Raw genomic sequence first — 140,295 nt, 5'->3', positions numbered from 1 at the left:
GTTTCCTGCTGCGCATGTGAAGTGATGCCCACTGCTTTGTATTGCTTTAAGTAAGTGGACAAGTTGTGAGTTTTAGTGTAGAATCATGTGACACTCATACCTGAGCATACGAGTATCGTAGAACATCACATATTGATCCTCTCAGTTTGTTGTCATGTTAGGGAGACAGTAATTTCCCTTTTAGTAAGGGAAGCAAGATAACTGTGTTGTGTAACCCACACTGGGATGCTCTGCTCATATAGTGCAGTGTGAGAGCTGTCTGTGTGTGTGTGTGCGCGCGTGTGCCTATGCTAATTAAAAGAGGAGTCTGACCTCTTTAAAGGATCACTGTTGCTCTTGTACAGACTGCTGTCACTAAAAGTTAAGTAAGTTTTGCAAGTACATTATACTAGTGTATTTACACATGCACAAATACCCAACTTTATTTAACTGAAATTTAGGTCACAATATGTAGTTGGATACATTTTTCACTAAACGTCATAGCTTGGTTATCAGGTACCTTTTCTTTATGTTTTCTTTGGATTAATGCTCAGCCTTAAAAAAAAGGCATGTGAAGTGATACCATCATGTCTTTTTAACTCTCTTTGTCCAAGTAATTTACAGACCCGTCGTGTCAGACAGGGCTGAAGGATAATTGGCTACAGCTTTAAAAGACAAGTATTTATTTTTCTCTGAATATGTTTTCATGCTTTCTCACAGACTTACAATATAATTTAGATCTGTTTGGTATTTAACACTGTAAACCATTACTCTAAATATATCATACTTTTTGCTGACATATGTACCCCACATGTCTTGCGTAACCACATGTGTCTGCAGCACAAAACCACAGAGCCACAGTAATATGTTATGAGTTGTTTCAGTGTGGGAGAGAGAAGGCCTTGTGTGTGTGTGTGTGTGTGTGTGTGTGGGTGAATGAGTGTGTGTGAGAGAGAGAGTTTTCTGCAGAGAGTCATTCTGTGTTGTTTACTCTCAGAATCAGGAAAAAAACACAACCAAGTAGGCGGAGTTTCAGCTGCCTACATTCAGAGCAATCTACAGCCTGTGATCACTGTTGAGACTTCTACATGGAGTAAATACTACAGGGAGTAAAGTCATTTCAAAACATAATTTGGAGGGAAGTACTGGCTCTGTGCTAGCTGTGTCTGATTCTTATTGCTTAATATCAGGTGAGTTAGCATTGCATTTTATGTTTGCCTATAACCAACTAGCAATATGTACCATATTACATTTGATAGAAATCACAATGAGCTTGATGAAACAGAGGCTTAAAAAGTGTTATATTTTAATGTGTCAGTGAAAGTGCCTGTATGAGGTGTAATTAGAGTTATGGTGTGACCTGCACAGGTGTCAGAGCAGATCTGTCTGGCTGCATTTCTCTGTCGTAAACTAAACCTTCAGCTCACTGATCTCTCCAAGCCTGCAGGAGGACACGCCTAATCCTACCTTACACATCAACAGCTCCTAAAGTCAGTTTTTTTGACGACACATGAACCCACTGTTGCTCAACCCGTGTTTGAGCGGTGCCTTTGGTAGTTTAGTGAACTGACTGTGCTTTACAGGATCCCGCACCTCCACAGCCGCCCAGTTTGGGCCCCATGTGTTACTCGATTCTTAGTGCTCACACCGCCTTTACAGGGTTAAAAGCTTACTGACCAACCAAAGCTGCTTAGTTTGGGCTTTAAAATAGCAGAATTTCCCCCCCTGACAGAGCACAGGCGAAATGAGGAAGAGATGGCGAACGATCTTCTGAGCTTTTATAAGGGAATACAGCATGTGACTGCAGGGGTGCCTTCATACTTGTGAGTTTTTCCACGTTCAGAAATAACGGAAGGGTTAAAAGGGTTATGTAATGATGTTCTGTGTTTAATACTGAAATTCACTCTGATGTGTGTTTGCCATTGAAATGGCTAAAGCCAGTTGTGGTCTGTGATGTATAATTAATGTTTAATCTTTGATCTCATGTGTCAGTCACAGCTTCAGCACACACTGAGTTGAAAGAGCAGGTTTGTTGCAGCAGTCTCACTACACTCATCTGAAGAATTGCATACTAATTTACCAGTGTTGTTACCAGTGTGGATATGGGGCTAAAAACAACTTGATAATCTTCTTGGTAGTGACATGGATGTATTGGTTCATTTGCAAAGTTTAACCCGGCATTAATGTTGTAGTTGGTTGTTTACAGACTAGTCAAAAGGATAGTAACAGCAGGAATAACATACTTTGAAGGACACAGACCCTGAAACCTACCCTGAACAAGTCATGTCTTAACATGTCAACACCACTCTGATGTTTGTTTGACAGAAGGTGGCCTGTTTTTAGCAGACGACACATTGGGATCCATTATTTGATATTGCTGATTTGACAGTGTCCATTTGTGGTTTTTCACATGTATGATTAATGAGAAATCCTTCAGCAGAGTAGTCAGGATGTCTCTGTAGTTATCTCTCCTGAGACACAAGTTCAGGATGAGGTCAGATTAGAAAGGGTTTGGTAGTTTTGAGCTTTGGTGGTTGAGCTGGACAGATTATTCAAAGTAAATTAAAATATGAAGTTGAAATTGGTGTAGGTTCATAATCGCGGTAAATTGAATTGGTATAGGTTCATGTCTTAGCTCTTCATCTCATCGACTGTTAGCTTAGTTTACATTTAAGTTTCAGGTTTTTGCACCGTATATTCCCTACTTAATTAGATGTTTACATAATGTAGCCTATTAAAGAAGTCAATCATGTGAGTATGGAATTGTTTGAACTGCAACAAGTTAAGTCCTGTCAGAGCAGGCAGTGAGAAATGGGAAGGGCATAGTTTGAGTGGCAGGCTATGACTGCAGTGCAGTTTTAATCATACACTTTGGACACCCCTCTACAGAACGCCTGTAAAGCAATGAGAGAGATTCAGATTCTAATCTGGGGTGCAGAGAAAGAGAGTTTAGCCTCAGTGGAAGGAAATTAGGGGCTTTGCCTCCACAGCAAGAGTGAAGAGTAGAAATGAGAGGAGAAGCTGTGCCATGTAGCAAGTATGAAAACTCAGTGTTAACAGTTTGAGTCCATTATCCAACTGTAACTCTGTTTTCAACGCTAAGTCATGACTTCTCACAGATCTCTAATAAACTGTGACAGTGCTTTGATTTGAAGCTTGACCATGAATTTTACCTGCAACTCGTGAAGAAGGTGTATGACTTCATAAACTGAACTATGTGTTGAGTTTTGAACCTCATTAAACTTTTTAAATCAGGTAATATCAGATATTTGTTCTAAAAGGGCTTGCTCTGCAGTTTTTAAATACATCATTCTAAACATCCAGATGTAATAAAATACACTCTCCTGAAACATATTTAAAGCTATAGAGATACACTCCTCTAAAGCAGTATTGGGTCAGTTCGTGAATGATTTTACTAATTCCAGTTAAAGTGAGGAATTGAAATTTGAATTGCAGACAAACCTGGGCGTAAGAAGTACTTATTCCTGAAAACTGGTCTGGGTAACTACATATACAGGCAGAACATACCTTAAAATTTTAATGTGAGAGACATAGAAGTCCGTTCATAAGAGCTGCTTATGTGTACGTGTGTATGTATATATACATTCATATTATTCTCATGCCTTAGCCTTAATTTGACATGGTAAAACTCCTAATTTAAAACAATACAGTACAAATAATGAAAATTAGTGTAATTTTTATCAGCACTCATTGCAGCGCCAAAACAGAGTGGAATAAAATGCCTGACATTTATATTTATGTGTGTGTGTGTGTGTGTTTTTCAGTTAAAGCTAAGAGTTCTCTTTTGGTAATCCAAATACTTAAAAATGATTAGAATTCAGTCACAAACTTACAGTTACATCCAAAATTGTTGGCACTCTTCATAAAGTTGACCAAAAGACTGCATAATTTAGATGAGTAGTCTGCCACAAGTACATATACATTTAGTCATTTTGCAGACGCATTTGTCCAAAGCAGCTTACAAAAGTGCATAGCAAATAGGCTTAAATTTGCATGTCTCAGTACACAAACCCAGTGGTCTGGAACCACCCCAAGATCTATGTCTATGGATTTGGGTGTGAAAAAAAAAATTAAAACATTGTGTAAACTTTCCGTTCAGCACCTGAGTTAAATATGAACACATGAGTAAGCTATCTCAAGCTAACTTTTCTGTGACATGAAAATGTAACTATGATAGTATATCTCTGAAGTTCTGACTTATTATAAACAGCATTCTCCATTACATAAGTATTTACAAGTTATTTGTTCACTGACAACTTTAGGTGCTGCTTTTTGGTAAATTTGGTAAAAAGCCGTAGAATATCATTTTGTGTTTGGGAGGCTTGAATCATCCGTGATTCCCAAAGTCACTTCCATGAAGTTTGCGTCATCACCTGATGGTTATGCCATACACTTGATTTTTTTAAAACAAACATTTCTTTAGTTGTATTCTTGGCCATCACTGACTTTGGAATGTGCATAGTGTGATGTCTCAGTAGATATGTTTATGAGGGAGAGGCATAATATAGACCTTGAAACTTTTCCATAGTGCGGTGCTCTGGGATTCTGCCTGGGCCAGTATGGTTGGGTCTTGTTCTGGATGGTCAAGTTGAGTCTGTGTTTGTCGGTCGGTCAGTATATGAATTTGTATTTGTGTTTTTCATCCTTAAAAACTATATTGTTGTGCCACTCTAATTAGCCTTTTACAAGGACGGTGTGGTCCAGCAAAATAAAGCAACTGAACACACACTGTAACACTGTTCACCAGAACACAGCTACTGGGAAAGGAGCACAACAAAACCAGCAGCAAACACAGAGAGTCAGTTCTTTAAACCTGCGTTGGTCCCATAACTTTATCCATACTGTAACTCATGCCCACAGCTTTATGTCCATGTATGTACTTATACAGTGGGCATATGTGGACATATAGCTATTCAGATATAACTGATCATCTCACAAATTTTGTAATGAGGCACAGTTAATGGAACAGTAGTTTTTTAACAGTGACTTAGCTGGCTTTGAATCCAGTCAGGTCTTAGCTTGGTGTTTAGTGAGCCGTGGTAAATGCAGCCATGAGCTGGCCGAGATGTAGTCTCGGTGTGTTTCATACACCCAACAGACAACTCTCAGGAATCTGACTTGGTTTGTGAAGAATATACAGTAGTTGCACGCTTCCCGAATAACATTATATCAGTCTAAAGCTTCCAGCAGAATGATTAAAATTTATGACCATCGCAATATATAAAATACTTGATGTGTTCCTACTCCAGGTGTAGTTGCTTGTTAAGCAACCGTAGCTATACCAGGTGAGTGCTTGTTAAGAACCTGTCTGGTCTTAAATCATGACACATTCACACTCATAATGGGTTGTTTGCCTGTTTGTCTCCATATTAAAAAAAGGAAATATGAAGGAATAGCTATCAGTCATAGAGTTTAATTAGATTCTTTTTAATAGTAAAGAGATAAAGTAAAGTTATGGACTCTTTGTATTAAGACATACTACATAATGTAGGTTTTAGTCATAAGCTTAGCTTACGTTAGAGATGGCCATAGACTTCTCTACCTCTCACAGTCTACACTGAAGAGAATTAGGACTTCTCTTCTCTTCCCCTCCTCCACCCTTTCACAGAGAGATAGGACAGGGTGAGACATTAGGGGGCCGCTGTAGAGGTTTTTATCTCACCACTTTACTAATCAAACACTATTCAAACTCAGTTCACACTTAAGTCAAACTTTAATTCATATTCTTTTCAAACTCAATTAAGACCTTACCACAATAAGACCTTTATTTGCAAAAAATATCAATAAAAATATCATGTGATATCAATTGTCATCCAAATACAGTTTAGGGTAGTAAATGTATACACAGTGTGGCTTGACACTGAAGGTTATTGCACATTTAAAAGCCATGGAGTGATATTATTTAAATTATTTAAAACAGTATGGAGCAATAGAAAAAGAAAATTAAGCAAGATATTACCACAAACTATTTGGAATAATGTGAAAAAGTAGATAAGACAGTGCTAATAACCTTAGAAAATCATTGCAGTGACAAAAAAAAGGTAACCAAAAATGCATCCAAGACCAAATCTGGCATGGTTGAGACATGTCTATATTTTACCCCTGTGTGAGTGCAGTTCCTTGTGTAATGGTGCCCACTCTGTGAAACAGCTGTCTGAGTCCAGCTGGGTTTCCGTAGTAACATTCATCAGGGCTTTGTTCACTAGGCCCCTCACTGATCCCACTGTACAGAGGAGCACAGTGACAGCACAGACAGAAATGAAGCGATTGTTCCCTAATTGCCAGAGAGAGTATTTGTTCGCTCCCAGGCTGCAGGCCAATCCGACGAGCTGTTTGAGACTCTAGCAGAGCCAGGGCCAGCCGTCACCATGGTTATGGATTGTTTGTGAGCAGCCATGCCAGCAGGTCTTTTGTGGCTAGGCTCTGGTCAGCAAGGCTCTTTGTTTTGGAGGACATTTGTTGGTACAACCCACCCACCACCCCCCTCACCTGCCCTCAAACCCAACTACCCTTAACCATAATAGGGGGGAGATAGTGAGGAAGCACTATTGACTTGTTGTTAGTGTAAAAGCCTTGAGCAGTCACTCTGGGTGGTCAGTAAACAGTATTTGGTGACTGAGTAACTTTCCCAGCATTGACTCATCTGGATACAGGAAGCAGCACTGCTGCTGCAAGTGGTGCTCACTGACATTCCAGAACAGTCTGTCTTTCTTTCACATACTGATAATCATCACCAGCACAAACACTCACACATACAGTGTGAGTTTGATACAGACCGGACACAACTGATGACAAACTCTCTAGGTTTCTTTGTGGCAATTTCCAGCCTACATGTTTAAAAAGAAAAAATTACTACGTGAATGGTGAATGAAGGACTGGTTTGCTGAAGTTTGTGTTCAGTTTCTCTGTGACGTATTTATTTGGTCCTCATGGATGAGAAACCCTGTTGTAACTTCCCACTGGGTCCCCAGACCAGAGATTACAACAGTGGCAGAACAGACAGATCAGTGACACCAGATACTGTATCTATACCTTGCTGTATGAAAGATATGTGCATCCAGGACTTGTGTAGCCTAAATTTAACTGCGAGCTGTTGTGTGATGCAGAGTTTCAGACGGACAGCTGGGTTTCTCATGCTCACGTAAACACTGCATACCACTGACTTCACATACTGAATGCCTGGTCTCATGGCCTGACCTTGGTGCGGCAAAATAAAGGTCATATGTCAGGGACAGGGTGAGTACTTCAGTTACAGGTTAAAAGAATCTTCCTAACCTCTACCAGAGAGCTGTCGTGGTCATGGGTCAGGTCTGGACATTGATTTGAGACCATTTGGGGTGCTCTGGCTTGTCTCATTCTCTCTATTTTACCTGTTGCTGTGGCTCTTGTAGAGTATGTGACTGAGCTGAGAGCAGATCCTCTGTTAGCTGGAACCATAAATGAGGAGAGTGGCCTGGTTCCACTGAGTGTGTTACTGTAGGAAGTGAATATACCAGACAGTTATGTTTCAGGTAGATGTATTGTAGCATTTAATACGTCTTCTCCGACTGTGATCTTCTGATAAGATGGTTGAAAAACACAGAGGCAGATAAAGCTTCTTCTTGATTGTTAAGCTTGTCTGTCTAAACATTTTATTTTTCACGTTTGCTCAAGAGATTAAGGGGGTGAATCCATGGAAATTGTAGAAGATTTTAAATGGAATATTTGCTATTGTGTTTTCACAGGAGATATAGTTGTCTCATTGAATTCCTGCTTTGGGGGGGGGGGGATGACAACGACAGTGGCTCGGAATCCAGTAGCTTCTGATTTTATTTCCAGCTGTCCACAGAATGATCTCTTTGAAAGCTCTGCTGTAGTTAAACTGGTTCAAATGGTCTTTGTAATGTCAAGAGGTGGTCTCTTCTTTTGTCATTTAAGAATGATAGACTGAGCTACTATCACCCCTCTATCAGAGATATTTCTCTTGTTCAGTTATGATTCAGATGTGTTGTTTTGTGTTATTTTAGCTTCTGCGTTCGTGGTGATTTGGACTGCCTTTCTGAAGTCCCTAGGTTATATTTGCTGTTTTGATTTTCTACCAAAACATGATACAGCCAACTACTTTCTCTCCTTTATTATAGAGGGGAACCAAAAGTGTCCAGTCACACCAAACAAATATTCTCACAGGCTTCATACACTCTAAATCCATGTAGTTGCAGTTTGTGTCAGTATATAGATAAATGCCCATGTTTATTAGGTGGAAACTTATTAGGTGGAAACTTTGGCTGTGTTAAGGCTTGATAGATTGTGGGCGAGTGCGTTGGATTATCAAGTATGTGGTGATTTTATGAAGACTGAGTGAATGATCTTATTGCGACAGTGTGTAGTCCACACCCACAGTCACAGATCCAATCAGAATGAGAGAAGAGACAATCAATCTACACCTCTTGTTAGAGTCTGAGTGTGCAACAGCAATAAACATCAGTAAAATCTTATGTGAGTTGAACACGACCTGCACAACGACCGTGACTCACACACAGTCCATATTAGAGAGGGCCTGCTAGGTTCACAGTTTTGTGCTCTAGCTAGTGCTGTGACAGGTGCAATATTTTGAGGGTGACTGAAGCCAGTGAAAATATACTTGCCTAAACATCCAAATATTTGTCTTAATAATCGAATGGCTTCCCCTTCACTGCTTCAAAATCCCTCCTCTCCTTCGTGTCATGTGTCAGGGGAGCTACGGCCCTGTGATCCCTCTGCCCGTCTGTTACTCCGTAGCACTGTCTCATCAATCAGGGTCTGTGTGCTACCTTCACTGGGCCCACGAGGCCCCCACAGAAAAAAAAAAAGCAGAGCCTCTTTATAGCCAGAGGGACTGACGTTGAAATCTGCCTCAGAAACGCTGAGAGGGGGTGAATCAAGAACAGATGGAGATACACACATACCCACGCACGCACACACACACTCACGTTCTCCTCACTCCATTTCAGCACAAAGATGTATTACCTGCCAGGGCCTGTGAGTTTTTCTCACATGCAGTGGAGCTGTGTATAGCATGGGAATGGCCCCATTTAAAGGGCTTTTACTGAGCATTTTCTGTCCAACAGAACACACGGTTTGGGTGACTTACCACGGACTGATTGAAAAGACGGTAAGAGGTTTGAAAAGTGTTGTTAAGATTATTATAGGTCAAACTTCCTAATACATGAAAGCTCGAATTCAGCAAATCTGTTAGCACTTGGAATTAAATCACAGCCGTTGCCAGTTTTATTAAATTCAGTTTGTGATGGAGGAAGGATCAACCTGTTCTGTGACATTTTCATTTAATCGGTTCAGCATAGCAGGCTAGAGAGATTTAGATGGAAGAAAGCCTCCAACAAAATTCCCTCAAACCTCAAGTGGATTTATTCAGTGTCTGTTTTGTGAAAAGCGCAGTATCGCCATGGATTACACAGAGCATTGTCTGTGTGTGTGTTCAACAATTGCATCTTTGGTGTGAAAAGCCGTTTCTATCTCTTTGGTGTGAAAAGCCTGTTTCTGTCTGCGTTACAAAGGGGTGTGTGAATAAACACTTCTCTCATACAGGTGAGATGATGATCACACATTGGACGGTTTGACACAGAACTACAGGTTACAGAAATGATTCATATCTCCTCTGAGAGAAGGGATCTGAGTTAGTACATTAACCTGAGTCATTATCTTAATGCATTGATATGTGTGGTCTCTGTTTAGAGAAGCTCTGCAGAGACTCTCTGTAGAGACTCTCTGTAGAGAGTTTGGACTGCCTGTGACTGTGTCAGAGTGGACTGAAAGGGCTGGGCTAACAGAAATGCTGCTTAAGTCAGCGGTTTGAAAGGGGAACTCATGCAGTGCACGGCACCAAAAGACCGTTTTCTCCGCCTGCATCAGCGATGGAGATGAATGTTTGTAGATCAAGTTCTGTCCTCAGCCCTCAGCCCCCCAGATTCCCCGCACAGTCCCAGTTCTCTCCACTGTATCCGTTGTTTTACTCCGTTATAGCCAATGTCAAAGTAATCTCGAATGTGTATGACTGTGCTGCAATTTTTTGGCAACATGGGAAAGAGTTACTCAGCTACAGTGCGCACCCAGTATTTTCCTAATCATATTTAGGCATATGCAAACCAATGGAATAACTCTGTCCCAGTAACACCATTTGATTTATCTGTGGTCAGTGTGATTGATGTTCGTCCCGCTCTTCTCACAGAATGCGCAGGAGAGTGCCACTAGCGCCCCCGTCTGTTGCACAGAAATGACATTACCCAGATGAGAGGCATGGAGCTCAAAGTGTGGGTGGATGGAGTCCAGCGCATCGTCTGCGGGGTCACGGAGGTCACCACATGCCAGGAGGTGGTAATCGCCCTAGCTCAGGCCATAGGTGAGGCGTGGGGTCACATTCTGAAGTCATATGTGGATTAGTATCACGAGGTCACTATTAATAATGCCATCAATACAAACATCTAAAAGCTTTGTGTGAAGTGAAAATGCAAATGTAGTGCTTTATCCCAAACAAAACTATATGTTTTCATCAAAAACAGATAATGAGGACTCTTTCTGACATAAACCACGCGCTGAATCCTTTGACTGAATCCTTATTCATACTGTCACTGGCTAAATGGCTCACAATGGGAGAGGCACTAGCATATTTCATACAGTCTGCAGCCATTTATATCATGTTAACATTTGAGTTAGCATCCTGTTCAAATGTGCTTACAAGAATTTTACTGGCCTAGTTCACCTTTGCTCTGTTTTAGAGTTCCATATTCACTCTAGTACACTGGCTCTGCCCCTCTTTAGTCTATTGTACACTAAACTTTGCTTGCAAAGCAAAGGGACAAATGTGTTCTTTTCGTGACTGTTCCAGTTGTGCTGAGGCAGATAGACCCAAGCCAGGGCTTTTTTTTTTTTACGCCACCCACAAACACACACACATACCGTGCAGCACTGGTAGTGGAAACTCAGGATGGATTTGCTCAGGAATTCTTTTGAAATGTACCGCCTGCTGCCCTGACCCAACCCCCAGCCTGCCTGAATTCTGAACAACACTCACACACACCCAAACAAACCAGAGTTTCACCGAAAGCCCAGAAAGGTAACTATGTATGTTCTTTCAGGGAAAAAAAAACTTTCCCAGATCGCTGAACCAATTTACTTTATGCCTGAATGACTTAGTAGCATACACACACACACGCACACACACATGTATTATGGCAAGAGGTACAACAAGAAGTATTTTATTGCCTCAAAGCCTGTTAGTCAAGTTTCTCATGAAATTCAGTTACTTGATTTTAAAAACAGTTTATCAGTGTCACTGTTAGAAAAGACAGATGTGAAAGATCTTCATGCAGTGTTTCAGAAGTTTAAATTGTAAATTGTAAAAGAAGACCTGTTTAATTTTAGGAAATGTCAAACACTGACTCTTTGTCTTTATCCTGGCATCCCACTGTGTGTGGCCACACCTACCCCTCTCTCTCTCTCTCTCTCTCTCTCTCTCTGTCTCTCTCTCCAACACATACACATACACACACACACACACACACTGTCCAGGATAAGATAACAGCTCTTTGTCAGGGGGTCATATTCTCGCCTGTCTGTAGATCACTCAGTGAAGTACAGTATTGTCTCTTTCGTTCTTGCCCTAAGTAGCCTGCCCTTTAGCTGACCAGTAGTGAAAAATGTCCTTATTCATTAAGTTGTCATTGAAGTAGATTTATGGTCTTGTGCACTCTTGTAACTTTGATCTCTGGTTTTTAAAATGGGAACAGTAGTTACATTACAGTATAGCCTTTGATAGATTCAAACAGCACAGTAAAACTGACTGCTTTATCCATCCCTAAGTGTGTCTGTATTCCTCTTTCTCTTTGTCCTCCAGGACGCACAGGGAGGTACACTCTGATTGAGAAATGGCGGGAAACTGAGCGCCACTTGGCCCCGCATGAGAACCCTGTTGTATCACTCAACAAATGGGGCCAGTATGCAAGTGATGTGCAGCTGGTTCTGGAGCGTACTGGACCCTCCCTGAGCGAGCGACCCACCTCAGATGGGTCGGCCCGCGTCCCGGAGAGAGGCCTGTATCGGCAGAGCCTGCCACCGCTGGCCAAGCTCCGCCCAAACGCCACCGACCGTTCCCTCCGGCGACGAGAACCCAAACGCAAGTCGCTCACCTTCACTGGCGGTGCCAAGGGTTTGCGCGACATCTTTGGCAAAAATCGGGACAGTGAAGCCAAGCAACGGTCCACCAACCAGAGCTGCAACTCCACAGGGCCTGTGCAGGAGCTGAGCTGTTTAGTGCAGTTACAGAAAGAAAAGCTGCGATCGCTAGAGACACGGTTGCAGAGCTGCGAGGTTGAGCTTCAGGGCATCCTGGCCATGGAGGACAGGGTGGGACAACTGGAAGAGGAGCAAGAAGAGGAACTTCTACGATTGGAGCAGCAGGCACGTAGGAATGAGGTAGAGCTTCAGGAGCAGGAGTTCTGGGAGAACGAGCTGCAGATCGAACAGGAAAATGAGAGGCAGCTGCGTGAGCAGCTGCAGGAGCTGCGCAGCCGCGTGCAGGACTGTGAAGCGCGGCTGGCCGAGTACCTCACGCGAATCCAGAGCATGGAGGCAGGGCTGGAGGCAGAGTTACATGAGACACGGCAGGCGGACGAGCAGCAGGTGCAAGCGCAGTTGCAGCAGGCGAGGGCTGAGCTTGAGTTGCAGACACAGCAGGCTGCACGGCTGGAGAACAGCTGCAGGGTCGTGGACCGCTCACTTGGACAGTCCAGCAAGAGGCTGCAGGTCAGGATGCTTACAGGACATACAAGTGTAGCGTTTTCTGAATCTGCTCCAGACTGTTTATCTCAGTTTAAATGAAAATGCTTGAGTATACAGATTGCTAATCTGTGGGAGACAACTGGGAAATTCTCATTTTAGACACGCCAGCTGGAGGAGTGCAAAGCCTGTTCAAATATCACATTTTTTGAAGAGCAGATCATTGTCATGGAAAACTCAAAGTGTCAAAACTAAAAAGAGGAGTCTATAGATCAAAAAGATCAGTCCATTGATAAAGCAATAAATATAGTAATAAGTAAACTGGAAGTAGGCATGCATTTTGAATGTATGTATACATGTATTTACATACTTATGCAGAAAAGAAAACCTCTTTAAAAATGAAAGAGAGGACAAATCAGTCAAGTTGTGGCTGTTTCTGAAATGGATAGTTGCAGTGCTACCTGCCTTGTCTCATAAAGTTAGAGCCTACAGCTGTTGTGGTCCAGTTCTTTAGCTTGCCTTCACTTGCCTGTCTCTCTCTTAGCAGTGGGCTGCATAAGAGGAGTGTCTACACTTGCTTGACAGCTAACTACAGTATAGTTATAAGCTTAATGTAAGACTTTTTTTGTCCAACTGACAATGGCCGGTTCATCCTCGGGCCCAGGCGAATAGCACTATCAGTTTCCGCTTATGTGGAAATCCTTTTTCAGACTCTCCTTTTTTTTTTATCTTTTGCTTATTTTTTTATTTATTTGCTGACATTGAGTCCATACATTGTGGCATCTTGCTGATACATTATTTTAGTGTCATAAATCTAATGCATGCGTATTTTCCACCTCCTGAGGGCAGAGAATGAGTGTAGTGCATCTGAGATAAAACCTGAGAGCAGATTTAAGTTTCCTTGCAAATCGTGCAGAACTATTTGAACATTCACAAGATCAGTTTGGTCTTTACACTCACAATAACATAGTGTTTACTCATATATCTCCTCTTTGGATAATTCTTCCTGGGAACACACCTCACACTTGCTTAACTCTGTGTGTGTTCAAATATTTTGCAATGTTATGCTAGTGTCAAATATCAAACACATAGTGCATGGCTAGAGCACAATTTGTAGTCTTATTTGAAAAATCACTGAACTAAATCAGTGTTTTTAGGTTACACAAATAGTTGAGCAAGCCGTGTGTTTCTGCAGAGCAATTGGAGAGATCCATGTAATATATTTGTACATTTAGGTGCTGCGCTCTCCTAGTTTGACTTTCTGTTTTAATAATCTCAGAGGTTTCGCACCTCTAGAGCGAGCTTGGAGAGAAGGGCCTTGCTCACCAACACCAAGGTTAAGATCTAAAAACCACAGTCATGTGTTACTAGGCCTTGGTCTCCACCATTACGCTTCTACTTCAAACATACATGAGCAGTTATTGTGAGTGTGAAAGGAACAAACTAGTCAGTTCAGCTGGTTGAAAGAGGCATGTAAGCAGTGGGTGTATGAGCACAAACTGTTGATTTGTCCATGCAGACCTAAATTTCAGCCATAGCATGTTACATTGTCTGTCAGGCCCCTACAGATGCCTGCTTAATGTTAAATGTATAAACAAGCATTTTGTGACAATTATAGTAGGGCCACAGTTATCTGCTTCACATAGTATCCTATGAGGAGCAAACAGTTTTGTCTAATTTAATGTTTAGTCAAATTATATGATAAAAGCACATATTCCTGTATCAGAAATGAGTGGACCTGGATGCTGTGTGCTAGTTTAGGCTGCACAGTGATTTTCCTGGCCAGTAATAGGCTTTGTTATGTAATACAGCTCTGCTAGCCAGGGCTGAATGTCTGAGTGTAGTAAGAGGATGAAGCTTGGCTAGACTGCAGCACACTGAGGACTATGCAGACAAAGCACAGCAAGAATTTGTCTACTTAAGTAACTGTAGGGGGTATCGTTTTGAATGGATCTTATCTAGGTAATTGAATAATAAAATGCCAAGAATTTGGCCTCAGTATTTTGAGAAATAAAAATGTTAGATTGCCACCAACTTTTGAGGGCCTACCTTCTTATCTGTCACAAAATCTCTTACATTGGTCTGTCTGGAGTTTGATAATGGGTGACCTGGATGACTGAATTGAATGACTGAATGGTTGATTTGTTGATTTATTGACAGGAGAAAGAGCAGGAACTGGAACAATTGACCAAGGAGCTGAGACAGGTGAATCTTCAGCAGTTCATCCAGCAGACTGGAACAAAAGTGACTGTCTTACCAGCAGAACCTTCTGGGGAAGAGACTGCTGCAGGTACACAGACACACACACACACACACACACACACACACACACGCACACGCACACGTACCTGCATGATATATCTGTAAGTATCCGTGTCTCTACTCAGAGGCTGCTACGGGTTATCTGAATGATTGTTCTTCACTGACACACCTGTGATGATAAGTTAATGTTAAAAGTGTGATGCCAGTGGGCCTCCATGATTGCTGTTTAAAATAGAACCATTCATAATGCTTTTACAGCTTATTTTTCTTTTATGTCTGAACAGAAGATTACAGAAAAAACTTTGGATTCCAAAGCTAGCATAACAGATTAGTTGGCTCTAACATGGCCAGATCTCTGCCAGTCTGGACTTTAATGGCAAACTAACTCCTGACCCCTTGTGGAGGAGTATATGAACATATTGACTCAACAGTTACAGGCTAAAAGTACAACCTGGTGCAGGACAGCAAATGCTGACTGTTAGGATCTTTATTAGCACTAAGAGCAGATACTGAGACCTCATACTCTACCCAGAAGTCCAAGACATTCTGAAAAACTCACTCATCAGCATCCTCCCTGAAGTGGTGTTATACTAATTAATGTCTTACACAGTTGCATTACATGCCATGCAAAAATTGTATTTCAGTTTAATGAGAGGACAGTTATTTGAGCCAAAAGCCCAAACACTGAGGTGTTGAAAAAAATATAATTAATTTGATGTGGCGTGCCCAGTCCCTGAATGATTTTTACATTTTAATCTTTTTTCTTTAATATCAAAATGAAAACACATCATTGGACATGGTTAACTTTTTGTTCAACATGCTGTTGGTATAATATAAACATTCATTGGTAAAATATAGTGTATTTATCAAAAACAATAATTTAATCACATAGGTTGACCAAAGTTAGTTATTCAATGTAGTCTTCTTTCAAACTGTTTTAGAGCTTTTTGTGCTACTATACTATTCGTTATGCAAGAGGTTGGATAATGGATGCAAGCATTGTAGATGCTTCAAAACCTTTTTATGTGAGGCATCTCCATTACTTTGTGTACCTCCTGTTATTAATGGAAAAACACGTACATATTTGTTATCTGTGTGCAGATACAGAGCTGCAGTCTGGTTCTCTGAAGCGTTTGGGATCTTCTCGTCCTCTTCCAAATGACCTTCGTACCCTCCAGAGTCCCATCAGCTCGAGCTTCAACCCTGATGGTATCTATGTCTGATTTAACCCACTGACAACCACCCAACATCTAAAGCCAGCCAGATAGCCCGAATGACTCTCAACTTATGGTGTTTTACTGGAGGACCCAGCTCTAGATCCACCCAAAAGGGATCCAAAGTTTCCAAAGAGCGTGTTCTTCATCTGGCTTAGGCCTGGTTACTCTTGGATCCATCAGTGGGATTTCATGCTGTTTCCTTGCTGGTCTGATCTACACTTGATCAATTTGCCTGGGATCTGCTATAACTGGAGTGGACCCACTTGAACTGACTTACACTGGACCCCTGTTTGTCTGAGCTCATCTGATCTTCTAGCAGAAGATCTATAGGGTGTGCTGAATTCTGGCCCAGTGTGCCATATTCTATTTGTATTGACCCTGAGACTACGCAGGAAATAGATGTAAGGCAAAGGATCTGTTCCAGTTTCTCTGCTGCGCTCTCTTACCCCTCTGTTTCTCCTAGAATATAATATGGTGGTTTGAAAGAATGTTCAGAATGATAAGTAATTGTAGGTCTGGTTGACAGATTTGTTATTAGATTGCTGGATGCTGGAAAGAGTTTTAATCTACCATACTCTAAACAGTAGAGCGAAGCCTTGTTGTAGTTTGCACTTTATTGGCCAAAATATTAGATTTGGAATTTAACTCACATGGGAAAGGTACAGTCAGACCCTTTAAACACTCCATTTAGCTTTCTGCTCTTATGTCAACAGAAAAACGCAAATACAGATTCTTGCTATTGTAATATTACTGTTGATGGCTCATCAGATAACATATTAACACACAGCGGTAACACAGATATATTGCATTCATCCATCCTGTAATTGATTACCATAACTTGGGGTAGTCTTTGTAAACCTTAACTGATACAACTGGATGCCCTCAAAATCTGTTTGTACAAAAGTCATCATAATCCACTCACATTGTTATTTAAATTTGCCTTATATTTTTGTAAGCCACTGATGGAGAGAGAGAGAGAGAGAGAGAGAGAGAGAGAGAGAGTTTACCTGTAGCAGTTCACTGTCACAGTGACCTTTCTAGCAGCTATCCCTCATTCTCAATCATTTAAGATGAAGGACTTGAGCTAAAATAGCTCAGCTAGTCAAGAGATGCTAGGTTCAGGAGCTGGTCACAGCTGTGTCAGTGCAGTTGACGGTCCCCTTTACTCTGTTATGCAGCAACATACAATAATACATATCCAGTCAATGGGGACCCTGTTACTTTGGGTGGGGGTGTGGTTATAGCATTATACTCTAAACTATGCTAAATAACAACACTTCTAACTCACTTTCTATTTGTGTTTGTTTCTCTTTGCAGTAATTCAGTGTTATTTTTGCAGTTCAACATTATTTTATGCATAGCCTATTCATAATTTTAACCTTTTTTACCTACTAACACACTGGCTCCACTACTGCTTTTAATATGGAGTCTCATGTATTGTGTCTTTATTTTATTAAAATCATGTCCATACATTTATTTTATTACATTTCAAGACAGATTGTTCATTGGTTTACTGGACAAAGAATTGATTTTATTTTCTAAACATATTTGTTAAAAGAAAACCAAAGTATATTGGACAAATATGACAGTTAGCAACAACTCTTTAAATGATGTTTAAAGAATGTAGCATTTTCAGACTGTCCATTGTCTGTGCTGGAAATGGCAATGATCACTATTATTGCAAGGGCCAAGGTATGCTGGTATGCTATCCTCTGGACTAAAAATATGCTTGAAGACACTATTTAAGTGTTGGGACATTTTGTTGAGAATGTATTGTGAACAGGAGAAATGTTTATATGCCCTAATGCAGTTTCCTCATCCTTTAAGTGGTTGTACTCTAGTTGTCCTTTGGACTGCAGCAACCAAACAAAGCATGCAAGTTACAACCAGCTGAAGGATATTGTTCAGTTCTAACATTTTTCATTATTTCACCTATGATTTGACTTCTTTATAGACACGTTTTACAGTAGTGAAATTCACTGGGGCCATTGTCCCATAATGTTTGCATGCTTTGGTTAAAGTCAATAATACATTGAGCTCATTTGCTTCAGCTGTTTTTCCTCACATTTGAACTGTTTCAGACTCCTGCAGAAGAGAGGGTTTTTTTTTTTTCATTTAAAGTAAATGTTTTAGTGCCTCATCAAATTGAACCCTGGCTTACATGGCTGTCCCTGGGTGTTGCATCGCATGGAGATACAGTCTTCATTACAGAGGAGATAATACGCATGCCTTACTGAGAACAATGTGTAAATAACCTATACATATCACTACTTAGTAATTTTTAATGATGTCAAAAGAATGCACAATGCTATCCATTCAAAAAATGTTAAAATGGCTAACATGAATTAACTTTTTTTTTGTTTTTTTGCGTTAGCTGAGCTGCATGCACTGATGGTGTTATCCCTGTGTAGACAAACTGACAGAGTATAAGTGCGTGTGTGTGTATGTGTGTGTGTGCGCGTGTATGTGTTCTACTGTGCTCCTCTTGGCACCTCAGAGCTGCACTTGAGACTATGCACCCTTGTGTTAACAACAAAGCGTTACCTGAAGGACAGTCGGAGTCCACACACCATAGATCTGATCCAGGAGAATTCCCCCGATGGGGTGATAGCGTTTAGTAATTTGAACTATCCCCTAAGGAATGTTCATTGGTTTAATGTCCAGTATTGAATGTCACAGTTGCAGACTGTATAATTATGTCAGTAAAGGTACATGGGAGGAGGAGGGGGGATTTGTTGCTTCCCTCTCTTGATGGCATGACTCTGCATGTGCGAGAACCTCAATTCAGCTGCAGATGCAGATGGGCGCCATGCAGTAGGCAGAGGTGTGTAATGCTCTTGATATATATGTATATATATTTAAATATTCATTTACAGTTTTCACTAAGGAGGTTCACTTACTGGTCTTAATTATCCCTTGATTTTAGGAACAAACTTGACCATTAACAATTAGTGGTTTTTACATGAGCCAAACATGTTTGTCAAATATCGCCAAGTGTGGACTACATCTCCTTACCAAAATAACAATAAACTGCAGAGGAGTGCCCCCCCCCCCCCCCCATATAATTTTGTACATTTAAAGTGCATTACCCTGTCCTGTGAGTGTCTAATACATGGAGGCAGTGAAGGTAGCAAAGATGCATTAGTATGTTCTATGTTCATGATGAACCTTAACCATATTTATGGCATCATTATAAAAGTTGCTGTAACATTGTAAAATACAAAATAAATTTAGAACAGTGATAATGACTCTGTGTAGTTTGTTTTTTCTCCAATACTGTGTGTATGTGTATGCTTGTGTGTGTGCGAGAGGGAGAGAGAGGGAGACAGAGAGAAAGAGAAAGAAAAATGGCAACCATCTATTTGCCGTCGAATTTATCAGTGAAAGACCGGGTAGATAGGTCAGCTCATCTACTTCAACAAAAAGCTGACTATTGATTACACAAGAGCAATTTTTGACTTCATGCCCATTTTTTACTTGGCTCCGTAACCTTAAAAGCTGTTAACTTGAAGGTGAGTGATTGCCCAGCCTCGGCCATGTTAATGTTTTACCCTCTTTCCTGCTTTCAGCTAGGATTCCAGGTCTCCTAGCAACCCCAAGAGACAGGTAATGAGATACTCTGTAAGGAGGAGAGCCAGACACTGGCAGAAGAAATACTTCAGTGATCAGTCTTCTCAGTCTCCTCTGCTATCTGTCTCATGTGTCTACTCTACCATAGTAAGGATTACCCGTTTCTAAAGGAGGAAAGTACTCCTTTTTGCTAAAATACTCATTTTTCTGCCAGCAGTCTTCAGTAGATGATCAGCATAGAGATGTAGGTGTAGTAGGATTCAAAGGGATGTGTTGGCTATCTTAGCCCCATGCAGCGTGAATCTGGAGGTTTAGGGTATTTGTACAGATGAAGAGGTGGTGAATGGGTTTAAGGTGAATGGGTTTAAGGTTGTCCAGCGTGAAGTCTCATGCCTTTTAAGGTCCTCTCCACACTCTTCCTCACCTTCCTTCTCCTCTTCCTGCTTCTGCTGGGGTGTGTCCTACACTCCTCAGTTTGGGTAAAGCCAGAACAACCCTGTTCTCCACCAGAGCAGCAGCACAGCTTCCTCACCCACTTTACTATCCTCACGGGAGTGACCTTTCACCTTCGCCTCCCTCTGAGAGGTACAGCTGCTACACAGTACCAGGTAAGTCTTGTTACTCTTCCCATAAACTTATCACTGTGTTCAGTGTTTAATGTGTAAACATTAGCAAAGGTCTGGCCAGTCATCATAACATGCATATACCAAAGAGGTCTCTTTAAATACAGATAGTATTGCACCTTTCTCCACAAAACCCTTAATTTTTTGTGCGATTTCACATTATTCAATGAAGACATATTTAATGATGATTTACTCTACAATAGCATATGAGAAAGTATACTACTGCTATGCAACAACATGGAATGTATCGGCAAATTATTTTAATTATTAGGTGCTCAGTACTGATGGTGAGGGAACTTTGCCCCCCTGGGTAGCGATCAGACATCAGACCGGCACACTTTCTGGACTGGCATTAAGAGAGGAGAGCGGACACTACACTCTCACAGTGACAATAAGAGGGACATGCCCTGTAGGTCAAATCAGTGTCCGTGTTCTCTCTGACGCATATAGAGAAAAGGATGGCAGTCAGTCTGAGGTTGAGTCAACCACATACAAGGGGTAAGGAAATTCTGCCTCATTCACAATGTTTATCTGAAATCCAGTGTTGCAATATTCAACCTTGTGTCCAAAATACAAGGGTGAGAACACTTAGAGGCTGAATTTGAGCTTAGTTTTACTTTATGAAGTTATACGTGTTTCAGAAATGAAAATTTGTTACATGGAATTCTTTGTCACAAAACACCGAAAAATACATGCAGTCTCCTAATGAAGAATAACATATAATAACCCTTTAGGTAATATAAAACTGTTATGAGGAGTTCTTGGATGTTAGGGATTTAGTAATTAGTATGTAGATTACACTTTAACATATTAACACAAAGTACAGAAAATATTATTTTTTGTTGCTCTTTACATTAAGTTCACAAACAGATTAAAGGTGGTCTATAAAATCATAATTCATAATTCATTTAAAAACATCCTCTCTTTTGGTTTCAACAGAACTGGCTCAACATGTCCTCCAGGAGGTGCCATGAGTCGGGCTGACCTGGTATTGCAGGGAGATCCTTTCAAAACAGGGGCTGAGAATCGTGTGCAGCTGGTCCAGACTCTGGCAGACTACCTACGCCGACCACCTGTCTCAGTCAGACTCCTTGCTTATAGGTGCCAGTCAGCCTTACAAAGAGAAAACATTACCATCTGGGCCCAAGGAGATTCAGACCATAGCACTGGAGCTGAGAAGGGACAAGTGGCGGTGGAGCTGTTTTGGCTTGTTGGCTGTGGAGATGAGAACCAAATCTTCCATCTGTCTCAGACTCTAAAGTACGGCACCACCTCTGGGCAGCTGGCGTCTCTATTGGGGATGCCTGTTCTGGGATGGAGAGTTCTCTGCAAAGGGGAGGCATTCCAGACAAGAAGGAGCCCCTGGGAACTCCACCATACTCCCGCACCAGCCCTCATCCCCCAGCCTCCAACACGGGTGACAGGACTCCACATGTCAACGGCCTCATCTCAAGTTGAAGTGATAAGAGTTCGGCCTTACATTTACTCACAGGAGTGGGAAACCACTTACATACACCTTCATGATGAGTCCACACATGTCCCAACACGAGATCCTCCAAACAAACTGCAATCTACAAAGTTACCAACCCCAAATTCCTTTATGACTCTGGCCCCAACAGTGATAAATACAATACTTACACACTGGAAAACAAGCTTGAAATGCATAGTGGAATTTAGATGCTTAGATACAAGTCTCTTCTCTACATCAGAGTACAGTTTACATTCCACAAAACCCTTATCTATGTTGCCATTCCCACTGTCGCCGGCCACCACCCCATCACCACTTTTGACTGCCATAAGGGCAGACCAGTTTAAAGTAAGATCTGTCTCTCTTTATGAAAATGAGACCAAAATGCCAGAGAACTCAAACTACACAAGTGGTCATTGGAGCCCTTTATCTACACCAGTTTCTGTCATTTTTTCTACCACAACTTCTCAAGAGCAGTTGACATTTTCAGGAATAGCTAGTAGGGGGGTTGATTTCTCAGGCGTGGGAACAAAAGGCATAAATGTCAATCCGAGTGGCTGGTCAGCCTTCGTCTCATCTTCAAGCATTCTTTGTTTATCAGGAGAGAGAGCAGCTTCCTTACACCAAGAAACAACATCTCTTCAAATAGACACAGGACCTATACAGTCTAATACAGTGATACCACGCTCTGAGTTTAGGGATCAGTTCTCTATTTTACAACCTTCATACCAACTTTTATATTTTCAGTGGGAATACAGCGGAGGGCAGTCAGAAACTGTGTCTTTAAGCACTCACACCAGTGCTCCATGGAGGTGGGATTTTTCAACACACAGTGAGGAAACCTCAGAGTATGCTGACATAACACTAGAAACAAAATATATACAGTCTGCATACATTGCACATCTTAACATGGGAACTATAATATCACCAACATCCCCTCTATTAAATTCCTCTACACAGCAATTTGAAGAAGGAGGTGCTGAACCTCCATCAGTATCACTACCTTCAACAGGCATCCCTGCAATAAATTTCAGTTTCCATGGAGTATCATTAAAGCCATCAGAACTCAACCTGCCATCATCAGCTGCGCAACAAGGCACCATAAGTGGTCACTTGTTTTTCGAAGCACAAACAGTAGAGACCACTAAGTTTCTAGCGATGTCCCCCTCCCCCACAGAGGGGCTTGGGGCACACATGCCTTATTCTGCGGTCTCTACTGAAATATCAGAGAACTCAGAGGTCAGTTTGGGCTTGGCCATCATGTTCCCAGAAACAAAAAAGCCACAGTCTGTTTCCTCTTCAGTGTCATCAGAGATACCAGAGCTCCATTGTCTATTTCCAACCTCTGGACTTCACTTTACATCACAGACTGCATATACAGAAATTCAAATGATTAATACTGATTTATTTGCAGAGACTTCAGGGGCCTCACTTGATTATCCTGCAGTTGTTTTAGAGACCAGCAAGGATCAAAGGACTCATTCAAGCACGTTCATGCAGTCTGACCATCACAGGGATGGTAGACTGACCGTGGTACAGCAGTCTGTAGATGTGGGATCATCTCTCCTCTGGCCAGGTATCACATTTCCTGTACTCAGAGAACAAACTCAGTTATCAAATGAATTAGCTGGTGAGTCATCTCCTAATTTAATAGCACTGTTTCAAGAGAATGTCTCAAAACACATTTAAATGTGTCATAAAATACATTGAAATGGATGAGTAATTTGGCTAAACTAAATTTACATGGAAAGTCGAAGGAAACCACAGCAGTTCCATAGCTATCTCAGTTAACCCTGGTCATATCTACTTGAAATGTCCACATTTAAAAATGGGTGCGTGTTCATATTTACTGGTGACAGTGAGAGAGTAAGGTTTACAGGTTTTGAAAGTAACATACTCAGATTGGATTTGAAATTGTTTTATCAAAAGTACTTTTTCCTTTCTTTCTTCGTCTGCCCATAAACTATTAAAATTCAAAACAGGTAAACTGCCTTAAATAATATGACTGCTTCTAAGTGTAAGTTTGTTTAGTAAGTCTTAGGATATACTTAACTTGACAAAGAATGTCATGTGTTTCACACAGGACATGCATGTTTGGACAAATGGGAAGAGACCTTTAGTCCTCTTAATGACCATCAATCCAGCAGAAACACCATAGAGGAGAGATCAGTGACCACTGCTCTACCATTTGACCTGGTGAAGACAACACTAACGGCATATTTCTGGAAGGAACCAGGCAGAACTCACCACTTTATTCTGGAGCACCTTTTGACAGCAATACCACAAACTGCACAGGCCATCTCAGTTGTAGATCTATCATTTGAGCAGGGATTGTCTACTGGTGATGATCTAACGTTATCTACAAGTTTAGACAATGTTATTACCTCAGGTTTGGGGTCAGAAATGCTCTCATCCTATACACCTGTTGTCCAACTGAACTCGTACTCTCCTCCAAACACAAATGTGTTCAGCTTGGAGTCACTTTCCCATCATGTCACAAAAACCATGTTCATTCCCAAAACCAAGACATCTTTATTCACCGAGAGCACAGCCAAACTCGGTTTACAAACAATTTTGAAAACAAAGACTGCCTTCAGCACAAATTCTGAATCATTTCAACATTCAGACCCAGAGACAGCAGTGGATCTGAGTGGCCAGATTGTCCCAGCCAAAACAAACATTTTCAGTACAGTTCTCCAGACTATTTTGAGAACAACTCTCTCTGTAACTTCTACGAGATTTGACCAAAATTCACTCACTGAAACATCAACTGATGTTCCAGAGCTCACAACATCATATTACCTAACAAACATTCTTGAGAGCGAACTTGATTATTCTGATACTTCTACAGACAGGGAGAATGAGTTTAAATCATCCAGTCAATGGAGACAGAGTTCCCAATTCTCCCACCCTACGTACATCACCTCTGCAGCTCAAGCAGAGATGAAAAGCAGATGTAGCCAAACATTGTGTCTTTCAAACTCTACATATGCTTCAGAGTATTCCATTCTAATGAAGCCCACAAGTGTTCTGGACTATCATGAATTTTTCTCTGAGTTCAGTGATTTCAAGTTAACAGAACAGATATCTTTTTTGACCAATGATCAGCCCAATGCAGCTCTCACCGGACAATCACTCTCATCCAGTTTTTTCTCTTTTATAGCACCAGCAATAATTGGAAGTTTCACCTTCACAACAATTATCTCTGTAAATGGGGAACTCTCAACCCCAGAGACTTCAACAACTATTTCAGTTGTCCAGTTATCAGAAAGTGTGGGAAGTTTTGGACCATTTGTTGTGTTGGAATCAATGGGAACCCCTTCTACATTGTACCCATACACAGCCTTTGCTAAGAGTAGTACATCTGCTTCCCATTCACAATTGCTGTGCAATATTATAAACCTCTCTAACAGTGTCCCAGGTACAGATGAAGCATTCTCTGCTCTACATCCCAATGATGTACTGACCTCTGCGCCAGTTCTACTGACCAGGTGGATTGAGGATGAAGACCTCATGTATTCATCAGCTGTTGTCAAGACTGTAAATTTAATATCAAGCTTGTCAGCATCTTTGACTCTTAGCACATCTGCAGCACATATCATGTCCTCTACTACTTCTGCAGGTCAGAGAACTAATAGTTGCCTGTACTGAAACATTCTTAATAATTTTATTATACTGTTGTTCACTTCGGTAATATTTGTTTGTGCTGTAGCACCTTTCTTCATGTATATTTTCTTCATGCTTCAGAACCTTCTAATAGTCCACCAACTATAATGGAAACCATTCCAGTTCTTCTGGCAACTGTTGGGTTCCCTTTCAACTACTCCATCCCATCTGGAACATTCCTGGACCCTGAAGACGGAGATGCAGATTCACTGTTTCTGAAGCTAATCTTCATTGATGGGCCCCCTCTCCCTGTGGAATCTTGGCTCATGCTAGATGGACTTCATCTACATGGAATCCCACTAGAAGTGGATCTTAACTTTTCTCCTCAGCTTCTGTTCCTGGTGGCGGAGGACAGTGAGGGCCTCTCCACCCAACTCCCTGTCTCTCTGGAGCTTCAGCATGGTTCCAAGCAGCCCTGCTATGCCTTTAGCATGGTGGCCAAACACAGCCTTTACTCCTTCCTATGTCATCGGCAAAGGCTAGAACTCCTGCTGGAGAAGTTAGCACATTACTTCAATGATTCCAGTGGGCACCACCTTTCTATTATCTCCCTGGAGCCTGGATCTACTGTACTGACCTGATACAACTTCACTTTGTGCCGAGAAAGGAACAAACCTGGAGGGACCTGTCCAATTGAACCGATTCAGAGCATGTGGCTGGCAATAAGCACATCTGATGGCCAGCCTACACGTGCTTTCAGCCAGGCAATGCTCCCAGAGTTCCCTATTAGTGAAGTGGGACAGATAAGCATTAGAGATGACTGCCATCCAGACACTACCACAAACCAGACACCAGAGCCCACTAGTGTTACGGCAGGCACCAGGCCACAGTCAGATAGCTCTCAATGGGTAGCCAGAATGTTAATTACACTGCTAGCAGTCTGCTGTGTCTTCCTCTTTATTGCCCTTTTGATGACCATGATACAGTTTTGTAAAGGTTGTGTCAGTCTGCGTAGATGTACACTATGGCCATCAGAGGGTTTTCATACAATTGACGCGAGAGCTTTGAGGGCAAGAAAACCTCCACTGTTCCAGAGGGAGCTACCCCCACAGCCTCTTCAGCTCTGGTTAAATCTCACCCCCTCCCAAGACCAGCAACAAACACTCACAGAACCCCAGAAAACCTTACCTCAGAGCAAAGTGATTTGATGAATGATGAAAAAGTGAACAAATGCAGCCATATTGCTGTCCTCAAAACTTCCAATCCCCTCTTCACAAGTCTCCAGTCAAACCATTAACTTACCTCAGCCACTGCTGGCTGGAACAATGTTTCATGGAAACTGACATAAGTAAACAGACCACTGAGACAAGAAAGAGGAATTATATTTGCTTTACATGCAAACATCTTAAACTATCAAACAATTCTGTACATTTTTTTTGAATGACTGTAATATCATGATCCCTGATGTACACAGTTCTGTGTAAATTAGGTATTTTCCCAATGCTTCATGCAGATATACACCTTCACATCTTTTGTTTGAACACAGAGGTCAGAATGTGGTTAAAGAGGTGTCTTAACTGTAATTACTTTTTATGGACCTGTCACTGGAGCGGAAAAACCCATGTGGCACAAAGCAAACACCGCTGTCCCACAGCTAATCATTTCATTTGAGCTGGAGGAAAGGGATTTGCATTTGTACTTACATCTCTTTTCATTCCATCATTCCAGAATATATTACTCAAAAGATGTGGATACCACATTGATTTATGCATCTCATTCAGTCCTAGTTAAGTCTACATATGAAATGATCTACTAAAATATATCCCTAATGCCACACTAAATCTACGTAATGAACAAACAATGTAAAACCCTGAAAAGTAATGGGCCAAACATTCATTTTCCTTACCTTGTTGGCACAGCGTCAAAACAAGGTCCTCCTCAACACAGAGACACAAACTCACACAAAGAGAACAGAGGCCAGAACAGAGAACCAATACCCCACTTCCTTTATTCTTTTTCAGAATATTTCAGTTTATTGGTGCAAACACACGAGTAAAAAGCAGACACCTTTTAGAAAATCCTCTCAGGGCTGTGGTGTCCTCTGTCTGTCTGTCTGTCTGTCTGCCTGGGCATCAGACTGCCCTGCATCAGACTGATACTGTCCTGGCACATTTCATTCAGGTGTCATATCAGATCCTGTAAGACGTTAAAAAAAAACCTCCCTTCTAGTGGTACTGCATCCTAGGCCAGATATTCCGCAAAAGGTTGCCAATCCAATCATCTGCTTGCCTTCCCATTCTCATGTACATCCATCCTATTTAAAACAAAAGCACACACATAACTACTTCATACTTTCATTACCAAGATCAAAGATGACATAATCCATCCCTAAGAACTGTTGATCATTTACTGTCATCCAGGGTAATTTTAGGACTTCCGCAATAGCCTGTCATAGTTATATTAAAACATAGACTGGCAGTGCTTTGAATATCTTGAATTCTTCATATGACATGTTCCTCATTACCCTGGGTTAAACACACACATAGACACACACGCCCACACACACATATACCCGTTCTCATCTTTAAGATGCTGGTAGAGCTCTGCCTTGCTGTTGACAGAGTTGATCCTCCCAGCAAACTCCTGGTGCTTTCTGGAGTTGGCTGCAGTGATTCTGTTGGTCCACATGGTAAGCAAAGAGACAGGTCCTAGAAAATGAATGGACACAAGGCTGAGGCATGGCCTTATCTAAATTCCTTTGGTCTTTCCTTTTGTGGGCGGATGGCAGGATTAGTACTAACAGCCTATCGGCCTGAGTACCGAGTGCTGATTTGCTAAGTGAGGTTCCCTTCGTCAGCTTAAATGATGGAAAAATAAGAGCTACTGGTATTGTGCATACTGCATACCAGTAAGAATTTCTTGTACCTTTTGATTTTTCAGGAGGCTGCAGTTCTTCTGTAGCCAGGCGTGGTTTCTTATTGAGTGGCTCTGGAGAATCAGGGGAGTCTTTAATCACCTCTGCCTCTGTCTGCTCTTCTCTGTCACGCTCCAGCCCACTCCTCAGTCTAGGAGAACAACAGCGTGCAAACAATCCGCAGACTTTGACCTACTTTATACAAAGCGAATGTTCTTTCTATGAAAACTGACAAAAATACAGTCGCTGATTAACAATAGGACATTTCTCTCCGCACATGACTACGGAGGATTCTGACCTCTCCGAGTCCTGAGCCCATCCCTTCTCCTCTGTGTCTTTGCCATTCCTCTCAGCCTTGTCCTCTTTGTCCTCTCTCTTCCTGCCTCGTTTCTTCCTGTCCTCCTCCTCGGGGGGTTTGCTGCGACAGGCGACGATGCAGTCGAGCACACGCTGGTGTCTATCGCTGCTTCCGATGTGATTCTTCACCAAGGTCTCCAACTCATTCCACATGATCCTGTACTGTTCATCTCTACACATACACATATAAATATCCACATAACACATATGTATGAAGTTCGCAAACACAATACAATTACATATACGCAAAATCAGATCCTGGCATTAATTACGGGACTACACACAGCTAGACACACACACACACACTCACCTCTTGGGGCCTTTCCCTCTGGAGCCCACAGTGGAGATGGGCAGTGGGTCATTCTTTCTCTCCATGTCCACCAGGTTATATACAGTTTTCTGACAGGTCAGAACATCATCCTCTGTCAGAGTCTCTTTCACTATGAGATTAGCCAGAGGAACCACCTGGGAAGCCAAAACACACATGTGCACAAACACGACATGTTATTTCAGAGAACAACAATGTATTCTAAACTTGACGTAGAGTCTAAATATTAAGGAAACTGATGAGGAGAGTACAGATCATTAGTGCCCTGACCGCCTGCATGTTGAAGATTGTGGTTTGGGAGATGATCATCGGCCAATATCTTGTGTGACGCTCAAGCTGAGCTTTTGCCCGCTCAAACGGTGCCCGGCCTGTGGAATCTGGAGCCGAGGATGCTGGGAAAGGGGTCAGGCGGTTCTCCCGCATAAACTCGCCAAAATCCTGTCACAGAACAAAAGGGAAAAAAAGAGAGAGAAGCAAACCTTAAACAACCAACTTCACAAAGACAACTCGTAATGCACAAAAAAAACCCAGCGCAACCAAAACTGTCTTGTCACCTCCGTAATTTCACTAAAATTAGGCCCTTTCTAAGTATGGCTAATGCAGAAACCATGGTTCACGCATGTGTTGTGTCTCGCCTTGATTACTGCAATGTTCTGTACTCTGGCCGGCCTGCCTGCCTCTATTACCAAAAGTCTTCAGCTGGTCCAGAATGCTGCTGCCAGAATCCTGACCAGAACAAGGAAGTTTGATCACATTACACCTGTCCTGGCTTCCCTTCATTGGCTCACAATTCATGCAAGGGCAGATTTTAAGGTCCTCTTAACATATAAAATTCTACATGGGCTTGCACCAGCCCACATATCTGACTTAATTACACCCTATAATCCCCATCGCACCCTGCGCTCTCAAGATTCTGGGCTATTAGTCATTCAAAGAGTTAGAAAGAAGTCCGCTGGCTACCGAGCCTTTTCCTACCACTCTCCTTTCCTCTGGAATAGTCTACCTACAGAAATTAGACTCCCTTCATACCTCTAAAAACAGACTAAAGACTTATTTATTTTCTTTAACTTATGGATAATACCACTTTGATTTTACTTTGTTATGGAAATGTAAAGCCCTTTGAGACTATAAATAGTGATATTGGGCTCTAAATAAACTTGTACTATTATTATTATTGATGATAATAATAATAATAATAATAATAATAATAATAAAAAACTGGCCGATTGGCATCTACCTCAAGCCGACTGCCTTCATCTATTCACTGTAGGGCGGCACCATGTATGGTATTTTTATCATTATCATGATAGAAATTTCCACTATAAACACATCGCAAAAGGCGGTGACTGATTGGAGAGACACAGAGCAGAGGTACAGCCCTACTCCAGCATTACCCACACACAAATCTACAGCGTGTAGACCACATACCCATTACCCATACACAAGTACACAGAGTGTAGATCACGTGGGCATTACCCACACACGAGTACACAGCATGTAGACCGTGTGCCCGCTGACACAGTTAAAGCGGAACAAGCAGAGAGGCAGAGCACTGCAAAGAGACACACAAACCACATAAAACAGTTGCATACCAACAACTGAGACTGAAAGTGGAGCAGCAGCAGATGTGGCACCAAAAAGAGGAAATGCATCCATTATGTGGAAATACCTCAGTTAGAAAAGACACAAGTGCATGCAAAAACACAAGTTTTAAGCAAAACGTGGCCAGGAGGGACACAACCAATTTGCATCATCACTTAAAAAAACAACCAAGCATAACAGGAGACATAATTCGTCTAATGGGAGACACAATCTGTCTAAGGGTCTACACGTGCAGCACGTACAATCAGACACGTACTGAAATTATACACTAATATTTGTTTTGCCACATCACGCATTGCTTTCACAGCATCAATAAAACAATATAGCATATTGCATATTTTCACGGTATCGTGCAGCTCTAATGTTCCCCTGAAGTTCAAATGGGAGTCAAAGATTAGAGTGTAACTGCAAGGTTTTCCACACAAGGCTTGTGATACTATGCAGTGCAGTCAGATTGAAGAGCTGGAGAGCTTGAACTCATGATAATTTAAGAGCATAATTTATTCAAACTGCTTTGAAACTGCTGTAGTTACTGTAAGATATTCAACAGGTAACCACAGCTCATCCAGTAATGCCATATCCCATGACACACCATGAAGAACACATCTGACTGATCAGCAGTTACCATACTAAGGTGTTCTGAATCTATCCCCGTCTGAAGTTTGAGGTATGGGTGGGACAGGTGTGAGTGTGGGAGGGGCTTCTTACGGTGATGCGGTAATCTGTGACACGCCCGCCACAGCCCTCACTGATAGAGGGCGGGTCTTCGAGTGTGGACCGGGTGCTATTGAGCACGTGCAGAAAGATTTCTCCGCCGTGGCTGCTAAGCATGTGACTGACGACCTTTGACCCTGATTTGCGGGGCTGCTCCAGCAGTACAGAGCGGCCTGCGTGCACAAGGATGACGTGGAAAAAGCCGTCAGTGAAGTTTATTCAGAAAAAAATATTCTGTTATTCCATTACGACATGGTCACAGAGCAGATTTAATAGGATGCAGCGTCTGATTGTAAGAGGAAAAATGAGGCTGGAACAGAGTAATTATGATATTACCAGAAATAGCCTACTGATAAGAGTGGTGATGTTCTCTCTAATTAGGAGTGAGTGTTAATCAAACTTCAATATGTCAGCTACATTTAGCATCGACCAGAGAATTACATTTTATGTAGTTTCATTATTTACTCACCATTTAGCAGGAAATTGGTCAGACAGGAAGAGGGACGACTGTTGACGTCTACGGGAGAAATGCGATACGCACCCGTGCAGTAATGCAGCTCTGAAATGAATGGAAATGCTAACAATGCACAGACCTCAGATGGGTAATGTGCTGAATACCACAACTTCCTGGCCACTTCTGGCACGTGGAAATGAAGAACATTATAATTATCTTTGTTTTCTGATACTCACCCACACTGTTAGTGCGAGGAGTGCACCATTTAAGAGTGACTGTTTCCTTCAGACCACTGTCTCTGCTGGTACTGCCTGCCATATGAAGGTCTCCTGCTCCAACACAACACAAACCATCACCCATGTCTAAGTCAACAAACACCATCAGTGAGAGTGTGTGCTCTGTTTTCTCTCTCTCTCTCTGTGAGAGAGAACCCACCGCTTTTGATGAACTCCATGTGAGCGTCTCGATGGTGAAGGAGCTCTACGTCGTAGTTGGCTGATGTGTTGGCGTGTTGCTCCTCCTGTCCAAAGACAGAGAGGAGACAAAGTCGTGAGAGAGGATTCTCCCCCTCCTCTAACACTCATGATGTTTTGCTACTTTCACTTTTATCAAGAGTCCAAATGCACTGACAGCTATGTCCCACCACTCTGTACGGCATACAAATCCTTCTCTCTGTCAACTCATATGCTGTGCAGGTCAGTGGGATTGGAGACTGCGACTCAGGTGCTGAGCCACAAAAACAACTTAACACATCTATTAGGGGAGCAGGGAGAGTGAAGACAGACTCAAGCTGTGGAAGAGGAATTGAAATGCACTGGATAAACCACCATTCATTTTAATCACTCTGTCGTCTTCTTATGTAAACACTGTGGGATTCAGACAGCTAATACTGTGGGCTTAAGAGTGCTCTAAGAGAGTATGTTTAGGTTAACTCCTCATAAATCAATATCCTGACAATAGCTTCTGAAACAACATCTTTATTTTTATAAGCAGTAAATATAGCTAGAATATGCAGACAAGGAGGAGGGACCTGGCACCATGTTGGCTTCACCATTCAGAGATCAGTAGCAGGGGCCAGATTAATAGAGCTGGAGTTTGTTTAGGATCAGTGAGTACAGTATGAGAGAGAGAGAGACACAGAGAGAGAGAGAGAGAGAGAGAGAGAGAGAGAGAGAAAGAAAGAAAGAGATAGTTACAGAGAGATAGATGACTGCACTCCACAGAACACACAGGATCAAAGCACAGCAACACACACACACATACACACACAGCTGGGTGGAGCCAGCTCTACAGAGTGAAACATCATCAGTGTGGAGGAGGAGCTTGGGATCTGGGAGGTGCTTCAATTTCATCCAGCACAGTGTTGATAATCTCAGATTAGCACATTCTTCTCCTGCAACTACTCGCAAAACTCAATTCAAGATTATATCTGCATATAAAACCCACGCAGAGATCTACAACAGGATTCCAATCTGCCAAGGACTCAAATTTGGTCAAATGCTCACTCTCCCTTGAGGCATGCACCCATCTACAGTAATAAGAAATGTCAAAAAAAAATACTGCAAATCAATGCTGCACTTTAGCAGCTGAACTTTTCATCAATTATGTTTTTCTTGCAGATTTTTTTTCACTCCTTTTCTTTATGTTACACAACACTGATCTGACAAAGGAAAAGAGAGAGGAAACACAACTTTGGATGTAGAGCTTCCACTTTCAGTAGTCTAGAGATTCTAGATCTCAGCTAAAGAGTGTCGGGAACATTTATTATAAGATATTCTCCAAAATAATGACACAAATTTAGAAAATGTTTATAATTTAGCAAAGATGATAGGCCTTATTGTCTATGTCCATTACAACTATGCCTGCAGGTGTTGTTGTTTAGGGTTGAGATTGTATTATGGTTTCATAATGATTACAGTAGTGGAGTACTGGCAGAGGCAGTAGTGCAGTAAAGGAGTGCCATCCAGAGATAAACAGCTTGTGTTGAATGAGAGGAGAGAAGCACACAGCCTGTAGGATGTGAGATTCTGCAGGGAGAGTGTGAGAGTACTGACCTGGTCACACACATTTAATGTGGGCTAGCAAAACAAAAAAACACCGCATGAAAACAGCAGCTCTGTCCAAATCAATACAGTGAGATCACATTAAGATAACACAGAAGTCAAATCAATTCAACTTAACAGCATGAGAGGAAGAACATGTGACGGTAAGAAAACAAACAGGCTGTGAAACTTCCTTTTTGACAATGAAGTGAAAAAGGACATATAAAGAAATAAAAACTATGTATTAACTAAGGATTGATAAACAAACAAAGACACAAATGTACAAACAAAAATGATTGTACTGATATAATATGGGGTTTGAATGAGCGGGACTAGAGGTGGACTGTGTCAATCCAAAGAAAACACTAGGGGCAGACGTTTAAGCTGTCTGTGGTGTTGTGTTTAAGGAGAGAGCAGAGGAGTGCATGAGTACCAATTAGTATACTCGGCAAAAGTCAGTACTGGTCAGATGGAGGAGGGGGCGTGTTCAAGAATAATAAAGGAACAATTCAGAAATGAAAAACACGACCTGTAAAAGCCAGGGTTCAACAGAGCAATGAGAGAGGGACAACAAGCAGATGTCAGTTATAACAGGGGGGACTTGGTGTTCAGCTAACAGGGAAGGCTGAGCTAAAGAGAGCGATGGGGGTGGATGGTGAGCAGGGAGAGCAGGTTGAGAGAGGCGGTGGAAGCATGGGGAGTGATGAGGCTCAGGTTGTACCTTCATGGGGATATTGGTGATGGTAGTGGAGGCCAGGTCGAAATGCTGCTGGACCAACACGTTGAGTTTGGAGGCCAGGTGTCTGCCAGCACGAACACTGTGTACTTCACTGCTCAGTACAGGGGAAATCTGACAATACAGAAACAAACACAAAACCTCACTGGCACAGATTCACAACATTATAACAGCTGCTTATAGATTTACTATGGATATTCATCAACACACCAGGAGGGCAAAATAACAATATAACACTGAAACTATCCATTTCAGAGGTGCATTTAAGACAATAATTATTTCAAAGTAGAATAACTTTTAATACTTACTACCCTTAGTGTAATACAACAACAATGTTCATTTGAAAATAGGGTGAATTATGGAATTAAAAAAACGAAAACAGAAATAATCTGATAACCAGTCTTTGATAACCAATAATGTGACGATCAAAATGTATGAGTAGAGTGTGTATCAGACCTCTTTCTTGGGTCGGTCTGAAACCAGTGTGTCATCCCCCTGTGGGTAAACATGGACCAGCACCAGCTCACACTGCTGAATGGGCATCAGCCTACAACACAGACGCCACAATGTCCTGTCAAATATCTGTAGAGTTCCTGTTTGAGTCAGCTATTCTTACTGGTTCAGCATCTAAAACCCCAGTGTAAAGTGGAGGGTTTGTGTTGCCCTTTTGTGCAATCTATGGGCATCTCTGGTGTGTAGTGTGACAATGTTAAAACGCTCATTTCTGCCAAAACTTAAAATGTGTTGAGTAGCAAAAGTAGAGGATCTTAGTAATTTTGATCTATACTGTCCCTCTGAATTCACGAACTTCATTAACTCAGAATAATCTTATGCTGTCCACTTGCCAAGAAAAACGTTATGATTCTTTCTCAATGTATAATCACAATTCCAGATAACATGCTAATATACAGGGAAACATACCTCCACTTCACACATGCCAAGACTCATAAATAATGACTCACAAGTTTCTTTCGTTGCTAAAGCATCCTCTACTGGATACCCTTGTAACTGTTAAGAGTCTGGGGCGTAGTAATGAAAAGAATTATGAGGTAAATGAAAGAAATAGTGTTTATTAATCTCTCCACACACCTCAAAGGATGGAGATATATAACAACTTCAAGCCTGCAAATCTCTATGACAACACTAATATTCGCTGAGACAGAAAAGCACACTGATATCATTTGACATATAATGTGACAACTGACCTGTCTGACCCAGCAGCCAGTTTGTTTTGTTCCTGAATTGTCTCCAGCACATATTCCTCCAGCATCCGCACATGAGTGTCACTGAGTGAGAGAGATGAGGGACGTAAGAGGGACTGAAATATCTTCATAGAACGCCATTGTTAAATATCATACATTCCCTGCAGTGTATAAACATTTTAAATTGAAAATTCTGTTCGAGTGGATGAGAAGTGAGGAATTACCTCTTGGCGTTGGTGAGGCAGATGATACGCCCTCTGTTGGCCACTCTGTCTGCCGTGTCCATTAGAGCAGTACGGGCCTCGTGTTGGTACTCTGTGATTTTACACAGAGCCTCCACTGCTGCAACCAGCCCATGCAGAATACTGCAGCATTCTGGGTCCTCACGTGGATTAGGTGGCCCTACAGCTGCCAGAGCAGACATGAGCTACAAAATACAGACAGACAAGCAAGCCGATAAGTAATCAACGAGTAAATGATCAATCTTTGTTCTGATCTCATGAGAATTTACTGCAGATATACACCAGAAAACGAAACAATCCAACTGTAGTATCATCAAAGTGACAAACTAAAATTCTATCCTAGAAGCATTTGGTACCTCTTGAGTGCTTTGGTCTTCCTGCCTCCAGGTGTTTAGGATATGGAATTCTGAGTCACTCACGATGTAGTTTATCTGAGAGATAGCACAGAGAGCACAGCTTAAGACACGCAGTGCCAGAACAGTGTGTGTTAAATCAAGGTTTACAGAAGTCTGAGTCATTCTAGTGTAAGAATGGCTCTCACCTTGTCTTCTCTTCATACTACCGTACTGCTCTCAAAGTACAACTTTGTCTGCATAATTGCAGATATTTTTTCTCACTACATGAACAAAATAAACACAACACACATGTAGCAAAAAAAAAAAAAAAGAGCATGCAATCCCCCCCTGAGTGTAACTTTAAGTCCTTGGTCTATTGTCAGAAACACAAAAGGAGACCTTTGTAGAGGGACTCACCAGTTTCCTGGTGGGGTAAACATCATACAGAATCCGACAGTATTCCATGGAGCACTCCACAGCACACGTCCACAGAGACTTGGACACCGGAGCCAGGGGAATCACACCCTGTGCACGGCTCTTTGTTAGCATGTCACACTCCACCTGCTGTCGGCTGGACTCAGCCATGTAGGGGCAGTGGTCAACCACAAACGCCGTCTTATGAGACACTGAGAACATCTTCATCCTGACCTCCACAATACAAGAAGCCTGAAGGGAGATGCTACTGTTAATAAGGCTTAAGGTCTAAAGAGCGTCAAAAACAATCAAGTAATGAAAGAGACAGTGTGGACCTATTAACACATATATTAGGCACAAATGCTGATATAATTTCAGGAAATCAAGACCACCCCCCCCCCCCCCCCAAAAAAACAAACAAACAAAAAAAAGAACACAGAACATATGAAAAGGCAGGTATATGTGACCACATATTTGGCACAATTCTGCTGCATCTGGTACTGCAAACTCTGTGCTAAATTCTGTCGGACCCACCATAGTTTATCACATCAACCAACTCTGAGAAATATGTTTCTGTATTTCAAGTCTGTAAATGAATTTGTCTGTCATTCAGCTACGCCTAACCAAAGCCCTGCATATGTTGGGGTCCCATCATATTGGAGTTTACTAAACAGCTTCAGTGAATAATTTCGTTACATGCTATAATACCGTAAAACATTAGTGCATAAATGTGATAAACATTAATCAGCTAGCTTAGCCACCAACGCGGCTAGCTTAACATAAACGCTGTTCAGTAACTTATGGAGCTCATCAACTAACAAAGTTAGCCATCTCACTGAACATGTCAACTTTCAGAAAATGTTCTTTGCTAGCTAATATTAAACGTGTTTGCACACTAAACAAAACTACAGAATGTTATGTAGCAAGTTGTATTACCTGTTTTCATTCAAATAAGATGAAGATGTTAGAGTATAAGACGGTCGGTTAGCAAGCTAGCAAGATAGCTAACTTGTAACCGAGCATACTATCGAGCTTACTTATTTTCGGATGTTTTACTACTATGAAAAGTACTGTTCTTGATTTCAGCCAGTCTAGTCTACAAAACTGTGCACAACGTTTGTTCAACTGTTAATCATATATCTGCATTAAAACAAAAGATGTGCGAGTTAGCAGGCTAGCCACATTCTTCACTTTTGAAGCTGAGCTTGGACCAGCTGGAGGACATCATTGTTTGTTACTCGTATCCATTCCTGAAACAATGTCGTGTGAGTACCCAAAACGCCATTAATATAGTTCCGTTACAACGTCGTATTTTTGCTGAAGTTGGGGGGGGGGGGGGGGGGGGGGGGGTGTTGGATTTAAAGTGAAAATGCTCATAAATGAAAGGGTAGCAATAAAAGAGAATGGGTAAATCTGTTATAATCTGTCAAGATACAATTTCAGCAATGTATAAAAAAATAATCTCTTACAGAATATGACGTCTGACACAATTATCATAGGATTCTGGACTCTTATATCTTAAACATTTTGCCTTTGATGCATGACTTAGGAACAAAATAAATGCAGACATTTTACTGCAGGCATTTTATAAGTACAAAATACAGAGGCTCAATAAGAAGCCTTAAACAAGTTAGAAACATCCATGGAGCTCTGGGAGGCAGCTGCTCCACCACACTGCATTGCACAAGCCATGAGTGCAATGGGCAGGACCTATAATCATATGTATGTATGTTTGTATGTAGGTACATACATGTGTGTGTGTGTGTGTGTCTGTATACTTATTTATTTGTTTTTTTATTTTGAAAATGAACAAATGGCTAAAACACACACACACACACATATATACATACATACATACGTACATATACATATACATATACATATATATACATACACACACACACACACACACACACACACACACACACACACACACACACACACATATATATATATATATATATATATATATATATATATATATATATAGCATATATAGCACATATATAAATTAATCAATTCAGCTGTAGAATTAGAAATGAGAAAGACATTTATTTTAAATTCATATTTTCGCATACCCTGAGTCCCAGTGAAATATTTAAGTGTGAAAGCAGACTGAAACGAGACCACACCTAAGATAAAGTGCACAAGCAACAAATCCTCATACTGTTCTCTCTGAAAGCCTGAAAAGGTCTCGTGTTAGAAATCTGTAAATTAATTTGGAGCGTTCATATATGCATGAAAAAAATCTGGTGCCAGACTCAAAACTGGCCGAAAAGGACAAAATGAGAAGTGCAGTCTTTCTCTTTACTACCTGAAAACAATGTGTAATTCTCGTATTATGTCTTATGCAATGAAGGCACATACCTTACTTCAGGAACCAGCAGAGCAGGATCCAGTGAGATAATGGCCTACAGTGAAATGTTCTTAGAATTCTATTTTGCATATTACTGGATCTATCACCCCTGCAGACCGGTGTCTAAGGGAAAGTAATTTTAAGTAAGCATATCCATTAACTCCCATGTCTAAATGTGGCAATATTAATTAGATATCTGAGGCGCCTGGACAGCATATGCCTCTTTAACACAAATCAACAACAAAGTCCGAAACTCGTGATCAGCTATTCTAAAAGAGAACGAGATACCGCACTAACTTTTACCACGCAATTGCCTGGGACAGGTAGAAACACATACGGAAACGAACCCTGCATCACACAGCCTTTTTTTTTTCTTTCGAGCGTTAAATGCGGTGTGTACTTTTAATACAGCGAACGGTTGGTGTAGTATATCTCACGGTCTTCTAAGCAACTTAGAAAAGACATGACTAGAACGCAATATCACTAATTTTCAAATGACTGCAAGGGAACTATTCAGAATTCTCGTGTGTACTGGAGGGAGTCAAGGGCTGAAGTTTGCCAGAAGTCGGTCCAAAAAACGTTCATCTAACCCCACCCACTCTATCTTGTAACAGTACAAGTTTTCGCTCGAACTGAGATAGAGAATTCATCTATTTTTTCCAAAAAGAATCTCAAACAACAAACAATGGGATTTTATGGGTCAACGACAGAGTTTTGCTGAACTACTTAGTGGTTGACTCATATTTCTAATAACTTGTCATCGCTGTTTCAATCATCTTCTCGTTGACAGGTCCAAAATATGAGTGACGCTGGGGACAACGACATTCTTGAGATGGACTCCGAGGATGAGTTGGAGGGAGATACAGAAATTCAGTTAGGGGAGTCTGATGATGTTGGTAAGTCCATTATTGTTTGCCGTCACTCAAGCCTTCGCCCTTTCTGATGAAATAAAAGTGGGGTATGTGGCGTTGTTTCCAAACAACATCCAGTCAGTCATACTTTCCATCGCTTAAACTTCGCCAGGGTTTTCGCCAGAATACATGGTTGTAGGTTCACTTTTGGCAGTCCCACGAAAAAGTACGCAATTGTTGTGGAAATTTAGAGGGTAGAAAGGCGAGCATAACTGTGAACACTTCTTCATAGTGTGTATGACTAACAGCAGCTCCATGTCTTGTTTAAAATAGCGATTTGCTTTGGCATGACTGGCGGTCTTTGGCGATTTATAATGCACTTTTCTTGTCTCTTGGGTAATCGCCATGTTTTAAATGATCCAAAGCGAATAGTTAAGCCCTTTGTGAGGTGCTGGTCGACCTTGCTGGTGTAACGTTTTGAGTAGTCGCCAATGTATCAGTTTTGTTTACTATTGAAACAAATCGATCTTGTTGACTTCTGTAGGAGTGTGTAGTATGAATTCAGGGGTCGAGCGATTGAGCAGCTAAACAAAAAGAACAACCATATGAGGTCATACGTTTACCATTTTTTTCATAGAGCTCTGAGACACCTTCGCAGTTTTCTGTGGTAATTAATGGATTATAAACAGCACAAGAATCTCAGCATTGTATTTGCCTAAGTAAATGTTGACCACATATAATAAAAGCAGCAACACCATTCTCAAGGCTCTCAATCCGTATTCTTTCACGTGCCAAAACATTCGACTCATAAAATGTGTTCGTTCGTACCACACCTTAAGCGAGAGGCCACCTCAAAAACCCACGCCCGCTGTTTTTCCTTATACGTGTGAAGTGATGTTATGTACATCTCAGTCACAAGTGACAAAAACATTCAGGATATGTGTCTTTCTATTGAATGTTGTCATGGGTTTAATTTGCCACTGCCTGTATTCCATGTAAAATATGGGTCATTTTGTCTCATAGCGAAGTACCAAAAAGCGTTTGTGACGTTGCTGTGTGTGTGTGTGTGTGTGTCTGTCTGTCTGTCTGTCTGTCCGTATTTACATGGAGTCCCTTATGAGCAATATGGTGACTGAACATTTATCACAAGCCGTTGCTGTGGGTGATTTTCCAAACAAAACAGCAACATCTGATTCAACTAAAAAAAATACACATCTAACTTTCCTTTGTGGTAATCCAACTTGATTCGTTTTCCATCTGTAAAGTTATGACTGGAATCATTAAATAAAAACAAACTGTACAGTAAGTCTTTCTGTCCTGTAAATGCATAACTAACAACTAAGTGGTTCAAAACAAAGTCTGTTAGAAGGAAAGACTCTCCAGAACTGTTGCCATGTAAGCATAAGAAATTCGTTCAGGTCATTGGTAATGAAGTAAAATAAGTTAAGCTGAATTGTACAGAATTGTATAAAGAATAGAGTAATTTTCTGAAAATCTGTGTGTTGAACATGCCCAATAATCTTCTGATCAATAATGTTTTAATGTTTACAGTTTATTCTGAGGAGTTGCTGCCCACCTACAAGTCTATTCCCGAGGGGGCATCTCTCAGAAAAGTAGCAAAGGTGAGTAAATAAACAAGAGCCAAACAAAAGCTGAACAAAACACAGGTTTGGGTGAATGCTATTCTCATGTGAAAACCCAACTGACAGAAAAGTCAACTTGGTATCTTAAGATCCTTTTCTGTTACAGAGCACTTTTGTGTTCCTGTAGCAGTTCTGTTCTTACGGCATGTTAAGCCATCAAATCAATACACCCAATCCTTGTGTCCGCTCTGGCCTCATATATTCAGCTTCTGGGAGAATACATGGTTTATCACCATGGTAGTATATCTTGGATGCTGTTAAAATCACTATATCACTTGTCAGTTATGAACAGACAGTTGGTAGGCTAGGGCTGATGTTAGTGAGGGTGGAGTCACCGTCTAAAAGATTCTTCTCCACGGCCAGTTGGTTGTTTTTTTTTTCACATTGCACTGTGAGGTCGCCTCAGGAACTTGTGAAACTGCACTAGATTCAAGCCAAAATTTTCCAGTACTTGTGCCACCTTAACTTAGAATAAAAATTTATATAATACCATGGATGTTCCCATTGTACAGGTTGACTTCAATGGCAGGCCCGATTCGCTGTTCTTCAATGATGGGAAACGCAGGATTGACTTTGTGTTGGTGTATGAAGATGAGAGCAAGGAGCATGAGAAAGGACGAACAATCCAAAGGAAAAAAGTAAGTTTTCTGTCACATCATCGAAAGAGTAGACCAGGCCTTCCTCAGGCAGAAGATGACAGATGCCACAAGGTCAACACATGATGTGTACAACTCCTCTCTTTGTCTCATTTGTGCTTTGCGTTTTGGTTTCAGCTGTTGGGCTCTAAAACCTATAAACAATCGATCTCCCAGTTTTTCAGTGGCAAAAAGGGAGATCGATTGTTTATAGGTTTTCAGAGAAAGTTGGTTAATTTAATCAATAATAGATTTTTTTCCATAGATATAAAGGCATTTTCTCCCTCAGTGTTTTCATTGGGAATATACTATACTTGTAGGAGGCTTTTGTCGTGTGATGGGTTTGTCCGAAAGAGTATGGAATTTCTCATTATTACACATGACTGACACAACAAAGATTGTTTTCTCAGCTGAAAAGATGTTTAAAAGAGCAATTACAGTAAGGAGGGAGTATAAAATTAATGCATATTACTAAAACGGTTCAGATGGTAGAAACTAGAGCCCAACCGATAAATCGGCATGCTGATATTATGGGCCGATATGATATAATTGCAGATAAATCAGAATCGGCGTTTATAAGGCCGATAAATGACAATTAAAAAAGAGACGGAAGATGGATCCTTCAACCATGTTATGACATTCATCTCAGCCATGAATGCCGCAGTAACTTGAAAGTCAGTAATCAGTCAAAATTACCTTTAATGTTACGGTAGTTGAGTGGTGTAGACTAAGTGGTTGACAAACTTGATTGTAGATTTATTTATGAAACAGCATGGTAGTTCTAGCGAGTAAACAAACAATCGTCCTGTCATTTCTCCCTCGTCTCTTCTAAAAATTCTCTGACAACATCGCTTAGAGCAGTTTATAACACTATCCATTGCTAAATTACGTTACCGACAAAGCAAGCTAATGCCATGTTTATCAGTGGCAGACCATTAACGTTAATGGGTGACTAAACTGTAGCATTTAACTTATTCTGCCTTAATGAAGCAATCCTAAATATATCTGCAACTTGCATGTCTGTAGGTACAGTTGGTGCGTTGGAAATTATTAAACCAGAGGAGACACGTAAATAAATGTGAGCTGAACATGTATCTAACATAGCTTGGCGGCCAAACAAAGTTATCTAGTTTCTCTTTCAGACGTGTAGTGTGAAATCCCAAAGTCGCAAGTCCTCGATATGACATGACTACAGTCATGTAGTATTAGATGCATTCAACAGCAGTGTTTACTCTAGCTCACTGTATCAGTTTACTGCATTGTTTCTAAAAACTTAAATGTATTTTGTTGTACCTTTGTTCAAAGTACTACTTATGGCAATAAAACAAGTTTATTTTTAAATTGCATTATGTTATGTTATCTTGGTGAGGACTCTTATGTAACTACACATAAACAAAGATTTTCCCTAACATTTGTTATGTTTTGTGTTTCTGGAAAAAAAAGAACATTGGCCGATATATCTAATTGGATTTTTAAATCATCAAATATCAAAATCGTTATCGGTCCGAAAAATCCTATATTGGTCAGGCTCTAGACGAAACACAAACCTCTCCTAATAAAAGGTTTCTCAAAGATTTGGATCTAAACAGAATTCTGCCATTTTTGCTCTCTCCCTGACATAAGAAACACAAACACTATAATTACATGTGTCCTCACCTTCAGTTTATCAACACATATAAATAGATCGATAGCAAAACCAACCGATGAAGATAATTTGTTGCTCAGTATTTAGCTTTAACAGAGGGTTGGGAGCTAGTGAGTAACATAGTCCCAGTATGACAATGAAAAACATGTGAATAAAAACATTTTGAAATAAATTTGAGATATCGTTACAGTTGGGGCATGATCAGTTTTATTTAACAAATTCATGATTATTGACCAAGATAATGAATATTTGAATTGGTGTACATTGGAGAATGTATTGTAGTTATATGTATATAGTATATGTTGTGATCTGCACTCTATAGTTTGCCTCTGGTGGTTAGGATCTGTACCTTTGTTGTGTGGTTTTCACAGCTGCACAGCAGCACTCATAACTACAGCACTTACTCAACAAGATTGTCTGTTGTCTCATGGTTAGCTATGCACATGGTGTATGTTTTCTCTGTCGCTTTGCATTAAGACATCTCCAAAATGAATAAATGTAAATATAAAGTTTAAATCACATTATATTTTATTATTTATAATATGTCGTTACATGTAATACAGTGTACATTGGCATATATGTTATAGCATAGTTTGTTTAAGGGCTCTTAAGCGTATCCTTGTTGTACTGCTTTGTTAGAAGGTCTTCACAGTTTAGGAGCTGTAACCACAGATAGCATCTGAGGTCTCGAGTCATTCTGGAAAGGAAGGGGCTGTCTAAAAAAAAATGCCCCTCAAGGTTAAAAAACAGTCTGTCTGCTGGCTAGAAATTTCACAATATCTTTCACAACAAGTGGTGGTGGTATTTCTTAAGTATGTGAGGATGTCTTTAATTTTTCTGTGGTAGCTCTTGACACAGTCCAGTCATTTACTGACTTGTACACACACGTACACTCGGTGACTCAGCCTGATTACAGTTCTTGCTAATGCAAGTACAATTGTAGGTGCAGAATGGTTTGATGCAGAATGTACTTTAATGATGCACAACTGATAAGAGTTAATCATTGCCAACAGAGACGGAGGCAGTACTTTGAGGCCAGTTTGATGAAGATGGGCGTGGAGCTGGAGGCAACACCATCTGTAAGTTAAATATCTAGGGCTTTATTTGAAGAAATGCAAAAACAAAGAGCATGACTGGCTGTGCTTTTGGAGCATGACTGGCCGTGCTTTTTGAGCGTCACTCATACATGTTGTCTCCCAGTCATCACACTGTAGCAACCAGAAAGAAAGACCATCATATCCATGATATTTTCAGAGAGCGTTGGAGTGAAATGACTGTGTGTGTAGAGTGTTATGCAGGTGTAGTCATCGTGTAATCCAGTGTACATATTACAGGTGACTGTACAGAGTGGTCCCTCTCTTGTTGCTGTCTGTCCATACAGGTAGTGGATGAGAAGCTGTTCTATATAAAGGTGCATATGCCATGGGATGTGCTGTGCACATACGCTGAAGTCCTCCATATTAAGCTGCCCATCCAGCCCAATGACCTGGCCTCTGATTCATCTCCATTCAACTGTGTCACTAAGTACTTCAGTCCCAGTGAAGACGTCATAGCTAAAGAGACAGAGTTTTTCACTGCACCCTTTGCAAGGGACAGGATCGACTGTTTCTATGTTAAAGACAAAGAACAGTTCTTTACCCCTGCCATGAGGAGCAGAATGGTATGTCCTCCTTTATCACTGAGTAGATAAAAAAATTATATACTGAGTATTGTCTGCTGATTACTTTTGTTAACTTGATAGCCACAGCAATGCAAAAGGATGTCTTAAAGTGAAAAATGCATTAGTGACGAATTAATGAAGTGCAGGTTGTCTTATGTGAGCCGTTTAGAGGTTAAAGTAGCTTTTATTATTGTCTGTAACAACTGTGAAATATTGTTAATTTAGTCCTGCCATAAGGGAGTATTTGACATTCTGTTTGTTTGTTTGCTTGTTTGTTTGTTTGTTTTTAATTCAGGCCTACTACATCCTTTGCCGAGCACCATATGAGGTGAAGGGACAGATAAAGAAGTTTGGTATTAACAAACTTCTAGATGGAGGAGTATATAAAGCAGCATATCCTCTTCATGATGTAAGTGTTGGGGAGGGAGGAGCAAGATAATCACTGCTGATGATGATTGGTCTGTGTAATTTCTCTGCTCAACCTACATAAGTGGTAGAGACACTGGCACTTCCTGTTTGTTATTTGTTTTACATCGGTGCTTAACACACAAAAAGCAGGGTACCCAGCCCCGGGTGACTGGGGAGAACTCTTCCTCCGGACTACCCGACCGGCGGTGCCCAGTGTGGGAAACAGCACAGCCTGAATCTTTAGGAGCAGACGGACACTCTTCAGATTCCCCTGTCGTCTGTCCTTATCTATCCCCAAGCTCGCTCCTTTAACTGAGACCTGACTGATCTCTTGTTGAGCCGTCAGCCGTGTCTCCTTTGGGTTTCCCACCATTATTCTACTGCCAGTAGTGCTTCCACTGTTTTTGGCCAGCCATGTGGTTTTGTTGTTGTTGTTGTTGTTGTTGTTACCTCGGGAAGAGCTGTTGCTGTCGCTGAGTGTGGTGCTGAGGCAGCCTTGCCCAGTGGAGTTTGGGCACAGCACCGATCCTCCGAGGTGCAGCCTTCACAACATCAAAATTTGAACAAGGACTCCTGCTCTCTGTGCCTGAAATGTGATCTCCCTCTTAGCGTGTGGTGAGAGATATGTACACAAAAACAAGAGCAGACCAGCAATGTGGATCAGCAGTAGATAGAGCCGTCCTTGAAATTGCAGGACAGTGTAAATCCAAAGGGAACTTATTTCTTCTAATTTTGGTTGATTTAAAAGAATGTTATAGATGAAAACATTGTAGCAACAAGCTTTGAGATTTTTTTTGACTGGCCAATATAAATTGTAATTTATTAATCTGTAATTTCCTAAACTGTGTAATTTGTTAATATATCTCTGTGTGGACTGGTAGCATCCAGGTAGCATCACAGGCTGCAGGGTTAGGCTAGGGGTCTGATCTAATGAGGTTTTGCTGCTGTTTCAGTATGTGTAAAAGTGTGTAAAAGGTATTAAAATAGGCTTAAAATAGGCTTTTCACATGTGGGCATTTTACCTTTCAGACTATAGATTAGATTACAATGGCCTCTGTTGGAAGGTGCTTGAAAATTAATTTAAAAAAAAAAAACAAAAAAAAAACGTTTTTGATAACTTTGAAGAAACACCTCATTTTTAGCATTATCTCTTTAGTCATGGACATTTACAGTGTACATATGTAACAGTATGTTATGAATGTGTTGCACAAATGCATATGATATTAACGTGTATAGGTATATTTGCTATACAGTGCAGGTTTAATGTGAAGTCTGAGGAAGCCAGCTGCCCCAATGAGAGGTTCCTGCTGTATAATGAGTGGGCTCACCCTAAATGCTTCTACAAGATGCAGCCACTGGACCTGATCAGGTGCTGTGTTGTATGGTATAGTGTGTGTGTGTGTGTGTGTGTGTGTGTATGTGTGTGTGTGTGTGCGTGAGAATGTGGTGTATTTTACACATGAATGTGCAGTGTGTACAGTGTTTTATGCTGTGTAACAAAGTTCCTCCTGGTGTTTGTGTAATAGCACTGACTCAGTTTGAATTATTCCCTTTGTGGTTGACTGCTATTACTGCTGTCTCTACTGCCAGTTCCTCAGAACATGATTAAAAACATTTCTTTCTTCCTGCAGAAAGTACTATGGGGAGAAGATTGGTGTTTACTTTGCCTGGTTGGGTTTCTACACCCTAATGCTTGCCGTGGCTGCTTTTGTTGGGCTTTGCTGTTTCATTTATGGCTATCAAACCCGAGAGAGCAGCACCTGGAGGTACTAAGTCAGGCGAGCAATCTTTTCTTGACTGTATGAATATGCCAAACGGTTCTAGATGTGTCTGTTAAACAGCTTATGATTCAGCAATGAATTAAAAATGTAATCGATTAATGAAATCTCTTAAAATGTTCAAATCAGTGGTTATGGTCATATGTTAACAGTGAGACTGAATGACTGACTGCTTTATGCATTGACTGTAAACCTTGGGTTTGTATCTGTTGCATGGTCTTCCTGCATGGATTTGCGGAGTACTTCTATCTAGCTTGCAGTTGTTTTTTTATTTTATGGCTTTCATTTTAATCAGTTAACACTTTTCAATGTGGTTCTGTTGGACAGCAAAGAGGTTTGTGATCCTATGATTGGTGGGCAAATCATCATGTGCCCACAGTGTGACCAGAAATGCCCCTACTGGAGGCTGAATAGCACCTGTGAAACCTCTAAAGTGGGTACCATGAAATAAATATTAAAAAATAACATGACATCCACCACTTTTTTTTAAACTATGATATCACTAAACGCAATCTCAGGCACAAGTCTTTTGGGTTTACAAGCACAACTCGAGGTTAAAGAGACTAATACAAATTTACAGTTGGAAGATGACTTACAGTTTTTTTTTGTGATACCATTGCCTCAAAATAGTGTTACCCTTGTCTTTGATTGTACAGTTTACATTTGACAGTGGAATAGAGATGTACTGGAGGTCTTGTTATTGTTTTGTTTACTGCAGGAACTCTGCATATTTGACAACTATGGGACACTAGTGTTTGCTGTGTTCATGGCAATTTGGGGTGAGTGACATAAATTCATATTTGAACAATGTATGACTTGGCTCTGTCTACTCGTACATTAGCATGGTTTCCTTAAAGAGATATCTGAGTGCTGTATGCCCAGGCGGGACTGTGTTTTTAATGGGACAATTTACCAATCAGGCAAAGAAAGTATGAAAGAATGTATAACAGTCGCAGTTTTGCACAGAGAAGAATGACAAGTCTAAAGTGTTAAAGAAAGTATGAAGCAATGCATAGCAGACTTATTCTTGTACAGAGAAGAGTGATAAGTTGAAAGTGTTACGTTTCACCGTATTTACGGTGTGGTTTCTCGCGCTGCCTCTCAGTGACCCTGTTCCTGGAGTTCTGGAAACGTTACCAGGCCGAGCTGGAGTATGAATGGGACACTGTGGAGTTTCTTGAACAAGAGGAGCAGCCACGACCTGAGTATGAGGCCAAGTGTGTCTATGAGAGAATCAACCCTGTCACACGGGTAAGAGAGTCAAGACTTTCACAAAGGGCTAATGGGACAGTTAGGTTACAGAGGTAATATTTGGAGTAGAGAGTCGAGAGAGGTGCTGATTTATTGAAAAGGAAAGAACAGACAGATACCGTAAAAAGTCAGTAAAAGGCATGTGAAAAATGTGATGTTTTTTCAGTTCCTTTATTGTTTCCTTGGCAGACAAAGGAGAAAGTCCCATTTACAACTTGTGGAAAATGTCTGCGAGTGTCCTGTGGGATTGGCACAGTGTTATTCTGGGTAATGTCACCACTTCCTGTCGCCTTCTGATGGATGCATTTATGAAATGAGAATGTACAAAATGAAATCAGAAAAGAGTAGAAAAACAATTTACGAAATATCTGATTGTTGGTTAACTTAGTCTCAAATATAATTACACTTAGACTGCCTCAACATTTCTTCAGCTGGCATCAGACTGATCTGTACATGACATGAAACTGTGCATCTGACTCTCAAAAACAACTTTAAGATGAAAGTGAGAACAAACAGAACTGCTCACATTCTATGGGGAACAGTCATTGGCTGGCTGAGATCATGTGGTCATTCTGGTGGTGATGCTTTGGTCTTTTGCTGTAGGTGCTGTTGATCATTGCATCTATGGTGGCAGTCATCGTGTACCGCCTGGCTGTGTTCTTAGCATTCTCGAAAAAAATGCCTAGTGGCCTGCAGGACCTTGAGCCTCTTAAAGAGTATGTCACCCCACAGATGGCAACTTCCGTCTCTGCATCTGTCATCAGCTTTGTCATCATCATGATCCTCAACTACTTTTACGAGAGGGTTGCCATCTGGATCACAGACTTTGGTGAGGTCCAGCACCAAAGACATATATACACAGTGACACCATAGCCACATTTCCATGTTTATTACAATATTTACACATTTATTTCAGTATTTACACATTTATTCCAGTATTTACTCACTTATTCCAGTATTTACATGTTTATTTTAAAGTCACATTTACTAGCCAATGCAGATTTATACAGTGTTTATACAATGACTCCAGATTCAAAATGACAGGTAAAACTAAGGCATGACTATAATAAGTTTATGACATATTAGATGTAATTGTTATCAGTTGAGATATTATACAAAACATAATTTGTTATGATTGGATTTTAGACAATGGAATAAAAGTTCATGTAAAATGTTGTTCAATGCTGATATTAATGAAGTAGCAATGACAAAGCCTTCCTGAATGTGTCCCAGAGTTACCACGTACGAAAACAGAGTATGAGAACAGCCTAACTCTGAAGATGTTCCTGTTCCAGTTTGTGAATTATTACTCCTCCTGTTTCTACATTGCCTTCTTTAAGGGCAAAGTGGTTGGTTACCCAGGCAAACCTGTTTATTTACTGGGAAGGTACAGGAATGAGGAGGTGAGTATGCTCCATTCAAATCAACAAATCATTATTTATGTAATAGAATAGCCAGTTAAGCAGTTTAGACACTGGGAAAAGTGATGAGTAATAAGTGAAGTCCAACCTCCTTAACACAGCACAAGATTACATTGTAGTGTGCAGTGAAGCATAGGCAGAGTAGTTTGATAAGAGCATTTTGCTTTTGTTCTGTCAGTGTGACCCAGGAGGCTGCCTGATTGAGCTGACCACTCAGCTGACTGTCATTATGGGTGGCAAGGCTATCTGGAACAACATACAGGAAGTGCTGCTCCCGTAAGCCTCACTCTCACTGGCACATGCTTTTATACATCATTCCTCTTCAACATAGCCTCAGGAGACTCGAGTCTCACGCCAGTGACTTGGCACTGACCAGTAGTGCACGATTTGATTTACTCCCTTTATTATGAGTGTAAAGCATTTATTATGGTGCCAATATCACAACTGTAACACAGCATTGTACATGTACAGCAATGCCTATAGTACTGTATTTTTGATAAATTGAAGGATGTGTATCTGATGAGGAAATATATCTTATCAGGTGGCTGAAGAATGTAATTTTCCGGCACTGCACTCAGGTACATTCAGAGAAAATAATCCCACGCTGGGAGCAGGATTACCAGCTCCAGCCACTGGGGAAGCTGGGCCTGTTTTATGAGTACCTGGAAATGGGTAAGCACTACTGACACCAAAAGTCTTTTTAGGGTCTGTTTTCTATCGATGGGTGTTTATCCTATCAACTTATAGAGAGGAGTTTCCTATCTATAATATTTTACATAGTAATTGATTGTAACTGGGTTATTTTTCCACAGGGGTGGAATGAATGCCAGGGCTGTGGTTGGAATGCTTGAATATCATGTTTCCATAGTGATGTAATTTGACATAGTATGTTTTACATTTCCACAGTGATCCAGTTTGGCTTTGTGACTCTATTTGTGGCCTCATTTCCCCTGGCTCCTCTCTTGGCTCTGGTTAATAATCTGTTTGAGATCCGGGTGGATGCCTGGAAGATCACAACACAGTTTCGACGCATAGTGCCTGAGAAAGCTCAGGACATTGGTGCATGGCAGCCCATCCTCCAGGGTGTTGCCATTTTAGCAGTGGCAACAAATGTGAGTGAATACAGAGGAGAAACTTCTTCTCACACTTTAAACTGGATGTTTAGCTAACATGAATCCAAAGCTAACATGAGTTCAAACTGTCAAAGTAACTTTTAACAATCACTGTGATTGATATAAAAAGATCATAATATCACTGTGGAATTTTCCACATATTGTCATCTTCAGGCAGCAATAATTGCCTTCACCTCAGACATGATCCCTCGGCTGGTGTATTACTGGTCCTTCTCTGTGGCACCGTATGCGGAGAACTCCACCCATACAATGGAGGGCTACATCAACAGCACACTCTCTGTGTTTAATATTACGGACTTCACCAATGCAACGAGGCCTGATGACAATTATCATTGGGTCAATTTAACCACCTGCAGGTACAAAATAGTTATTATATATATATTTTTACAAGATAACTGTACATCTGTTTGCACCAGCTGACACTGCTTTCAGACATGCTGTTGGTGTGAGTCTGTACTCTTCAACTTCCGCAATGTGATTAATACTCTGTTTCATTCAGGTACCGAGATTTCAGAAATCCACCTGGGCACCCCAAACAATATGAATACACCATTTACTACTGGCACGTCATTGCTGCCAAACTTGCTTTTATTATTGTTGTGGAGGTATGAAAATTTGAGCTACAGATGTAATTACTACTTGATACCATTTTATTTGTACAATTAATGATCAGGTTGTAAAAATTTTGAAACTGAGTTGTTTTTTTGTTTTTTTTCATAGAGTCATACCATTTGCATTACTAAGCAAGTGTAAGCATTGTTTGAGAATACAAAAATACATTAGAATCAAAAGGCAGATACAAGAGCTATCTCTATGTAAACTTACAAATGCATGTATCACTCTCCTTAATACTTACTCGGCTGATTCATTGATTCTTTCTACCGCTTTTATCAATGAGTGATTAAAGAGCTTCTCTCCCTTCTCTTCTTAGCACATAGTGTACCTCACCAAATTTGTGCTGTCCTACGTGATCCCAGATGTGCCATACGCTGTAAAGGAGCAGATTAAACGAGAGCGCTACCTGACACAGGTTATCCTCCACGAGGCAAATCTGAAACTGGTCACAAAGCACCTCAAACCTATGACTGACCAGATCCTTCAGCAGACTGAGAACGTGGATGTGGAAGACACCCTGTAAACTGTGACTGTAAACCCACCTGAAGAAATTCACTCTGAAATTCTGGGAGAGACAAGCTAAAAAAAAAAAAATGTGAAACTAAGAAATCAATGTTGAGGTTTAGTTCAGTCGGTGTCTTGTCTGTCTGGTGCTGTATACAGAGGATGTTCACAAGATCCAGTGAACAGTCTTGCTACAGAGGGGCTCTTGAAGGTAACCGGTAATTATTACCAGTAATATGGAAGATGTCCAGTAATTGTTGCTATTTTGTTGATCATAATCTCTCCGACATTCACAAACTTTTGATTTCGAGAACACAAAAAGTGACTGTTTTCCATGGTTAGTGTTCACTAATTGATGCCTGAGTGGTGTCACTGACCAGAAGTCTATGCACAGAACCCTGTAAATTTTACAGTATTGCCAAAGATCTGCAGCAGAATTTACTGAATGCATATGAATATTTCCATGTATAGTCAATGGCACATCTTCCTCTGTCTAAAATTAAGGACCTTGTGATAAATAAGTATAAAAAGCACAGTGAAAAAGAATCTCATTCTCAACAAGAAAAGGATCTAAAAAATTTTTAAAGCATATAGTATTGTGTGCTCAATAATTCAGTATACTTTAAATGCCACGTTGCTTAGGGACTTCATGAACTGAGCCATCAACCACCTGTACACAGCCCTGATGTGTGTGCATACACTTGCCAGCCACATCTAGGGATTTAAAATGATAAAAACCAATTACAGGATTGACCAGAGCAAAGCTCTTCTCCTCCTTTCTTGCCTAACCCAACTGAGCCCACTTCCCCTCCACTATATTAATGGCATGATTTTACACGCGCATATGACTTATGTGATTTGTGTTGCTTTTCTTCACGTATTGCATTTATTGCCAGTTGCACTTCTATAGTCATGTGAGATAATGTGTGTGTGATAGATCGTAATCCAGAAGTGTTAGGTATGCTGAGCTCTCTTATGCTCCTGAATGAGTGGAAGAAAATCAACCCTAATCCTGTTATATTTGTTACTCACCAAAGCAATTCATGGTGTTGAATTGTAAGAGTTTCTGACATAATACTAACCACTTTTTTATTTTTAATTGCACTAAAATATTCACAGTGCCTTATTCTGTATTAAAATATCATCTGTCTGTGTTTATTTAACAACAACTTTTTGGGACAACGTGCTTACTGTGGCAGATGACAATCACTATGTTTTATAATGGTTTTTTTTTAATATTTTGCCTGTTATGTGTTGTTATGCATTATGTTAAATAAATGTCATGTTCAGTGTTACAGATACATATGTCAAAGTGCAAAGTGTTTTTTTTTCCCAGTGTATTTAAAGGTATAATTAAGTTGTCATATCACCAGTCAAACTAACAAGAGATGCGGATGGAAAATCCAACGCTCTATAATACTGATGATTCCTACAGTGAATAAACTCACCTTGTTTTTAAGTTAAATGAGTTCTTGCACTAGTAGTCATTATTAATGAGCTATTAATAGATGTTGGTTTAGTCTATCTATTGTGGGGTGTTGAGTGCTCTGGGAGGAAGTAAGTTTTATTTATCTGTCCCAGTACATTAAAACAAAGTCACCGCAGGCTAAATGACAAGGTCATAGATATACTCAGGTATGCTTTTTCTCACACCACAGCAGAGGACAGGGCTTAAAGACCTGAGGTTTAGGCTGCTGCTCTAGTCCCTGACCTATTGCAGTGTTTGCACCTCTAAATCTTATTTGACAGCTGAAGTTTCACAGTCACGCATACTATTAGGTCAGCATGATCAAGACTTGACAAATCCGAGACATATGAATGAGAAAAGAAGTTCTGAACTGCCTGATCTCATTGTATTACATGATTATTTATGCAAAAACTACTAAAGCTGCTGTGTTCACCAAAAAAGTTGTATTTATGTGATTTAAGTAGCGATGTAATATTTACATATAGGGATTAATTTGAATTGTGCCACCTCTACTGCTGGCTAAACAAAAAAAGGTATTTTATTCATTGTAAATGCTGCTTACAAGGCACCAAGGGTCACTGAATGTATCATGTGATATGGAATTTCCCATTAACTTTTAAATTTAAATCTCAGTTCTTAATGGGGGGAGCCCCTGGCCTAAGGGGTAGAGAGGCAGGCTTGCGACCGACAGGTCACCAGCTCGGTTCCTTGGGCAAGGCACTTAACCCCCCAACTGCTCACAGTGTGTGTGGGCAATCACAGAGATTTAATCTTTTAATCCTCAATCTTTAATTTAATGTAATGATAGTAGTGATTATATAACACTAGACACTGAAGATTTAAAATACACTTTTGGGTGTATTTTATGGATTTTGGGCTGCTGATCATGAAAATCGCCTTAAAATGTTCCTATTGCATACGGTTTTGTAGATATTTTGTAGATTGCCTACAAAGCAACCTGTTTTGGTCAGTCCAAGCATTCCTGGGCGTGCACCCAGTGTAGCTGCTATGCAAATGTTGTCTTAGGCATGACTGGTCATGCTTAGTCAGCTTAGATGCTGGCAGACAGGCTATGAATGCCGTTCACATTTACAGATGCTGTTTGGACGCATGTTGATGCATGAGTTCTTCAGGCAATAGCATAGAGAGTATACTTAACAATAGGACTTATTGTCTTCAGGAATATTTAATACAGCAGAAATGTCTCGTCAATGTCACCACAGCTTGGATACATTCTGTTATATCTGTGGCAAGTATACGCACCATGACTGAACTTATTAAGAGAGCCTTTGAGCTCTACTTTGAATGTTAAAATGGTGATCAAGACAAACCCTGGGTTCCTCACATTTGTTGTGCAACATGTGCAGTCAACCCGAGAGCTTGGCTCAGAGGCACGTGGAAGTCAATGCCATTTGCAGTCCCAGGGCTTCACGGTGGCCCAGTGGTTGGCGCCGTTGGTTCACAGCAAGAAGGCCCTTGGTTTGAATCCCAGGAGTTTGCATGTTCTTCCTGTGCTCTGGCTTCTTCCCATCATCAAAGACATGTATGCTAGGATTAGTACTCTTTGACCAAGGCACTGGCCCCGGGTGTCTGCAGCTGCCCACTGCTCCTAGTGCATAGGATGGGTTAAATGCAGAGGCTGCTCACTGCTGTAGTATCACCAATGATATGGTGATATTTTTAACGTCTTCTCCAGTAGAAATAAGAAATCTATTGCATCAGCCATGAGAGACCAGTGTCACATGATGACAGTTTGCAGTTTGCCTGTACCAAAGCCACCAAAGATATGGAGCCTCGATGAGGCAGATGAAGATGCCACAACACATGAACCAGATGTGGAAAATGACACTGATCCAGATGTTGAATCCTTTTTGCCTGGTTATCCTCACCTGATAATGTAGCCAGAATGAAATGACCTGGTTAGGCACTTAGATTTGTCAGATTATGCATTATGCGATTAAACATGTGAAATTCATCAAGTTATTTTAATTTTACTCCAAATTGTGTTCAGCTTGACACTGTCTATTACAAGCTGATTTTTTTTTCAGGAAGCAAAACTTTTTTTTTTTAATCGAAAGATTATAACAATAAAGACAAGTACCTGAGTGTGTCAGCATCACCGGGAACATATTTAAAAGTACAGAGAGTAAAGTCAACAAACTTCGACACCAAATATCCGCTGAGGAACTTCAGACAAGTATTTTGTACAGATAGTAGTACAAGTGCCAGTGTAACAGTATTAGTGGTTGTAGTTGTATTTGTAGGAGGCGTAGTAGTAGTAGTAGTAGTAATAGTGGTAATCGTTATGTTGTCGTTTTAAAACCGGGGTGAAATTATGAAAGTTCGGGGTTATTTTACATTTAGAAAATAAGCAACTGTATTATCTAGTTCAAAACAAAACTGAAAACCTTTGGAATAATACGACCACCGGTTCTTCATTAGACACGACATTCATGAAAACAGGATTACACTTAAACCCAAGCAACGTCGGACATACCTCATTTACGTCATAACAGTGCGTCTCATACAGGCAGGACCCTACAGTGTCCACATGCTCTTCTGACTGTGTCAACAGTAGTAACTCATGTTAGTTCTTGTCCATATATCGCATAATTTCCCGGAAATTAGTAGCACTTAGTTATCTTTTTCACGTATTAGGAATATATCTTCATTCGGTGACAATGAGTTCTCAAATCACTTGTGTGGGATGGGTAAAGCAAGGAGTCTCCAAGGAAATTCCTGAAAAAGTGAGTTACCGAGCTACCTAGTCGACCAGCTATTGAAAGCATTCTCTAACATATATTCTTTGGGTTACAGTTCAGTGGTGAGTTGAAACGTTTTATAATAACTTGAATATGAAATGTTCTTTTAGGTCGAGTTAACCAAAGAAGAGCTTCAGCGCATTATATCTGAGACTAAAGAGGAGCTGGGGTAAGAGAGGTTTGCCTGGGTTGATTCTGACAGTCTTCCCTCTGAGTATAATCCAGGCAGTAGACCCCCTGTTTTCAGTGAAGACTCCATGATTGCCTGGATTCTGTCAACTAAATATGAATCATACTCACTTAGCATTTTCACAGGTGGAGGGTCCACTGGTGCGTACATATGATGAAAAACATTACTGGATATGATCGTTAATATTTTCTTGATATGTTCATTGTGTGGGAAGCTATTGTGTGTGTGTGTGTGTGTGTGCGAGAGAGACATCCAGGTAGAAAGGTCATAAATACATGAACAACGTTGTGTTTGTGTGTGTGTGTACATATAGAGAGCGTGATGAAGAAGAAGCTGATGATGCTGAGGATGGTGAAGGCCTGATGAGTGGGCAGGAGCCAAATGATAACGTGGAGGCTCCCTCCTCTGACCCAGGACAGAATGAGAGAGAGACTGGCAGGGATGAGGATGATGAACTGGCAGAATATGACCTGGACAGATACGATGAAGAAGACATAGGTTTGAGATGCTCCTGTCTTGTTGTCCTCATAGTGCCAACATAATCATGACTTATGTCTTTACAGCCTTCACTACAAATGGTCAGAATAATATCATAGTGTGCGGTGTGTGTCTGTGATTCTACCCCAGTATTTGGAGACTGCGTCTGCAGACTATGAAATATAAAAAAAAAAAAGTAAGAAAGAAAATGTGCCAATACTGTCATCTCTAATATCTCCTGTGATGGTTTCCCATAGCAACGGCTAATCTGGGTGACAGTCTGGCTGGTCTCACTGTGTTTGGAACCAACGAGGAGGATCCTTACATCACAATTAAAGACACAGTATGTCTGTGGCTTCCTCTTATTGATCTTATACGTTAAAATCATTAGTATGTTTTAGTTTTAAAAATTAAATTAAAAAAAAAGATTGATAATTTAAGTTCAAACCATAAGTATGTTTTATCTGCTTTTTCTGTGTCTGCAGTTTGTACTTAAATTTGATCAGTTTTTATTCATAGCTTACAGACAGATTTTGTTCTTTTATTTGAAATATGTATTTGTTTGCGTTCTGATATGACATTTTGACATTGCTTTACATTAGGATCAGTATGAACGTGAGGACTTTCTGATCAAACCCAGTGATAACCTGATCTTAGCTGGCAGAGCAGAGAAAGACTGCTGTAATCTAGAAGTCTATGGTGAGTTCATTCACCACACACTTCATATGCACAAAGCGTTCTGTCTAGTAATGTGTATCTTACGGGCTAGAAATATTCACTCTAAATGACAATGATGCCAACAGACATTGCTTACTAAACAGCACATTAAAAAGTTTCTCAGGTCTAGATGGGAAATAGTGTAATAGTTCACTGGAGACATTCTGTCCTGTTATACTTAAATATGTTAAGGCAAATCCATGACACCCAGTTTGATAGAACAGAGAAAAGAGACACTCTTTCAAACGTAGGTTCAATGCAATAATGGTTGGACTCATATGAAAACCTGTATCAGTGAAGTGTACTAACTGTGGACTGAATGTCCGTTCTCAGTGTATAACTCAGAAGAGGACTCTCTCTATGTTCACCATGACATCCTTCTGCCTGCATACCCACTGTGTGTGGAATGGCTAAACTTTGACCCTAATCCTGAAGGACCAGGTAATCATACACACTCAGACACGTTTATTTCAGTGTATGGTGTGGTGTTATATGGATATATAGCTGGGGTTAAACCCTGTTTTGTGGTGTGTGTGTGTGTAGGGAACTATGCTGCTGTTGGTAACATGACTCCAGTCATTGATGTGTGGGACCTTGATGTAGTGGACTGTTTGGAGCCTGTATTTTCCCTTGGAAGCAAGAAAGCTAAGAAGAAAAAGAAGAAAAGCAAAAAGGTGAAAACTAAAGCAAAAAAGCATTTTTCCCTCATCGTTTCCAATGCCATAGTGTTGCTAGGAACAGTGCTATAGTATTATGTCTGATCAGTCCTTTTCCAGCTGATTTGTCCTGTTGCATATCACGCCTCAGTAGTTCAACGAACGAACCCAGAAAACCGACAGAGGTCTTGTCGTAAATAGTTCAGAGAAGGGCCAGTTAAAATGAGACTCTTAACCACTTACGCCTCACCACTCATGCATGTGTCTGTGTGTGTCCCCTGTCACTCAGGCCGCTGCAGAGCCAGTTGAGGGCCACACTGATGCTGTTCTGGACCTTTCTTGGAACAAACTTGTCAGGTCAGTCTCCGTAATCCACATGTATGGATCCTCATAGTCAAATCAACAGCTAAAAGGCTGAACTTACTCCCGACTGGCACCTAGTCCTTAATTCCTAGCTCTTCCTTAGGCTGGAACTTTTTGATAATGTGTCTTATTTCCTTGATTTTGTTTTCTTTTTTTTTTAAATTTTCATATTTCACTAAAGTCTTTGCCTTTATAAAAAGTTTAATCCTCTCTATGTAATGATTAAACAGTGCTGATGTGCATGGTTCTGTGTGTTTCGTGTGCATGTGTGTTAACACCTCTAGGAATGTTCTGGCTAGCGGATCAGCTGATAACACAGTCATTCTCTGGGATCTTGTCCAGGGAAAGCCAGCGACAACGCTGAAAATTCACACTGATAAGGTACTGATTCCTAAAGGCCCAGATACACTCTCACTGGCCAAACCATCACAGGCCCATTTACACCCCTCAATGAAACCCAGTCTCAGTATGCACAGTCTTCACCACAAAACACATTACTGTTTAAAGCCATCAAGCCAAACAGATTTGACTTTGCTCCATATTTTGTTCATGAAAACATTTTGATCATTAAATTGGTTCTGTCTTATCAGGTTCAGACCATTAAATTCCACCCTTTTGAAGCTCAGACTCTGATTTCAGGATCCTATGATAAGTATGTACTGAAAAGTATTATTTCTTTGAATGGAAAATTTTTTTTTTTTTGAAACACCATAGCATAGCTCTGCCATTCATAATTTCATAATTCTCAGGTCAGCAGTTTTGTATGACTGCCGGAGCCCTGATGACAGCCATCGTATCTGGAGGTTCAGTGGACAGGTTGAACGTGTCATATGGAACCACTTCTCACCCTATAACTTCTTGGTAAGGCCCATCCCTAGTCTTCCCCTTGGTGCTGCACATTCAAGTAGCTCTTACAAAACTGTCTTCATTTCACTGAATATTAATATTTGTCCAATAAGACTTTTCCTTTGCATTTTGAATGTTTGAATGCCAAATAAGGAAAAATCCAAATCGGAATAGCATTGCTTTTTTTCTTTTTGTGATGTGTGGCATATTATGCTTGAATTATACTCAATGCTTAATTCAGTAAAACAAACTATATGCATCAAGAGCAGAAATTATGTGCGTGTGTCCATCCGTTGTGTTGTGCCGTAGGCGACTACAGAGGACGGTTTTGTTTATTGTTTGGACGCTCGCTCAGACAAGCCTGTGTTCACTCTGAAAGCTCATGATGGAGAGGTTTCAGGTAAGCCAAGAGCTCTTCCACAGCACACACCCTTTACAGAGTCCAGACAGAGAACATAACTCTGTCTGTCTGTCTGCTAATGCTTTGTGCTGTTCTGGAATCAGCTGATGCGTGTCTGTTTCAGGCATAGATCTGAGCAGCCAGGTGCGAGGCTGCCTGGTCACGGCGTCGGCAGACAAACATGTGAAGATTTGGGACATCTTGGGAAACAAACCAAGCCTCATCCACACCAGGGACATGAAGATGGTACAAGCGCCTCACATAGAAAGACTGTCATTTCAGATAATAGAAATCAAAACCACTCACAGTTAGTTTGAGTTAGGGTCAAAGAAAATTTGTTACATGTAGATATCAGTTTAACTGTAGAGAGAAAACTAAATCAATTTTGGTTGACTTTTAAATGGAACAGAAGTGAACTGGAGCCTCCTCTTTCTCTCTCTCTCACAGGGCGTGGTGTTTTGTGCTGCCTGTTGCCCTGATCTGCCTTTTATGTATGCGTTTGGTGGACAGAAGGATGGTCTGAGGGTGTGGAACATCAGTGATGTTGCTGCAGGTGAGAAACCTGCTCTCTCAGCTTGGACCTGCTGTGTTCTAAATAAAGTTTCTATCTGTTTATGTGTGTGGATGTTTAACTCAATGTATATGTTCTTGGCTTTTTTTTTTTTTAATTTTATTTCATTTGCAGTTTCTGAGGTTTTTGGCAGTCGGGAGAGGTTGGTAGCAAACACAGTATCTGGAGCCTCAAGCAGCTCAGCAGCAGACATGGAAGTCTCATAGCCTCTTCCCTTCTCTGCCCACGTCTGGCTCAATACCAGTAAACAGAGATAAAGGAATGCAGACTCCGTACATGGAAATCTCGGTGTACTGTGAGAGAGACTTTGTCTGTATGTGGCACCAGTGGAAGAACTGGGAAGGAGTCCTCCTCCCAGTGAACAAATGGTTTATGCTGTGATGACGGACTGACCTCAAGGGGACTAAACTTGTCCGCAATAATTTATCATCAGCTCTGCGTGTTTTACTCAGACATCTGTTTATCATCTGCGGAATGTTGTTTTGTGTCCATTTTGATTTAATCCTAGATTCAAAACAACAGAAATCATGGGCTCTGATTTTGTCTTGCCTCAAAAATCATTTTGGGCTTGCTATGTTTTTTCTTCATTTGTTATATATTATTATATCATGAAATTCATTGTTTGTCATAGGCTTGCTAAACCTGGAACTTACACATTTTTTCCCAGATTTATACTAAAATGTATAGGACAAATTTATTTCTAGAATTTAAGATTTCCCTAAATGCAATCATCTTCCATGTTTCAAGACTACAATACAATAAATAAATAAAAACGTAAGCTTTAAAAATGTTTTCATTATTGTGTTCTGAGTGAGTTATGGTTAATCAAAGAAAAAAAAAATCTGCATCATGACTTCTTACATAAAATATTTCCACAAACACCACAAATATGAAGCGCTTGTATTCCCGAAACCACTACAGGCAGCACCAGCAGATCTTTGGGCGTGGGTAGTTGGGGAAGTAAACAGCCCTCTCTGCTCCATAGACGTAAAAGTTTCCATAAGAGTTCCTCCATGTGTACTGCACATGCGCGATGGGCACAGCCTTTAGCAGATGTCTCTGCTGTATGATCCGACAGTCAGGCCACAGGCCGTGACACTCCTCCATCAGCTGTCTCGAGGCTGCGTTGACCTCTGACACTGGGAAAGTCATGAGGGGTGGGACAGTCTCTGCCACACTGCTGTGTAACACTTCACCTGCGGCTCTTAATAGCTTTTTGTCAGGTATGCTACAGCCACCCTGTAAGCGGGACTGAGCGTGGGCACGGAACTCCACTCTCAGCTCCTTAAAGAAGCAGAGCCGACCATATCCCAGACACATCTCGCAGCACACCTGGCCAAGTGACATACAGAACGGACAGGGCATAAGCCGTTGCCCCTGGCACCTGCTGCAGGCCCTCGGCCACAGCCTCCCACTAGAACCACGCCCACGACAGCTTGAGCAACGGACCCGTGCTGACCCAGAGCACCGATCACAGGGCAGCCACTTCTCACCTTGGCAGAGCCGACAGCTGCTGTGGGAGTCTGTGTGCATGAGGCGGTAGTTATAGACCTGGTTGGTGAACATCTTGGCTGGGGTGACCTTAACCTTCCACGGCTGTGGTTCTCTCCGTCCCTCTGATGATGCGAGTGGTGCAGTTGTCAGACAGGGTTCAAAGCGCACACACACAGACCTTTGCTCAGTGAAGGACTCAAGTTTGTAAATGTATGCCATTTCATGGTTCACGGCGGTGAAGAGCATCTCTCTTGCTGCAATGGGAGGCAGGAAGGGGTTGGTTTTTACCCAGGTTAGCAGGGCTTCTCGGATCCCAGTCTCAGTCAGGTTGGGCAGGGTGACGGGGTGATAAACCTCAGCTGAAGCCTTACTCTGATGTGTCATATGCCTCTTTGTCTCCCTGGCTGGGGGAATCGTGGTGTACTGAGAGGGCATCAACACCAGGTCGCTCCTAAAAGCAGCATCCTCTGTCATTTTAAGTAATTTTAATTAAGTGGTAGTGGATGCAAAAAGAAAAAAAAAGGTAAGAGCCTGCAGCAGGTTCTGTATGAGTCTTTAAAGAGGAGGAACTCACATATAGCTTAAATTCTGATTCTGCAAGCACTGTAATAGAACGTTATACTATGATATCATTTTGTACTATGATATCATCGTTTGTCTTTGATATTTGCTTGCATGTTGGCCATTACAATGGTTTACCAACAACGGAACGGCTCTCCTACATAGACGTTTTACCCGGATAGCTAAAGCTGACACACACGTTATGTGAAACATGGCGTCAGGTCAAATAAACAGGCTTGCGTGCCTGTTCAGTCGAGTATACCCCAGGTCCAATTTAAGACATCTCAGAGGTAAGAATTGTTTTTTGCCCTAAATCATCTGATTTATAGATCAAAGCTTTAACTGTATTGTGTCCTCTTATTGAAATCGTTGTTTCATTTTGTTAGCCTTAGGATAGCGCTATAGCATCAGTCTGTTATCTACTGTCAAGGGTTCCAGTGAGCAAGACAGTTCTTTTCTTGTTCTAGCAAGCCAGCTACCATGGTACATAGACTGTAAATATTTGTAGGTATTAAATCTGAAACGTTAATCTGAATCAGAGTAATTGTGCATTTATCTTTTGAAGCCGTTTTGGAGTAAATTATGGAAAATGATCTTTTCCAGACAGCACTACATCAAGATCAGTGTTTTAGTCCTTTGATCAGACTTTTATCTTGATATCCTTTTGCTAGCAATGTCAAAACGATTTTCTCCTAGTCAGGAATAAGTGAATGAGCTATTTTAGTAATGTGTAATGACAATTTGCAGGTTATTTTTAAGTAAATGTATTTATTCATTTTACTGTCCCTAACTGACATTTTACACTGACCAAATGATAGTAAATCACTTAACGGTATACTCATGACCAACATCATCCGTTACATTGCATGTTCTTGGTTGTAGTGCCTTTGAAATTCTAATACCACCCTGAAATCATACTTCCAGTTGTATCAAGATTATCCATAATTTTAAGCTTAAAGTTTGTCAAATTGCTCCTTTGATTTTTGAATAAAAAGAGTGGATATAGGCTACCTTTCCCCATTCCTATCTGAAAGATTAGAATCTCATTTTCAGTGTTGGAAAAACATGTTTCAGTGATTTAATCCATTCTGCAATATCGTTCATGTTTTCCTAAGATGGGTGCTTGGTTTCTGCTAGTTACAAGTCAACGTTAAGAGGACCAGCTATTGATCAAAACTGGTAAGCAAAAGCTATGTTTTTATGGTTCTGTTTAGGTGATTTCTTAGTGGAGCTGAGATCAATGATATCCTGTCTGATCTAAACTTAACTTGCCTTGTTTCTCCTCAATCACCTAGCAACGTGGAGATTGGTGTGACGTCAGATGGAAAAACTGTGGTGTGTTATCACCCAACAGTGGATGTGCCATATGAGCTGACTCAGGTAGGGCTGAATGTCATTTTCCGGATCATAACCATGCTGCCATGGCAACCACTGGATTTATGAATTTAATTGTTCACATTATACCGTTACTCAATTCAAGCGGATGCAGGATGAAGAATTGCACATTATGTCTCTTTTGTCCACATTTCATTTCACTAATTAAAGGCTAGGGGATCAGTGAATGATTTGTCTCAGGTGTGTTTGTAGAGGACTACAGCAAAAAGCCCAGCACTGTGGCTCCAGAGGACCTTAACTGGGAGACACTGGTTTTGGTGTTCTGCTGATATGATTAGTCAGTGGCTCTCTGTCTGTTCTATCTGTAGCATGTCTGATTTAGTTGTTCAGCTGATTCTGAAGCTGTTGACTGGTGGAGTCTAGACTGTTAGTGTAGGACCAAAAGAGAAATCTGTTGAATACCTGAGAAACTTTGGGCTTGTTTAAAATACTCACGAGAGGTTTGCTGTCATAGCTGCTTTGACTGAAATGACCATATAATGTCAGGAGATGGTCTGTTTCTCTATTAGCAAAAGGATCCACAAATAGATTTTCTAGACTTTGTAAAATGGTAATATCAAATTAGGCTGCATGAGACACTGTGATTGTAATATGTGGTTTTTTTTTTTTTTTTTTGTTGGTTCACCTTGAGTGTTTGCTTCATTTGCCACTAGCCCATTCCAAGGCCAGACCCGGTCAGTGGAGAGCCAGAGAGTCATGAGCAGATTCTGAAGGCTCATCTCAGTAAGGACGTGTTGAAAGACAAACAGGCTCCTACCATTGAAGAGCTCAGTAAGATGTTCTACACCACAAAACACCGCTGGTACCCTGTTGGGCAGTGAGTACTCCTTTTTTCGAATCAGTCATTTAATACGATGAGATTGGCCCGCTATTGCATTTTGTCACCTTTCAGGGTTTTTTTTTTTTTTTTTTTCATTCTTTCATGCCTTAGATGGCTCACTTTAATCCAGAGATTTCTGCAGTATATTTTTTAATTATCCTTCAGAAGGTTACAGTAATATACTCTGGAAAAAAAGAAGATCTTTTAAAGGCTCACCTTTTTTTTCCCTCTTTTTCTATACAGGTACCACACAAGGCGCAGAAAGAGAGATCCTCCGAAAGACAGATAGCTTTCTCCTGGCCTTTATATTTAGTTGACCCTTGTAATACAGTTGTAAATTGTGTTGTGTCATTTTGTGCTTCAAAATAAAATAATTATTCCAATCAGAATTGTTGCAGAATCTGGGGATACACAGTTATATTAACTAGAGATTTTAAATTCTTTTTCAAGACAAGACAGAGTTTCATCATTTATCAAAAGCAATGATGTGGAATACCTTACATGTATGTAGAGACAAAGAAGTTTGGTTTTTGGTGTGTTTGTATTACTTAATAGAATCCCAATGATTGCACACACACCGTGAATAGTGAATTTGTCCACTCCATTTAAACCATCCTTACCCTCCAGTGAGTACACACACCAGACGTAGGAGCAGCAGGCAGCATTCCTTACACCCAGGGGGCGTTGGGGTCATTTGACCACAATGGGGTTAACCGGGAATCAAACCGGCAACCCTTTAGTCATAAGCCCAGTTCACTAACCTCCAGTCCACAGTTGGCCACACAAACTCAGAGCACTAGTTGGGTTAGGTACACATACACTTTCATAAGCTTCATCTTAGTAAATTTATTCAGACTGGATGTGATTTTTCATTTTTTCATGATGTGAGCCCAGCTAAACAAATTATTTAACACACTCAGAGAACAACTAGAGAACCCAATGACAATGTGGTGAAAGGGTCAAGACAAACCTTTTAAAAATCCTGAAGGTTACATCAGTCATAGTTTAAAAAACAACTTTCATAAAAATACCGTTTTTGGAATATTGGTCCACTGATTAATGAAATTATATTACAGTCATAGCCTTTGGAAATAAAAAACAAAAAACAGGTTCACAGGTTTGAAACGTTGCATGTTTAGTTGTAACGTTTGAACGTTAGAAATACATTTCCCAATTACCTTAAAAGAATGATGTCATAGCCGGAAGAGTTGTGAGTCTGCGCTGTCAAGTCGATCGAAAGAAGCAGGGAACGAGATACGGTACAAACCGCATTAAGACAAGATGGCAGGACTGCCCCGCAGGATCATTAAGGTAAATACATAACATTTATATTGTGCACAGAGAGACAATAGCTGTTGTGATTATAAAGAAATGCATGAAAATATGGAAGAGCAGCACGTGCGAACCGCCCTGGCATGGGCGTTTATTTCGAGTGGTCGCACTTCCGTTTCCACTGCCCCTGTGGAAACAGGTTGGGTTTAAATTCGTGCAGCCCTGGATTCATTAAAATGGCGGTGAAAGGGCCCCTCTTTTGATTTCATAAGATGGGAAATTGTTTTTCTGTATTAGATAGGAATAGTGAATTAACAGCACCGTCAAATAGAGCAGATAAGCTATCACACTGATCAACTTAAACTCCCAATCCACGGTCACACTGCCATTGCTGTAGGAAGTATAGTGAGCACACATATTCACTCTGTACCTCTCCTAGCAAGTTACTCGTTTGGTCTTAGCTAACTTATACATGTACTGGCTATTAGACCAAACAGGTGTCTTTTCTAACCATATTGCTGTGTTACCGCAGTAACTACAGTTAAAATTACTGTTCGACTATTTTGTACAAAGAGATGAATATTGATGCATCAACTTGTACTCGAAAACTGCAGGTGCAGGTGGTCTCTTACACAAGGCCTGTTGTGATACGAGGCTGTATGTCGTTTTACACGAATGAATTTGATTGAGGAACTGCACATTGCGTTTCCTGTTAAGATAAATCTACGCTTTCCTCCAATACTGGTTCAAGTAATCAAAACTACTAAATATATGAATTGTCTAAAATGTCTACGGTGCATGGTTCAGTCCCTTTAATTCAGTCGATACACAGATCCCAGATTGAGTATTTGCTTCTTATTGCTTGTTTTTTTCTATTTGACAGAAGAATCACAGAGGGAGGGGGTTATCTGGTGAAGACAGGGTATCATAATAAGATAGACATCTAGGTGCTCAATTAACTGTCCACTGAAAATCCACATATACTAGTTATATTGGCAATGATCAGAATAAATCTGTAAAATATAATCATTAGGAGTACATCTTATGAAGCATTAATGGGCTCATGAGAACAGTGTATTTAGTGAGTGTAAGGATAGTCTGTATGTAGACAACAGGATAAACATTTTTATATGACAAGTTGAGAGTTCTGGTTGCCATGGGAACCAGGAGGCTGAGTAAGACACTCTCAGACAGAAGCATTTAATTCTGTTGTTTATACTGTAGCCCTAGCAGACTTAACTGTCATATAGACCCTGATGATTTGATTGTGTGTGTGTGTGTATAGGAGACACAGCGCTTGTTGGCAGAGCCTGTTCCAGGTATTAAGGCTGAGCCAGATGAAGGAAATGCTCGATATTTCCACGTAGTGATCGCTGGACCACAGGATTCTCCGTTTGAGGGGGGAACGTTTAAGCTGGAGCTCTTCCTCCCAGAGGAGTACCCCATGGCAGCTCCTAAAGTGCGCTTCATGACAAAAATCTACCACCCCAATGTGGACAAATTGGGCAGAATATGTCTAGACATTTTAAAAGGTTAGGAGAAAAATATAAATATGGCAATGGATCTCAGTTTGTACTGCTGAATAACACAATAGTTTAAATGCCGTTAATGAACCTCTCACCCCTGCGTAAGTAACTCTAGCTCTCTCTCTCTCTCCCCCTCACTTTCTCACTCTCAATCTCATTCTTACGCAAACACACACATATATATATACATATACATACACACACACACACACACACACACACACATATATATATATATATATATATATATATATATATATACACACCTACAGATAAGTGGTCTCCAGCCCTCCAGATTCGTACAGTGCTGCTGTCTATCCAAGCATTACTAAGTGCTCCCAACCCTGATGATCCACTTGCAAATGACGTCGCAGAGCAATGGAAAACCAATGAAGCCCAGGCCATAGAGACAGGTAATTCTATGTGCCTGTTTTTTTCTGTGTTTGCCCGTCACGTCTGTCTTGTTATCGCTCTGACTGTCTGACTCTCAGCTTAAATCAGCTAAACTCAAACTGTGTTTGTCCAACTGGGATAAAAATTGAATTTAAAACTCTTGGCAAATTTCTCCAATGTTTGAACAGGGCTGTTTGGTTTTAGTCTGTTAACATCACACGATTGCAGGTATCAATGTACACTGTCAGTGAAGGTATATTCTGTGCTTAAATATGTCAGTCTATCTAATGTTTGATATTGACATTGTTATACTATACATATTGTTGGGAAGTGTGTCTTTGACTCTCTCCTGTTTTTTCTTACAGCACGCACATGGACCAGACTGTATGCCGGCAACAACATTGAGGTTTAAAGACAAAAAAAAAAAAGACAGAATGGAGCAAGAAGACACTCCACTCCTGCTCTTCCCACATCTCTCTCACTCTCTTACACACTCTCTCTTGCTCTTTCTTTTTCTTTCTCTTCCTCTGTCTCTTTCTCTCTGTTTGTATTTAATGGACACTGTCTCAGACGCGGGTTGTGTCCACAGGACGCATTGAAAGCCAGACAGTTGGATTGGGAGGGTTTGAACAATTGAGCAGCCAGGTAGAGTAGGAGGGGACACGCCTTTTGTTGCTACGATACGGTATCTGTCTCATTAGTTTGTTAGTTATTTAGCTAGCTAGTGCACTAGCTACTAAATTGTCTGAAGGGAAAAAAAAAACAAACTACAGAAGATGCTCCAGCTAGGTAATGAATATTTAACAAAAACCTGAAGTGCCCAACTGATGTCCTACCAGGCATTGTTCTTCTCTGCAATGATTGTGATGTTACCCTAATGTTAAGTTGTCTCTCCTCTACGTTTTATCATTGTCATTGTTCGTCTTCTAGACCTGTCTAAATAAAAGTAACATTGATGTGCTCTTTGGTAAAAAAAAAAGAAAAAAAAAGTTTTAAAACATTTTTTTGCAATACAAGATGGTCAAACACACGGCCGTAAAACAGATGCCAGATTCTTCAGTGTGGCTGAGAATGGTGCCTTTCCAACAACTGAATGAAACTGCTGCCGATGCTGCTTTGAAAAACACGTTCTGTGGACACAGCCTCTAAATGAAATTAAAAGCAGAAAAATACATGTCAACAAGAGGAAAAAGGAAATGTAACTGCTGTACACCTGCGATTGGGTGTAGGACACGGTTAGCAAGATGTTAGCCTTGGTCTGTTTCTTGCCTTTAGGGCTAAATCTGTCTCTGGAAACTACCATTTCCCTTTGGTTAGTCAGAGAAAATGAGTTTTGGCAGTAATCTGGGGTTCCAAACATGGAAAAAAAACAGTATCAGTCTAACAGTTGGGGACATCATTGGTGCATTGTGCTTGTTCACATAATGATTGTTTCTAGAAATGGATAACTTGAAGTGAGTCTGTTTTTGGAATCTCAGGTGGTGCCTTACCAAGAAAATTTGCAGTTGGGTGGATGAAATAATGTGTTGGATGCTGCAGGTTTGGGTGGAGATACATCAGCGAGTTCTTTACTGTTTTTTTTTTCTCCCTTGAAACTTCAGTTCATTAAAGTGTGAGGTTTACCAAGGCTTGAGGGTGGCATGACATGTCCTGGATAAGAGTCAACAAACACTATCCTATCACTGCTGTGCTACAGTCCTCATTGGCTTCTTTGGCTTCTGTCTGTCTTGTCTGAGAAACTGAATCCTGTAAATGTCATGTTTTAGTAAAAATATTTTTTTGTTATGCTATTCTGTTTGATGTCTTTCTTGGTATCTCTTGTGCAGAAGTTAGGTGCTACCAATACTGCTGAAGAGATGGTGTTCCACACTATCAGAATAAGTGTTTCATGTTCTGTATGATTGTTGAATTATTATGCTTTTATCTTGGGAAAAGGGCAGGGATTCTACAGACAAACCTTCAGTGAGCATGAGTAACAATGAGTCAGTAGTTTTCAGTAGTCATGCTTAACTCTGTAAAATGAATCTAAAACAAAGGTCGAGAGTGGGGTTTGTGTACGTCCCAGGGTAACAGTCTTTCAGAATGACCACTCATGATCCCTTGGTGACAAAGCATATTTTACAAAGGGTCAGTGCCATAAAAGTGGCACTTTGGAAGCTTGACAGATTTACTCTGAATATCAGTATAGCATTCAGAGAACTCAGCATTGATGTTTGATTTTGATCTATGCATATCCTGTATGAATTCCTACCAAAAATGATCCTAATCAAAGGGCTTTTTCACTCAACTGAAGGACGGTACATGTTTGTCAAAGTTACTGATGGGTGGGATGGAGGGCGATCTGTTCTAGGACTGGGGGGTTACATAAGTGAGTTTGTAATGTTGGATGATTATTCTTAAATTAAATTAAGGGTGAAATCAGTTCTTTTGACACATTTTTCGTCTTTTTGATCACTTCCATTCATTTGAAATTGTAATACAACAACTGTCAGTGTAAAAGTGGAAGGACCACCTTATTAAGTATTTAAATTTGCCTGATGGTTAAGGGTCATCTTTGAGATGCACAACTGATGCTATCCAAATCACATTTTTGCACGAGTGAAATGTGCTAAATAAATAAACAGGTCTGTAGTTAAGTCTCTTTGTGAACGGTAGGAATTGTTTTTGTGACTGAACAGTCAGTGTAAAGATTTATGTGTGATTACCACTTACGGTTATATCCACAAGAGGGCGCCAGTGCGAAGAGATTTGACTCGGACAGAAATCAATCAGACTCTACATGTTGGCTGTCAACAAGATTCCAGTCTGAATCGTTCTTAAATGGCAGATCCTGTTATAGGATGACTATGGCATGCCAGTCAAAAACAGAACAGCTCATTAAACTTGCAGGACTGAAATAAATTTTTACCAAAGCAATATTTCTGAAGATCATCCCTTCAGATTCAGATAAGGGGTCTGTCAACATTTCACTTTTTACGATGACCATAAACACATTATTTTGCTAGGTGTTTTCCTTCATGACATAAAATGAGATATTGTTATGACTGTGGTCACTCAACACCATTAATCATATTTCTTTTGTTCAGATTGTCTGCCTCTTGTGCTTTTGAATAGAAATAAGAAAAAGAAAAAGTCATTTCTCCAAATGACCATTGCTCTGATGTCAAACCCTTACTCCTCAATCAGCTTCATTCATAATCTGGTAGCCTACACTGACACAAACAAGCCCAAGTGTCTTCCTTCTTCAGGGATTTGCCTTGTGCAATGGAAATTTTTTTACCTGTGCGTTGTGTGTTATTAATCTGGGATGGGCTGGCCTGTTCTAGTTCTGTTGTCTGAAACATTTTACTCTCTGTTGTTTTAGGCACTTACTCTAAGGTATGCACCCATCCCCAGACCAGAGGCGATGGAAATCATAGTCACCTTATCAGTGCCGCTCTAAACATTAACCTGGCGTCCAATTCCTTCAAGAACTTCCCCTCAGGGATGGGTTACTTCCATCATAAAAAGCTATATCAGGCAACAGAGCAATACAAATATCCAGCCAGGGTGTGTTTCCACATTCATCCCCAGTTACTAATACAGAGATGACCCCTGAACTTGTGTCGTGTGTTAGACCTTATGCAATATTAGTGTGAAATACGCCTGTTTTAAATCTTTTTCAACTCTTTGTGGGACCTTCCCACGTTTTCTGTATTACTCATTATGTTTCTTGTTATCTCTTTTTATTGAACTGCAGTTTGACTTGAAAAAAAAGTAATGTTTTCATTTGTGTGACCCGTACAGTCTCTCTGCCAACAGAACTGTGCTTGATTACATTGTTATCTTGTTCACTTTTGACCTCCATTCTTTCATCATAGATTGCTCATCTTTTGCTCATAGGATCAATTTGTTTCGTTGACTGCCTTAATCTGTGTTGTGTATAATGTTGTAGTGGCAAGTGATTTATCTCATGTGTACCCTTGTATAATAATATATCAATCATACAATAATAAATCACAGGGTCTTATTACAAACAGTATACAAAAGAAAATCTGCACAATAGATTGTCAACAAATGTTATTGAATGTGTAAGGGACATAAAATATTTGTATCGTGAGGACCTTCAGTGGTAGTGACCTTAAAGTGTTTGTAGTTTGTACTGTCCACAATTGCTACAGTCACATTTCTTTCATAAAATTGTGACAGGGCTATGCTCTTGCATGTGTGTGACTGCAGTTGACTCATCCTCTCAATTTTTTCATCTGTTACTCTGGAACAGACTGTGCTTGGGAGGGGAGCTGTGTGTGTGTGTGTGTGTGTGTGTGTGTGTGTGTGTGTGTGTGTGTGTGTGTGTGTGTGTGTGTGTGTGTCGGGGGGCGTCTTACTCTGCAAAGACACACACAGCACATATGACGGATAAGCCCACCGAGGGTGTGTCTATGTGCGTCTGTGTGTGTATGCCTACTGTAACAGGACCCTCGCTATTCTTTAGAACATTCCCGCTACAGTGCTTTGAGTGTGACACATTGTTATAGTTTATGATTAATGACACAACACCCCAGTCCCTGATCCTGTGAAGAGCCAAAACACTCATTTTGAGATACTAACCCTTACACAATACAAATGGTCCCAAAACACACCAGTTTATGAAGTATGCCATGAATAAGAGTAATGGGATACACAGAGGGTTAAAGACATGATGCCTTCTCACTGGAACTGAATAGTTTGTACTCTATTCATGTACTTGGAAATAAGTACCATGTAAGAAACCTGTCTAAGGTTACCAACAGTGTGTAATCTCAGTCAAGTTGCAAGCACTGATATTCACACAAACTGAGTTTGTGATGGCTGAAAACGTCACAGTGTAGCACACAAAACAGGAAAAAGTCCATGATCAAATAAATATGAGACTTAGAGAGAGGCAACTAAGGCAGTCTTATAAAACAAGGTCAAATGAGTGAGTGCTGTGTTGTGCCTGTACTTCCCAATCTTTCACACGAAAGGCTCTCACTCTCTCTCTCTCTCTCTCTCTCTCTCTCTCTCTCTCTCACTCTCTCTCTCTATCTGTCTGCTGGTCTCCCCTCCCACCCTAGCAGCAGTGCTGTGATTAATGAATGAATAGTTATGTAACTCAGATGGTTTTGCTGCAGAGGTATGGGGTAGAGCCTCTTTCTCACTCTCCTGCAGTTTCACACGCACTGCTACTGCAGCTGGCTTTCCTAAAAGCTCTTTTCGATAATGACTACGAAAGCAGATTTTGTCCTGTCGTCTGGTGTTATCCGATGACATTTACTAACTCTGAAAATATGATGAGAATTTACCAATTGTTTTGTGATTTTTTTTTTTTTTTTGAGAAATAGACACTGTTGTCCCCGATGCTGAGGCTTAAGTAATAAAAATGACCTTCAGGTCATAAAATAGGTCTTTGTTCACCTGCAGTGCAACCATTAGGCCCAAACCCAAACACACATGTATAATGAACAATGACATTCTTTTTTATCTTTTCTTGTTATTCTTTTTTTCTTACACTTGTGGGCTCTCTGATCTTGCTCAACCAGCTTTTGTGATGTAGTGATAGCTGAATGTTGGACAGTTCTGTAAAATAATTACAGAGTAACTGATACTGCTGTCTCTGTGTTTTTCCAAATGTTCCCACAATCGGTGAGTTGTGTTGTGTCTCTGTGTTCACGGTTCCAGGCTTCACGTGATTATACACTGTCCTGCCTTGTTTGGTCTATGCCGCAAGGAAGCTGTGCTTGGGTTTGGGAGCATCTCAAACAGAGGACAGTATTGTTGTTTACATCCAAGGCAGGCTTTATGGCCTTGGCCTTGGATTATCTTTTGTTTTCAGGTCAGCTTTTATACCATTTTATGTAGAGTATCAAGTATAATTAAAGACAGTGGTAGTTACAGTAGGCTATGCTGACGCAAGGATGTACTTTAACCTAATTAAGCTCAAACATTTATTTGACTCTTATTGTAGTTTTGTGGGATCTCAGAGCAGTATCTCTCTCTCTCTCTCCCCATCTTTTTCTCTCTCTCTTTCGGACACACACACACACACACACACACACTGAACATATGATTATTGAGTCTGTTTCCCTTTTTGGTAAGAGAAGTTCCAGTACACTATCTGGATTTAAATTGGAAGAGTTAGTTCTTATGCAGTTTTGAGGACAACCTACATACGCAGCAACAAACAACTGACCTGCTATTAAACCTACTGCTGAATGTAGTTCACAGAAGATCCACAAGGAGACATGTTGTGTGCATTCTGTGTACTCCTATTGTTGAATCCCTTGTTACCCAAATGAATGATGGTATTGAATAAATTATCTTAATGTTCCCCTTTGTGCTTGCAGAACTGATGCTCACATCTACAAAACATGACTGCAGGAGTCATAATTGGACCTTGTTTTATTTAAGATAATCTTATATAGCCGGTTCTTCCTCTCCCTTCACTTAACTCATATGGTTTTTAAAAACCAGTGATCAGTCTATACTGAGGATTCGGTTTTAATTTAAAAACCTAACTAGAGACAGGGCTTGCAAATTAGCCTGGGTTTGAAGTCCTGCATGTATGTACTGCATCTTTTTCATGTTTTTACCCTGTAACAATATTTATTCATACTGTCCTTAAGAATTTTGAGATCACTTCATTATCTGTTGATTTAGTAATCAAAATTCTAAACAACCCAACAAAAATACAATGTTTTCACCCTTAACACAAAGGCACAGTCAGAGCTGGTGAAAACTGAGATATCACAGGAAAAGTGTAAAAATGTATAAATATGATGAGGTCTTTGATTACCTTAACTGGAGAGAATAAAACACATGATGATGGGAAGAGGAAAAATGAAAAATAACATTTATAAGTAAAACAGATTGTATTATGGTAGCGTTAAACATAGTTTTAATGTTCAGCTGTGCATAAATAATATTTTCTGTTCCCTAATACATGGCCTATCAATGCAACATGTTAAAATTAGAAAGGTGTAATTTCCTATTATGCTTCTATTCTGGTGGTGCTTCTGGTAAACGGCATCATAGATTACAGTTAGCTGCTATAATTTACGCTCACAATAAGATCCATCAATCTCCCTGGGCCAGGTGTTCTGTAGTCTCCACTGCTGCTGGGTTACAACCCATAATTACACCAAACAGTTGACCCTGTCACTAGCACTCCATTTACAATGGCCTCTCATACTATGGCACATTTGAAAAATATTGTTTGCAGATGAGCTGTGTAAAATCAGGACTTAGTGGATGAACTTAAAACTCTTTAAATTAACAGATGAGCTCTATGGTAGCAGGGATTGGTTTTCATTGGTCAGTGTTCATTTGCTTGCATAGAGTTGGGTTATTCTATAATTCAGTGCTATAATATGAAACCAAAAATCTTATACTTACAGATATTTCAAGTAAAAGCAGAACAAAGACACTGAGAGGATATAAAGTCCTGTGTTTTGGTTCAGTCCACTCTGGACGCATTCAGAAATGAATGTGTATATGAGGCCAAGGTTAAATTCAAGATCAATACGTCTTTTTGGTAGGGCTGAAAAAAAAATCACCTTCATTTCAGGGTAACTCATGATAATGACTTGACATAAATATGTGTAACTGTTGACAATAAGACCTGACAGTCAGCAGCTTAAAGGACAGGTGTGTGTGTGATTTCAGGTGGCAAAGATCAACGGTTGTGCCTCTAATCTAACACGCGCACAGTTAATCTCATTGATGCTGATCAAGACTTACTAATGCCTTTTATCACACAGGGGAACAGCCTCCAAAATCCACTTTATGTCTTCATCTTGTTTCCAGTCTAAAAGGCGATTTTCACAAACCAAACTGCTCGAAGGTTTGGACTTCTGGAACATTCTTCAGGGTAGTGGCATTATGAACCACAGGTCATGAAGGGAGAAGGAAATGTGGTGTAACAGGACTAATTAATTAACAGAAGAAAAGGGGAAAGTACCTCTCTCAGAAAAATCATCTGTTGTGGTAAAACAGTATATCTAATATATTCCAGTGTTGTAAAAAGTTACAATAATCCAACTTTTGTTGGTAGTGTGAAACTCAAAGATAGACATTGAGGCTGTATTTAGTTATCTTGATATTTTACACATTATGAGTTTATAAGCATTAGCTTAACCTGACCAAATAAGCCCAACTCATTAACTTTACAAATAATGAAAGCAATTCTTGTTTTAACTGTTCAAATTCAGGAGAGAAAGATACTGAAATGTTTTGGTTTTCACATTCAGATGGTTAAAGGCAATCAGTTTTCTTGAAGTAAACCTAGCTCATCATGTCTTACAGTGTTAAAAATATAAATATATCAGAGATGTGACTGTTAAAATGACTCGTGTCATAGTCTGGAGTAACGCTAGACTTTTAAAATGAAGACTGACGTAAAACTGGAACCTGCTTATGCTATCTCCTCATAATACTTCGATGACTTTTTTGGATTATAAATGAATGAACAAATGAACGAAACATTGTCCACGGAGAGTTTTGCCAACCTGAGAGGTTTGGAGTTTCCCCACCCTCTACAGTTTGTTTTTTCCCCAGAGAGAGGTCTGAGGAGTTAGCTTCAAGTTAATATTGATGCTTAAGTGTTTGCGACAGGACAAACAGCGCCAAAAGGCTGTACAAGTCAAGGAGAGAGGTGAAAGAGCAGATTAGCCATCTGCATGCATTCTGCTTAAGACTGCATGAAGCAGATGTTTCCTATGACTCTATCATTAGATCAATGACGAACACAGGCGTAGGTTCAAATCCACGGCATTGCTACCAGTGAAATCAGAGCTGACTGACATCAGAGCTCTTCTGGAAGCCTCTTCAGTCTGGATGACTGAAAGGACATAAACATTCTATTTAGAGTATGATTATAACAGAGATGCGACAATTTGTGTACACACATTTTTATGTGGGATTATATGGTAGAGGGGGATCTTTCTATGACTGATGACACCAGACTGACACCAGTTCTATTTGTGGGTAGAATTGTGAGACACAGCCATTTCTAGAGCGGATAAGCAGAGCCGACAACCTCTTTATTTCACCAGCTTTGAATAGCAAGATGTTTAGAGAGGATGCTACTCTGAGTAGAATGATGGTGGACGATTCCTACTTTGGGACTGTGATAGTGAATATTCATTGATCACGAAGTAATTAGTGGAGATCTCTCTTTAAATGGATCAACAGTTGAAAGTGAGACAGAGAAACATATCTAGGTGCCTTTAGCAAATGTCTGCCCTTTGGCCCCTGACCAATGCTCTTGTCCGTGTAATGTAAGGTTATTCCAGAATGTTATCCAAACAGCATTTCGCAATTCACAGATTCCTCAGTCCTCTGAATGTGTATTCAAGTATCAGACCAGGCTTTCAAAAAAGGGGGCCAGATTCTTTCTATTCTTAAGAACATTTGCGCTGATAAAAAAAACCCCTGATAATATCATCACCCCTAATAAATCCAATCAATACTGATTACTTAGTAGTTTTGCAAGGTTATATCCTTATTTCCACATCCTCAACAATAATTACTTGGTTTGGATCAACAGGATGAGCAAAACGGTTCTGGCAGATGAACCTCACTGTATGGGTTCAGTACTTTATTGTTCAATACTTACTGAATAAGAATGTTACAGGTGTATAGTGGTGTTATAAAACTGTGTATTTCATTTTATAAAAATATAACAGTGGTACATCATGGGATTAATCAATACAGAGGGTGTCAATTGTAGGCTCAGTCGTTTCAGTCATTCACTTTTATAACAATGGAACAGCCCTATGTAATTTAGGTGTTAGAGACTGATAGTTGAAATGTTACGCTTTAGTTAAATCATTAACCTTATTCTTCTGTCTGTCTCTGTTTCCTAAGAAAACAAAAAGTGAATAATGATCCGTTGAAATGACAAGGGATCCCACATAAAACTTGTCCTTTTAAACATGTTAGAGAGGTTATTACACAGTGGAACAAGTGAAACACAACAGATAGACAAATACCGATTCCCACATAGCTCACGAACAATGAAATTTTTCGGTCGGTTATTATCTGATTCAGTAAGCTGGAATACCACTCAGACATATACATGTATATGGAGACACATATAGGACAATTACGTTTAATATGTATTACACCAAAATCATACAGTATGCCATATACTTCGGTTTTCTGTAATAAAAAAAAAAGTATCTCGGAGGTCATAGTCTCATAGGGGTATGCGGGTTATTTAGAGGCCACGCGTTTCTTTGTACAGTATTCTGCTTATTGAAATCATTTACTGCTCTCCTGAAGGAGAACACTTCGAGTCTCACGTCTACAGGCGTGTTATTGCTGTATTAATCTTCCTTTTTTCTTTGGGGAGTTCCAGTGACAAACGGTTTACCAGTGTTCACAGCTGACATCAACAGGAGTAACACGGTGCTAGCCAACATGCGAGTCAGCACACCTCTGTGTTGACATTCGGCAACTGCGCACTGGTGTTGAGGGGTGGGAGGGTGGCAGCTCTCCTACTCCACATATATAGACAGGGCAGCCTCAGCGAACAGGCTGAGAGAATGGAAAAGTGCACGGGTAGTGGGGCTATCAAAGAGTGAAAATCAGAAACATCGAAAAATCAGAAACCAAAAAAGATCGATGCGTTTTAAGTGAGTAGGGGGTCGTTTTTGAGGAAAGCGTTTTCCACATATCTCGTCGTTGCATTGCCATTCCATACCGATGCCGGCTATTTTCTCTTGGCCTCGCAACAGCTCCTGACTCGGTGACTCACCAGTTCATCCATTTACTGCATATTGTCTCTGGGTACTCGGACATCACTGGAAGCAGAGTTTTGGCTTCATGATGAAGTTGAAGCCCAATCAGACCAGGACATATGACGGCGAAGGTTTCAAAAGGAGAGCGGCATGCCTGTGCTTCAAGAACGAACGGGAGGACGAGGTATGGAGGGCGAGTTGTCTCAGTGACAGTTTCAGGAAAATGTTGTAGGGATGTGATAGCTGCACAGCTAACTGCTCTCAAACAGCCTTATAAAAGGTTATTGTATCTCTCCGCAGTTTTGTATTTTTAAGAAACAGTCCATAGTGTTGGACTTTAGCACAGGTTTATCGACGCAGAATTTTTAAAGTCATTTCCTCTGTAGCAATTTGTGTTAGGATTAATGCCTTGAAAATGTTTATGTCTTTATTGACAGAATATTCCCTTGTTGATTTGATAACGTCGTTTATCTTTTACACAAACAAGTCTTTGTGTCCATTCACAATCGCATGGCCCCTGCGGCTATCCAGTTCAGGCTAGTTTGGGACGGCAGCAACGCAACCAGGCGCCCTCTGCTATTGCATGATATGGGCAGGTCTCCTAGTAGCGAACGAGATGCAGCAAGCTACATGTGTCATTTTATTCTCTCCCTTTGATTGCGATAATTATCAAATTCACTCCGATAGCTGTTGTTATCTGAATCCTGTAGATATGTGTATTGGGATCTACCTGCTTGGTTGTCTGCTATTCGACCCCTACCTATGAAAGTTCGCTAACGTTAAAAAAGGACCCTACGTTAAAGTCTGCTCATTTTAACCTTATTCATGAAGAGTTCCTGACTGAGGATACTATGGTAGGCATTACAGAGGTTGCTGAGTGATTGAGTCACCGGAACTATCTCGTAATCTGGAGCCGAAGTCTGTTTTTAAAATTGGAATTCTTAAAGGGAGTTCTGAAATGTAGAATAGCATTTATGCAAATGTACAAAACCTAATGGTGTTCAATTGGTCGTAATTTGTTCAATTTGGTTGTAGCATAAAGCATAATCCCACGCGTATAGCCCCGCACAGACAATAATCCCATTAAGCGACAAGAAGAATCTGCTTGGACTACATATGTGGTCTGTGTGAAAATAGGATCATCGAAACTAATCGGCATTATTATGTAATAATGCAGAACGATCAACGAGTTCATTCTTTTCCCTCGGCATATATTTCCTTTGTGTTATCATTATAACCTACAAGGCACTGAGTCAGAATATTTCTTTTAGGATTTCTCAGTACTGTTTTCATGGCCCCATGCCCCAGCTGTTCCCTTGTATTGACATGCACACAGCATACTTCTAGGAAAAACCTGTCAACAGGTGTATGTGTGTGTGGGGGGGGGGTGTGGATATTGTATTATGGTTTTCACTTTCCTATTAATTGTGATTATCACTGCTGTGGTTTATTCTCTCTAAGACATGCAAAAAAGAAGTACCACAGTGAGTGCACTTGCTGAATGTGGAGCATTTCATGTCCGTGCTTTCATGTGGCTTTAGTCTTAAACAGCACATCATTTCTCATATTGTTACAGAAGTTATAAAGTCATGGACTGTCAGTAGTAAACCTAGTTAGGCATTTGGGATGCAGCCTTAGGTTGTGTTTTCATAAATCAATCCAATCTCTCTCTCAGTGCTTAATCACCCATTCTGCCTGCCTGCTCTAAAGGTTGCCATGCAGACGGGACAAAAGATCCTCCAAAACCAGAAGGTTCTCCCTCCTACAGACATTTGATCAGTTTACACTCCTCCCTAACCACTGATCCCAGACAAGCTCCACTAAACCTGCATTCTCAGATCATTCACTCTGAGCTTGTATAGAGAGCTGACATTGGACCTGTCTGTGTTGGTTTAGTGTGGGAAGTGGAGCTGCCAGCTCTTTGTTTTGGAGAGTAGGGATAAAACACAAGAGGACTGGGATCAGTGACAGAGATTAAATGGGAATATGGACAGACACAAAGTTGATACCCCTGTGAATATGGCTTAATTGACGCCTTTTACCTCTACCCCTGACCACAGACCACTGATGATTCAAACTGCTGTTCTTAAGATCCTCTCTCTCCTGGAGCTGAGCTCTTACCTAAAACCACGGCAGGAGTGTAGAGACCGCAGCTATTACTTAACTTCACACATATGTGATTATGCATGTTAATACTGTAGTAGTCTCTGCTGAGTTAAATGCACAGGTTATTAGATGGGGGTGGGTTGGGTCAGCTCTTGAGTTTCCTGTTATGGTGGGTTGGTCAGCCTGTTTACAGAGGGGGATGGGGTGTCTTTACATTTCATAGCACTCTAAAGTCAAGCTAGGTCCGTTCAGTCAGCATATAATCAGTTGCAAAGCAGAAATTGGTTTGGGTGAGTTTGCCCAATTTTGTGAGTGAAAAAGAACTCATTTATGGAATATGGAGGTGCTTGAAGCTTATGTAAGAGTTAAAGCACTGAAATTCTGAAACACTGATGCTTCATTTTATGTTTCTATCGGGTAATGAATGTAAAAGCTGAATGAAGAGTTCAATGGCGTCCTTTTGCAGCGGGACCTTGTTAGTCACTACTGCTTACTGTGGTTCTGTTGTATTGACTATCGCTCATTTGCTGTGCTGATAACAAACACACACTCACCTGTGCATACACACAACACCACGAACATGCACACACACACACACACACACACACACACACACACACTGAGAGTGGGAGTATCAGAGTGTACAGTAAAACCTCAGATCACCATGTATTGAAAAGAACTTGCCTTGTTTCACCATTAGTTCAAAGGGGTCAGGTGTACACAGCCAACAGTAGTGTGTCCATTTCAGAGGAAATGAGGCGTTTTATTTCCTGACTGAATTCCCGGTGCACACCGGAGACGCAGAGAAATGCGGCCATACAAATAGCTCTTCAGTTTTCAATTCAGTTCACTTCAGTGTTTTTAATTATTTGGTGACGTCTCTCCTTTGGACATCAGGGTTACTGAGCGGCATCAGTTAATCAAGCCACATTTTTGTCATCTTAGACATCACCATTAGCACCACACCATCAGAAAGATCTTTACAAACAAGTGTTTTGATACAATCACTTGAAGTGTTTTAAATATACTTTGTTTTGTATAAATATGATTTCACATATAAATTATAATATCATTTATCCATTGGATCACCTGAACCTCCCTGTGTGTAGGATCAGAGCTCCTTAAATATCTCTGAGGAGAAGAGGCCTAGAGCAAAATGACTGAACTAAACTCTAGAGCAGGTGCCTTAATGACTGACATTAGCTAATTTTTTTTTTTATCATGCTCAGAGTTGTCAGTCGTAGATTTGACAGAGGAGTATTTGTATTAAACATATTTTGACAGTTGTCAGATGTAGGGTTAACTGCTGTTGATTTCCAGTAAAATGACCAAGTTTGGAGGCATATGCACACCTTAATAGTTCAACTGTAATACGTTTAGATAATCTCCATTGTTTCTGTGTGGTGTCATCTTTCTCTCTGTCTCTAGGCACGGCATGTAACTGGCTGCAAACTATCTGTAGTGACAACCTTGAGATGCCATGAGCTTAAGCGTACACAAAACAAGCAAAGGGACCTTAACAGCTTTTTTATGGCCTTGTCCCTCCCAGATTCATCTTCTCCACCCCTCACTCCCTTACATATTGCTTTTCACATATGTATCTATGCACACCGCCCCCACATACAGAGATGCACAAACTTGTCTTGCGTCACTGAACTGAGCTCAGTGTGTTGTAAATGTCTTATTGAGGGCTTTTTGTATCTGGTCTTGTAGACAGTACATCCACACACATTCTGTGTGGTGTAGTTCAGTTCTGACGATCAGTCCATCTGTCAGACTGGTCACCTGCTCACACTGTGATGTTCCTCTCCTGGAGGTATGTGCTGTTCCATAAAAATAAACCAGCTGTCTGGGCAAGGAGAATCCAGATGGCCCCGAGTGAGATGACCGCAGAGACAAGGGTTGACACGTGCTGACGTCCCCTGTGGTCCTGAGACCTTTCTCTGCATTTCCACAATCCCATTAGCCTGCTACCTGGAGGCCTTGCTATGTCCTGCAGATTAACTTTACGCTAGAACTTAGCGGCGCATGCTGCCAGCACTCCGATTTCTGTGTGGCCAACAGCCATCTGTCCATGACAGCTGACTGGATTAATACTCACCTACTCTCACAACCTCTGATTTCCCCTCAGCCTAACCTGAGCTGACTTACTGTAGGAGCACTGTAGGGTTGCTCGCTAACTTGGTGACTGACTGTTCACTGATCTGTTGTTATAGTTTTTGCTTGAAAGTTCCTTGTCCTCAGATTATTTAGGAGAAATTACCTGATATTTGGTGGAGAAAACTGTATATCAGTAATGATCAGTTTTTTTTTCCTGCATTCTTAATCGTGGGCTCTTAATTTAGTCTCTCACCACAATAGCTATTTACTCTGCTATTTAAAAGAGAAGGACAGCACTGGGAGAAATGTGTGTGACCTAAAAGAACTCTCCGATAATGTTAACTTAGGGAAAGGCTAGAGGTACGCTGTGTTTGCGTGTGTATGTGTTTTGTACGTGTAAAATGCAGTCACAGGCTCATTTGATCAGTGTAATGTAAGATAAGGGGCCTGCACATAATCAAACTCTACGCTGACAACGCACACACAAACGCACATGAATGTTTGTCCTTATACCTTAGTGGGTCCTTCTGATTAATTTCAGTTTTAGCATCGCTGGAGATAAATAATATACCCCTAATCATAACAAAGAGATACTTGGAAACTTATGTTAAGAGCAAAATTTTTTTTCAGAAGGAAACAGTTTCTCACGTGGGGCCTGACAAATGGTCACAAAGGTCGTCACTTGACAGACATTTAGGTTATACTCTCTTGGGGACATTTTGTTCACATAGTTATACGATAGCACACACACACACACACACACACACAAGCTGAAGCTGTGAGGCAGGTAAACTGTGTCATTGTTACCAGGAGGAAAACATTTGCATGATGAGTACAAGTGAGTAAAGAGAAAGATGAGGAGTATTGGCTGGAGTGCTGGAATGTTATCAGAAGTTATACAGGTGTATTGTAAGAGGAATAATAGCAGAAGTCAGAAGGTGGTCAGGGGTCAGGGTTAGAGCACTAATAGCTATAAGTGTTTGTGTAAGCCTGGGCAGGGGTAACAGTCATGGTGTTTTGGCAGGTGTTACTGGTAAGCAGCAGTCGACACCCAGACCAGTGGATCGTCCCAGGAGGTGGCATGGAGCCTGAGGAGGAGCCGTGTGGAGCGGCAGTACGAGAGGTGTTTGAGGAGGTAAGATCATCATCATCATCATCCTCTGAGATATCTGTTAAGTCTGTGTTTGTTGTTTTAATCCAGGAGAGAAGAGTCCAGCATGAGATTTAAATGTCGGTGAAACCAAACTCGGGCTGTAATTGAATAATGTAATGTCATGGTTTGATGTTTTTGTTTTTCTTCTTTTTTGTTTGTGTAGTATTTTGGGGTTTTCACACTGTGTTCTAAATTCAGTTTTGGCTGTCACTCTTCTGGCCCATTTCTATTTCAGAGAGCAGTTCTTACTCCAGAGTGAAACTTTTCTCTAAAATGAGAGACGGGAAAAAACACTTCGTTTCTGTTAAAACTTTACAGTCAAAACATTTTTTTTTTTACCCTTGTCTGTTAACTAATTTTTAGTCATTTTAAAAGTAACTTTTTTCTTTGTAATTCAGTGAAAGAGACTTGGTGATTCTGGCTCTAAATGTAAATTGGCTGTTAGTTTGTGGTCTGCTACAGATCACTGACACAAACCACAAATCATATCTTTGACATATAGTAAATAGAGGCTGTAAAACTATACAGCAGCACTTGAAATAGTGCTTGTGACATTCAGCGTAAACAGTTTATGTCCATTCATTCTTTTGATAGTTAGTGATGTCATTTCCTTTTCTTACTTGTAATCTTTTTTTTCTTTTTTGGCTAGCTATGCGTTAAATAGGGTTGATAGAGTTGTTATGACTTGTTATTGACTGAGCTGCTGAGAGCTGATGGCAGTACATCTGATGGTTTCCAGTGTGATTTTTGACCTGGTACTCTGAGAGAGAGAGAGATTGTATTTTCAGGTCATCAGTTCAACATGACCCTGACACTCATTAACCTCCGAAGGTCTGGCTACTCAGTCACATCATCAACAGGCTAAACTGGGCCTTGTGCTAGATTCCAGAATATTTTCAGATCCGCTGTCTGCATAGGTTATGATCTACAGGTTTAGGTCACAGAGAGGCAGACATTCTGCAGGAGCCTCACACAGAAATCTGAGTCTAGTGTTGAAGGGACACCCTAGTCATGGTAAAAAGAGCACTCAGAGTCAGACCATCTTCCATCTCACGTGTGGAGCAGGGTTTCGCTTTGGATTTGGTTTAAGTTGAGGATTTGGCTTAGGGTCTGGAATTTGGCACATGAATAATGCTTTGTAAAGTCATTTCTCTGTTCCAGTGAATCCTTATTGAGGATTTGTTTCCTGTTTTGTATGAGCTAAAAATTTAACATCCTCTCTCCTCTCTCTTCTGTGTGGTACAGGCTGGAGTGAAGGGTAAACTGGAACGTTTGCTGGGAGTATTTGAGGTAAGGCTCCACTTTGGACTCTTCAGTTCAGAGACCAATTTTTGTCACTCATCCGTTGTCCCTCACTCACAACCCTCTGGGGAGTTCAGACAGGGTTATATGACAAAGTCACTCAATTCAGTCTGGCTAGTCAGCACTCACAAACAAATGCCCTCAAATCTCTGTGAAGTGAGAGTGTATGTCAGGTCAGCAGGATATAATTGCTCGTTCTTATAACAGTGATAAATGTAAAGTGAGAGGGTTTGCTTAATTCATTTAGAATCGGTGCGGGGTTATTTTGCATATGGAGAGAATGACAGTCATAGAAATGTTGTGCTCTTGGACTGTGGTTTTGAAACTTTGTTTGTCTTTCATCCTAAAAGCAGAACCAAGACAGGAAGCATCGCACATATGTGTACGTGTTGACTGTGACTGAGACGCTGGAAGCATGGGAGGACTCAGTCAACATTGGTACGTCCACACCTTGAATATGATACAGGGATGAATCAACAGATCTAGGCAATCTTTTTGTAGTCCTTTTTAGCTACATCAGCAACAGCAATACATGTTTTGTAGCACATTTTGACAGTCTTTTCAGCTCAAAGTGCTGTAAAAATGACAACAAGAATAAAAAAAAAAAAATATTCTGCTTGTAACCTGCCTGTAGCATTCCATGTTAGCTCCAGTCTGTTGAATTTATCAGTACTTGGCTCAGACACAGGTACGGGATGAGTACAGTAAAGTTCGTTTAGAAGAGGATTTTTCTTGCATTGTAAGCTGGTACCAACTGCTGAAACTTATTTACTTGCCTACCTTATTCACAAACAAGTGTCTCAGTAATTAAAACCAGCACTATTTGTGGACATCACAGAAAAGAGCCCCACAGAGCTCCTCTAGTTTGGTGTCAGAGTCACCTGACCTTTAATGCTTCTTCATAGGTACACAAACACACACACACACACACTGCCCTCTGTGTTTCTAATTTTTGATGTCGGGTTGGCTTACCTTTCCGCATCTTTACATAGAACTTTGCATATTCTGTTTCTTCAGTTCGTGTCTTAAGAGCGTACATGGGCAGTAGTCCTCCCGGAGGGCAGAAATATACGTAGGGTTTTTCTTCAAAGCCACACAGGGGAACCTTGTTCTATTATTATACAGATAACTGAGGTGCTTTTGGAGCCTCAGATTATCAAATTTAGGTTTGTTAGATTAGCACTGTTGGAGTGCTGCCCTCCAGGTGAAGAGCTTCCCAGCCAGGCCTGTCAGAAGATTCTGTCCAATCACTGCAGTTTTCATGCGGTTACAGAGCAGTCCATCTCAAAGTTATATGTACCCTTTGTTTTTGGTTCTAAAAATGTTCATTGCATAATTCCATAGTATATTCTCTTTCAAAGGTTGAAATACATAAGATACATTTGTAGATTTGGCATTCCCTGATTTTCAGGTAAAATGCAAGAGACTGCATTTGTATATTTATTTGTTTGTTTGTTTGTTTTTATTAATCTGTCTGGGAACATTGAGCTATGGACAGGCTGAAGGCATGGATACGCTATAGCACAAAAATCCTGATCAGAGTGCATTTTGTCTCCCCCTACAGGCCGAAAGCGGGAGTGGTTTCCTGTGGAGGAGGCCATTAGAGTTCTGCAGAGTCACAAACCCGTCCACGCCGAGTACCTTCGCAAACTCCGTCTCAACCGCTCCTCCACCAATAACAGCAACTCCCTGCTCACATCGCCACCGACCAACGACAACGCACCTCGCTACAACACGCCTCCAGCTTCCATGCGGAGATAGAACTGCCTTCTGGCGGTCCAGTGAAATACGCGCTCACACGCACACACTCCTCATACACACCTGTACAGACCAACCAAACCCTCCCTTGACAGACACAGATGTTTGCATGGACGCACCATATCGCTTACTCTGTGTCATTTGCTTATTAGTGCTGGGACAAACCAAAGCCATATCTGAGACTGCTTTGAATTGGTCTAAGAATGCCTTAAAAACATTTTTTGTTGGTTCTGAACAGAGATGCAGGGGGTTTGTCTACTGCTAGTTGATATTGTTATTAATGGTGTTGTTATTACTTTTATCGTTTATTTTCTGTTGTTGTCTTTAATATGAGTAAAGGTGAACATTTTTTCATGGATGAAGAACTGAAGTGCAGTTACACTAGCTCTTTGATTCTTCAGAGCAGGCAGGTGAGGCAGGGCATAGAGATGGCCTTTGAAAGTTTGGGTCACTGGAGGTTGTGAAATATGTACAGAACCTGCAGAACCCACACGTTTAATAAAAACCTTTCAGTTCTCCAGAACCGGATTACATGTTGACCTTCACCTGTTCTCCTCTCAGGCTGCTTCCACCTCAGTGCTCATTGTGTCAGTCAGTCAGCACTACGTTGTTTTGTCTTTACATATTTGTCCTCCTCATTCCCAGAAACAGACATCCAGCAATAGCCCTTTAGCCCTCACTCCTGGCTCTGAATGACTGTGTCCCTTTCTAGATCTGTCAGTGCTATACACTGGCACTGCAGAACTGGTATAGAACGAACAGTCAAGGCAATGCAGAGCTCCAAAAAAAAAAAAAAAAAAAGGTCTGTAAATATTTTGAAGCATTGAAATTAAGTAAAAATGTGTCATATGGTTTTTAATGGAAATGCAAATGTATTAACATTACTTCTGCTGTTAAGAAATCTTTTCTATTCTTGTTTTTTTTCTAACTGTAGAAATATGAAACAAACAAACAAACAAAAAAACAATGAAAAATGTGTTGTTAATGTGTATGTGTTCCAGAGGATGAAGTGTTGTAACTGAGTCAAATGTGTTCAGCACCAGACCCACCAGGTCCACATGGAGCAAATATAAGCTAAAAAACAGAACTGATTTGTTTGACATAGACCTAAAATTTTCATGATTCCCTGATATGAGTACAGCTGTAAGAATATTGACTTCCTAGATAGGGAATCCTTTTCATATATATAATTTATTTCAGACTCCGTTAAAAACACACACACACACACACACACACACGATCCTCTGTAGAATGTGATGAATGTTTTCTATTTCTTATGTTGTGTACACTAAATGGATTTAAAATTCAGATGGTGAGAAAACTTGTGGTTCATAAGTGGTCCATAAGTGAGTTCCTGTGATACTATTGGCTGAAGCCATTCAGACTCCTCCCACACATCTCCATGTGGCCTTCTGACTTCTGACCATTACACCTGCACACACTGGCTGTGAGGCAGCAGGTGCTTTAATCCTGAGCTCCGGTTGATCAGAAATCACGAGTGTCCTGCGTACATGAGCATGTATTTTTGTTCCATTAGAAAAAAAGAGAGGCTGTCTCTTGTCCAGTGCCAAATGCTCAGGGGGTGTTAAACTATAAGAGGCCAGAAAATGCTGATGTTTCATAGACTCCAAGATGAGTGCTCTCTCAGAATGTTGACGTTGGGATCACAATGTTACACCGTTATGTATGTAATGGATTCGTAGTCCCTAAAGAAATGCATAAACATAGTTGACCATGCTTGGTGCCATGAGGAGAAAGTGTGAGACAGTCGATTACCACAAAGATGGATGGGAGATTGTTATTTTCCATGGGTAATTGGTGGGTGGGTTGGAAACCCTGTGGTCATTGTGAATGTTGTAAAATGTTGGTGCAAGACAAGGGCCTGTACATATGGAATGTGCTGAGGCACTCTCCTGTCTGTCAATGCAACACGGTCAACCATTTTCTGTCTCTTTTATGCCACTGTGTACAATTGCTCATATGGAAAATAGTAATCTGACACAAAAAACTGTATCCTGTGTTAAATGTGATTCATTAAAAGGGAAAAACTTGACTTACTGTATCTTAATGTCTGGTGGCTTCACTCAACTCCATTTTGACACAATCCATTTTGTCAGAGTTGCCTCCGTTTTATTCACGTTTGTCTCTTTGAACCTGTCTGCTGGATTTGACTGTGTCAGTCACTAGAAGCTTCCCTCCACTGACTCATATCCAGGAACCTCAAGTTCTGTTCTGTCATGGTTTACTTTCTGTCTAAAAGACTGCTCATACGAGGCCACCTGGAGATGCTAAATATCATCACCATTATCACCTGGAGTTCCTCACAAGTCCTACCTCGGTTCCCAACCCTTCTCTCTTTACAGAATTCCTCTAACATCTGTCATTGCTTCACCTGGGTATCCACATCATTTCACCACAGATGAAATGCTCAACCTTTACTCTTATTTCACTCAGGCAACATCCTGTATCCCTGCCTTCTGTTCCGAGATTTTAGCCTGGTTATCCAGTCATAACCTCAAACTTGAACTTGTGAAGACAGAGCTCCTGCTATATGTCTTTCACATCTGTTCAGCAGCATGCAGGCAGATGCTATACATCTCCACTGGCTGTCTGTGGCACCACATATTCAATATAAGACCCGGCTTCTTGTCTGCAGTGCTATAAGGAGAGCCACGCTAGTTTATCTACTGGGTATGTTCTGTCCTTAGGCTGCAGTACCTCCTCTTGACATGTTTAAGAATGTTGGCCGAAGTTACAAACTTGCACCATGAAAAAAAAAACTTGAACCATGAAAAAAACTACAATGAAAATTAGTGTATGTGAATCTTAGGTGATGTTCCTCTCAAACCAGTCAGTTCAGTCAATTAAACTATCGGGTTATAACAAAAGCCTATGCATACCTCGGTCCATTACTTATAACTTTAAACTGCTGTAACACATACACAAGCACTTCAAATGGAAATCTACTTTCTGTGCAGACTCCCAGGATGCACAGTTTGCATGTTCGAATTAGTACAAATACAACACTGACCAGTAACACCGTTTCAGTATTTGCGGAATTTTATTTTGAAATCGATTGTAGCAATTATAAACCGGAAGTGTAGCCGGCCTGGTTTTCCTTGCGATTAAAGGGTATGTTCTGGTACAAGGGCAGGATGTCTGACAGTTCTGTAGCTATTTAGTCGCCCATAAGTATCTGAAACACAGGTACCTATATCCAGATGTTGGAGATCTACAATTCTGAATCCAGTCCGATTAATAAATATCCCATCACAAAACATAACCGATGTACATCGGAGTCATATTAAGGAGACACCCTGAAAACAAATTAATTCTGTGATTTCCTCAAATATATCTTTAAATTTATTTCGTTGAACTACTACTTTTTATTTTCAAAATGTCCCTGATCCATGTTAGTTGTGTGATCAGTATACCATATTTATCCACAACCTGTAAATCTCTGCTAGGAACGTAAATAATTTGTCCGTGTAATTACGGACGGATAACGGAAGGACTAGTCCTCCAGTAAGTTCTATGGTGTGTTGCAGGCCCATGTGGTGTAGTCCTAAAGCCGGCAGCACTTATACCGAGGAAATATACCGGACGTTTGACATATTTATCTGTGAATGAGAACTCCTTGGCGTAGCTTTAATTGAGAACATGCTGAAAGAGGCATTAGAAGGGCAGGTTACAGTGGTCTGTAACACCATTGCCGGTAAGTAAAGGCTCATCATGGTTGTTCTGCTGATAGCGACTTCTATTAGCCTGCCTGCTAGCATAACGTTGGTGATAGCATCTGGGTTAGCACATAAAACTGGTTAAGGTGCTTCCCTTATTTAGAGGGTTTTGTCAGCTGGAGGTGCATGAACGCACATTAGAGAGTTAGTAATACCATAAAAACTGATTACTGATGTAACTTACTGACTGTAACGTGTGTTAGTAATGAAACACAAGATTATGCAAAGCATAAGAGTGCTGACTTATTAATTTATCCATGTTTTCATGGCCGAAATTAATAATAATGTTCAATCTGAACACAGCCAGAGTCTGCTGACACACAGTGTTTTAATGAAGTCTAGCTCAGTAAACCTGTTATTTCTGAGACTGGAATATAAACACACACAGACCACAGCTCTCTCTCTCTCTCTCTCTCTCTTAGCCTCAGTGCAGATTCAGGTGGAGCCCGTGGGTCGCTGGTTTGAGGCATTTCTGAGGAGGCGGAACAGGAATGTGTCAGCCTCATTTCAGGAGTTGGAGGAAGAAGAGGAGTTATCAGAGGAGTCTGAAGATGAAGAGCTACAGTTAGAGGACTACCCCATGCTCAAAACACTTGACCCCAAAGACTGGAAGGTTCTCTGACACATTATACACTTATCCTTGTCTTACCCTTAGTATATTACAGTAGATTTCATAGTGCCCTTTCCTTTTGGAGTCAGTTACTTCTTACAGAAGAATTTAAAGTAATCACTGAATTATTTGGACACAGTTCAAAAGGAAATTCCATATGTTATGAAAAGGTGGATGATACGCTAATTCCTGCGGTTGGTTGTTGTCTCTCTCCACCTTCCAGTTAATAAATATCGTCGTGATATTTGTAGTTACAAACAGACTGCATCTGATAATAGTGCACAACCTGTAGTACCTTGTGATCTTGACAAGAACTTTTTTGTGAGACAGTCAGAAATGCTCTGTATAAAGAGTAATGTTAAGAAACCCTAGATTAATAACTGACAGTATCGTATATTTAAGTGTTTCTTTGATTGTAAGTGTGATGGTGTCTTTGTTTATGGAATATTGTTTTTTTTTTTTTATTGTCTTGCAGAATCAAGATCATTATGCTGTGCTGGGTTTGGCCCATATGAGGTACAAAGCAACTCAGAAACAAATTAAAGCTGCTCGTAAGTTATTTTTTCTTACAGTCTAATGTATGTGTGTTTGACATGTCACTGGAAAGAGAACAGTCAAATGTCTGTGTGTTTGACATGTCACTGGAAAGAGAACAGTCAAATGTCTGTGTGTTTGACATGTCACTGGAAAGAGAACAGTCAAATGTCTGTGTGTTTGACATGTCACTGGAAAGAGAACAGTCAAATGTCTGTGTGTTTGACATGTCACTGGAAAGAGAACAGTCAAATGTCTGTGTGTTTGACATGTCACTGGAAAGAGAACAGTCAAATGTCTGTGTGTTTGACATGTCACTGGAAAGAGAACAGTCAAATGTATGTGTGTTTGACATGTCACTGGAAAGAGAACAGTCAAATGTCTGTGTGTTTGACATGTCATTGGAAAGAGAACAGTCAAATGTCTGTGTGTTTGACATGTCACTGGAAAGAGAACAGTCAAATGTCTATGTGTTTGACATGTCACTGGAAAGAGAACAGTCAAATGTCTGTGTGTTTGACATGTCATTGGAAAGAGAACAGTCAAATGTCTGTGTGTTTGACATGTCATTGGAAAGAGAAATTCTAATTACTCATCTATTATGGTTTTTTTTTTTTTTTTGCCCACACAGATAAAGCCATGGTGCTGAAACATCACCCGGACAAACGGAAAGCTGCAGGAGAGCAAATCGTGGAGGGTGACAATGATTACTTCACCTGTATAACAAAAGGTAAAAATTGTCTACAGCCAAATCTGTCATCTGAACACACCTTAGTTTGGTAAAAGTATCAGTGAAATTTCTGTTAGCGATTACATGATGTTTTATTGATGTTTGAGCTGTACAGATGTGGTTTTGATATCTTTGTTGATTTGTCATTGTAGCAATAGAAATCCTGTCAGATCCAGTGAAGAGAAGAGCATTTGACAGTGTGGATCCGACGTTTGACAACACTGTACCCTCTAAGGGCGAAGGCAAAGAGAGCTTCTTTGAAGTTTTTGCGCCTGTGTTTGAGCGGAATGCCAGGTAGGAACAACAGGCAGTGTTTGCTGAGAGAGCAAAAGGTGAATGATATCAGAGCTTATACTTTGTCTGATGTCTTTAATAGATGGTCTACCAAAAAACACGTCCCAAAGCTGGGCTCCATGGAATCATCATTTGAGGAGGTGGATAATTTCTATTCTTTTTGGTGAGTATTCAGGCTACTTTCTAACATGGCTTCTTTCATCAGTGCTCTTAGTTCATATTCACTAAGCATCAATGTCCAGCTCATTATAGGTAGTGGCATTGGTCTATAGTGCCCAATACATGTATTTAATGCTTTTATCTCTTCTTCTGCTAAATGTTAAGAGACAGTGTTCCAGTATGTATATTAAACTTTATTTACTTTTGTTTGTTCATCTTTTCCTGCTTCTGAGGTATAACTTTGATTCCTGGAGGGAATTTTCGTATTTGGATGAAGAGGAGAAGGAAAAAGCTGAATGGTAATTTAAAACAACAGAACTAATAAACATAATGATCTTTGGATTTACATTTGCATTGCTTACAGTTTAAAACTAAAGTGGTCTTAAAACACTGTTGGTTACGTCATACTCTCTCTCTTTTCATCCCCCGATCCAGTCGAGACGAGAGGAGATGGATAGAAAAACAGAATAGAGCGTCTCGAGCACAGAGGAAGAAAGAAGAGATGAACAGAATACGAACACTCGTCGGTACGATTGTTCTGTCCATCTAATCTTCTAGAGAGTGTAGACTTTGACATTGTTTCTGTTCCAATAAACACTTTGTGTTTCAGACACAGCCTATAGCTGCGACCCACGGATAAAGAAGTTTAAAGAAGAGGAGAAAGCCAGGAAGGAGTCAGAGAAGAAAGCAAAGGCTGAAGCCAAAAAGAGAGAACAGGAAGAGAGAGAGAGGGTCAGTCACTCTGTCAGTGATGCACAAACACACACACACTCACACTCACAATGCATGGTTTTCCTGTACCTTACACTAAACTCCTTTACTCTCTGTTACAAAAAAATCTGACAGTTTCTCAGCTTAACACTTGCTTTTGTGTTTTGTCTTTGAAATGAGCTAAGATGTGTTAGAGTGTGTCGCTCAATTAGCTAAGATAGTTTAGGATGTGTGCTGTTGGAGTGTGTCAGTTGGTTAGGTGAGATGTATGATGGTGTGTGCATTGTAGGAAGTTTCAGATAAAGTGTGTGTGTTGATGGCTCAGATAAACAGTATTAAGTGAGTTGTATACCTGTCTGTGGGACATCTGTGTGTATGTGTGTGTGTTGGCTGGGGCTGGTTGGTTGAGTTATATTTCTGGTCAGATGGCATGTGTTTGTTGATTCCACAGGCTCGACAAGCGGAGCTGGAAGCTGCACGATTGGCTAAAGAGAAGGAGGAGGAAGAGGCCAAACAGGCAGCCCAGCTTGCTAAGAAGGAGAAAGAAGCCCAGAAAAAAGCAATTAAAAAAGAACGACAGAAACTCAGGACAGTGTGCAAGGTTTGAAAGACAAAAACGTGACCTCCCTTCTCTTGCAAGATCCTAAGTAAGAAATGGGGCAGTTTTAATTTTAATTTTTTAATCTTTTGCCTCCAGAACTGTAATTACTTTGCCGATAATGAAGCAGAGAGCGTTAAAATGATGGAAGAAGTGGAGAAGCTGTGCGATCGCCTGGAACTTGTGAAGTGAGCAATGGCTTATCCGATATTATTTCCTCGTATATCACATAACATTTTTGATTCATCTCAATCAATTCACACACAATTTTGTCTCCTGAAATGAACAGTCGGCGCTTGTGTTTTTATTGTGCCATTTCAGTTTACAGACACTAAATGAGGTTTTGGCATCAGGGAATAAAGAGGAGAGCAAGGCAGCGCTGGAGAAACAGGTGAGCTCTTAACCTAAAGAACATGGGCCAGTGACTTTATAGGACTCATCCCAAACATCTGTCTCTTGGTTACTCCACAGTACATAGCCCCTCACCTCCTAACTAGTCAGAGATGTGACAGGACAAACTGAATGAGTTTAATACAGCTGATCACTGGGAAAGCTGAGGTTAAGTACATTCACCTAAGTATCAGAACTACACACGGGGGTTCCTGTCAGGTTGTGTTTTGCGGTGGGCACTTGAGCGAGTGTTTATATGAATATGTGTTGCAGGTGCAGGAGGTGAATGCACAGCTTCAGCGTGAGCGGGAGCTGGAGGTGCAGGCGCAGCAGGCTGCGCGGGGCTCAGACCAGAGCAGCTCAGGGGGCGGCTCAGGAAACCGTGGCTGGAATGAAGAAGACCTGCAGCTGCTCATCAAAGCAGTCAACCTCTTTCCTGCTGGAACCAACGCCAGGTCGCGCATCTCCACAACTAACACACACACACACACACACACGATAATGAGGGACTGTTTTACAGGAAGGCCTTTGTGTCGGCGTTTCTGAGGTCCCTGGTTCTTTTTGTCATAGGTGGGAGGTCATTGCTAACTACATGAATCTACACTCAAGCAGTGGCGTCAAAAGGACAGCCAAAGATGTCATTAACAAAGCTAAGAATTTGCAGAAGCTTGGTAAGAGCTGCACTAAAGTTCATACATTTTATTTTCATACTATTTGAGTAGGATCAGAGAAATGACCTCTCTCTGTCTCTCTCTCTCTCTCTCATTCATTTCCAGACCCTCACCAGAAAGATGAGATTAATAAAAAAGCTTTTGAGAAGTTTAGGAAAGAGCATGCTGCTGTTCCTCCCACTGTGGATAATGCTGTACCCTCAGAGAGATTTGATGGTGAGATTTCACATCCTCCCAACATTCAACAGGTCTCATTCTTTCAGAGTGGTATACTCTCTCTGTCTCTCTCTCTCTCTCTCTCCTGGTTGATAAAGGAAGGGGTGATACAATGTACATTCTCACAAGGGCTTTTGATATGTTTTCTTTAATACCAAGGTGCCACATTTATAAATAGTTATCTTTCTCAGAGCTCATGAATGGAAAATTAGAAAATTCTGATGCCGTCTAGTTTGTGCTTCTGTCCGAACCTGTGTAGCTTAACTGTGCCTCCTCCTCCACCCTCAGCCTCCTCTTCAGATTCAAACATGGCACCTTGGACAACAGAGGAACAGAAACTTCTGGAACAGGCACTTAAGACCTACCCCGTAAATACACCAGAGAGATGGGAGAAAATTGCAGCCTCCGTGCCTGGACGCACTAAAAAAGATTGTATGAAGAGATATAAGGTGAGTTTTGCAGCCTGGAAGCTAGTGAAGAGAAAGTTAGGGGTTCAAATCCCCTCGAGGTTTAAAAGCACTCAGAGGATTAGAGTGCTCAGAAGATTACCTAATAATTTTCTGTTTGGCATTGGTAAATCTGACTTGACTGGCTAACCAATCTGTGTTGAGTCTACAGAGTTGTGTAAAGGTGTGGGTGTGTTCTTTGCTCTTCAGGAACTGGTGGAGATGATCAAAGCCAAGAAAGCTGCCCAGGAGCAAGTGGCGAATAAAAGCAAAAAATGACAGGCAGAGCCCACAGGAGCAATCCACACACAAAGCTACACACACACACACACACACGTGACACCCAGCTTTTAATGTTATTTTGTTGGTCTTTATTTTATAATAAAATAAAATAAAAATACACATAACTCATAAATATTCTTGATTTGTAAGGTAACGTTTGTGAATAGTTGACTCTCAGGGCCTGAGCCAGTTCATGCCGCTGCGGATTCGATTATAATCTGGAAGGTGTTCAATCGGCCCTGGAAAAACAAAACAAAAAACTGCATTTTCAAATCTCATTACCAAAAAACTATTCTCACAGTTAACAATGGAACACGCTGTTTTAAGAGTGGGGGTTTATCAGATTGCAATACCATTTGTTCTTATGTTTCTGTCCAAATGAAAACCTATTTATTACTGAAATAACAGTGCTGCTGGTGTGTTTATTTTTTTAAATGAACACAGAGTTGAACCACTGCTTTTTCCTGAGTGAAGTGGGTTGTAGTTATAAAAAAAAAAAAGAAAAATGAATTCTAGTTATAACGTAGCCCAACGCGGCAAAAGAATGAGTACGTACCAACGGCAGCGATTGCAGGAGCTTTGTTATAGATGTACTTTGTACACACCTCCTTGATGGTGTTGGCATCTATGGCCTGTTATTAATGAAGAAAGACAGAGATCTTTGTATATGTGACCAAATACACTCCCAGAAACTAATGTACTGTCAACAATATTTTCTCATCCTTCACAAACCAACCAACAAGCGTTTTACATGTGTTGTCAGTAAAGTAAACAGCTTACTATTTCTTTTCTGAGCCAGTTTCAGTCACTGCTGGTACGGCTATTTTTTTTTTTTCAAGCCAGTTTGACTCAGCTTGGTTCACTGATTTTTGTGTGTGTGTGCATGCATGCGCCAGTTTGACTCACATCTATTCTGGCCTCCAGCTCATGCAGGGGGATCCTGCGGCTGTAACAGAGCATCTGTCTGCCTATGTCCTCACAGATGGGTGTGGAGCCTGCACAGAGAGAGGACACACAGCTTTATATAGGGCAGCACAAACATAACAGACCGACACACACACAAACACTCAGTGTCTGAGAAAGCACTCCAAACACACTGTGAATACTGTATATCACATCGCACTTATTTCCACTGAAAGGTTTGTTATTGTAACAAGGGTATTGTAGTTTTAAGTCTGCACTGACACACCTGATACTAATGATTGACTGTTTGATATAAGTTAATTAGCTGACTCATGTATGTCAGTGCAGGGCTAAGAGAAAAATGTCCAGGGCAGGTGGAACTTTATGGCTGGATTGAAAATCGCTGTTTCAGTGAGCTGGCTGCCATGGAAACAAGATGCCGTTACTGCTGTGCTCTGGAGAGAGCTGGTTCTGTTCCTACCGTCTAGATGAAGCAGCATGTTGGTCTTGAGCAGGTTTTTGGCTCTGGCAACCTCACTCTCAGTCAAACTTGTGCACAGAGACATCCTGAGAAAAGGTCACAGACATGTAGCTCACGTCCTTCACGTTTCATACACATGCGCACCACGCAAGCTTTTCTCAAAGCGTTTAAAGATCAAAGAAAATGCGTCCTCCGTTGGACTCTCACCATTCAAGCTGAGTGAAGTGCATCATCTCCTGGACGGTGCTCGGCTCACACACCATGTAGAGACCCCACAGCCCCGTGTCTGTGTAGCAAGTGTTAAAGGACTGGAAGCTGTGGCACAGGTTCCCCTGACATGCCATCTGTGCGAGCTTACTGGACAGGTTCTGAAAATATCAATCAGAAAGAGAGGTAAGCACCATGAGAAAGAAGCAGTCTTCACCAGGGGGACTCTGTTCAGATTAATATTATGTCAGAGAGGAACGCACCACGCCCCCGCCAAACGAGCGGTCCCAGTTCCCGATGAGTGTGTTGGCGACCATTAATGGGATGGTGTCAGGGTGAGACCAGCCCACTGCCTCCACTGCAATCGCAATGTGTGCCAGTGGCATTTTGTCGTCTCGTACACGGACCTGCACGGTTACATCACGGAAACACGCGGTTCAGAGGCCAAGTCTTAAACGTGCACTCTTATGTGCTATTATGAAATGTCAGTGCATCAGGCCCACAAAAGGGGCCATCCAACATAATGTCTAACTTCAGTGCTGGTTTACCTCACTTCCTGTAAAACTGCACAGTGGCAAAGCTGGCGCCTCCCCCTTGTATCTAGCAGGCAGCTTTCCAAAGTGATACTTAGCCAAGTCAATCAGCTCATTATGGGACACCCCTAAAATGATATTCAAACATCAGCTACCAGAAGGTAAAAAGAAAAACGTCACCAGTTTGACTGAATGTCAGTGAATAGTGTGCATGTTAAGTGGCTGCGGGGTTGTATTTACCTCCAGCTGCTGCCAACACAATTCTCGGACCCTTATAGTGCGTGGTGATGTATTCAACAAGGTCTCCTCTGTTAATAGTTCTGTGTAAAACACACACATATAAAACACATTCAGTTTTCCACAGCAGCAGCTCTCTGTAAAACGCTGCAGTAGACAGCATTTGATCTGACAGAGCAGATGCACAAATCAGTCTTTACTGGAATGATCTTTTGTCTTATCTCTGAATTTAGGATAACTGGAAGCCCTGTATTATTTTGCGTACAGACAGGCTTAACATGTCAGTGATGTGGTACGCTGTTAGGTGGATGAGTATGACCTCAGACTTACTTGATATTCTCAGCTGGTCCGAGGATGGTTCTGCCCAGCGCTGTATTCTGATAAGCTGTGGCATGCAGGTAATCAAACACTACTTCCTGTAGGTTGGTCTCTACCTCCTGCATTTCTCTGAGGATGACCCCTCGCTCACGTTCTATCTCCGCTTCTCCCAGCGTGCTGTTCTGGATAATGTCAGCCAGGATCTCCACAGCTACAGAGACATAGTCATGGTCAGTTCAGTTTAAGTTTAGGTTTCAGTGATTGCACACAGTGAATCACGGTGAGCAGTGAATTTGTCCTCTGCATTTAACCCATCCAACACACCAGTAGTGAACACACACAGCGTCCGTGGAGCATTGGGGTGAAGTGCCTTGCTCAAGGGCACACAGCCGTGGATGTTGGGCCTGGGAATCGGGCCCCGGTTCTCTAACCTTTAGACCACGGCTGCCACCCAGTCCAGTCTCTTTACAGCACAGTCTGTGTCTACCAGGCCTCCCAAACCATAGTTCTCTCTGACTCTAAGGTGGATTTTAATATTTAGTAACGGTTCAAGTCTTGATTAGCTGAGTTAGGTATGTTAAATCAGGACAGGAACAAACAGCACTAGGTGGTTTGTCCAGCACTGTAGTTTAGTTTACATACCTCGAGGCAGGTCCTTGGAGAAGGCTTTGGCATAGTAAACTGTTTGCTCTCTGGATGTGTAGGCATTAAGATGAGCTCCCATGTTTTCAATCTCCAGCTCCAGGTCTAACTGAGAACGTTTCTTTGTACCCTAAAGCAAAAAAAAAAAATCATTAAATTAAATGTCAAGTTTTGATCACGTATTAGAGGAAAATAGACAGACGCATTTATTTTACCACAAGCCTCTATGACAACTTTAGGAATAAGAGAGTCTGCTACACAGTAAAGGTGAATAATTTCTAATAACTCCCAACAGTGATAAAGTCTATAGTAATATAATAACACTTATGGCACCTTGAATGCCATGTGCTCCAAGAAATGCGCAGTGCCGTTATTTCTCTCGTTCTCATAACGGCTTCCGGCATCTATCCACAGTCCGACCTGAAATACATTTAGAACACATACGTTTATGGGGAATATACCCTGTTCCGTTTTAGACAATAGTATAAATCAAGCGGGATCAGTGATTCTACTAGGTCTTGCTGTCCAGAGCTGACCCAGAACTGTTAGAGCCCAGCTTACCGTACAGGTCGACAGCCCCGAGTCCTCAGAGGCTACACGGAGTCCATTTTCCAAAGTGGTTACTTTAGTCTCAGGTACGTTCAAAACCACTTCACTCACGGCTTGTGTTGACCGGTAACGAGCAGACCCGACAACAGACTGCTGATAGAAGTAAACAAACAAGTGCCCAATTAACGTTATGTGACTGTCTGTAAACGACAACACTAACACTACACCAACAGCATTTAGTCTTAACTAAAATATTAATTTTGTCACACCACGATGGATCATTAGGCTGAAATGATGTGTGATCACATAAAACCAACATTATCCCAAGCCAGCTCCGCAAGTTCGCTCATATTCAAAACCAATATCTGATTTTTCCCCGTACTAATGATCAAAATGAGAATATGATCTTATAGGTCCACGGGTTGATGAAAGATCTCTGTTTATTGTCACTTACCCTCGTGATAGCAGGACTTTTTAAAAAGCCCTTCAAAAAATATCTGCTCGCAGCCCCCAACCATCCTACGGACGCCGCCATGCTGTGTAATAATCATATGGTCGAGAGCTGCTATGATGTTACGTCTCAATGGCAGAGCATTATGGGAATAGTACTTCTGGTTTCGTAACTGCCAGAGGAGGGCAGCACTGTGGCAAGTTTGATACGTAGGTTTCTCAGAGTGAAAAGTATTTGACTATTCTACACTGTTCATGTTTTATTTGAAAATTCTAAACATCGCTAGTGTTGCGTGCATGCTATTTATGTAGGAATTTATTCAATAGAAATGAAATTGATTTGTTACTGCAATTTCAAGAAAAACAGCGAAGTAAGATGAATATACTATAAATGTATGTAGTTCTCCTCAGCAGCTCTATTAGGACTGGTAAGAATGTTAAGAATCTGAAACATTCACTTCAACATTTTTCACTGAGATTTTATTACCATGAAACAAAATTCATATTCTTAAAAATTATGAGCATTTGTTAAATAAATATGCAAATACAACACAGTGTGTATGCATGGTATGCTGTATTATACTGACCGAGATCTTGAGCATTTCATGCTAACTGTAACAGGGTGACAAGAGCATGAGCAGTGGCTGACCTTCAGTTAGTTCCAAAAGCATCCACCAAAACAGCAATGCAATCTCTTTTCCTTGGCATCATTTAAAAAAAGAACAGAAGATTAACCCATTGGCTAATGGGAGACTGAAACTGATGAAGTGACTTAGAGAGAGCCCTATGTTATCAGCTGAAATCCTTTTTTGAAAGATGTGGCAGTTTTGACACAATGGTGTTTTAAACTGGTGTTTCATAATTCCAGACTGCTGGCCCCATAGGGCTGCACCGTTTTACTCTTACATTGTGACCAAGGAGTACAACACACCTAATTCAAATAATCAATGAAGTACTGTGGCATTGACGAGCTGAATTTGGTGTTAACGCTAGGCTAGAGCTAAGCAATGCAGACAACTGGGTCAGCAGTACGTGAGCAGTAAAACTCTGGATTACACCATAAACCATATTTATTGTTGAGGGCAAATGGAATGTGCCTCTAATCCCATTTCAGAGATGAAAGTTTATTCCATTTGTGTAGGAGTGTATGTGTGTGCACATAAAACAAGCATGGTGGTTATGACATGGCATTGCAGTTCAGGGAGGACTTTAACACATGAAAACCAAAGCCAGAGGGGTTGAATAGCCACACCAGTGATAATGCTTATTTATAATCAAGACCAAAACGTGTCTTTGCCCACTACAAAAGTGTCTGACGAACACCACAATCCCCCTTTCTCATGAGGTAATTGTGAAGCAGGCAGTACACAGTGCTCTCCAACTGATTGAATCCAACACAAGTCCAAAATGAATTAAAAAAAAATCCTGTAATTTTTGGAAAACGTAGGGATCTGAATTCACTCCATTCAGAAATTTTACAGTCCATGGTTGGCCTGAAATAATCCATCTCAAGAGTCCGGGGGTGTGGGTTGTGTGTGTGCACCACTGCGTGTGCGGAGCTGTGATTGCGCAATATCAGCCAAGGCACTCTGAATCTTCTCCAACAGCAGGTCCCCACGGTACACCACCTCCTCCAGCCGAGCAGCCGCTTCATGATTCTCATCCTCCAGCTGCCTGAGACTGGCCGCCTGAAAGAGAGTGTATTATAACAGCACAATGAATAAAGAAATTGGTGCAAAATGAACCAGTATCAATGAGATGAAACGGGGGAAAGAGAATAAGAGAGTAGAATGTTGTTATCAAAATGGGACTATCCAAATACAATCTGGAAACAGGCAGTAATTTCTTACGGAATTGCAGTATCAATTAGCTACTTCAGAATATTACACCCAAGAGAGAAGAAAATCCTCTGGGGTTGCCTTGGAAGCCATGTAAAGACTACATAAACACATTGTTTGTGCCACCGAGCCAATGTTATAAATAAATTCCAGTCCTGTCTCCATACCTGCAGCGCAGCAGTGGACTCTTCGCTGGGAAGAGAATCTATGAGTACGTCCACATCTTTTGCTGTTCTTGCAATCAGTGCTGCAAAGAGCTGCGCATACTCTGGAGCAGAACCAATAGAGCCGTTGGGGAGAGAAAAGTATATATAATGAAACTTATTAAGCTGTCCTGCTAGTGACGGTACGCGTGTACGACTTCTATACAGATGGTATGGTGATTCGCCGACTGAAGTTCTCTTCTCCTTGTGGGAGATTTTTAACATGACTGTGAATTGGTTATGTTACTCACCTTCAGTCGGGTTGGATGGCTGATCTTTGTTTATTGCTGTCTGAATATTGCTGAACGATGCGGGAGGCGCGCATTGTTGTAGCACTCCAATAGCATTACAGAACTGATCTGCGAGCTGGTTAAAACGGACATAAAAGCGTTAAAAGAATGGAGACATCTGTTAATACAAAACTACTCATTTGTATACATTAATATGGTGAAATCGTCTTATTATTACTTTAGTGCATTTTACTGTGTCTCTCGTATTAACTAGTAGTTTCAACTCCGGGCGTCCTGCTCTCTAACGCTCAGTAAGACGTTCAACAGACTCTACTTTTAAGAGGTTTTCCTGAAAATACATGCCTTTAACCGTATTATATAAAAGATGTGTTACGGGAATAATAGACAATGTAACACAAATTCACTCTTTACCAAACAATAAAAACCGATTCTATTCTTACAGAATTGACAGCATCTTGTAGTTGAGTCAGTCTATCCGCCATTTTTTTCCGTTGGACGTCGGTGTGAATCAGCATACTGCCACCAACTGGGCTGGCATGCAATTTACAGACAAAATTACCTAAAAAGTGGCACAAATTACGTGCACTATAAATCCTGCAGTAGACCTAATCCTCAAAAACGTGGTTAGATATTTATGTGTGATATAAAGATAGTTAACTACCTTCTTTACTGCGATGACTACTCAAACGACATCATTTCAATCTTACGTTTGAGATTTATTCTCCATAAACTGTAAATCTGTGTATGAGGGTAACAAAAGTAGTATAAAGTATGAAGTATAAAATGAAGTTAATATTTCCTTTCCTGATTTTAACAGACCATGACCCCACCAAAATCATTAACCCCAATCAGTGGTTGTCAAGATTTTATTTTATCTTCTCAAACAATGAAACCCTCAGAATTCGTTCGCCCGCTATTTCAACAGACTCTTCCCCAATGCGTTGACAGGTTTGCGCATGCGCACACTCTTCACTCCAGAGTTGCAATTTTGTGTAGCTGCCGTGTTTGTGTCAATTAACTTAAAACGCCACTCTCTCAAGTCTGTGTGGCATACAATTTTATGTTGGCATGTGGCGCACAATTCGTCGAAAAAATGGAGACCGTGTTTTGACGGAAATTATCACTGTTAGCTAATCAGGTGTCGCAGCTTGGGCCCACAAAATGCCTCAGGTTTGGCGACAATATTTTTTCGTTCTCGTGCTTATTTGCGAAGGACTTGTTCGAGCACAGGAAGAGAGTGAGTTAAATTAAATCTCTTTTTTTGTGTGAATATGAATGACGTAAATCTAATGTAACCGTATGTCGTGCAACCAAAAATATCTAGTAACATTACCGAGTTAGCTATTATGATAAACCACACTTGTTCTGCGTTTGAGTTGGCACGTTAGTGTCGCTAATATTAAGATGAGATTTGCGGCGAGTGCGTAGAGTTTAGTTACCCGATCTTCCTGTCAGGTAAATGTCTGTCTGAGCTGGTTTACTGGTCATTGGCAAAAGCAGGGGAAAATATCGTAAGCTGTTTTTCAGCTTATTATTGCCAACACACTTTCCGCTGTATCTGCCCATAACTTCGCATTAATGGTTTTAGACATATATTTTACCATAATAGCGCATAATTTCACAAGAAAGACTTGCGATGTATTTGCTTGAATAGACCCTCTGGAGGGGAAATGCAGCGATTCTATTATTTCGAGGATCTGATTTGTTGATGGGGATTTCATGGTACAAGGAGTCAACAGTGGGAATAGTAGGACACTAAAAACATGTGCTACTCAAATGTATAACGGATGTCTGAAGATATATAAACATTTTGCAGTATTGGGTAGCTGATACTTGTTAACATATATCGTGACCTTGTTAATATTCTCAGACTTTTCTTAACCAGTACTTTGTAGAGCTGGGGCCTTTCTGTTTCTCAAGGACCAATGCACAGGATTGCTTTGCCTAAAAAAAGAAAACAAAAACAAAACAAAAAAAGATTAGATTACATTTCTCACATGATTAGAGTGACTGATTTGTTTGTGTTTTAAATTTGATTTGGAAAGCTGAAAGTCTGGAAAGAGATGTAGTACTGGGTTGTTCGACTGGTTTATCTTCATCACATGTCTGACATTGGGGAAAAAGGAGGAGCCGTTTAGAGGCTCTAAATCGGACCTTCAACTCAGTCATAGTGTATGCAGCGGATAGTGCACATAAACGAGATAAAGAAGAAATATAGTGGCCTGCCTGCAGCCACCGTAAACATAACACTCAAATTAACTTGGACAACTACATTACATTATAGTTCCATTCAAGTTAGTGTGTTACTGTTGTTTGTAGCTCTGTATCACCAGTGACACAAAAGCCATGAAGACAAGATCCCAGACAGAAGAGGGCTGAGTGGAATGTGAAAATGTTAACGCTTAGAGAAAAGAGTAAAGGTTTTGCTCTGCTCAGAAGAGCCGACCTCAGGTTTCACAGGAAGAACAGTTTTGTGTAATCTCTCTCACACCCCTGAGTTGCTTTGGGGTGAAGCTAAAGGTCACTGAATGACTGAAAGCAACAGAACTCAAGCAGAAAAAGATAGGCCGGTGAAGAGCAATATCCAGAAAGCCCTCTAATCTGTTTGGTTTTAGTTCCATCACATTGCACATTGTTTTAACATGAACAAAAGTGAGTTGAATCTTAGGTCAGCAGGGAAAATACACAACATCTCTTATATTGTTTTTTTGGGTTTTTTTTTTTGATTGAGGCTATTACTTGATGCAGGATTTCTCAGGTTGCCAAATAACTAAAGCCAACAGTTGAGACTGTTCAGAGGGATTGTTTCCTGCATTGTTATGATTGGTTCAGATATCTAGCCAGCTGAGAAGTCCTGCTTTATGGTTAATGCTCACACCATTATGATTTTGTCAAATGTGAAAAATAAAGTCCTTAAAGGTTCGGAGGTTGTTGTTAAGCTTAGAAAGGCCAGCTGCAAGGAGAAGATGGTAAGATTGTTCATTTATTTACAAGAGGAAGTCAGGGATGTTACTTAAAACCGCTCTCATCGAGGGAAACCACTACTGCGTCTCACATATCTTTGAAATGCTCTCTGTAACGAATCTCTTAAATGCGTGAATTTGTGGGAGTGCTGTTTGTTTCTGACAGAGCTGTTTCCCAGGGTGGATTGTGCTAACATGTTCTAAGCATTATTGGTCTATTTTCCTCATTTTGTTTCAATTTGGACTGTTCAGTTACGTGTAAGGGGGTGCACGGTGGCATGGTGGGTAATGCTGTTACCTCACAGCAAGAAGGTCCCGGGGTTGACTCCTGGCCGGGCAGCCAGGGTCCTTTCTGTGTGGAGTTTGAATGTTCTCCCCTCCCGCTCTCCTCCGGGAGTTCAGGTTTCCTCCCACAGGCGAATTGGAGATACTAAATTGCCCATAGGAATCTCCTTCCTGTGGCAGACACCTCAATGGAGCATAAGTTAGCACATGCCACCTCTGACACATTTGAATGCAATCACTTCCATAGCACTAGTTGGATTCCCCTTAGTCACTCAGTGACCACTGGAGTACCACTTATCCTGGTGCTTCTCATGGGCCCCCCTTACACTGTTTTAAAGATATGACAGAGAGACACCGTGAGGTTTATCTCTGCTCAGGTGTTACCTTACAGTGTGTTCAGACATTGTGGAAGTTAAAATCGTTGATGGTTTTAGGAACTGGCGTGTACTTCTCTAAAAGAGAGCTGCCTGCAACAGCACCTTCAAACCACTGGAGAGCTCATTCAGAATACATTTTCCATGGAAGGGTGGTGGCGGCGTGTGCCGATGATTAATCTTTTTTTTTTTTTTTTTTTGCTACTGCAACAATGCTGCCTATATTGTTGTAATTTTGTTTTTTGTTTGTGTGTGTGCGTGCGTGCATGCGCGTACATGTGTGTGCATGCGTGTGTGTACGTATGGAAACTTCTGTAAGACTAAGGGTTGTGAGTATGTTTGTAGAGGATAACTCTTGTATGAGGGTAACATGTGTGAGTGTGTGCAGTTATGCTCTAAATATACATCTATAAATGATTGAGTCTCTCTTTTGTGGTTCTCCTGCTAGGCATCAACTGACAACGCATTGTTGTGTCGACACTAATGTAAAAGTCAATACGAGAATGGAGTTACACATTCAGACCTGAATGGCCCTTTTTTATTTGAACGAATTAGAGTACAATTTGATTTGTACAGCACTTTTCCATTATTCATTTTCACAGAGGTACTTAACAGACTGCTCAGCAGAAAACCAGACAGAGCATTTTTTCTCATTCATTAGAAGTAGAAGTGCAGGCCATAAGATTTTTCTCATTCATTAGAAGTGCAGGCCATAAGCTGTGTGAGGAGTTCAGTCTGCTGCTCCATGCTGCTTTAGGAGGAAGGACTCTAAAACTCTGCAGTAATCACAAGCTCTTATCACATTTTCTCTACGAATGCTGCTCCAGATTCCTCAGAATGAGTGAGTCTGTATGTGGATGAGTATGTGTGATTGTGTGTGTGTGAATTCTGCACATTCCTGCTTGCAACCATGGATCATTTCACCTCAGGGGCTAAAGTCTCATGCACACCCACAGACTGGACAGGACCGATAAATTCTCAAATAAACTAAGGCCCAACTTAAACCTGACTTGATCACACGTGCGAGCGCATTGCTGTGCTGCTGTATGGTTTTTATACGTCTAAACGAAAACCAACTGTGAGCAAATTCTCACAGAATCACGCAGGAGGCCAAAGCCCCCGGCAGAGAAGGATGTTGGTATTTGTCTCAGATTAACCCTCAAGGGTGCTGTAAACAGTTATAAGCTGAACAGAAACTTTGACCCCTCAGTATCTTTTACGACCTAGCTATTAATGCAAGAGGCTCTCCATTTTGAAATGTGTTTGCACACTTTGATTTCGACAGATTTTGTCTTTCTTTGTCCCTAAAACCTGATAAGCACGGCGGTATGGTGATGCCTGGTATGGTGGAATAGCTTCACTTAGTGCTGAATCTTTTTTTTTGTTTTGAAGAAATTGATTTCCCAAGTAGTTTGGCTCCGTCTGGGGTTTATCTTGTAACCCTTTTGTCCCCCTGTGACATCAGCACGATGAACACGGCAGAGTGAGCTGAGATGTGATAAGAGAATGAGTGCAGTATGAGTGAAGATGGAGGTTTTTCCTAATCTGAGTCAGACAGAGAGTTTCCTCTCAGAAGAACCGCGGTAGGTGCTCCAAACCCCAGCTCTGAGACCTTCTCACCATTTCCTGTGCTGAAGCATATCACCAGTCATCGTGTCCTAAATAGTGGTGTGATTCTTCTCTGAACTTTTATGAGAATATTTGAAGAAAACCAACACAGATGTAATGGTTTCTGTCATTAAACGAATTCAGTTTATACATTTCCTTAGGAACTTTCAGACTTAATGTTGAAACAAGTAGTGATTTGACCAACACTTCTCCATCGTTTCGTTGCTCAATATTCTTTTTTGTGATTATGCTTTTTATTAGTATTTCCAGTGAGGCATGTACAAACATAGTTAAATGCAACAACAACAACAAGAAAATATATAGACAAGATCAAATAAAATAAGAGACAGAAAAGGAGAAAATAAACGGGGGCAATTAAAAAAAAAAACTACAAATCTTAGTAAGGACAGCACAATGGTACTTCAGTAATTTTAACAGCACAGAGTATTTCTACTAGATAAACAAAGTCCCTTCCATGCATGAACTGTGGATAAACTAGCTTTATTCAATCTGGCGGTAGTCTCACCTAACAGTGATGTTAAGCAAGGATCTAATCCAAAAACATTTCAGGTTTGTGTCTGGCTTGAACCACAGCTGAAGTATTGCTTGCGAATGCCAGACGTTTTTCACGTAGGGAAAGTTCCAGTTAAGACTCATCATTCAATAAACAAAGACAAGGGCAAAGCATAAGAATGGTACCAATAAACTTGGACATCATTTGAATGACATACTTCCAGACTGTCGCTGTGGTGGGACAATCCCAGAACCAGTGCCAGTGGAGTTATGGCATAGAGTGCAGTGTGGGCTCTGGGAGATCTTCATTTTGGAACGTCTGTATGGTGTTGTGTAGGCTCGATGGATTATCTTGTAATGGATTAACCGATGTGCTAGACATTTCAATGTCAAGTGTAAATTTGACCGTGTATTTCCCCAGTCTGGCTGGACTAGTCGTTCATATTAATAAGAATTTTTTTTTTTTTTATGTGAAACTCTGTAGAATGTATTTACCCATGTTGGTTTATTTGAGCAGAGTTTTAATTGTAGTTGTATTTTAAATTTAAGGACAATTCTGAAGCTCTCAGCGTATTCAGATTACACTGCAAACTGTCTAATCTTAGCTGTCTAACTTTAGATAGTTTACAGTTAGTTGAAGTCAATTAAAGTCATTTTTTAATATACATTTGTGTTATTTTTCTGTAATTCTTATATATACTTGTATCTGTATCTGTTTCTCTCAGATCGTGTGGTGTTTTCTCTGGGAACCTTCCAAAATGTAAGCATTCCTGAAAACGGGACTGTGCAGGCTGTGGTGTCCAGAATTCCCGCCGAAGTTTCCTTTATAATACTACAGTTCCACACGCAACACCGCAATGCTACACTCAGTTATTCAACGGTGAGAGATGTTACACAAACACACACATTCACAGTTACTCACTCAACACTGCAATGCCTCGCTGTCTTACTCAAGGCCAATCCACAGTAGACAAACACATACATACACACACATGGTACCTTACTCAGCACAGCAGTTATGCACCGTCTTACTCAACAGCAGGAGACGTTAGATGTGTGAACACGCACACACACACACTCAACACCACAGTGCTGTGCTGACTTGCTTAAAGGTAAGAGATGTTACACGTAGACAGTGACACACTTAATACTGGGATGGTTCTCTTGTCCCATACCACATAGGTCTTCACTTGCATTCAGATATTCTTTGTGGATGAAATGAACCCGTTTATATATATATAAAAAAAATAAAATCTTTGAAGGGTATGGGATATGTTGTCAGTGACACAGAGGTTTCAGCTAGTCTAAGTCATGCTGTCTAGTAATGAATACCACACACGTTTACAGCCGTCCTTGACCCAGTTAGCCTTCAGCTGGGATTTACACCCTTTTCTGTCCTTTATAGTAGCTCACTGTCTTTGGTCTTTCTCTAATGTGAAGCCTTGGACATTGTTTTTAGGACACCCATGCATTCACATGCTCTCATTCACCCACCCACACACTCCCTCTCTGACACGTACTTTTTTCACACTTTCTTCTCTTGTGGTCAGAGGCCTATAGTCTAGTGACTACTAAAAGGGAAACTGAGTCATGTTGCGCAATAAATCACAGGAAGGTGTGTATCTATGTTTCACTAGGATTCAACTCGGTTAGAATCACTTATGCAGAATACGTACATGAATTATTGGGACGAAAAGTTGCTAAGCCATGAAATGGAAAAAAATGTAATGGGTTTAGCACATAAAAAGAGAACTGAACTCTGCTGTCAACACATGTTCTCTGACTCTAATGTGGATGTTGCAGTTAAACAGCCCAAAGCCGTTGCTAAACAACCTGATAAAACACTCTGTGGACTTGCCTAAACTCGTTATAGTTGCGTGGGGTCCTTAATTTGCTCTTGTTGTCAGCGTAACTAAAGCAGCGAGCTAGCTTGTGTTCAATTAAATCCACGGGTTTGTATTGTGTCTGTGGACTATAGAATTATAAGAAAACCACAGTGTCATTTGTCTTAAAACTGGTTATGTATTTTCCTAGACTTGTCTAACACTGTGTGTAAAATAGCCCCAGATAATCTTTTTTTTTTTTTTTTTGCCCTAGAAACAGTGGGAATGTGTTAAGTGTGAAGTTAAAGAGTCTCTCAGCTGATGCACTAGTGGACTTATCCCCAGGCAGGACCATGAGACTTGGCTGAATCTGTCATGTGGGGCCTGAAACTGACTGCATGCCAGCCTGTGTGTGTGTGCTTAAGTGAGCAATGTGGTGTATGCGTGTGATTACAGTATTAAACAGAGTGCTGTGCGTGTGTGTTTGCGTTTTGTGTTGAGTGTATATTGTATTTTAATGGATGGATGTGTGTTGTTGTAGGAACCCTCGTTTGGTGAGTCAGTGTCTGGTGTGGATACAGGGCTTATCTCCCCGCTCAGGCCCACTCAGACAGATCTCTCCTGGTTCCTCACATCATCTGATGGAGACACTCTGACAGGCACTGGAGTCATCCTACCCTACACGGGCAGTGGTACTGAATCTCTACTCTCATGCACACCCACTAATGTCTTAACTGCTTGTCAGTGGCTCACCCGATGCCTTTAGAGACCATTCACAAAGAAAGGAAACACTACATTGAATGTTAACCCAGTGTTGTTTTCTTTTTGCCATGGTAAAAATGGGGTAGCTGTTAGCTTGTTATGTGTTATGTTGTGTGTGTGTACAGATCCAGTTCCTGGGGCCTGTAATCTGGAGTTTCCTCTGGACATCGATCCAAATATCTACTTGCGATACAATCTGTATGAGACGATTATCACCTTTGCTCCAGCAAATATAGGATATGCACGGTACTGACTTTTAACACTCAGACTTACGTCGCATGAACTTGTTTCACTGTTTTCTTCTCATTTTGGCCAGAGACCCAGTGACCACATGACCACTTAAGCCTTGATCTGTCTGTTCCTCAGAGGGTCCACTCCGCCTCCCTGTGATGTAAGCACTGGTTCCAGTTCACGGTGGCGACTGGTGTATGATATTTACCAGTATTTCCTGCCTGAGAACGACCTGTCGGTGCAAAGTCTTGTCAGTGGCTTACAGAGAGTGGCCAACGTGCAGAACACAGTGGGAAATGGGAGAAAGGTGGGCAGAATAGACATTGTAAACTTTTCTCCTGCTTGTATGTATTTAAAAAAAAAAACTGGTGTCTTTTTTTTCACCTATTTGCCATCAACTAATCACCTCTCTCTCTTTCTTACACTAGCTGATGACGTTGTCATCCAACGATAAAACAGCATTGTCGTTTAACTCCATCCCAGGCCAGGGTGTGATTTACACAGTGGTTGTGAGAGATCCAGTGCTAAACACATCAGCCTCTTATGTGCCTGTCCACACCTACGCATGCAGTTTCACTTCCACCCTGGATGGTTGCTCCACCTTAGGTCAGTGGAATTGCACTGGAATCTTGTCTTTTCTGTTCTCTCACATATTCTGGTGCTGGTCTTAGGGTTTTTCCTTTTTTAATTTGAAATTCAACTATGTGGAATAAAAGATATGATTCTGAAAGCAGCGTGTCTTTAACTTTCGGGTTCTTTGGAAAGTCCGGGTGGCTGCGTGACTTAGCACAGCCTCTTCTCTTTGTTCTCTTTTAGGGAAAATATCTACCAAAATATTTTTCACTCTTACTGGTATTGCTGGACTTTTTGTGTGTTTCTTTGGCCACCGTTTCTTCAAATGTGGTGAGTCCAAGTGCTTTTTAATTTAACATTTTCAATTTGACTGTATTACCATTTTAAGACTAAAATAAATTCTCATGTACAGTCAAGTAAAAATAGCTGACATTACTATGTGAGCAGAGAGCAAAGAGTAACTGCTGACCCTCTCACAGTATAAATATGTCATTCCCACATGTGTCCTATTTATTTACGGTCTGGGAACAAGACCTAAGATATGTCAAGGCAAAAGAAATACATACACATGGTCAGTGAGAGTGAGTGGGTCACAAGTGTCCCTGACTAACGCTGTCTGTCTTGAGCCCGACCAGGACAGCTAGGATTTACTGAAAACTTAAATTGTAAAAACGATCAAATCAACTGTTCACATGAGGAACTTTCAGATTCTACTGTAGCACGAGATTCACTGAATTGTTGTTTCAAATTGATCTGAAGCAGAGACCTGTATCGTATCTCTACCATGATCTAGGCTGAATTGTGGAGTCTGTACTAAATGTTTGAAAGGTCGTTCTCTCTCATCGAAGACTGTTGTGTGATGGACTCACTGTGAACTACGTTAACATTTCCTTTAAATCAGATGTCATACTGGAGCTGCACCCTTTGGAAAAATAAATAGTTGCATTTGACATGGCCATTCTGACTTCATGGTGTGACTCTCTGTCTTTCTTTCGTCCTCAGAATTGTTTTGCATGGGTTTTGCATTTGGAGCGTTCTTCTTTTTTGTCCTCATCACCAGGACCACTACTCTGAACTATGACAGTAAGTCCCTCACAGCATCCCTTCCTCACGCCACACATGGACGCATAGCGTTACATTTCTCAAAGTGAGAACTTGGTCTAAGATTGACGTGATTTCTTTAGTTAAATAGTCCCTCTGAAGTATATTCATTTACCTCTATCCAAGAGCCTGTCTCTTAGTTCTCCATACAGTATTAAACAGATATTTCCACATGCTTTATAAGAGATCTGCTGTTTTCACTAGTCACGCTGCGGCATTTAAAAATGCTTTGCTTTTGTGTTTTCATTTCGAAATGAAATTAGTTTCACTAACTGGTTTTGCATACTCTAAATCACATTAGCCGTCATGGGTTTTCCACTGTCCCCTCGAGACCTTCAAACGAGCTACTGTATATGAATGTCCTAATCATCCTCAGTTTTCATCAGAGCTGGTGTCTGTCATGCCAGTGGCTCTAACTAGTGTGGCTGCACTGTTTTACACACCAGTGTGACACACAGATTTATGCTCTATCTGTTTGAGCAGTCAGGATTCATTATAAAACATGACTAAATCTGTGGTACTACAAAAGACACAGACAAAACATACAGATGATTTTATTTACCAAAACTCAATGGTCAGGCATGATCTATAAGTGCCCTTATGGGTTTGGTCGAGAGGTCTGCTGGTGGTAAATGGGCAGCGAGACATTTTTAAAGAGGATTAAGGCTTAATCGATCAGCTGTGGTCGTAGCACCAGTTTGCCCAGTCGTACATGAATCCGGAGACAGAGAAACAGCCATACATATACACATACACTTGCCTGTCAAACTTGAAGTAACCTTTCTGAATTTTAGACTGATTTATAAGACAACCGAATGTTGCAGAAAACTGGTTTGTATCATTGCATTTGGACACATCTCTGACTCCTCCTCTCTGCAGTTCGACTGGTGTTGACAGCGGTTATGGGCGTGGTCGGAGGCGTGTTGCTGGTGATGAGCTGGTGGAGGTTTGGCTCAGTAATGGCCTGTGTCATAGTGGTTGGACTGATCCTTGGCTTCCTCCTGTCCTCCATTGTCTTCTTCACACCACTTGGTAAGAAAACTCTCACTGACGTCACACAGTGTAACTACATACATTTTCAGACATTTCGCTGCCCAGACATTCAGACATCAAACTGCCCAGAAGGCTACAGTTGCACAAATGAAATGCTATATATGCATAAATGAAATGCTGCAGCAGTCTTTTGCAGACATTGAGTAAACATAGGTGATCTAGTTTTCTCCTCAGAGAATATGTGGGAAACAGCCGTCTTAGGGGCCATTAGACATTTTTTGCACAAAAATCTCATAGCAAAACTCTAATGCTTCATAAAGAAAATAGCGAGATTAAATACCTTCTAACTATATTTTGTTACATGTAGAACTGAACTATCTCTGTGTCTGTCTGATTAGTTTTTACTTAGTGAAATTTACCAGTTAAGCTTAACCTGGTGTTATATAAACACTTTGGTTGTTCTGTTATGTACACTCACCAGCAAAAATGCAATTATAAATATTTATAAATTGGAAAAACTAAGTAGCTGGAACAATACAGATGTTAATGGATACGAAATACATTTGAAATCCAGTCTGTGTGATTGTACAGGGAAATGAACAGAGGCAGTGGTTGACTGTGTGTGACTGTGAGATGCCCTGTGTAATGACCTGGTTTTGTCTGAGCCACATCAGAATGTCGAGTCCTTTTCCTGCTCTACAGTTTACAGTACAGTAATCATATTAGTGAAAAATTCTTTTTAATACGCTTAGTTAAATTAAGGCTTTTTTACCGGGTAACCCTCTCTGCCTGGTGCTGCTATGTCCATTTGAACTCTCTTGACTCCTGCCGTGGAGCAGATCTGCAGTATAACACTGAGCACCGTCCCCGTGTTGAGTGAATGTAATGTGTTCAGTTTAACCATGCCCGTGAGCGAGGAGAATTCAGGATTGCGTTACACGTCTGTCACAACGCTCCAGTCACTTGACCCGTCTCACTGATTAACCACAAACACACACATGAGATGGAAGATGATTTTCTCCTGAGGGGGTAAAAGAAGACTTAATGGTAGATAAAAATGCCTAAATGCTGAATGATCCTCTGTCTTTTCCCAGGTGACCTGTCTGTGTTCCGTGACGATATCGTGTTCTGGGTAACATTCACCTGCATCATGCTCTTTGTTCCCCTGTTCTTCATTCGCTGGCCCAGAGAGGTACATTAAGACTCCATGTCTGTACAAAGGAATTTTTATAGTTATCTATAGTTATCTGCGCAGTGTTTCACCGCAGTATTCAGCAAGCATGAGTTAGAGATGCAAATGGTCTCATAAAATGGGAATTGCAGTAATTAATTGTGACATGTTATAACCACTTTGTAAGAGTGTAATATTTGATGTACTGCTATGTTTTCATTTGATAATGAGTGTACTAAAAAGGACCAGTGACCAGTGGTTTTGGTTTACTGCCTGTCTGTGGTCTGTGTTGACTGTCTATAGTTTATGAGCTCTCTGTGTGTGTGTGTGTGTGTGTGTTGAGCAGGGTAATATAACCACATGTGGGGTGGTGGGGGCATACACTGTGGTGTTGGCAGTGAATGCATACACCTATACCAGCCTGTCATACATCACGTTGGACGTTCTCAAACGCTTTCTCAACGACAACTTCAGTCGAGCTTTCATTGCTGTACCCCTGCAAGACATTGGTGAGTCTCACAGCCCAAAAGAACACATCTGTTCTCCTACAATGACTCTTACATTACATCAGTTTTAGACACTAAACTCTTGTGTATAGCTGCTACTAAAGAAATATTGCAATACTTTTAGTATCGTACGAGTTTCACTGCTGATCCATTTTCTTATTGGTTGAATGTGTTTAAAGGAAGAATTAGATCAGCTCGACTAATTCAGCATTTAATTTAATTTCCAGCATTGTGAGCAGACATTGTCTTATTCCTATCTTGAAAATTGTCTCCAAGTCAACAAATCAATACCTTGTTCTTTGGCTGTAATATCTTTATGTACACAGTTGGTAGTACATTATTTATTACAAGTCTGTTTGTATTTGTAATTTTTGCCAACCACGTTGTGACAGAACTATCAAACCTCTGGAAAATTAGGTCCCCATTATGGATTATAACTAAATTGTGAGTAATGTAACTTCTGACTAACCTAAACAAAGCATTTAAAATATGTGTGTGTGTGTGTGTTCTCTGCGTGTAGATTTCATCATGATTACGGTGTGGGTGGTTCTGGGAGTCTCTGGCATCATACTGCAGCTGTTCCGAGAGAGGAGCCGACCGTTTTTCCCACCTAGTCCGTATGTGATGTGGCGTCAGGAGAGGGAGCGAAGGAAAACGAACGTTTTGGACCCGAGCCATCACACGCCGTCCTTCCCATCACGTCTGCTGGCTCGTGTACATCAGCTCACACACCGCAGAGAGCCTGCTGGGGAACGCACCCCGCTCCTCCTTTAGCCCTGAACCTGTGACTGATGACAGGGGGAGGAGGCTCCAACGACTGTGTCTGAGCCCCTCCGAGTGCATACTAAGACACTTCCTTATGCTGCCCTCTGCTGTTCAGGCAGAGGCACTGCAGTCTCAGGGATGAGGCTGTTTGTGAAGTGGGATGTATAGACAGCATTCAGTGGGATTTTAACACACGCTCTCTTGCAGACGTTGCATTGACTCAGGATGTGTTTATATAATGTATGGGATAGAATGTGTGTGTGTATGTGTATGAGTGAAAACGCGTGCTGTTTTAAACTGTGTTTAGTGTGTGGCACAGTATAACTACATTGTGTCTGTTAACACCATTCCTCATAGACTGACTGCCGCAGTGACTAATCACAAACTCAGGTCAGAGGTCACGTCTGCCTGATTCTGAGGAGGTCCAGGGTTGGGATTATTGGTCACTTCATTGTCCTGTGCTCTGTGTCTGTGTCCAGGGTGCCATGCAGTCAGTACAATGGGACATCGACACAACTTCACTGTGTGTGACCGAGCCTGTGTCAGCTCATTCTGAATGACTGCTGCAGTAACACTGATAGTGATTCTGATCCCTGTGCATGTGAATCAGTGTGGGGAGTTCAGTGATTCTCTGAACTGCTCTGTGTGACAAAGGTCATTTGAGATCATTGTCTCAACACTGCTGGTAGCCACTGAATCAGACTGACTCTGAGGAGATCATGAAAACAAAGTGCTTAGGAACCCTTTTTAAATTTCTTAAATTTCTACTCTTTTGTCCAAAATGATAGCCTTTCATATTTTAAAATGAATTTTGGATTCCATTCTTACCAAACTACAATTCATTCTGATACGATTTGATATTATGACTTTTTATACATCTATGTCCCTGTTGTGGTATCTCTGTTTGTGAACATGATTCTTTTCCTTGTGCCATATTTTCGTCACCATAGAGATGTTTTAAGATAATTCTAGAAGAGTCATTTTACTGTAATTCTGAATCATTGTTTTAGCTCCTGTCACAGTACATGTCCTACTAAGCCTGAGACTGGCTCATTAGAAAGAGGAAAAGTGTTGACGGATGGATTCTTTTTACATTTAAGTGCCCCCTTTGCCAAAATATAACGTTCAGCTTCAGTGTTCAGTGAAAAGGCCGAGAGTTCTCAGAGAAAGCTTCTAACCCTCTTAACGTCCAGTCTTGTAAATTATTGGTCTCCTACAGCTGCTCACTAAATGTTAATATGGATATTGAATCATGTTTTGGTGGCATTACTAAATATTAGGTGGGTTAATCACAAGATGTGTAGTGTTAAAATGAGAAGTTTGGTGGTTAGTTGATTCCAGACCCACTCAGAAGAGCAGACTGAATGACAGGTTGACATTTGCTTAGTGTTACAGCCTAGAATATGAATGCAGAATTCCCTCAGGTGACTGTAGTCATGTGATGTGATGCATGTTCTTGGTATTACTGATTCTGGCTGAAATTGTCTCAAATGTTCTCGGTTGTTTGGGGGATACTTGGACAGGAACTTTGATGGTTGCTTGACTGGTTTAACTGGATTATCGTAAAAAATGCTCTCACGCTTTAATGGCTTCCTTATGTTTGACCAAGTCGTTTGATCTTTTTTTTTTTTGTTTTGTTTTTTTTAATAATAACCAGTTGGTAGTCTGTAAGTAATTAGTGCAGTTTCTCATCTTATCCAGATGTTTAGCACAGCTTGCAGAGACTGCTTGTTGAAAAAGCTTTTGGCATGGAAATGAGGCACTTTAGGAAATACCACTGTTTTTGTCACTGAGATTGTATATTTTTGCTGCTGAAATTTGCACATCCAGGTGTTTCTGGAAACTATTTAAAGCTAAATAAAATTTGAGTGCCATTAATTCCCTCTAATGAAAACTGAGATGCACTAGAATACAAATTAGATTGCCATTTACCATGTTTACTGTGCTCTTGTTATATGGAGAATGCTGTTTTTGTTGTGTGTACAGGCATAATCTGAGGAACAGGGATACTTTGAGAGTGGACCATTAACGTGTATATGTGTCAGTGTATTTCATATGCAGGGTAGATGATTTTTGGAGGACAGCAGAGAGTGAGTTTGTATAGAATAGGGTACATGTGTGACTAGAGGCTTGAACTGGATGCTGCTGTAGTTTACCAGGCTCCAATGAAGAAGTTCTATCCCAAAGCCCTATACAAGTACTCTATGAGCTTTAGCACTCAACACAATAATGAACACTGAAGGACAATACCAGCAATTATTAGAAATGTATTACATTAAATGACTTCTTGTATCACAGCCTTCCTTTAATCCTTTTGAGTATAAACATCATTTGTGTTTGAGAGAATGTGCCTCTTCCCTGTCATATCAAACCACATCAGTGGACCTTGTTGCCTTTTTTTTTAGACATTGTCTTAAATGAATAACATCATGGCTTCAGTAAGAGTAAACTGTGGACGACTCTTTTGTACCCTCTGAATTCTCTAACTGATAAATTACGGTGCCGACTTTTCATCCCTCAGGGGGTTTTCATGAGACCCACTGCAATGTGTGGCTCATAGTAAACACAGGGAACACACACATTTGTGTTTCTGTGAAAGAAAAACCTCTCATCTACCAATTTTAGTTAATTTTAAGATTTCTGTTTCAAACAGTAGAATATTAACTGCCACCAACTTGAACTGATATTTTGCCTTTAGAATTTAACATTATTTTGATGATGGTATATAACCAGTGTCTTTCATGTTTTAGCAGAGGTTTGACTTCAAACTGATGATGTTGTAATAAATAAAATTGTAAATGTTGAGTAAGAACACAGTTCAGTGGGGTTTTTTTCTTTGCTGTCCAGTATGAGCAGATCCTCCCAAACAATGCAGTGACAGTTTCATATTTTATTTGGTTTCCACAGCACACTTAGTTGATCATTTTATCATCCTCCTTGGTAAATTTAAAAACTGTCAGTATCACTGGCTGTGATAAAAGTCAAACTTCTACATCAGTAGAGCTTCTTCTGTGATAATACACCCAAAGAGAAGATCTGAGAATCTGACCAGTTTAACAAGAATTTAATCTCATGTTATACATCATAATTACATGAACTAATTCACAATTTAAAACAACAGCAACAACAACAATAAAAATACTATACACACACACACACCATCATATCACAAGCCGATGAAAATGCCTATGGGTATTGTCAAGATGTATTTAGGATAGTTTTGGCTAAAGAGCAACAAATCTGTTCTGTGTCTGCTGTCACTCCACAGAAACATGTTACATTATTCACATTCTTGTTTGGTAAACCCAAACCAGTGAACAAAAATCTGAAATAAAAACAATCCTAGAGTAAGAACTATGTAGCTACGATTGTATCTCGCCCCTAAGCTTTGGTGGATAACAAAATTACTGTTCTCAATTTAATTTACAGCTCATTAAGGCCAAGGTCATAAAGTGAGGGTTTCAGCTGGGAATAGTTTCACTTACGTTACTACAATTCAGCAGTAATGAACTGCTCATATAGAAAAACATTCACTATGTCAGGACATTGTTTTATCCACAGATCTTTATTCTACGACTAAATAACCGTAATAGAAACTCAACAATCCCAGCGTAGCTCAAAAAATCAGTTATCAGCTCCTAAACCAGTTTGTCATTATTCATTTTCAGACAGCCTTGTAACTGACAGGACACTTGTGCAGCTGAACACCAGTTAATGAGGTTCTGTTCTGCTCCTGTGCCAACTTCCCAGCTCACAGTGGGGCAGCATTGCCCCAGTGCTGAGGCTACAGCAAGTGTATCAGAAGACTGAGCACAACTCATCACAGCTGTGCAGTTTCTGGTGCCTGGATGTGTGTCAATAGAAGGTAATCTCTCATAGAGGAGGGTTAGCCTTAGTGGAGTAGGGGGAGTGGTGGTATTGGCTAGGGCTGTGGTGGTGGATGGGTGCACATGTTTGGAGGAGATGAGGGGACAGGACAGCTCCCCCCATGATGAGGAGGCAGCCCTGGGAGTTTTCAGAGTCTCTAGCTCTTCCGTAGGCGGAGGTCAGCACTGGTCACCAGGGAAGAAAGAGAGGTACTATCTGATATCTCCTCTCGTTTCAGCACCATAAACGCCTCACGACTAATTCCCAACAACTCCCTCAAGCCGCTGTTCTCCAGCTACACATAAACACAAACATATAGACATGTCAGAGGTTAGCTCTGATTTTGGTAAAAGCTGTGATATATTTGCCTATGATGTCTTCACCTGTTTAACCATGTTTTTTATATATATATATATATATATATATATATATATATATATATATAAAATCAGCAGATACTAAAAAACTGCTGATTTTGTCATCTTAATGTCAGTATGTTACATTTTTGTTTTGTAAAAGGGAAGTTGTACTTAGTGTAATTCCTCACCTCCAGTTGTTTAATGCGCTCCTCATCCTCACACACTCGGCCCTCGTCAACTTCGATGGCTTTACGCATCACGGTGGCCATTTCATTAATCTTGTCTAAGTGAGCCTGCATCTCCTGCAGAGAGACCACATCAACAAAACATGTCATACCCTCTCTCTATTTTTGATCATTCAGGTACTTTATGCTGCTAAATTGTAAGGACAGTGTTATCTTTATTGTTGTGCTGATATTATGCTGTGTGTCTATTGGTACCTCACATCGCTATATTGTTTCCACAGCTGTGTATGTGAACATGTGTTTTACACACACTGATCTGGCATTCCCTAAGCTGTGTGTGTGTATGTGTGTGTGTGCACATGTGTACAAAACCCACATTTGAGTGCTGCTCTCTAAGCTTTGTGACAATGGCTGGATCATCTCTTTTGCTGGCCATGAGCAGTCTAAACACCTGCTCTCTGTATTTGCTCATAATCAGCTCCAGAGCAGATTGATGCTCCTCAAGTGATGCCCTCAACTCTGCAGAAACAGAGAGAGAGAGATTACTCAGTTCGACCCTGAAGCTACATGTATATGGAAATTACATTAATATAAAAAAAACCCTCTTATGCACACACCTTTATTTTCCTGTTGCAATTCTCGTATTTGTCTGTTTTCCTGTTGTATTCCCATGACCAGAGTAGACCGTGGTCTGTGTCTCGCAACCTGATTCAGAGCCTCTATCTCCTCCTGATACTGTGAGACACAGAAAAGTGTTCGTCATGATTCATTTTAATGCAGTATTCAACATTATTTAACATGAAGGGGATTTACTACTTTATACTATTTCATCTTAGAAAACTAGAAGAGGAGAGTTATAATGGGAGAGAGAGTGTAAAGACTGGTCAATGAAAAATTCCCGCATACCTGTTTCATAGCTTCAACACGTTTGTTGAGGCAAGTTGTCTGTTCAATCAGCACCTCTGCCGCATTGTCGTGATCGCGGAGTCGCTCAACTAACGATTTGGCATCTGCTAAAACTCTCTCTAGCGTGCAAGCCATTTCTGAAACATATCAAAGCTGTAAGAAAGAGCAGCAATTTCTGTTTTGACCTCAGATGATTACAGACAATTAATCCGGAGACCCTCTGTCATTTATTATACAAAAAGACAAACGAGAAATGAAGTAGAAAGTGAGTCCAAATATGTGAGATAATTTCCTGTAACACCGGTCACAAAGGTATGAATGTAGCCTTAGGGACAGAGCCAAACATAGATACTCGCCGAACTGTCTACCAACAAAAGGCAGCTAAGACACATAAAAAAATCGCTGAAGTGACAACCAAGTTAGGGTTCACCGTAATTTTTAAGTATAATCAGTCTGCCCCCTAGCTAACGCTGACCGTGCTAATTTAAATCTAAGAAAGTTGATGCGGACTGGAAACGGTATAATTAAGCTACCTGCGTAGTAATCCAACGTCTAAGGTAGCAAAGGACTACATATCTATTATGTCAGTGTCCAAGGCAGTGAACATCTATTTGCTTATCAGGCTAACTTCAGCAAGTACCCTCAACTGTTAACGTTAGTATAAGCTAACTTAACTTGTGTGTCGCTTTAGCTGACAAATTACTTGATAGTACTCTTTATCTTAAGCAATAGTGAAAAAGGGCTTATTATTGCTTGACGTCAATTGTTAACAAATAAACTCAAAATAGACTCAAAACGTCAGTTGGTGGGTAAGAAATGTAGGCGAAGTAGCTTAGCTAACTTAACAAGACATAGATTTAGCTAGCTGGAATAGTTAGACGCACGATGCTCTTTTTTGGTGGATTTTAAGCCAAAGACGACATGTAGTTACTCTTTGTGAAATGAGAGAGTAAAACTTCAACTTCTTACCTTGAATCTAAGACAACTGGTAAAATAACTCATCAAGTTTGAGAGTTTGGAGCCAGCAGACAATTCCTGTTGTTGCAGCAGATATGTCAAATTTCAGCTGGCGGAGCATTATGGGAAATGTATTTCCTCACTCTTCCTCAGCGTGCTGCTGCATTCCTCGTAAAGTTCACAGGGGGAGCTATGAAGAGATATTCCGAATGACCGCTCTTTGGCCAGTGTATACACTGAGTTTCTAAGCAATTGGTCCGTTCTATCTGCTCCTTCTAAATTATCTTGGAAAAATCGTTAGACTGACAAATGCTACCTTTTACGTTCGAGCAGTAGATAAGGATAAGTTGGCAGGCGCTTTAGTAGAGTCTAACCAGTTATTTCTTCCCACTGACAGATGCAGTAATTGGTCATATGAGAATTTCTAAATGTTATCTGCATTCAAGTAATGGTAAATATCACAGTTATTTAGCCTTAGTGGTCATAGTAGTAATTCTACCATAATAATCTGTCATGGCCACACCTCCTTTTTATTCATTAATTCATTCATTCTTAATGAACTGCGTTTTCTGGGCAGAAGCATGTATGGTACTGGTATGAAACCAAAATTCCAGTGTGGCCTCGTAAAATAATCAGATTATGAAGCAATCTCCATAGCCAATTATAACTCATCACATCTCTGAAGGGACAGGGGTCTTGACAATCAGCTGTTATTACTGTTTAGCTGTACTTTTCTTGGAGGGGGATGGGGTTCCTTGTTTTTAAAACCCTCTTAAGGTCTTCCGTGCACTTCAATGGGAGTCTGTTCTTTGCCAAGTCTTATTCATAAGGGGTTTATCCCAGAGTATTTTGTGAAGATACTTTTGCAGCAGCTTGTTCATAAGAAGTTCTGGGATATTCATTGCCCATGTTATGACCTGCTGTGCATAATGTTATATTATCATTTTCAGATATGTCGCTTTTATTAATATATTCTTACAGCCACACGGAATTGCCCATTTGGATTTTTTTTTTGTAATACGTAAAACCAAACCCACCTGAACATCTATGCACACCTGCATTCTGGAGCAGATGGGTGGCAATATCCCTGTCAGCAATAAGAGGGTGCGGTTAAATTTAGTCAAAAAGCCTTTGTGTTTTCAAGCAACCTAAACCACTGATCCTCAAGACAAAAGAATTTCACTGAGAGGTGTTTTAGGTTTTCTCTTAGGACAGTTATTCGAGCGTGTTATTTTGTTTGAACGATACACTGTTATATACAAAACCCTTATAAACAAAGTTCGTCCAGTTCATGAGTTTCAAGAATATCGGTGGGGCAATTCCCATCTAACCCGCTTTACAGCTTAAGGCAACATTTGGCAGTGGAATTTGGATTGTGTTTCGCTGGCGTTTTTCAACAATCAGGAGAAATGCGAAGCCATTAAAATATACCGGCTCAGTTAAGGTAAACTGTAATATAACACAGGTGTAACACCTAAGTAATTTTATACCTTCTCATGTGCAACTTTTTTCCCGCCCCACTCCATTGAGTGTTCCAGGCAGCGCTGTGATTGGCTGTTTCGAATAGCAGTTCCCATTCAACTGAACATTCCATGAAGCTGATGAATAACAACTTTGGAAAAATGCTACCTAGTTTAACAACTATGCCGAATACGGTTACAGCTTGAGATATTATTCTGGGACATAACCGTTTTAAGGTAGACTTGAACACTGTTAACGAAGACATTTTACGTTGGTAAGTTCATTCATGTTTTAGCGAGTTTTCATCCGGCTTGACCCTCTTTAGGCTGCAGCAAATTCCTGATCTGATATTACACACTTCTGATAATACATCCTCCTCTCTGTTGTCGCTTTTGACATAGCCAATAGCCTAAACTATGTGTTCGAACTGCTACCTGAAGCAGGTTAAAGGGGATTCTTAATCGCAGGCAAAGATTACAATTTTGTTAACGTGTCTCTAAAATAGTCGAGTAGCGTCTTTCCGAGGAGTATGTTATAAACCACGCGACGGAAGAACTCCCTAGCCTCAGCCTCAGCGTTCACGTAGGCAGAAGTTCACCCAGAGTCTTTCTCATGTGAAGCGACCACATTGGATAAATCATTGCTGTATGGCTTGAAATGTTTGCAACTGTACTGTTTGGTAATACACGAAACATCTGATTTGAAACAGATATACTATAAGAATATCAATACGCATCATCCTGAAGAGGACGATACTAGGGTTTTTAATCTCGCAAACTTTAATAGGCAACGGGTATGAACTGCTGGATATGCGTTTGAGTAAACGAGTGGATTACAAATAAACTCCATGTCATTAGGTACGTGACTATGAGTCAGTTAAGTTGTTGTCAAATCCCACAACGCAATATTGGTAGTTTTCAATAGCCTTTTCTATTATGAGTCCCAGCAAGTTTATTGATTGGGTTTCAGAGACTTCATTTACAGACCGAATTAAGTCAGTAAGATGCGAACCACTGAAATAACTTTTTTGATTGTCGGAGAAATACACATGTGGCTTTTTTTCAGAATCTCAAGGTCTTGTAGTTCTCATTTCCTTTGACAACAGAAGGACTCCAGGTGTTTCCTCCTAATGTGTACCATCACCCGTCAGACCTGGATTGTACCATGAATGTTTTAGAGCATTTCCTTTAACTTCTTGAAAGCTATGTGACGAGCCCAGTGCGATTAAATGCAGACTTGTTTTACCACCACATTTATCTTCTTACTCTTTTATGAAAAAGTCCCACTGTCATTTTGACTCTTATGCCCGCAGAACTATGATAATGACAATATCTGGATATGGCATATTTTGTAGGCAATGTTTAGCTAAAGTTTAACCCACATATCTAACATGTTCCCCACAAATGCCCCCAGAATGCCATACCAGCCGTAGAACCATCTGGCAAATATTTGGATTTGGATAGCAGTGTTGAACAGGAAGGGCAGGAAGAAAAGAGGGGGCAAAACCCAGAGACTGGAAGGTTTAGCGGGTTAACAGCGATCATAGTGGCATATGGGGAGTGGGGTCTTTACTGGACACAATAGTAATCATTGAATCTGGGATTACTACCCCTTTAGTAAAGACACCAGCTGAGCCATGAGGGAAAATTGGAGTAAGAGTCACTTTGCATCTGATGCCGAGTGATGGTTGCCATGTTTGCAGATAATTGTTTCATGCTTGTGGTTTTGGCAGCGTCTCCAAGACATTGGTTTCTGTTGACATTGTGCAATCAAGCACACACTGTTTTGTGTTGTACTATTCTAATCCTTGGATTTCGTTGTCTTTCAGCAGGTGAAGTCTTTAGATTTACATGCCGCTGATGTAATTCATCTTCCTTCTTCCTAGACGCTCTAGAGGATCTGACATTACTGCTCCTCGTTTTCCTATCAGCTCCAAATGTACTGATAAGAACCCACACAACCCTGCCTTCTTTCCTTTTTTTTTTTTTTAGATATGTTTTCAAAGTCAGCTCAGAAATTAAGAAGCTAGTTGCTTGCCAGATATATCTCCTGGGTCCTATGGGTATCAAAGTTCATTGTTTTTTTTTTTAAGTTTTTGTTGGACGGGTTGATGTTATACAGCTATTCCAGCTTCCAGGAGTCTGCATTTCACATTTAGTTTTACATTTGGTCTACATGTGGTCATGTTCCACGGTGTTTTAAACGCTTTGTACTAAGTCACGACCACCCCTCTCTGATCCACCTCATTTGTCGGGGGGGAAAGGTTTCTCGCCACACACTTATAGAATCTTCTAGGATATAGACTAACCCCCTTTTTCAGGATTAGCATGGGCTGTCGTTCTATCTGGATGAAGCCTCAAAGCTTAGTGCTTTGTGTGTCTGACCCAGCAGAACCTGTAATACCTGAACCTGCCCATGTCTGTCCTTGGGCTGTTCTGTTGCTCAGAGAGAAGGAGAAAACAAAGAACTGTGGATCACTGTCCAGCAGAGCATAGGTAGTACCCAAAGCTCATTGTTCCCATTTTAATAAGTTTCTGAGCTACTTATTTAGGGTAAATATTGGGCAAACAAGACTGGTGTGAAGAATAACAGGCCTTGTCAGACTTCAGCAAAGGACAGCAGATTACATAATGTGTTTTATATGGTGTCTAATTATAGCCTCTATTGTCTGCTGGTTTAACTTTCAAGAAAACCAGCTTTACTGATCATTTGTCATCTTATAAGATGTCGTGTAATCAAAGAATTGTCTGTGTCTGAGCTCTGTGATTACTCTGGAGAAAATGCAGTAACATAATTGACAGGGTGGGCTAAACACATCTCGCGCTCTCTCTCTTGCTTTCTCCTGCTCTCTCTCTCTCCTTCTCTTACTCATTCGAGGGGTTTTCCTGAAGGAAGTGCGTAGGTGTGTTGAATTACCTTATTGTGTGGTCACATGCTCTCGGAGGCTGCTAATCCACCATGTGTTTACCCTGCTCAGTGTGCACCGCTGACGAGAGCACCTTGGTGACAGGCCAATTAAGATCACATACAAACACACACACACACACAGCTTGTCATTAATAAAGGAACCTCTCGAAATGGGGACGGCTTTACCCTCAGGGGATTGTGTGGGGGGGTGGGGTGTCAATTGATGGACCTTTTTGGGGACCCATGTGCTGGCCACCGGTGCACGCACGCACACACGTGACACAAGCCAGCTCAGCTGTGTGTGTCTGGAAAGCAGCCCATTTGGGAAGAGTGTGTGTGATAGTGGTGAATCCTCTTAGGTGATTAAGGCTGCAGGGAGATGACCTGCATGTGAAACGTGTGTCCCCCCCACTCCATGTTTATTCTCCAGGCTACCCTCTCTCTCCCTCTGTGGCATCTCCGTTTTAATTAAAACCACAAATCTACCATCAGTCAAGGCAGACCTTCATTATTCTGGGATTATCACATTAAAGCCCATTGTGCTCAAATGACCAAATGCCAGGCTGGTCTGTGCATTAAAAAATCACGGAAGTCAATAAACTGACTGGAGTCACACAGCTCTAACCTTAATTACACCAAAATTTGTGTTAGTGGTCATTGTTCCCTGTGACAACTTGATCTCTGTAGTTGGTATAGATGATATTTAGTTAGCTGTATTAATGTTTATTGCAGTGTGCCTCTCTTATAACGGTGTAGTATGAAGTGGTTTATTTAGAGGCAGAGATTTTCAGCCCCGAGCTTCACAGTGAGTACAACCCACATCAGATAACTGCTTATGTCTGTGTGATTAAAACTATGAACTGTGACAAAGGGGGAGAAATTTTACCCCCTCTTCAACACGTCTCAGACAGTCCCAGCTACACTCTTTATCATCGTCTTTGCATGTTTTATCCCAGTACAATCAGATGGCCTTTCAGCTCTGCCCACATGCTGGCGGATGGAGATGGTGTGTGTGTGTGTGTGTGCGCGCACAAGTCGCTGACCGTTGGGGAATGTGAAGGGCAGTGCCCATGTCACAGTGTCATGTCCTGCCCTTTTACAGCATAATGCCCAGTACAGAACCGACACCCACAGCGTCAAATAGTTTCTCTCCTATTTCTCAATTCCTCCTATAGACAGTTAGTGGAAGGGCTTATCAAACACTGGCCCCAGATGCACATCACAGCTCCCTTCTTTATGAGCTATTGTTCTTCACACACTGCTCTACACTCAATTAAACTGCCCCTCTCCCTCCCTCCCCCCAACCCTCTAGTTCAGTCCCTCTCTTGCTTTTTTCACTGGCTTTTTTTTTTTTTCATCTGTCTCCGTCTGTGACATTTATTGCTATGCAGATGTATAGAAAAAAAGTTATGCTTTTGTGTTTCCTCTGTTTATATGAAACTCTCTTTTGGCTGATTTATTTTGTCAGGGGGAAACTCTTGATGCCTGGGGATTCGGAAACCCCCACACCCCCTTCAAGTGAGACTCTGTGTGTGTGTGTTCGTTATTGTGTGAACAATAGAGGCATTGTGAGCGCTTGGTCAGGACAGGATGGGGGTTAAGAATTGAGCTGCTTCATTAGACAGGCTTCCCCCCCTTTCTCTCTCTCTCTCTCTCTCTCTCTCTCTCTCTCGCTCTCTCGCTCTGTCTCCCTCCCTCTCCGTACACACACAGGGCTGGGGCTGTTCAGTTGTCAGTAGCACTGCTTTTCTTGCATGCCTGTGATCTCTGGGGCAGAGCAGAGAGAGATCTGTGTGCCATACTGGAGTGTTTTCTTTGTCAGGCTGAAACCTGAATGTGACACTTGGGTTTTGTCTTTCTGTTCAGGTGAGTCTGCTGTTATCATTTCTCTCTGGCTTACTGTAGCAAAGGATAATTGCAGAGTATGATATGCACTGACTTAATGGAGGCATTTTCTGCTCAATTTAAGAACTGTAATGTTTTTATGTAAAGTAATTAGCTGCGGTGCTGTATTGTTTAGTGCGGTACTGCTGATTGACATGGCTGTGCTGAGAAGGTGAGTGTGACCACTGCTTTGATGAGTGACAGTGTCAGAACTATGCTGATGGAGCGTGTTGGAAATGGACTCATAGACTTGTGCTGGAGTCAGTGCATTGGCGAGAGTTTTATGACTGGGTGTGTGTGTGTTCTGGGCTGTGTGTGTGCTGAGTGACTTAAAACGGTGTTGGAGGTGGTTTGCTTTGTTTCCTCAGCTGGGTTCATGTTGACAAGATTCCCTGAACTCTCTTCAGCACTGCACACTGAGGAAGGCACAGCTTGCTTTGTTTTCTTTCTCATACTCTCACATACACACACACACACACACACACACACACACACACACACACACACACACTCACAGAGTGTGAGGAGCTGAGCAGCAGGGTAATCCTCCACATCCTGTTAGGAGCAGTGACAGTGAACTTTTCTCCATGAGGAAATTGGAGAAGACTGTTTACACACACTCGTCTGAGAGCTGAATCATCAACAACGCTCAGGACAACACCACATGTTTCCAGTTTTTGGATAACCTCAGTTTTTTTATTTTAAGGAACTGCTTGACTCATTGTTTCCCAACTAGAAACAGACCTCCAAGTCTTTTCCAAGCATCTCACAAACAAAGTCTTGTAGAAAACTTTTTTTTCCCCTTTAGTTATTGTAATTTCTTGAAACTGTTAGTTGTACAGAAACACCAAGATTCTCCCCATATAAGCTTATATTTCAATCCAACCATGCTGTAAACACAGAAGTAAAAATATCTCCATGGGGAACTACACAGCAGACCGGAGAAACTGTGTACAGTGGTCCTGCCAGCCAGCCACACCTACAGCCGTACCTACAGCAGCGTGAGCAGTCTCTCTTGACAGTCAATACTGCTGAAGAATGGGACTGGAATAGATCTGTAGCGTAAGGTAGCGCTGACATGCAGTAGGAAACACACACACACACAGTGTTCACATTTGTGCTAAGCCTTTCTCTCCTGTCTGTCTCTCTCCCACAGAATGAGGAGGTGAGTGAGTGAGTGCTGAACTCAGTGATGGCAGTGCAGGCTGGAGTACAGGTGAGGAAAAACACAGTCACATTTTCACACAGCCTTTTTAAGAACCATAATATTCAAAGACCAGGACACCTGAACGTGTTTAGTAATATTTTAAATGCTGTTTCTAGACTAAAACCTCCTTTGTCATCTTCAGTGTATCTCCATGTATGTCTTTTAGGTGATGCAATTTTTCAACTTTGACATCGTTTATGGACTCCTGTGAATAATGAATGCTGAAACAAATTTAAACAACATTTGTTAAAAAATGTAACAGACCTCATTTGTGTTTGTTTGGCAGTGCTGTTGAATGTAGGCTTTGTTTTATTGTTATTCCTTTTATTTGGTGTTTATGATCCAAACCTGATGGATTCCCTTAGGCTGTTTACAATGGTTATTTAAAGCTTACATGACATAATCAACCTTTACATCATATGTGCAACACATCACACATACAATTCTTCTGTCTGTTATGTAATGACAACCTCAAGTTATTGGGCATCATTGCATCAGCCATGTGTGTGCATGCGTGCGTATGTAATCAAACAACTCGTGATTTCTTTTTCCCTCACTTTGTGTCAGATTTGTACTAATATGTTTGCTTTGGTTAAACCAGAACTCTCACTGAAGATTAAATGACCCAAATATTGCGACTGAGTTTTGAGGAAGGGATGGTTTTCTTACAATCACTCAATTTCAGAAATTTTCTTGATGTCTTAATATTAGCTGTAACCACAGCAATCAACAGATCTATTCCTGTTTCAGCTGATCACAGAACAGATCAGGTTGTGCATTTTACGGTGGGGGTAAAAGCAAAGTGTGACAGTGAAGATGACTGGTGTTCCCACGCTTTGTTGAACTGTGAAAATATCAGACACAGTTGAAGGAACAGCAACGCCAGTATGTCAGATTCTTTTCTTATTCGAGTAAGTTAAGCACAGAATTAGGACAGGCTATGACTCAGTGAGCAGAGGTTAAAGTTCAGTTTCGACTGAAACTTTGGACGTGATCGGATGTCCAGGTAATGGTAGTTTTCTCACTAATCTGTCACGGTATGGTAATCTCAGATCTCTTATGTAAGATTGGCCTGCCCCCCTCTGATGCACGAGCAAACTCCCGTTCCACACCTTCCCTTTTCTACTCTAATTAATGGGCCTCTCTGTTGAGGGCAGAGATGTACATATGTGTTGTGTTCGCCTGGAGGATGGCAGCTGTGTGTGTGTGTGTGTGTGATGGGTGAGAATTAGAAGAGTTGCATATGTGGAGGTCACGTGCATAAACGAGGGGAAAAGTCACATGTTCTTCCTGAGAACGACCTGCTCCGATGACGCGTCACGCATGACGGCCAGACGGGACAGTTTGGCCTTATTAAAACCCAGTTTGTGCAGCTTTCCTTTGCCTTTCTGAATAGTTTCTGGATGATGTGTTTGAGCGATGGAAACAGCAGTTAGGAGGGTGTTTGGTTCAGAGGACAGATGTTCCAGAGCCTTGGGGCCCATTCGCTTAGCCAAATGCATGACTACAGTATCACATAGGAGTCACAGTTATTGTGATAATAGTAATGTAAAGGTCTACAGAAAGCTGTCCACTACAATTTCACTGTCTTATTTCATATTCTATTACTTTTCATTGTTTTTTTTTTTCTCCCAGATCTAGACTTGTACTACTGGGGCTCTTAGTTGGTTAAAGCTTCTCACTTCACTGTCTCGATGCAGATCAAGTCATAGTAGGCGTTGTCTCTCTTAATTACTGTTCTTTGAAAGATATCGGCTGGTTTCATATTTTGGGCGTGTAGAAAAATGCTGCTGCAGCAGGGTTTTTTTTTTCAGAGAAAGAGGCTGAACACAGCCCTGTCTTGGTTTTATCCCATGGTTAAGCTGTCATCCTGCCCTGAGAAAGAGGGAGAGAAACATTTGGGGGTTGTTGTATGTCACCTGATATCTCTGATGATGGGAGAGAAAAAAAACCCTCTTCCTCTAGCTCAGGGGGTCAGCAGCAGGGGTCGTGGAACCTCTCATAGCACAGGGGGCCAGTTCCCCATTAGGGCAATGTTGAGTTTGGAGAGATGGGGGTGGGAATCCCACACATCTCAGTTACTGTCTTACTCTCTGCCTGCTTTAAACTGCTACCAAAGACAAGGACTTCACCCTCTCTTTGCCCTTTTCTTGTCTCTAATACATGTTAATGTAAGTTTGAAATATTTATTTTATCATGGTGTGTAAGTCCTCCATTTTAACTCATAGCTGCCGATAAGAGAGCAGCTCTGTTAGCGTCTGTGAGAGAGGGGTGTGTGTGTGTGTGTGTGTGTGTGTGTAATGAGAGGTTTGCTCTAGGCTCTCTGGCTGTGAGAAACTCTACGGTCAGTGGAGCTCCGCATGCCTTTGTGTGCATGAGATATGAGGACATGTTTATCAGTGAAGCCAGTGGGTGCTTTTTAATCGACTACTACAGACTGAGGAACCTTTTAATTCTGCATGTGTTATGTTAGTTCACTAATGCTCCATCTGAGAGAGAGCGTCTCTCTGTCTGTGGTGTTTAACTCTCAGTCTGCACACTGCCCCAGCATGATGTGGGTTTTTTTTCTCTCTCTCTTTCTCTCTCTCTCTTTCTCTCTGTATCAACTGCTGAACCCAAATCAGCAGTGACAGTGTGGCAGGCGGGGTTATCCCACGCCCATTTGCTCCAGTGCCGAGACTCCTACAGAATGTGATTTTTAAAAAAAAAAAGTGCACCCTAAAACTGTCCACCCGTGGAACACAGATCAGGGGCCGGTGCTGTCACAGCCCTCCTCATTAAACCGAGCAGAGGGGCGGTTTCAAATTATGTTTCATCTGTGATCTTCTGCAGAATGCTGGTTTCTTTCTTGTATGGTGCATATATATTGATTAGATATAGACTGAAAAGATTAGAATCAGTTCACAAGCTAGTGTCTGATTTATTTATATACTTTTTTTTTTTAAAGATACATTAGAGGTAGGGCCTTTTGGGATTCCCTTTGGGGATTTGTGTTCAATCATTTTTCTCATTTAAGATGATTCTTTGTGTTATATCAACTTGTTTTCATAAACTCTCTAAATGTTGTGGTATATTAATTTTCAACTTTCGACAACATGCACTGCTCTTGTGGTCTTTCATGTTTTATTGTTTGGTCTGGTAGAATCGAACACAGAGATTTGCTACCTGGACTTAAGCTGCTCCCCAATAACCACAGCAAGAATAGCAAATCTCCTAATGAGAACATAAGACCCTTAAATATTCAGTTTCCCAATGACATATTTGAAGTGTTACATGGTGCTAAAACTTAACTGAAATTATGCCACCGTCTTGTAAATACATTTATGGTTCTGCATACAAGTGTTTTTGAACATTTTTGTGTTTTTCTTTTGTCTATCTCTGTGGTGTGTGTGTTTCCAGGCCTGGTTTAGAGAGAAGTTTGACTCTCCAGTTCAGAGCCCTCGTAGTCCTCTGACCCCACGTCATGGCCCCAGTTTGGCTGATGTTTTCCAGTACGACCAGTGGCTGGCCGTCCGACATGAGGCCACTCTATTGCCCATGCAGGAGGATCTGGCAATCTGGCTTAGTGGCATGCTGGGTAAGCGAATCCAGCAAACCCGCAGACCAGTCGCTGACACAGATATACACTAACTTGTTAACAAACTGAAATTCCTATACAAGAGATGTAATATATCAAAATAAAATTCCTCAGACATTTTAGTAATCATAGTGCACATAGTCCAATTCCTGCTGCTCATGTTTTTTTCTAAACACCATCTATACAGTAATTAGTATGTAAGTTGTAGTGCAATTTGATTTACGTGCCCCTGTACATTTGTGTATACTTCTATACGCATGTTCTTTTTTTGGTGTGGTGATTTGGAACTCATGGCTAAAGCCTGCTAGTCAAAATGTCTAATGTGCCGTCCTCCTCACAGTTAGCTTACTTTTCAGTTAATTCTTGTTTTTCACCTGCTGACTAATGCATGCTTTCATTCTCTCACGCAACAATGAGCAACACATTTGATCTCTAAGGCTGCCAGTAAGTGCCTGTGGAGGAGGTGTAATCAGCCTGATCTGTGTGTTGTGATTGTTGTGGTAGGTAAGGTGAGAGGTGCTCTTTGACCAGAGAGGGAAGAATAATGTGGGGAGTTGCCACACCTGAACTCTAAAATGGCCAACAGATCAACAAGCACTCTAAATACAGACTTGTTTTAAAAAGAAAATCTCCGTGGAAACTTTGTCCGAATGGAAACTGTGCAGACAATCTCAGAACAGTGTTGACAAAGTTGATCTGATTCTGCTGTGCAATAATCCGTGTCAAGACCTCCTTCACAACTTTTACACAACAATATTGTTCTGCCTCTGTGTCTGTATCTGTGTCTGTGTCTCTGTCAGGAGAGGAAGTGCAGGTGGAACACTTCATGGAGGAGCTGAATAACGGCGTGAAGTTGTGTCGGCTGGTCGGAGTTCTGCAGAGTAAAATCCTTGAAAGCTGCCACTCAAACAAGGGGCAGGTGAGGAAAAGAGCAGAGAATGGAAGATGAAAAAGAAAAAGCTTTGTTTATTGATGTTTCTCTGTCTCTGCTCTGTTTTTTTTTTTTTTTTAATTTCTATTTTTTTGGATGCAGTTTCCAATGAAAAAGGTGGTTTTTAAGAGAGACGCCTCTCCTGGCTCTTTTTTTGCCCGTGACAACACAGCGAACTTCCTGGCCTGGTGCCGGCACATTGGTGTGGATGAGGCCTACATGTTTGAGTCTGAGGGTTTGGGTAAGTCAACATCTGCATGTGGTTGACCAGGTTCCCCTTGAGTGACGTGCTTTTGTGCAGATTTTACACTGCTGGTATTGGGATGTATTTCACAATCATATACAGACTCGTAGCTGGATTATACATATTGGAAACACCCATCATGGCAGCTCAGTGACACTTTTACATCAATTTCATAACAACGTGGACTCACTAGTGAACTTAAAAGCTGCTTTGCTTTTAATCTTTGCTTCAGAGCTGCTGGTCTAAGTCTGTTCTTACTGGTTTTGGGTGACCTGATCAGCTAAGGCCTTGATCTTATCATTATGCCAACCAACCCTTGTGACATCTCTGACATAAGAGCTGCCCTCAGCACTGCCAGAAGAAATGCACTTATTTAACAGAAGGAAGCCTTTTGATCGCTATACATTTCAATGCACAGGCATCTTTTGGTGCGCTGGAGTAGGAGCATACATCAGTGTTTGGGCCTTCCTAAGTTTAATAAGCATATGTATCGTCTGAATTTCAGTTACACACAGCATCTCTGTCACTTGACATTGTGTTGCATTAGAACTGAATGCTATCCGTTCTAGTACTCGCTAAGAGAAACTGCTTTTTTCCCTACTTTTTCTCCCCCACAGTTCTGCACAAAGATCCTCGTCAAGTGTGTCTGTGCCTGCTGGAGATTGGAAGGATCATGTCAAAGTAAGACATGTTTCTGCTCTCTCTAAAATTCACACCTTTAATGGGCTCTGAAATCTGTGTTTTTCTGCTGGAGCTGAAAAATACTTTTGGCCTGAGCAGTCACATGCACTAGATTGCATAGTTGAAGAGAAGCTACTGTTCTCATTATTTACACTGGAAATACAGTCCTTTTTCTCTGGAGTCAGTTCAACATATATGGGCAAAGGAATTCTGTTAATAACTTTGGGTCACATTACTGTGAAAGCCGTGGTATATAGACTGTGTAGTATTTCTTAGGATTGTTCGTGTGGGAGGGATGTGAGTGATTTAGGCTATCATATTGGTTTAGTTTTGCTGTGGTATTTCAGTATTTGGGTCAGGAGATATAGTTTGTGTTATACTTTTTGTGTTGACCAACCGCTAAAAGCTCACATTGTCGTCAACATGGAAACAACCCTCGACTTCATCAATACCTCTGTTCTACTCTACTGAGCAAGAGTGGGTTGGAATCTGGAGAATGCGCTCAGTGAACAGTTGTATCGTTTGTTTATTGTTTGTTGTTTACTGTGCTGTGTAGGTATGGTGTAGAACCACCAGTGTTGGTAAAGATGGAGAAGGAGATTGAATTGGAGGAGACGATGCTGCTGGCAGGAGATCCTGAACCAGAGCCTGCGGTGAAAACTTTCACCGTGTGTTGCCAGCATGGGGGCCTTTATCACAGTGTGAGTGTCTTTTTTTGAAGTTATTATGACACACACAAGCACCTCATACCACACACACCTCAAACGTACAATAAGAGAGGTGACCTTACCATTCTTCTTCCAAAAGGTGACAAAAAGGGGGTACTCTACTTTTAGAAGCATATAGAACTTTGATGAAACTTCAGCAATTGAGTCCAAAAAGATCTCAAAACAGGGGTAACTGAGTTTCCAGGAATCACCAGTTGGGTGCTTTGTGTTTGCGGGGTTTAGAGTTTGTGTGTGTGTGTGTGTGTGTGTGTTGATTTGAATGAACAGTGAGGCTTGTGTGAAGGCTGATTCCACAGTACGTCCTGCTTTGGTCCTGTGTTTGGCCATGATTAGACTGCAGGCCAGAGATACAGCGTCACAAAGTCTGTATTAACCTTGGTTGACCCTTCGGACTAGCAAAAACAACTGGACAACATCTAAACCTAAACCACCTGAACCATGCCTGGTTGTGAGGGAGCTTACTCATGCTCTTGCCAGCCTGTGCTCTTGTATGCTCTTACACACACACTCAACTCAATCACATGCACGTACATACACTCACTTTTACTTCTCTTGCGTACACACTTACCTCACTTACTCACTCACTCACTCGTGTTCATTCATTCACACAGAATCCCTTTTCCCTTTCTCTCTCATACATGCAGGACAGCGACCCAGGGGATGATCCTCCCTGTAACTGCTCTCAGCGCTTCTCTATAGAATATCTATCCGAGGGACGCTACCGACTAGGAGACAAGATCCTCTTTATCAGGGTGAGCATTTGTTTGTAAATAAACATTGGCTTTATGAACACTAAAATGAAGTTCAGCAAGGGAAATGGCTCCACCACAGCCATCAAATCAGATCAGAGATCACAGAGTTCATTCAGCGTTTACTAACAAAAATGAACTATACAAAATCAACATACAATGAGAGAAGTGATTTCTGTGCTCCGCTGAGGTTATTTTCTATAGTTCAGAGAATAATGCTCTTATCATTCCCACAGTCAGAACTAGATTTCAATGTTTGTTAGTCAGGTGGGAAATGCATGCACACATTGTCTTAATGATCTTCAGAATTCATGATTCACAACCTGAGCAGTAAAGTAATCCACCACTAAACGTAGTACTGAAATTCCATGTAGGAAAGAGTCTTCACAGCTCCAATTATTGAAGTTTGCATACACGTCATCTACTCCATTGTTCAACTGAAGAGCAAACATGCAATATTAGCTACTACTGAAACATAACATTGGATTTACCCAGAAATGAGTGCTTAGGGCTTGACCCTGCCCTTGTCCAGTGAGTGACAAACCGTTGTTCTCACGCTTGGTTAAAACATTATCTTAATCTGGATAAAATGGTATATTAATCAAATGATGTCCTGAGGTTTTCCTCTAATGAATCAGGTCATGATCTTTGTCATGCATGAGCCACCGCTGATCTTCTCTCTTTCTCTTTCTCTCCCTCTCTCTCTTTCTCTCTCTCTCTCTCTCTCTCAGATGTTACATGGGAAGCATGTCATGGTTCGTGTGGGTGGGGGTTGGGACACACTGAAAGGTTTCCTGTTGAAATACGACCCAGGCCGTGTACTACAGTTCACCACTCTGGAGCAGAAGATTCTTGCCTATCAGAAAGGCTCACCAGGCCCTGGCCCCATCCTTGCTGCTCAAACAGCCCTGCCCCCCAACATGGACCCACTTGCTGCTGTCAGCCTTCTCCCATCATCCTCTACTTCATCCTCTTCCTCCTCCATATCTACTTCCAAACCTGCAACACCCGTTCTGGGCCATGCTACACCCAAAGGGTATGCCCAGTCCCCTGCATCTACCCCCTCCCTGCCCAGGAAGACAGCTGCTCCCAAAAAGACGCTGCAAATGCCCACCGCTGCTCCAGTAAAGACCACACAGCTACCATCTCCTAGCTCAAATAAGAAGAACCATCTACCCTCTTCTCAGCCACCCAGGTCTGAGGTTCCCCCCAAAAGCGCACCTGCCTCTTCCAGACTGAAGCTGCGGCCCCCGCCCTCTGGCACACCCTCTCAGCCCCGTAGCCCTGTTGGCCCAGAGCCCACCTGTAAACAGCCCAAACCCTCCAGCACGCCCACCCCATCCATCACCCAGAAAGCCCCTCAGAAAGAAGGACGGCCCCCTCCCGGCGGCCTACGTTCCCGACTTGCTCGACGGCGCAACTCATCACCTATAAACCGTTTCCATGACTGCAGGAAGACGCGTCCTGCCTCCCCTCGGCCAGCTGGTCTGGCGAGAATACCCCGTGAACCCAAGTTGACCTCATCATCGGCATCCTCCTCACGATCACAGACCCCAGTATCACGAGCCCCTAGCCCAGTTATTAAAGTCCCTCCATCCAGAGGTAAAGCCGTCTCCGCCCGGCGCCCTCTGCAGGCAAGAGTAGAGACAGTCACAGCTCCTCAGGCTGGGAGACAACACAACCCCACTGGACCTACATCGCACACTGTCCCAGCCTCACAAACTACGGAGAAACAAGCTCCTTTCTCTCCTAAAGTCCCTCAGAAGCCCTCACAGTGTCAACAGAGTCAAACAGTAAAAAAAACAGCCTGCGCTGTCAACAGCCGCACACCTGTCCCCATTAAGAGCACTGCTCTGACTAAAGCCACCAAAAATGAAGAGCCTTACTTTGAGATGAACAGCAAGAGGAGAGTGAAGTGTTAGACACTGGTCCTGATGTCTGTGTGGATGTGGATCCACATAGACGTCCTCCCCGCTGGCTGATCGGGGCGTGTATCAGTAGGATGTAGAGAGAACCCAACCGCCGTAGTTTTAGTCTCAAGTGTGGTTGGCTTTTAAATGTGCTCTCTGTAGCACTCTTGTCTCTTGAAAGTCGTTTTGTCTGGTTTTAGTTTTGTTTGTGCTGTATCAGAAGGGTCAAGAGGTTAAGCCTCTGATCAGTTCAGTAATTAATAAATCTTATGATCTGTA

General features: G+C 41.1%; 14 protein-coding genes across 14 annotated transcripts; 9 read left to right on the top strand and 5 right to left on the bottom strand.

Annotated features, from left to right (window-relative positions):
• The first annotated feature begins 1,097 nt into the window (after nt 1-1,097).
• rassf8b (Ras association domain family member 8b) lies at nt 1,098-16,718 on the top strand. Its single transcript, XM_030781056.1, has 5 exons — nt 1,098-1,169; nt 10,205-10,375; nt 11,870-12,777; nt 14,911-15,040; nt 16,114-16,718. Exons 2-5 carry the CDS (start codon nt 10,264-10,266, stop codon nt 16,233-16,235), a joined length of 1,272 nt encoding a protein of 423 aa, XP_030636916.1. The 5' UTR covers nt 1,098-1,169; nt 10,205-10,263; the 3' UTR covers nt 16,236-16,718.
• Nucleotides 16,719-27,553: 10,835 nt separating this feature from the next.
• ints13 (integrator complex subunit 13) lies at nt 27,554-37,944 on the bottom strand. The gene is made up of 17 exons (XM_030776572.1): nt 37,773-37,944; nt 36,840-37,088; nt 36,444-36,518; nt 36,070-36,272; nt 35,849-35,929; nt 35,100-35,190; nt 34,629-34,757; nt 32,301-32,385; nt 32,102-32,194; nt 31,881-31,970; nt 31,406-31,584; nt 29,366-29,533; nt 29,078-29,232; nt 28,709-28,939; nt 28,422-28,561; nt 28,069-28,204; nt 27,554-27,810 (listed from the first exon to the last, which is right to left on the bottom strand). Exons 2-17 carry the CDS (start codon nt 37,062-37,064, stop codon nt 27,774-27,776), a joined length of 2,118 nt encoding a protein of 705 aa, XP_030632432.1. The 5' UTR covers nt 37,065-37,088; nt 37,773-37,944; the 3' UTR covers nt 27,554-27,773.
• A 2,069-nt stretch (nt 37,945-40,013) lies between these two features.
• ano6 (anoctamin 6) lies at nt 40,014-52,755 on the top strand. The gene is made up of 20 exons (XM_030766219.1): nt 40,014-40,088; nt 41,595-41,665; nt 42,199-42,324; nt 44,980-45,045; nt 45,348-45,626; nt 45,922-46,035; nt 47,288-47,403; nt 47,666-47,800; nt 48,140-48,245; nt 48,531-48,591; nt 48,918-49,063; nt 49,253-49,330; nt 49,667-49,892; nt 50,297-50,466; nt 50,663-50,760; nt 51,026-51,156; nt 51,391-51,596; nt 51,771-51,973; nt 52,117-52,222; nt 52,549-52,755. Exons 1-20 carry the CDS (start codon nt 40,025-40,027, stop codon nt 52,753-52,755), a joined length of 2,709 nt encoding a protein of 902 aa, XP_030622079.1. The 5' UTR covers nt 40,014-40,024.
• Nucleotides 52,756-56,789: 4,034 nt separating this feature from the next.
• Nucleotides 56,790-61,920, top strand: pwp1 (PWP1 homolog, endonuclein). Its single transcript, XM_030775235.1, has 15 exons — nt 56,790-56,951; nt 57,077-57,135; nt 57,470-57,654; nt 57,891-57,976; nt 58,236-58,332; nt 58,684-58,791; nt 58,894-59,024; nt 59,296-59,363; nt 59,654-59,750; nt 59,960-60,021; nt 60,119-60,230; nt 60,525-60,615; nt 60,740-60,861; nt 61,063-61,168; nt 61,301-61,920. The coding sequence occupies exons 1-15, from the start codon at nt 56,886-56,888 to the stop codon at nt 61,390-61,392; spliced, it is 1,482 nt and encodes a 493-aa protein (XP_030631095.1). The 5' UTR covers nt 56,790-56,885; the 3' UTR covers nt 61,393-61,920.
• Nucleotides 61,921-62,101: 181 nt separating this feature from the next.
• Nucleotides 62,102-63,154, bottom strand: LOC115805467 (protein SSUH2 homolog). Its single transcript, XM_030766099.1, has one exon. The coding sequence runs from the start codon at nt 63,152-63,154 to the stop codon at nt 62,102-62,104; it is 1,053 nt and encodes a 350-aa protein (XP_030621959.1).
• A 297-nt stretch (nt 63,155-63,451) lies between these two features.
• Nucleotides 63,452-65,839, top strand: mrpl42 (mitochondrial ribosomal protein L42). Its single transcript, XM_030786381.1, has 5 exons — nt 63,452-63,531; nt 64,357-64,420; nt 64,537-64,621; nt 65,290-65,453; nt 65,700-65,839. Exons 1-5 carry the CDS (start codon nt 63,453-63,455, stop codon nt 65,743-65,745), a joined length of 438 nt encoding a protein of 145 aa, XP_030642241.1. The 5' UTR covers nt 63,452; the 3' UTR covers nt 65,746-65,839.
• Nucleotides 65,840-66,690: 851 nt separating this feature from the next.
• Nucleotides 66,691-69,105, top strand: ube2nb (ubiquitin-conjugating enzyme E2Nb). Its single transcript, XM_030772619.1, has 4 exons — nt 66,691-66,767; nt 68,014-68,260; nt 68,527-68,667; nt 69,013-69,105. The coding sequence occupies exons 1-4, from the start codon at nt 66,738-66,740 to the stop codon at nt 69,057-69,059; spliced, it is 465 nt and encodes a 154-aa protein (XP_030628479.1). The 5' UTR covers nt 66,691-66,737; the 3' UTR covers nt 69,060-69,105.
• Nucleotides 69,106-79,471: 10,366 nt separating this feature from the next.
• Nucleotides 79,472-87,808, top strand: nudt4b (nudix (nucleoside diphosphate linked moiety X)-type motif 4b). The gene is made up of 5 exons (XM_030784879.1): nt 79,472-79,570; nt 84,617-84,727; nt 85,991-86,035; nt 86,398-86,485; nt 87,612-87,808. Exons 1-5 carry the CDS (start codon nt 79,472-79,474, stop codon nt 87,806-87,808), a joined length of 540 nt encoding a protein of 179 aa, XP_030640739.1.
• A 3,575-nt stretch (nt 87,809-91,383) lies between these two features.
• Nucleotides 91,384-97,220, top strand: dnajc2 (DnaJ (Hsp40) homolog, subfamily C, member 2). Its single transcript, XM_030781657.1, has 17 exons — nt 91,384-91,520; nt 91,965-92,155; nt 92,628-92,703; nt 93,318-93,416; nt 93,569-93,710; nt 93,793-93,873; nt 94,103-94,168; nt 94,305-94,396; nt 94,480-94,601; nt 95,032-95,181; nt 95,278-95,366; nt 95,500-95,569; nt 95,842-96,023; nt 96,139-96,239; nt 96,345-96,455; nt 96,744-96,904; nt 97,112-97,220. The coding sequence occupies exons 1-17, from the start codon at nt 91,466-91,468 to the stop codon at nt 97,178-97,180; spliced, it is 1,857 nt and encodes a 618-aa protein (XP_030637517.1). The 5' UTR covers nt 91,384-91,465; the 3' UTR covers nt 97,181-97,220.
• Nucleotides 97,221-97,280: 60 nt separating this feature from the next.
• Nucleotides 97,281-101,588, bottom strand: pmpcb (peptidase, mitochondrial processing subunit beta). Its single transcript, XM_030776079.1, has 13 exons — nt 101,508-101,588; nt 101,066-101,203; nt 100,838-100,924; nt 100,505-100,634; nt 99,875-100,073; nt 99,548-99,627; nt 99,323-99,435; nt 99,038-99,181; nt 98,775-98,935; nt 98,568-98,653; nt 98,090-98,178; nt 97,740-97,815; nt 97,281-97,422 (listed from the first exon to the last, which is right to left on the bottom strand). Exons 1-13 carry the CDS (start codon nt 101,586-101,588, stop codon nt 97,358-97,360), a joined length of 1,449 nt encoding a protein of 482 aa, XP_030631939.1. The 3' UTR covers nt 97,281-97,357.
• Nucleotides 101,589-102,105: 517 nt separating this feature from the next.
• med21 (mediator complex subunit 21) lies at nt 102,106-104,277 on the bottom strand. The gene is made up of 4 exons (XM_030783375.1): nt 104,236-104,277; nt 103,796-103,910; nt 103,509-103,609; nt 102,106-103,191 (listed from the first exon to the last, which is right to left on the bottom strand). Exons 1-4 carry the CDS (start codon nt 104,275-104,277, stop codon nt 103,012-103,014), a joined length of 438 nt encoding a protein of 145 aa, XP_030639235.1. The 3' UTR covers nt 102,106-103,011.
• Nucleotides 104,278-104,792: 515 nt separating this feature from the next.
• Nucleotides 104,793-119,907, top strand: tm7sf3 (transmembrane 7 superfamily member 3). The gene is made up of 12 exons (XM_030782219.1): nt 104,793-105,032; nt 110,264-110,418; nt 111,903-112,053; nt 112,249-112,369; nt 112,490-112,661; nt 112,783-112,960; nt 113,171-113,257; nt 113,930-114,010; nt 114,908-115,060; nt 116,116-116,213; nt 116,539-116,701; nt 117,219-119,907. The coding sequence occupies exons 1-12, from the start codon at nt 104,957-104,959 to the stop codon at nt 117,470-117,472; spliced, it is 1,689 nt and encodes a 562-aa protein (XP_030638079.1). The 5' UTR covers nt 104,793-104,956; the 3' UTR covers nt 117,473-119,907.
• A 604-nt stretch (nt 119,908-120,511) lies between these two features.
• On the bottom strand, nt 120,512-123,832 carry fgfr1op2 (FGFR1 oncogene partner 2). The gene is made up of 6 exons (XM_030776996.1): nt 123,750-123,832; nt 122,781-122,917; nt 122,492-122,609; nt 122,251-122,393; nt 121,878-121,991; nt 120,512-121,625 (listed from the first exon to the last, which is right to left on the bottom strand). Exons 2-6 carry the CDS (start codon nt 122,913-122,915, stop codon nt 121,488-121,490), a joined length of 648 nt encoding a protein of 215 aa, XP_030632856.1. The 5' UTR covers nt 122,916-122,917; nt 123,750-123,832; the 3' UTR covers nt 120,512-121,487.
• A 7,349-nt stretch (nt 123,833-131,181) lies between these two features.
• On the top strand, nt 131,182-140,028 carry gas2l3 (growth arrest-specific 2 like 3). The gene is made up of 8 exons (XM_030765979.1): nt 131,182-131,205; nt 134,596-134,773; nt 135,574-135,692; nt 135,807-135,945; nt 136,566-136,629; nt 137,186-137,330; nt 138,002-138,109; nt 138,838-140,028. The coding sequence occupies exons 1-8, from the start codon at nt 131,182-131,184 to the stop codon at nt 140,026-140,028; spliced, it is 1,968 nt and encodes a 655-aa protein (XP_030621839.1).
• Nucleotides 140,029-140,295: the final 267 nt, after the last annotated feature.

This window comes from Chanos chanos, chromosome 1 (genome assembly GCF_902362185.1).
Source record: "Chanos chanos chromosome 1, fChaCha1.1, whole genome shotgun sequence".
Taxonomy (NCBI): Eukaryota; Metazoa; Chordata; class Actinopteri; order Gonorynchiformes; family Chanidae; genus Chanos; species Chanos chanos.
Note: the sequence above shows the minus strand (reverse complement) of the source record. Positions and strands in the feature narration are given on the sequence as shown.

Bases quoted from the DNA above. Each gene is read 5' to 3' on its own strand.
- rassf8b (XM_030781056.1), top strand. From the start codon at position 10,264: ATGAGAGGCATGGAGCTCAAAGTGTGGGTGGATGGAGTCCAGCGCATC. The intron at 12,778-14,910 runs GTCAGGATGCTT...ATTTATTGACAG, and splicing joins AGTCCAGCAAGAGGCTGCAG to GAGAAAGAGCAGGAACTGGA. The intron at 15,041-16,113 runs GTACACAGACAC...ATCTGTGTGCAG, and splicing joins TGGGGAAGAGACTGCTGCAG to ATACAGAGCTGCAGTCTGGT.
- ints13 (XM_030776572.1), bottom strand. From the start codon at position 37,064: ATGAAGATGTTCTCAGTGTCTCATAAGACGGCGTTTGTGGTTGACCAC. The intron at 32,195-32,300 runs GTGGGTTCTCTC...GTGTTGGAGCAG, and splicing joins CATGGAGTTCATCAAAAGCG to GAGACCTTCATATGGCAGGC. The intron at 28,562-28,708 runs GTCAGAATCCTC...TTGTTCTCCTAG, and splicing joins TGGGCTCAGGACTCGGAGAG to ACTGAGGAGTGGGCTGGAGC.
- ano6 (XM_030766219.1), top strand. From the start codon at position 40,025: ATGGACTCCGAGGATGAGTTGGAGGGAGATACAGAAATTCAGTTAGGG. The intron at 41,666-42,198 runs GTGAGTAAATAA...CCCATTGTACAG, and splicing joins CTCTCAGAAAAGTAGCAAAG to GTTGACTTCAATGGCAGGCC. The intron at 48,592-48,917 runs GTGAGTGACATA...GCTGCCTCTCAG, and splicing joins TGTGTTCATGGCAATTTGGG to TGACCCTGTTCCTGGAGTTC.
- pwp1 (XM_030775235.1), top strand. From the start codon at position 56,886: ATGAGTTCTCAAATCACTTGTGTGGGATGGGTAAAGCAAGGAGTCTCC. The intron at 58,792-58,893 runs GTAATCATACAC...GTGTGTGTGTAG, and splicing joins CCCTAATCCTGAAGGACCAG to GGAACTATGCTGCTGTTGGT. The intron at 60,022-60,118 runs GTATGTACTGAA...CATAATTCTCAG, and splicing joins ATTTCAGGATCCTATGATAA to GTCAGCAGTTTTGTATGACT.
- LOC115805467 (XM_030766099.1), bottom strand. From the start codon at position 63,154: ATGACAGAGGATGCTGCTTTTAGGAGCGACCTGGTGTTGATGCCCTCT.
- mrpl42 (XM_030786381.1), top strand. From the start codon at position 63,453: ATGGCGTCAGGTCAAATAAACAGGCTTGCGTGCCTGTTCAGTCGAGTA. The intron at 64,421-64,536 runs GTAAGCAAAAGC...TCAATCACCTAG, and splicing joins CCAGCTATTGATCAAAACTG to CAACGTGGAGATTGGTGTGA. The intron at 65,454-65,699 runs GTGAGTACTCCT...TTTTCTATACAG, and splicing joins CGCTGGTACCCTGTTGGGCA to GTACCACACAAGGCGCAGAA.
- ube2nb (XM_030772619.1), top strand. From the start codon at position 66,738: ATGGCAGGACTGCCCCGCAGGATCATTAAG. The intron at 68,261-68,526 runs GTTAGGAGAAAA...ACACACCTACAG, and splicing joins ATGTCTAGACATTTTAAAAG to ATAAGTGGTCTCCAGCCCTC. The intron at 68,668-69,012 runs GTAATTCTATGT...TTTTTCTTACAG, and splicing joins AGCCCAGGCCATAGAGACAG to CACGCACATGGACCAGACTG.
- nudt4b (XM_030784879.1), top strand. From the start codon at position 79,472: ATGATGAAGTTGAAGCCCAATCAGACCAGGACATATGACGGCGAAGGT. The intron at 79,571-84,616 runs GTATGGAGGGCG...GTGTTTTGGCAG, and splicing joins AGAACGAACGGGAGGACGAG to GTGTTACTGGTAAGCAGCAG. The intron at 84,728-85,990 runs GTAAGATCATCA...TGTGTGGTACAG, and splicing joins TACGAGAGGTGTTTGAGGAG to GCTGGAGTGAAGGGTAAACT.
- dnajc2 (XM_030781657.1), top strand. From the start codon at position 91,466: ATGCTGAAAGAGGCATTAGAAGGGCAGGTTACAGTGGTCTGTAACACC. The intron at 92,704-93,317 runs GTAAGTTATTTT...TTGCCCACACAG, and splicing joins GAAACAAATTAAAGCTGCTC to ATAAAGCCATGGTGCTGAAA. The intron at 93,417-93,568 runs GTAAAAATTGTC...TTGTCATTGTAG, and splicing joins CTTCACCTGTATAACAAAAG to CAATAGAAATCCTGTCAGAT.
- pmpcb (XM_030776079.1), bottom strand. From the start codon at position 101,588: ATGGCGGCGTCCGTAGGATGGTTGGGGGCTGCGAGCAGATATTTTTTG. The intron at 98,936-99,037 runs GTGCGTTCCTCT...TGATATTTTCAG, and splicing joins GCTCGTTTGGCGGGGGCGTG to AACCTGTCCAGTAAGCTCGC. The intron at 97,816-98,089 runs GTGAGTCAAACT...CATTAATAACAG, and splicing joins AGCTGGAGGCCAGAATAGAT to GCCATAGATGCCAACACCAT.
- med21 (XM_030783375.1), bottom strand. From the start codon at position 104,277: ATGGCGGATAGACTGACTCAACTACAAGATGCTGTCAATTCT. The intron at 103,911-104,235 runs GTAAGAATAGAA...CGTTTTAACCAG, and splicing joins TACAAGATGCTGTCAATTCT to CTCGCAGATCAGTTCTGTAA. The intron at 103,192-103,508 runs GTATGGAGACAG...ACTCTCTTTCAG, and splicing joins AGTCCACTGCTGCGCTGCAG to GCGGCCAGTCTCAGGCAGCT.
- tm7sf3 (XM_030782219.1), top strand. From the start codon at position 104,957: ATGCCTCAGGTTTGGCGACAATATTTTTTCGTTCTCGTGCTTATTTGC. The intron at 112,662-112,782 runs GTGGGCAGAATA...TTCTTACACTAG, and splicing joins CAGTGGGAAATGGGAGAAAG to CTGATGACGTTGTCATCCAA. The intron at 116,702-117,218 runs GTGAGTCTCACA...CTCTGCGTGTAG, and splicing joins TGTACCCCTGCAAGACATTG to ATTTCATCATGATTACGGTG.
- fgfr1op2 (XM_030776996.1), bottom strand. From the start codon at position 122,915: ATGGCTTGCACGCTAGAGAGAGTTTTAGCAGATGCCAAATCGTTAGTT. The intron at 121,992-122,250 runs GTGGGTTTTGTA...GTCTCTCTGCAG, and splicing joins TTAGAGAGCAGCACTCAAAT to GAGATGCAGGCTCACTTAGA. The intron at 121,626-121,877 runs GTGAGGAATTAC...GTTTATGTGTAG, and splicing joins AGCGCATTAAACAACTGGAG to CTGGAGAACAGCGGCTTGAG.
- gas2l3 (XM_030765979.1), top strand. From the start codon at position 131,182: ATGGCAGTGCAGGCTGGAGTACAG. The intron at 131,206-134,595 runs GTGAGGAAAAAC...GTGTGTTTCCAG, and splicing joins CAGTGCAGGCTGGAGTACAG to GCCTGGTTTAGAGAGAAGTT. The intron at 136,630-137,185 runs GTAAGACATGTT...TGTGCTGTGTAG, and splicing joins ATTGGAAGGATCATGTCAAA to GTATGGTGTAGAACCACCAG.